This window comes from Marmota monax, unplaced genomic scaffold (assembly GCF_021218885.2).
Source record: "Marmota monax isolate L192 unplaced genomic scaffold, Marmota_monax_Labrador192_F-V1.1 WCK01_AAM20220418_F8-fsc00082, whole genome shotgun sequence".
In the NCBI taxonomy this organism is placed as follows: Eukaryota; Metazoa; Chordata; class Mammalia; order Rodentia; family Sciuridae; genus Marmota; species Marmota monax.
The window spans coordinates 7658014-7797060 of record NW_026695207.1 but is presented as its reverse complement, the minus strand read 5'-3'; the positions used below and the strand labels follow the sequence as shown (position 1 = coordinate 7797060).

The following is a 139047-nucleotide window of genomic DNA, read 5'->3' as shown; positions in this document are numbered from 1 at the left end:
GCCTGGGACTGGGCTGCCCAGGGAGACAGCTGGAAGCAAGACTGAGCGGGCACCGCCCAGCACCAGGCAAGGTCCCAGCACCACCTGGCGGGCTGAGCCGGCTCCCCCCAGAGAGCCAAGGAGGAGGGGGCCAGGACGCTGAGCAGCCCCGGCAAGCTGGAAAACCAGGACCTGTCTCAGTCGTGGGCTCTGAGACCATCCAAGTGGCCACCTGGCTGGACCCCAGGAGCCCAGGCCCCAAACGCATCCCAGGACTCTGCTCTGAAGAAGCAGGCTGAGGCCGGGCTGAGAGTCCACAGGACAACCAGGCCAGGCTTGCTGTGAGACATACATGTGCATGTGCACATGTGCACCTACACGTGTGTGCACACCCATGTAGACCCAGGAGAACATAATCCTCACCTTCCCCCTTTGGCCAAAAGTTTGAGTTCTTTATGTTTTGGAATAAAGTTGAGAGGAAATTGATCTTGTGCACCTTAGTGTCAAAGAAAAAGTTACCCCTTCTCTGGGGCGTGAGTCTGCCCCCGGGTTGTCCTGACCTGGTGTGAGCATACCAGTCCCCTCCAGGGGCGGATGAGGGAGCCGTCCAGCATTCAGTCCCTGCGAAGGGCCTGGGGTCAGGGCCTCCTTGGTGGGTGTGTGCAGAGCCTGGGCCCCACTCACCCCATGCTGGCCCAGCTGAAGTGACTACATGGGTGTGGGGGCACATGCAGCAGAAGCCCCCGCTTGCAGGGGACAATGAGAGCCGAGCTGTGACTTGTGAGTGTGTTGGCTGCCAGCACTGGGGGGCTTGCTCTTGGGGGGCCTGGGGAGCCCAGGCTGCCATGAGGGCTGGAGCTGGGGGTGTCCTCCCCACGACGGGAAGGGAGAGGGCCTGGGAGGACAACCTGGTGGAGGCTGCCCAGGGAGGCTGTGGGAGGAGGGGGTGGAGGACTGCAGCCTCCGGTGGGACCTAGGCAGGGGCCACGTCCAAAGTCGACTGGGCAGGTCAGAAGCCACAGACCAGGTCAGGACAGGAGGAGGTCCCGCCCTTCCCATGTGGTCCGTTCTCCTCCCTCTCAGCTCAAGTCGTCTGACTTGTTCTCATGCTCACCTAGCACACAGAAGGCACTCCGTAAGTGCTGGTGGGATGAAAGAGGACAGGGAGGGAGGTTTGGGGTCACCGCAGGCACAGCTGGGCTGGAGCGGTCTCTGACTCAGCCCACCTGCCACCCTGGGGCCCTGGCCTGGCCCAGGCTAGGAGGGTGACGTGGGATTGAGACGGACCTGCGGCACATTCCTCTCCGCACAGGACATGGGAAGCCTGACCCTGGCCTGCCGTGGGCTGCAGGGCCACCCGTGCCCTCCAGTGAGGACAGAGGGGCGAGCTGGCTGGACTGTCAAAGGACGGCCTGCAGGCTCAACCTCCAGGACCATGCGGTACCGAGCATCCCGCCCACCACAGGCCAAGCCCGGAACTCGGCTCCGCTCCCAGCGACCCCAAGGTTGAATCCCGAGAGGTTAAACACAGTGCGTTTCCCTGGGGCTAGCGCTCGCCCAGCACATGTGAGGCCCTGGGTTCGAGCCTCAGCACCACATAAAAATAATATAAAAATATATTTTTATAAAGTAATATAAAACTAAAATAAAGGCACTGTGTCTAACTACAACTAAAAAATAAATACTTTAAAAAAAAAAAAACCCACACAGTGCGTTTCCAGGAAAAGGACATTGTTCTCTGGGAGACTCCAGGGGGAGGTTTGGTCCACAGTGGGCCGACCCGGCTGTGGCTGGAAGGAAGTTGGGAAGACGTCCCCAGGGCCTGGAAGTCACCAGGGAAGTGGACAGAGCCCTGATTCCCCAAGAGCACTAGGCAGGGCGAGGCGCGCAGTCCTGGGGCCAGCGTCACCTGCATGTGCCTGAGCAGCGTCTCAGGAAGTAAGACCTCTCCTGATACCCGTCAGCCCCGTCCTCCATTTCTGGAGGCGTGCAGGGGAGGCACCAGGCTGAGGTTGACTCCAAGTCCTAGAAGTTGAGCTGATGCTCTTAAAAGGACGTGGGTAAGACAGAGTTGAAGCCCAGCGGCTGGAGACAGGTGTCCCACTGGCCGCTCAGCTGCACAGCGTCTCTTCAGACACTCAGAGCTGTCCAGCGCAGAGCTAGGACAATGCAGGTGTCCCCTGTGAAGGGGACAAAGTCCTTCCCTCCTTCTGAAGTGGCTCAACGCCTCCCTGGACACCAGGCCCCGAGGGCTCCTGACCCTGGGCTTTGTCTCTGCGGGCTGTGGCCTCTCCTGCGGCACTGAATTGTCTGTTCACAGCTGAAGGCTTTCAGAAGGGCGTGCCGTCGCCGAGATTCCAGCAGGGCCAGGGTCCAGAGTCACTGTTGATTGGCAGCAGAACTCGGCTCCCATTTATCACCCACTCCACGCCACGGTTTGCAGCTGGGTTTCAAGACCTCGCCGAGGCTCAAAGTGGTATTACCCGGGAATGTTTGCCGCACAACTTGGAACAGGAAACTCGTCTTCAAGAAGTCCAGGATGGTTTCCAGATGAGGGTGTGAAGTGCAGAGAGCCACTCCGACCCCAGATCTTTTGTCCTTGTCCAGCTAGGGCCAGTGGGGGCCTTGCAGGCACAACCTTTCTCCTGGGGTCGAGGGGACCTGAGCGATAAAGCCTGCTCCAGGGTGGCATCCACTGGCATGGAAGTCCCCAGCCCTGGAGCTCTGTCCTGCTCCTCCCTGGTCAGAGGCAGCTGCGCCCACAGCCTGGGTCCACCCTCAGCACTAGAGTCTCCTCCTTTCTTTCTCCTGCTACAGGAGGGTCCAGCCTGAGTGGGCCAAGGTCCCTGCACAGAGAGCTCACAGGGAGACACAAGCTGGGAACTGCCACACGGGGCGGGGGTGGGGGGGACACAGGGGCTCTACTCCATGTGGGGGCCCAGGGCTGCCTCCAGAACAAGGACTCAGATGCAGGAATGGACTTGGATGAGGCCCCAAAGCAGAAGGGAACGGCAGGAAGTGAGATGAGGAGGGGGAAAGACATCTCCCCACGTTCAGTGTCGGGATCGGGATCGTCTCAGTGGGTGGAAGGAGGGCGATTTTGCAGCCCCTCTGGCACTGTGAGGCTTCCTGCTGGGTGGAGCAGCTCGAATGGCACCAGTGAGATAGAAGCAGAGACCTGGGGGAACAAAGGCCAGGCTGGAGACTCTGGGGGAGGAGTCACCTGTGCCCTCTCCAAGCCAGGGCCCAGCTGAGACTCTAGGCTGAGGCAATGACCTCCTGCTGGCCCTGGGCCTACCCAGAAGCATCCTGCAGGCTCCGGGGCTGTGGGGAGGGCTGCTCGTGGTCACGTCTTCTTCTGGATTGCAGCTTGGCTTAGCCTGATGGCTGCCTCCCTGGCCAGGTGAGGCTGGCTGCCTCCCTCCGCCTGGCCTCCGCTGAGGCTTGCTTCCCGACTGGGCCTGGGCGTGTTTTTTCAGAGTCGGAGCAGCCATTGGGATCTCTGGCTCCTCCTCTCTCCTCTTGTCTCTGGTAGCTTTTCCTGGATTTGTTCCTTCTCATTCTGAGGTTTGCCTTGGGGGTCTGGCTGGCAGATCTCCTAACGCTTTGCGAGGCTGTTTTCTCTCTCCGGGTCCTCGGGTTGAACCCAGGGCGCTCTGCCACGGAGCCATGCCCCCGCACCTTTTAATTGTATTTCGAGACAGTGCCTTGCTATGTTGCAGAGGCTGGCCCTGGACTTGCAGCCTCCTGCGTCAGCCTCCGAGTTGCTGGGACAGCCGGCACTGCCCTGGCCTTGGGCAGAGGGCGTTCTCCTCAAGCTCTGAAACAGACCTTTCCTTCAGCTGCTGTATTTTCAGACCCACTCTTTCTGCATTCTCTTTCTTGGTGTTTTTCTTGCTCTTGCTGCTGATCCCTGGGTCTTCAGGGAGATGCATCATGTACCTCAGTTGTCACCAGCCCTTCTCCTTTGTGACATTTGAACTTCCTGGCTTGGCCCCCTGACTGCAGAGCTCGCCTTGCACTACAGGGGGTCTAATCGCCTGTTTTCTGCCCAGCAGCCAAGATACAGAATTCCCTGCTCCACCTACGGCCAGACCCCAGGCGACAGCGAGGCCCAGTGGCAGAAGGAAAAGGAACACATAGTGCACTCGCAAGAGCGGTCAGCTGACTGGCCACTGTGCACAAAGGCAGAAAACGGATGCACGATGTCACGGAAGAACTCAGAGGTGTTTTCTTAAGGAGCCGGTGGAGACACTAGAACTAAAGGCTCCGTTAGCTGAATTCAACGGGGTCAGCAGAGGGTTCACGACGGCACGAAGGTCGGGGACGAGAGGACCCATCAGGAGAAGAAATCAAGTGTAACAGCAAAACCAAAGGGTTAAGTAGGAAAGGGAGCAAGAAAAGATGAGGCTCGGTGCCGGCAGAATAAAGGAGAGCCAAGGAGGGAGAAGAGCAGGGACACGTGTGAACCAGCCCGGGTCAAGAAGTGCCCCTCAGCCCTGAGAGCCAGCCGGCCATGCACCCGCGGAGCTCCCAGCAGGAGACTGGAGAGAGGCAGAGAGGCCAAGGAGGTGAGCACCCGCGGATCCTGCAGGGCTGCAGGGCAACCGCCGGCCACCACCCCATCCAGACAGGACGCCAACACTGAGCAGGCAGGGGAAGTTGAGGAGTCTGGACCATTCTGATAAAAACGGGTGGCCCCCGGTGACTCCACCAGGGCTGGGGGTGACGAGCACCCGTCTTAACAGGCTCCCAGGAAGAAGAACGGCCAGCATGGCCCGTCCATCACCAGTGCCCAGCGGCCACAGAGAATCAGGCACACAGCAACCCGCGCCGGCCAGGCTGCAGCGCGGATGAGCAGGGCTGGCAGAAATGGAGTGGCTGACAGTCAGGTTGTCAGATACAAAGAAGAGGACGACTCAACAGATGAAAGCAGCTCCCCTCTGGCTCCCATTCAGGGTGGCAGGCGCAGGGCGTGGAGGCCCAGCTGGTGAGCTCCTCCCCCAACTGTCCAGGAGAGTCGCTGCACGGAGAGACCCCGAGCGTCCACCGCGGGCGGGTCCGTGGACTCCTTCCACGCCCAGCCAGGCAGGAGAGGAGGACGAGTCTCTCCAGCAAGGCACAAGACAAGGCCCTAGACACAGGCTGATCAGAGTCCTTGGCTCTGTTTGCCACAGATGGTGGGAAAGTACAAAGGTCCTGAGAAAAGAAAAGAAAAGAAAAAAAAGACCTTGGGAAAAATCTTTTAGAAATGCCCAGGCTCTGACACCAAGAGCTCCTCGTCTTACTGGGAGAACTTGCTATGGCCACAGCGGCCCTGCACAAGGTGGACCCTGCCCCGCACCCCGAGCAGATGGGAAGTTGGCAGAGGACCTCCTGCGAGGCGTGGCCCTCAGAGCCCCAGGGAGGTGAGACGGGCTCACAACCCAGGAACCAGAGGTGACACTGCTGTGTGTGACCCGTGGACCTCAGCTGGGTGCGTTAGCGGGTCTCCTGGAGCTGAGCTCAAGGATTCACCACGAGTCCCTGCAAACCACCAAGAGAAAGTGGGGGCGTGCCACTGGGCAGAGGATCTGAGTGGACGGCGCTGTCCCTGAGCGCCGCCCTCGGGTCTGATCACACCTGGGCAGGGGGCAGCTGTGCCTGTCTCACTGGGACTCCGGAGGCTGCTGTGTGGGTCTCCCAGGCCCTGTGGGATGACATTCCCCTGCTCTTCAGGCCACCTGGGACAGCTCGAGCCTTCCCAGGCTGGCTGGGTGGACTCCCTGGTCCACTCTGCAGGTGAGGGCCTTCTGCAGGGCCTCTGCCCACACCTCAAGGCCCAGCTCCAGGCGACCACAGCAGGGATCAGAGAGCAGGGAGCAGGGTGCAGGCAGCGGGGAGCAGGGAGCAGGGTGCAGGGGAGCGGGGAGCAGGGCAGTGGGGTGCAGGGTGCAGGGTGCAGGGGAGCGGGGAGCAGGGGAGCAGGGAGCAGGGAGCAGGGCAGCGGGGAGCAGGGAGCAGGGGAGCAGGGGAGTGGGGAGCAGGGCAGCGGGGTGCAGGGGAGTGGGGTGCAGGGGAGCAGAGGAGTGGGGTGCAGGGGAGTGGGGAGCAGGGGAGCAGGGAGCAGGGCAGCGGGGAGCAGGGTGCAGGGTGCAGGGGAGTGGGGAGCAGGGGAGTGGGGTGCAGGGGAGCAGGGAGCAGGGGAGCAGGGAGCAGGGAAGCAGGGTGCAGGGGAGCAGGGGAGTGGGGTGCAGGGAGCAGGGGAGTGGGGTGCAGGGAGCAGGGCAGTGGGGAGCAGGGCAGTGGGATGCAGGGGAGCAGAGCAGTGGGGAGCAGGGGAGTGGGGTGCAGAGGAGCAGGGAGCAGGGCAGCGGGGTGCAGGGTGCAGGGGAGCAGGGGAGGGGGAGCAGGAGAGCAGGGTGCAGGGGAGCAGGGTGCAGGGCAGTGGGGTGCAGGGAAGCAGGGTGCGGGTGAGCAGGGAAGCAGGGTGCAGGGGAGCAGGGTGCGGGGGTGCAGGGGAGCAGGGGAGCAGGGTGCAGGGGCGTGGGGTGCAGGGGAGCAGGGTGCAGGGGAGCAGGGTGCAGGGGAGCAGGGGAGCAGAGTGCAGGGGCGTGGGGTGCAGGGGAGCAGGGTGCAGGGGAGCAGGGTGCAGGGGCGTGGGGTGCAGGGGAGCAGGGTGCAGGGGAGCAGGGTGCAGGGGAGCAGGGTGCAGGGGCGTGGGGTGCAGGGGAGCAGGGTGCAGGGGAGCAGGGTGCAGGGGCGTGGGGTGCAGGGGAGCAGGGTGCGGGGGAGCAGGGTGCAGGGGCGTGGGGTGCAGGGGAGCAGGGAAGCAGGGTGCGGGGGAGCAGGGTGCAGGGGTGCAGGGGAGCAGGGGAGCAGGGAGCAGGGTGCAGGGGAGCAGGGTGCAGGGGAGCAGGGGAGCAGGGGAGCAGGGGTGCAGGGGCGTGGGGTGCAGGGGAGCAGGGGAGTGGGATAATAGGAGAGTGGGGGAGCAGGAGAGCAGGGAGCACGCAGTGGGGTGCAGGGGAGCGGGGCTCAGGGCGACAGAGGTACCCTGCTTGCCTCAGGTGGGACCCCGGGCTGGCTTGTGCCCTCAGCTGCTGGCAATACTCCACAGAGGGAAGGGCAGATGCGTGCAGGACTTCCATGCAGCACTGCACTGTGCCTTAAGCACCTGCAGAAGCTGAGGAGGTGCAGAGAAACCCTCCCTCCTGGCCCAGAAGATGCCACGCCAGAAAATGCGTCTGGATTCATGGCAGTTTCCACAAAATCCGGGAGATAGGTGAGAGGCTCCCTGCAAAGCAGGGGCCCAGGAGGCCCAAGGGGGGCGGGTAATGGGAAGGTGGCCCTGCAGTAAATGGCAGAGGCATGGGGTCTGTTGGGGACTGAGCCCTGGTGCAGACTTCACCTCAAAAATAATGAATTTTAAATGGAGCTGGCACGATCCACATGCCTGTGATCCCAGCAGCTTGGAAGGCTGAGGCAGGAGGATCACGAGTTCAAGGCCAGCCTCAGCACTTTAGTGAGCCCCTATGTACCAAGTTTAGTGAGATCCTTGGTACCAAAATTAAAAAAAAAAGATTTAAGTGGGCAGTGACCCTAAGCAGGATTGCCCCAACACCAGCCCCTCTAGAGGAGGCTTCAGGACCGTCTCCCAGACAGGACACAGAAGGGGAACCTCGGGGTGACACCTGGGAGAGCTGAGGTGTGGTGGAGAGGGCAGTGGAGTGAGGGAGCTTAGAACAGGGCCTGAGAGGCCCTGGGACCAGTCTTGATCTCCAGAGACCAGCACCCAACAACCTCTGTACAGCCAGGCATTTCCAGCTGACCGCCAAGCCCCAGAAAGGGCGCAGTGTCATCAATGGCCAGGCAGCGCAGGCCTCCGGAGCAGCAGGCTGACCTGGCACAGAGGGCACGGGGCAGGGCACGTGGTGGCACTCACCTGCCCACGACAGCAGCTGCCCCTGACCTCACACAGGGAAGGAGTCCATGTCCACGCCCTGGCAGACCCGAGGTGAATGTCTCCACTTCCTGCCCCTGTCACCAATGGCACAACAGAGCGGCTGGGGCGGCCCACAGCAAGACACGGACCACAGACCCCTTGGCACAAAGAGGAAGTCTCCAGTGGGGAGGGCCACAGGCAGCTCTGCAGCAGCAGAAAGCCCCCAGGTGGGTGGCCCTGGGGGGATCTGAGTGAAGGGCAGGAAGGCGCCTGGGAGGACCCGGAAGAAGGTCTGTGGAGGAGATCTGGGGAGGGGCCCAGGAGGGGCAGGGAGGAGTGGGGGGCCAGGGAGGAGTGGGGCGGGGCCTTAGAGGGGTAGGGAGGGGCCAGAGAGGGATGAGGTAGGGCCAAGGAGGAGTGGGGAGGGGCCTTGAAGGGGTAGGGAGAGCCAGGGAGGAGTGGGGCGGGGGCAGGGAGGAGTGGGGCGGGGCCAGGGCGGGGCCAGAGAGGTGTGAGGTGGGGCCTGGGGGAGTGGGGCGGGGCTGGGATGGGTAGGGAGGGGCCAGGGAGAGGCAGAGGCGGGGCCTGGGGAGTGGGGCGGGGCCTGGGAGCGCAGGGAGAGGGGGAGCTTGGGAAAGACCTGGGAGGGAGTGGGCGGGTCCTGGGGTCTCAGGAGGGGCTAGGAGACGTGGGCAGGGATCTGAGCCTTCCGAGGGCTGCCCTGTCTTGCTTTGGGTGGCTGAAAGGACTACTGAGTGCTCCTGGCCGAGTTGGAGCCAGGCTAGAGCCAGACCCCCTCCAGAGGTATTTGTGGTGGGATCGGTGCCTCATAAAGCAGCTCGTGAACACGCGCACCTGCACCTAATGCAACCTGCAAACTCTGCGGTCAGGAGCCAGCCTGGCCTCTGCCTGTGGTGAGAAACACAGGGTAGGTGAGCCTGCTGCCCCTGGAGGAGGCAGGCATGTCTGGGTGTGGCCCTACACACAGGAGGTCCTGGCTCAGTCTCATGCCCAAAGGTCCAAAGTGATTGGGAAATAAAAACAGAAAGTGAACTTTCTCAGGGAACACCTAACCTACTGCCAGTCTTCAGATAGGGCAGCAGGCCATGCCTGCGTCTCCAAGGCCCCTGGAGACTGTTGCAGACTGATGGTTCTGAGGTCCTGAAGCCCTGAAGGCCTGTGTGCACACTCTGGGTCTGGAGATGCCAGTGGGAGAGTATCTCACGGTAGTGAGGGTGGCCACCCATGGGCTGTGCTTGGCCACTGCTCCGTATCTGCATCTCTTTGGTCTCTGTCTCTGTGTCTCTGTGTCTCTGCCCAGCTCCCTCTAGCCCCACAGTCTTAGCAGGTGTCAGCATGTGCCTTTCTGGAGAGTTTGGGGGGACCAGTGGTAGGTGAGAGAGCAGGGTGAGTGTGGAAGTGTGACTAGTGGAAGGAGGGCCCAGAGTTCCTGAGGCCCCCTGGGAACCTGTGACCCTGCCACTTGTCCTGACAGCCGCAGGAGCCCTGACTGTGGAGGGCTTCCATGGACTATGGGAGCCCTTGCAGGAGAGAGGGCCTGCAGCCACTGGGCAGAGGCCATGTGGACAACCTGGTGCTGCTGTGCCCTTGGGACCAGGGATGCAGGCAGTGGGAGAGGCCCCTTGTTTGGGGGTCCTTCTCTGTGGGCCTGAGGATTAGCAGGGGCCTGGGAAAGGCCCAGTTGTTTGCAGAGTAGCCTGATCCCTGACAGACCTTCACCTGCCACATGGGCTACCAGCCAGACCCCGCTGCTGGCGCTGTCTCCCTGGGGCCTGGTGGATCTGCCTGGGGGCAGCGGTGACCAGGACCCGGCAGTGCTCCTGGGAGTGGCTGCATGGCAGGAAGTCCAAGCTGGCTGGGGGAAGTGGAAATGTCTCTGGAGGGCAACGCTGCTGACCCTCCTGCTGACCTCCCAGGAGTTGCTGGGCAGCGGGGAGGGTCCTCACCAGGGCAGGGGTGGATCCGTGCCTGGAATACCACACTGTCAGTAGCAGCATGGCTCGCGGCAGTGGAAAGGCAGAAACAACCCACGTGTCCATCAACAAGTGGAAGGCGTGCGGCACACAGAGAGGACAGGCCAGGCACGCTACATGGCTGGACGTCCAGCATGTGGCCTGCTCGCAGCTGAGGTCCACAACAGGGAAACCCACAAACAGGAAGTGGGCCTCGCTGCCAGGCCTGGGAGGCCAGGGGCAGGTGCAGGGGGACTTCTCTGGGCGACGACAATTCTAGACTAAGACCGTGAGGACGGTGGCATAACTGCACAGACCATAGACCAGGACTTGGAGGACCTTGGTCAGGGCATCTGCAGCAGCTGGGCCACGTCCATTGCCTTTTAGGAGAAGGTCCCTTTGCGGCAGCAACACCGGACGTGTGTCCTCCAGCCTGGGCCCAGCGCTCGGCTCGGGCTGCATAGAGGGTGCTGAAGAGCAGGGGCCTTCCAGGAGCCCACATGGGCAGGCCCAGGGCTGTGTCCTGGGCCCCAGCTGCATCCTGGAGTCTACGGTGAGGCGAGGACCGCGGGGACGAGAGCCAGGTGCAGTCATGGCCTTCTGCAAGCTGCCTCCGTCCTCTGTCCCTGGGGGCTGGAGGGCTGCCTGGGACACTGCTGTCTCCAATTTCCCTTCAAAGCCCACGGAAGAAAAGGCCCTGGGCTTGGGGCACTCGTCAGCCTCCCTGCACCCTCCCTGCACCCTCCCCGAGCCCTCCTCCTCGCCCTTGCTCTGGAAGCCGGGGGCACAGAGCAGGGAGAGGCCTGGGGAGAGTGGGAGGAGCAGACACCCCCTCAGCCGCCGCCCCGGCTGGGAGCCTGACCCGCGCACCTCTCTAGAGATGGAGGAAAGCTCTGCTCTCCTTTTTTTTGTTGAAAGAGGGAAAAACCTTCCCAGCACGTCCAGCACAGAAGACAGACGTCCTGTGCCAGACGAGGCACCCACTGCTGCACAGCCCAGAGCCCTCCCTGTGGAGTCAGAGCCACAGATGGCCAGGCCACTCCAGTAGGTCCCTGACCCAACACACCCTTCCCTGGGCTCCCCAGAGTCAGAATAACCACCAGGGGCCATGGACCAGAGGGAGGGGCTCAACCTCAAGCCCAGCCAGGGGACCCTGGTTCAGTGTCACCCAGCGTACCCCTGGTTCAGTGTCACAGATGCAGTATCATCGTGGCTCAGTTGGCAGTGGACCTTGGGGGCATCTTGCTGGATATTCCAGCTACTCTTAAAATTGATGACCAGCCACGTCAACACAGCCATGAAAACCAGCTCTGTCCACGCAGCATTAAGGAAGCAGAGCATCCTTCATGGTTCCGGCTCTTTCTCTTTTGCCCTCCTTGGGTGAGGCTGTGGGAAGCCCCCTACCCAACGGCCCAAGCCAGCCAGGTACTGAGCAGGCTGCCGGTGGGCCTGGGCCCCAGGCAGCTCGGCGTGAGCATAACACCCCTCGGCCATCAGCCCAAGGTCTCCCCACCTACTAAAGGCCTGTGTTTGTGGTAAAAAATAAAATTCAGAAGATGCAACTTCCGAGGGCAGTGTCCTCAGCCAGCAGTGTCTTCCCGCCGGCTCCCTGACAGTGCCTCTGACCCCACAAGCCCCATGGTATCCGCATCCCCTGCCAGGAGCGTGGCCATCACACTGGTCCCAGGGTGTTGGTGTCACTGCGGTTCTAACCCATTTCAAACAGGACGACAGTGGACACACACGCGCACAGGCTCCTGAGGCCACACACCTGTCCCCCAGTGCTGCAGCTAGTGGACAAGCACCATCTAAGGCTGAGCCCTCCACCACTGGGCAACCCCACCCAAGCCCGTCCAGAGTTGAGGTTTTCCACAGACAAAGGGACCCGAGGGGCTACTCACGCCTCACCCACCATGTGCCTTTCATGGCCAGAGTAGGGCCGCAGCTGGGGGAGGACGGGATTTTGAAAGTCCCGGGATCGCCTGGTCTCAGTGCTGGCTCCCAACTCCACCTCCTGATTCTAGCCTTTGGTCTTGGGTGCGACCCCAAGGCACCCCTAAGGCTATGCGTGGGGTCAGTGCTGTCAGCCTCATTCCTGAGGCCCATGCAACTTCCACACTGCATGGGCCCTGCGGGTGGACCCGGGAGGCCTCAGTAGCCACTGTCCAGGCACCCAGTCCTCAGCTCTGGGCACGAGGACCTGGTAGCCTCTGGAGGTAGGGCTAAGAGGCCAGTGACGGGCCCCGAGGCAGACCCCAACAGTCCTCTGGGCCAAGAGCCCTCAGGTCCTGGGTAGGGCCAGCCAGCTAGTGCCCAGCGGGACCCAAGAGCCCCAGTGCAGCAGTCCTGTGTCCCCTGTGGGAGGCCGAGACCCTCACGGGTGGGCAGAACACAGGTGGAGTGGCCAGCCCTGTGAACTCCAACTCAATGTCAGGTCCTACCCCTTGCAGGAATGTCCCCTGCTCAGAAAGAGGACAGTGACACCAAGTCCGCTCTGCCAGGCTGCGCCTCCAGGATTCGCTGTGCAGCCTTGGGCCTGTGCCCATGCCACGTCCCTGGCCAGCCCTGTGGCCACCATTCCACCTCACTCTGCCTATATTTGCCGATTCTTCTGGCAGGCTCTGACCGGTGCTCCCAGGAGCCTATCCTGACCATCAAGAGCCATAACGGAGTTGTCACCAGTCTGTGTGGCCCAGAAGTGGCACTGGCAGGCTCTCCCCTGCAGAGGGCTGTCCTGGGAATGTCCCTCCTCCTTCCCCAAGGGAACCCAGTGACCGTGGCTCCTGACAGCCTCCCACAGCATGGGCACCACTGTCCAGGGCTCTCCTGAGAGCTTGCAGGCCCCACGGGGGTGCATGGACACTCCTCACACCAAGGGCAGCTCTGTCCCCTCCCCTCCAGCTGGGCCTCTCTCCTGGCTCGGAAATAACTTCTGGCCAGATGAGAAAAGGCCAGACCTTCCCCAGGATAGTCTGAGGGAAAGGGCTGCAAAGGGACAGAGACCGAGGCTAAAATGGAGGAAAAAGTGACAGAGAGAAACAGGAATAGAGACAAATACCACAGAGAGGCAAAGAAGAGAGCCAGAGAGAGACGAGAGGACAGAACCCAGACCCAGAGACAGTGAGACCCCGAGAGAGACACAGCGCCGCAAGGCAGAGGGACTCACGGCCCCAGGTTGACCCGTGGGCCCCGCCCGGTTCACACTCTGGCACCTCCCTGGGAGCTCAGACAGGGCCTTATGTGGACATAGGAGTTGACCAAGGTAAAGGAGGTCCTCAAGATGGTTTTAACCTAACACACCCTGACCTTCAATAAAAAGAGGCAGTGGAGGGTGAGGCGGGGCTCAGTGTAGGGCACCTGCCCAGCGTGTGTGAGGCACTGGGTTTGATTCTCAGCACTGCATATAAATAAATGAACAAAACAAAGGTCCATCATCAACTAAAATATAAACAATAATTTAAAAAAAAGGAGATTTGAGCAGACATCCAACAGAACTCCACAGGGCCCATGACGCATCCTCAAGCCAAGGATGTCAGGCTGCGGCAGCCCCAGGAGTGACATACCCTCCCTCAGAGGCTCAGAATTAACCAGCCCATGGACCCCCTCCAGCTCCCAGAGGCTGGGCGGGGACTGTCCCCCAGCCACCTGTTTGTGGCTGTTTTGACAGCCACAGGGTCCCACACTGAGATTCCTGCTGTCCCCAGCTTCTGCAGGGAAGGTCGAGGTAGGGTCCACCCACCTCCTCTGCACACCGTGGCAGGACAGCAAGTCAGAAACAGCTGGCACAGCCAATATGGAAAGCACTATGGAGATTTCTTGGAAAATTGGGAATGGAACCACCATTTGGCTCAGCTATCCCTCTCCTCGGTCTATACCCAAAGGACTTAAAAACATCATAATATAGGGACATGGCCACATCAATGTTTATAGCAGCACAATTCACAATAGCTAAACTGTGGAGCCAACCTTGATGCCCTTCAGTAGATGAATGGATAAAAACAATGTGGCCTATAAACCCAAAGGAGTATTACTCAGCGATAAAAGAGAATAAAATCATGGCATTTGTAGGTAACTGGAGGGAGTTAGAGAAGATAATGCTAAGTGAAATTAGCCAATCCCAAAAAACCAAATGTCGAGTGATTTCTCTGATATAAGGAGGATGATTCATAGTGGGGTAGGGAGGGGGAGCGTGGGAGGGATAGATGAACTCTAGATAGGGCAGAGGGGTGGGAGGGGAAGGAAGGGGGAAGGGGGTTAGAAATGGTGGTGGAATGTGATGGACAATTTATTATCCAAAGTACATGTATGAAGACATGAATTGGTGTGAATACACTTTGTATACAACCAGAGATAAGAAAAATTGTGTTCTATATGTATGTAATAAGAATTGTAATGCATTCTGCTGTCACATATAAATAAAAGAATTAGAAAAAAATATTGTGAGGAAAAAAAGCAGGTGGATTAAAAATAAATTTGAAAAATTAAAAAATGAAAAATAAAAGAAACAGCTGTCTCCACCCTCATGCTGTGCCCACCTCCACGTGGTGGTGAAATAAAAAGAAAGTGTAGCTGACTCCTCCAAACCAAATGACAGAGAGGGAGAGAGGCCAGGGACATGTGGAAATGTGGGGGTCACTAGTACCTTTAAACAAAACAAATCAGTGGTGAAATGCATTAAGTGGAAAAAGGTAAATTCTATAGGTTTGTAAGATTCGACCCAGGAGAGAAAGGAGCCAAGCTATTCATGTGTCACAAACATAGATTTGAAAATATAAAATATAACTGGAGTTAAGCAACAAATCCACAACCACAGACTTCAGTTTGCCTGTCTCACACACCCACAATTGGTAAATTTAAAATATCCTTAAAAATTATTTAAGTAGATAATTGTCAATCTTAAAGTGTTAGAGAGAAAGCCAGGACCCAGCAAAATGGAAGTGCACAATCTTGTTGAACCTTCAGAGAATTGAACAGCACCAATAAAGAAAGAAAGACGGGAAGGAGGGAGGGAGGGAGGGAGGGAGGAAGGAGGGAGGGAGGGAGGAAGGAGGGAAGGAGGGAGGGAGGGAGGAGGGAGGAAGAAGGGAGAGAGGAAGGAGGGAGGGAGGGAGGAGGGAGGGAGGAAAGAGGGAGGAAGAAGGGAGGGAGGAAGGAGGGAGGAAAAAGGGAGGGAGGAGGGAGGGAGGGAGGAAGGAGGGAGGGAAGGAAGGAGGGAGGGAGGAAGAAGGGAGGGAGGGAGTAAGGAGGGAGGGAGGGAGGAAGAAGGGAGGGAGGGAGTAAGGAGGGAGGGAGGGAGGAAGAAGGGAGGGAGGAGGGAGGGAGGGAGGGAGGAGGGAGGGAGGGAGGGAAGGAGGGGGGAGAAGGAGGGAAGGAGAGAGGGAGGGAGGAGGGAGGAAGAAGGGAGGGAGGAAGGAGGGAGGAGGGAGGGAGGAGGGAGGGAGGGGGGAGAAGGAGGGAAGGAGAGAGGGAGGGAGGAGGGAGGAAGAAGGGAGGGAGGAAGGAGGGAAGGAGGGGGAAAGGAGGGAGGGAGGAGGAAGGGAGGGAAGGAGGGTTAGGGTTAGGGTTAGAGAAAGGAGGGAGGGAGGGACAGAAGGAGGGAGGGAGGAGGGAGGGAAGGAAGGAAGGAGGGAAGGAAGGAAGGAGGGAGAGAAGGAGGGAGGCAGGGAGGGAGGAGGGAGGGAAAGAAAAACAGATATAGACATAACATTATCAGACCACAATAAAAACTAGAAAGCAAAATCTAAAAGGTTATTTGAATACCCAATAGATAACGTGTTAACAGAAAAGTAAAATTAATTCGTACACAGATTAGAAATCAGTGACGGTGAAAGCACAGTATTCAGTGACTTGCGCACACTTGGGACCAGGCCCAGCCACGACTGGGTCTGACAGTGACAGCGAATGACCGAGAACAAGTGGTCCAGGCCCTGCACCTCACAGGCTGGGAAGAGTGACAAGATGCAGGTGTAGGGAGACCTGCAGGGCCCCAGGCATGGGCAAAGGGGGGTCCCCAGAGAGGAAGATAAAATGCTTAAGAAATAACAACTGATTTTTTTCAAAATTTGATGAGCACTATAAACCCCCAAATTTGTGATCCTCAATAAACTTCATGCATAATACACATAAAACCCAAACCAAGTGGCATCATAATCAAATGCTTAAAACCAAGAATAAAATATCAGTAGCAACCAGAGAAGAATTCTACCTTCAAGAATAAACCTCAGGGCTGGGGATGTGGCTCAAGCAGTAGCGCGCTCGCCTGGCAGGCGTGCAGCCCGGGTTCCATCCTCGGCACCACATACAAACAAAGATATTGTGTCCGCCAAAAAAACTGAAAAAAAAATTTTTAAAAATTCATTCTCTCTCTCTCTCTCTCTTTAAAAAAAAAAAAAAAAAGAATAAACCTCAGCCTGCAGCAGCTTCCTCACTGTGGATGGAAGAGAACAGGCAAACCTTCCCAGCATTAAAAATCCCTCAGCCTCAGGTCTCACCCAGTAAAATGGTCATTCAAAACAAAGCTCAGATTCCACAAGACAGTTGCAGCTGAGACTGCCCGCGCGCACAGCACAGTCCGCAGGAGGAAGGCCGCAGAGCCGGCCGGTGGACAGAGACATCCTCTGGAGCCCTTCATACAGGGAGGGCACCGTGGGACGGGGTGAGGCCAGGCAGCAGAGTACAAGGAGGGCTGCATGCAGATCTGCACAGCGCCCGGGGGCAACAGCCGTGAGCTGGGGTATGGCTGAGGCCCAAAAGCAGACTCTGGAAGAACAGTCACAGCTATTGAGCCAGCAAAGAGAAAACACAGGTCACAGACGACACTCTGCTGATCCCCAAGTCAGAAGAAGAGAGCCAAGCCTGTGGGCTGATGGGCAGATGGAAGACGGCACGGCGGAGGAGCCAGACCTCTGTGGACGACCACCCTGAACAGCCCAGCGAGGGCAGAAGTGGTCAGCTCAGGGAGAGGCCAGACCCCAGCACATGAAAACAACAGTCCTTCTAGCTTGGCTCTAACTTGAAAGAGGTGAGGGCCAGTTCCCCAAAGGGCACACCAACCCCAAGTGTAATGCAGGGCGCCCAGGTGCCAGCGTTGGGCTCCAGGACAGAAGCAGTCGAGATGATGTGGACCCCAGCAGGACCAGTGGGCCCGCCAGATACCTGCAGGTCCTGCTCCAGCCACGCGGAGCCCCTGCCTTGACCAGGGAGGGCTTCTCCAGCACAAGTCCATAGGCTGCAGCCACACACATTCCCTGTGCGCCCTGCGTGGCACTCACCCATGCCCGGCTTCCTGAAGCACCCAGGACTGCATCCCCAGCAGGACAGCCAGGTTCACACAGGGCAGGGCAGCTGGGCCAGCCTGCTCCTGGGTATCCCACCTCCCTGCTGAGTGTGGGGCCCTTAGGGGTGATATGGCCACTGTCACAGGAGCGGGAGAGCTCCTTCCTGCAGATAGAGGGCAGAGGGTCCTGAGTCTCCCCCCTGACTGAGGAGTCTCATAGGACCCCTGACCAACAGACCCCCGGCATTCAGTGCTCTCAGCTGGGTGGGTGGGCAAGGAACTGCCGGGCCCTGTGCACTGCCTCCGTGGAGACGGAGGTCTGCGGGGCTTGGGCAGAGGAGGGGCCTCGTCTCCCACTTAGTAACAAGCGGCTCAGGCTGAAGGAGAGGCTCTGGTGGCAGTGGGGGACTGCGAGGAGGACCTCAGCGCCCACAGGAGCCTCATGCTGCCTCCGCCCTGGTGTGTGCGATGAGGTGGAGCCTACAGAGTGAAGCACTGACGGTGCTCCCCAGGGTGGGCAGCAGGAGGGACGGATGCTTTTGCAGTGCCATCGGGGGTAGATAGGGGAGGGCCAGCCCAGGGATTTAGGAGACGGGCTGGGACTTCCAGGAGGAGAGCCTGGTGGGCTGGAGCCCCTCCCGTGGTCACGGGTGGGCACATGGGCAAGTAGGATGGCCGGGAGCACTCCCCAGCTGGCACTGGGTCCCAGGAGGGCCACCTGGGACAGGCAGCCCAGCGGGGGAGGTCCTGGTGAGCTGTGCAGAGCAGCCCTGCCCTGGACCCAGGAGCTGTGTCCCAGCCTTCTGGCAAGGTCACGTGGGAGGATGACTGACGGCCAAACGCATCCACACTGGGGAGTCGGGCAGCCAGACCACCAGAGCCCCTCAGAAGGACACATGCAGGGAAGATGGTCGCCCCAGCCCAGGAGGGTTAGGGAGCTCTTCCCACAACCCAGCCTCATGCCCAGGGCCTCCCGCCCAGGAGAGGCCAGCCCCTCCCGGCTCAGGCTCAAGGCCACTCTCCTGGTGCCTGGGCCAGTGGTCCACAGGGGCCCTCTGTAAGGCCGCAGAGTCCTCTGTGGCTTCAGAACAGAACCCCACACCTCTCTGCTGCCTCGTTGCCGGGCGCTGCATGTCCCTGAGTCCCAGCTCAAGTGACGCGTGTCGCCTGAGGGCTCTGGATAGGGAGGGAGGCCACTGCGGCCTTCCTTCCCAGGCCTCCCTTGGGGCCAGTGCCTGCCCCGCCTCACAGGTGTGGTCAGGTCGGCCCTCAGTGGGAGGCGGGCACTCTGCCTCCAGGTGCCAGGCCCATCCTGGCGTCTGCTGGCTACTGCCACCTCCCTCCATCCTTACAATCCACCCTTTGGCTGCAGAGGGCCTCAATTATGCCCATTACCAGGATAAAAGGAGAGGAACCGCCCGCATCTCAAGACTGGACGGCCTGTTCAGTTGTGCAAGGGCCCCGTGTGCCTGGTGACACAGGTGCAGAGCAGGCAGACCAGGCCTTGTCTGGCCCTGCAGGCAGCCAGTCTGGGGAAGCAGCCCAGCCTCTCCCTCCCGCCGGCCTCCAGGCCCTCCCCACGGAGCTGCCAAGCCTCAGGCAGCCTCAAGAGACGTCCCTAACTGTTGAGAGCCACAGCCGAAGGGGCCCCAGCAAACTTCCAGCTGATTGGCTCACCGTGGCCCCAGCAAACTTCCAGCTGCCAGCTGATTGGCTCCTCTGTGGTGATGCTCATTGGGCTGTTTCCCCTCCCTTTCAGACCACGGAGCTGCTCATTGGGGGACTCTTTTGGCTCCGCCCATGTGACCCAGCCAATGGGCCTCAAGAGAGGGGGAGTGGGGGTTGAGAGGCTCCCTGGAAGCTGGTGGTGGCAGTTGGGCTCTGAGGGAATTCCTGAAGAGCTGGTGTGGTGTGGCGTGTGTGTGTGGCTCGTGAATTGTGCCCAGCCAGACTGTGGCACCTAACACAAGAGCCCCCTGCCCTGACCCCAGGCTTTGCAATGTCTACTCAGGTCGTGCAGGGCCTGGACCTTAAGGGCGTTGGACAGCCCGTGACCAGGTGGTCTTCTAGCCAAAGGGTGGCGAAGGGGTGAGAGAAATCCACGCAGCTGAGGCTTCTCACCTTGGATGGCTTGTCTGGCCCAGTAGAGAAATGGCCTGAGCCCTTCCAGGGGACAAAGCTCCTCTGAGAACAAACACCACTAAATAAATAAGAAAATGCATTTTTTTACTACATAGAAACATAGTAGAAAGTTCTATAAATCAAACTAACGACAAATCTAAGAAGGTGAATGTCTGCAGCTAAATGAGAGAAAAAGCATAGCCTTCATATGTGAAAAGCACCCTCCAATCAATAAACAATGCCTCAGTAGAAAGTGAGATGCAATCGTGGACCTTGAGTTCAGATGCCAGCCTTGCCCACAGCCAAAGACAGAACCCTGGCAGTAACGAGGATGCCTTGCCAGCCTAGCAGGAGCATCCACAGGCAGTGGGGCTCTGTGGTCCAGGAGTGAAAGCAGTTCCCCTGGCCAGGGAGGCTTCAGGGAGCAGCTGGGGGAGGAAGCCAGCCTGGCTTACGGGAGATGGCGTGGTTCATACTCTCCGCAGTGAACAGCCCAGAGGAAGCTCCTGGTGTCCTGCCCTGGAGCCTCAGGGAGGGAGGCCAAGCTGCTTCAAAGACTGTCCCTGAGTGAGGAAGTTGTCTTGAAACGGTCCTCAGCAAAACAGGCGGCCAGGACGGGGGGGGGGGGGGGGGGGGTGTTGCCTGGGGAGGGTCCTGGTGTTGTCCTCTTGATACTATTCTCCTTTTTCCTGAATCTCCTATAACCATTGTGCAGAACTGTCAAAATAAGAAAAGATGATGAACGTTGTATATCACAAAACTACAACCAGGAGAGAGTACCCTGAGAAATGCCTGTGGGTGTGGGCAGCCCAAGGGAAGGGCGCGTCATTGCCTTGCGGGCTGGGGTGGCTCCCCTGGGGGACCGGGTCGGGGCTCAGCCATCCGGTCACACCTTCCACTCCACAGGGTCAGCACAAGACAGCTGGCACTTGGTCAGTGGAGTCATCCCACTCGTCCAGTGGCAAGAACCTCGGGGGACTCTGCGGCCTCTAGGACGTCACCCTCGCCATTTCCTGGAGATATTTCTGTGCCTTTATTTATTTATTTATTTGTTATTTGGCCAGATTCCGATGACTTTGGCGGGTCTCACTGTGTTGTGAGAACAAGGATCGGTGATGGGAGAGAGGAGCCCAGGACCCGTCCCCTCCACACCCTTGGTGTACCTGCGCCAGGCCCTCGTGGGTGGCTGGGGACACTGTCGAGCCCCTGGGCACAGGACAGTAGTTCCACTCCTCCTGGGCCCACGTTCCGGGCTCTGGGACTGTGGCAGGGGGAAGGACACCGCTTCTGGGCAGGGCCGAGCGGGCTCAGGCAGGGGCCTTGCCCACTCAGGAGCCTCTCAGAGGGGCTACAGGGCCGCGGACACCTCATAAGTGCTGTCCCCTCTCCAATCACCTGAGCCAGCCGCAGCCTCGCTGCCTGGCGCGGAGGGGTCATCTCACTTCCCCACGGCTGGGCCTGCCCAAGGGCGCTGCTCCCCAGGGGTGATGGGTGAACCTGCTGTGGGGCTGACCTGTCCTCAGCCTGAGATGCAGACCTGTGCCTTCACAGATCTCCAGAGACTCATGCATGGAACTCGAGGCCAGCGCCCAGTGTGGACGGTCCTCCTCAGCTTGTGGCCAGGCCTCCCCACACAGTGCTGTGGGCTTCCATGCACTATTCCAGCCGCCCAGACAGGCCCACGGCTGCTCAGCAGGGAACCCCAGAATCCCGCAGCAGGACCAGGAGGACTGCTCTGTGTCCACTGGCAAGAGGACACTGGACATACAGCAGGGTTGGGGCCAGCTGTCCAGCCAGCACTCGGTGCTTCACTGCTGGCAGACGGGCTCCCAGGATCGGGACCACTTCCCCTCTGGCCACTCGCCTCCTTCCTGCCCCTCGTGCCCTGACCACCTCCCTGTACCCAGTGCCTCCTCCCAGGCAGGGTCAGTCTCTAGCTGTCGGCCTGATGTCCAGAGCACGCAGGCTGAGCCACTGGCTGCTGGAGACAGGAAGGGCAGGAGGACGTCGGTGCCCTGGCAGCCTTCCCACCCAAGTGTATGAGCCTGCAGACAACCCACCACGTCCAGCATTCTCCGTTCAACCACTCTGGGCACTTCTGATGTCCCTAGAGACCTGGGTCGTCACACCCCAAAATTAGTGTTTTCATGAGTGACCAAGTACTTCCTGTTGTTCCCAAACTGTGAATATTTATCTCAGCCCAACCATTCCACCCTGAGACCCTCCTCAGGGAGCCTGGAGGCCTGTGAGGGGTGGGGCAAGCCTGGTGTCCCCAAAGGACGGGCTCTGGGCTGTGGTGGAGAAGAAACGCCAGAGACTCACACCCAGCAGGGCCCAGGTGTGGAGAGAGGCCACCCTCTGGCCTTCCCGCAGGGTGGATCCCCAGACAGACACATTGCCTCCCCCTGGCTACTCCCACACCTGGCCAGCCTCTCCCAGGGGTGTGGGAGGGAGAAGTGGCCCGCAGTCCTCCAACCCAGCCTGGAGGCCCCTCCCGGAGCCTGAAGCTGTGCTCCAAGGAGGCTCAAGCTGGCGGCCTCAGTCCCTGCAGGAGGCTGGGGGGTGGGAGGCCTGCCCTCCAGGTGTATGAGTCCAGCCAGGCCCGACAGGAGGTATGTGCTGGCCCTGCAGGCGATGGTGGGCCTCCAGTGGGTGCATGGGGTTCCCTTGGCTGAACTGGACTAATGCCTCCCACCACCGCGGCACACATTGTCCTGCAGGCCCTCAGCCCAGGCGAGGCTGCAGCAGCCCCCAGCATGCACCCTCTGTGGCTTGGTCCCAAGACCTCAGAGCTGCTCAAACAGCACCCGTGGGATGCACTCCATAGGCCTGAGGGGCTGATCAATGTGCTCCTGCCACTCCTGTCCCCAGGGCCTTTGGGTTTCTGGGCTCCCTGCAGGCTCCCTGCAGGACTAAGGGTGTTTTCCGGAGGCCTGGGTGAAAAAAGATGCAAGGGAAAGGGAGAGCCCCTCCCTGAAGTCCAGTGCCTGCCATGGCTGTGGGTGGAAGGCTCCTGAGCACTGCTGATCACGTGCTCATGGCAGAGTTCACAGCACCCCCTCCCTGGGGCCTGGGGGTACTCTTCTTGGGGCCCTGGAGGAGGAGTTGGGCTATGGATGCAGACCCCACCAGAGCCATGTCCTCCACCCCAAAGACAGACGGCTTCACAAGCCTGAGTCGGCTGCGTGCTCCTTCCTGGGCCACCAGCCCACAGGCAGCCAGAGCAGCTTGCCGACATAGCCGCGGGATTCCAGTGGTGACACAGCCAGTCTCACTGCCACCTTGGAAGCGGGGACTCCTCATGATGGTGCAGACAAGCAGCTCAGGGGTCCCTTGGAGCTGAGAAGGTGGCCTCTGTCTAGGCAGACACGGAGCACCCTGGCCAGGGCAGAAGGAAGGGCAGGGCCCCAGCAGGTGTATACCAGGTCCACCATGAAAAGCATCAGGAGGACCACAGGGAACTGGTGGTGGGGAACACCTTCCTGAGCAGGCTGGACACGTGTCCAGGCAGCAAAAACTGTCCACAGAGATAAGGGAGGAGGCCACAGGGGAAGCTCCCTCCTGTCTACAGCCTGCCTCCTTCCCCAAGGCCCACGCTTTTCCGGGCTTGCATTGTGTCCTGCAGCCAGGGGCCTGGGATTGGACACTGCTTCTCTCTGGGTTCCCTGGCCCCTGGGCCTGGACACAGGCCCAGCTGCTCCCTCCACTCTGGCCTCCTGCCTTCACTGCCCGCTGGAAGCTCTCAGTAGAGCAACCAGAACTGACCTGTGGGGAGCGTCTGGGACACGGCTGCGGAGCTGACCACTGGCAGGGTCATGGGAAGCATGCCACTGGGGACAGCAGGACCCTGTGGGGAGGCCTCTTGGCAGGCCAGGACCAATTGTGAGGAGCCCAGCTAGCTTGTGGACGCAGCACGCAAGACACTTGGGAACACCATTTTGGGGGAGTGCTTTCCCTCCTGGTGCCCAGACAAGTCTGTGTAGATCCCTGCCTGATGCTGAAGGCCGCACCTCCCTGCCAGGCACACAGCTTGGTCCCTCGAGGGGGGCACTATACGCGGTGCACGTGTGTCAGAGGATTCCTGGTCAGGATGGTGGTCGGGAAGGATATCTACTTCTAAGGGCCCGGTGGTCTGGTGACCACCATGAGTGCCGGGGTGGGTCCCCGTGCTTCAAACCCACTCTCAGTCACCCTTGAAAGGCAAGACTCCTGCGCTGTCCAGGCTGAGGGCTCTGTGCGGGCCACTGGAGGGACCTCCAGAGCGCTGGTGTGCTGGTTGGAAGGGAAGGTGGGTGGGAGCCGGCAGCCAGCACTTCCTGCACCACCACCATTGGGCCAGACCGCCGGGGTCCAGGGAGAGACCTGCAGAGAGCAGGGGGCTCCAGGAAGGGTGGTGGGCAATGGGCGGTCATCTTATGCACTTGTGAGCACAATGATCCCTTCCCCAAATGGCAAGCACCCACCCAGGTGAAGGCGAACACCCTCAGAGCCACGGTCATGCATGGAAGGGGACAGGCAAGACTGACCAGGCAGGTTTTCTCAGGCCCTGTGGTCCCTCCTGAGCAAGACCCCAGGCTCATAAGGAGGCCATGTGCAGTGATGCAGTCACACTGGCCACGGGCGAGCAGGCACCAGCATTTCTTGTACTGTCGGAACACAGCGAAGGAGAGAGGAGCAAGCCCTGCAGACTGCAGACGGCTGCCCCAGGAAGGCTGCGCTGTGCAGGACCCTCCAGATCCCAGAAACCTCCAGCAGCCGGATGCCAGGTGAGTGGAAGCTAGATCCAGACTGAGGGGGCGTTGAGGATGGTGCCTCCGAGGCCCAGCCTGGCGGCTCTGGCGGGCACAAATGAAGGCAGTCGGGTGCATGCATACACACACACCCACACATGCACACACATGCACACACAGCCACCTCCACTTCCTTCTCCCCCTTTGGCCTTGAGGTCAGTGACCAGGTAGGTGTCCAGTGGCTGCCCCAGTCTGATGGTCAGGATGGAGGTGGACGATGGTGTCAGAGATACTTCCACACACAGGGAAGGGGCGTATGGCCCTGGCTGGAGGATGGAGTTGGTCAGGCCCGGGTGGAGTCCAGGGCCAGCCCCAGGGAGGCCCTGTTGTCTCCAGGAGCAAACTGTGCTGGGAGGTGTCTTCAGCCTGGGGTCACTTTTGGACAATGTGGACATTGCTGTTCGCAGTCCACACTGTAAGCTGGCCAATGCCCGCCAGGCTGCGGACCTCCCTGCACCTCTGAAGGCGGGAGGACAACAGTGACAGCACCACCTGGTGATGATGCCACCCACAGAAGCAGGTGGCACTGCTGAGCAGCCATGTGAACCATCTGTGTGAGAACAGGTGTGTGTTGCGTTTCATGAGGCCAGTACCCTGGCCTCAGCCTCCCTGCAAGGCCAGCTTGACCACCTGTAGGCCCTGGTTACAGAACAGAGTCCAGGTGCTGCCAGGGGCCCACTGCCCTCCCGGGTCCCACAGCACACCAGGGAACTGGCACTGGCGGGCACCGTGGCTGCAGCCTGGACGCAGAGGTGGACGCACAGCAGCCCCTCATCCTATAGATGAGGGTGCCACCCTGACCACTGTGACAGATAGATGGACAGAGGCTGTGAGTGTGCTTTGACCAGCTGCTGCCAGGCATGGCCCCCACAACCCTCCCTGAGTGCTGAGTGTGGATCCACCCACCTCGTGGAGGTGAGGAGCAGTGTGTGCCTTGCACCCAGAGCAGACAAGGGACTTCTGCAGCCCGACAAGGAGATAGACACTACATCTGAATGCATGTCTCCAAGGAGACGCCAAGGGATGCTGCATTGCCCCGGCACGGGGGACCGGGGACACGTGGGGCAGAGCCAGTAGGTACACCTCCCACCCAGGAGGTGCTAGAGTCTCACGCTGTGGACGGGTGTGAAACAATGCAAGGTTGTGGAAAGCTGCGTAGCTCTGAGTGGAAACAACTCCGTGTGCAGCACGTCTGTGTGCACCTGAGGATCCAGGGCAGGTCCACACCATGCTGGGCAGGCATTCACAGCACCTTGGTCACTTTAGCCACGGTGCAGAAACAGCCCAGCATCCATCAGTGGGCAAGTAAGCAAGTCATGGACCGGCATTCCCCAAACAAAGCAGGAAGCACTGTCAGCACGCTGGCACGGGGCACCCTGAACACACGCTGTAGGAGAGAAGCCAGACACAGGCTGCCCCACAAGGGTGCACTGCAGGGTGGGCCCCCCACAGGGAAGCCCCGCAGAGACAGAAAGGGGTTGGGGGCTGCAGTGGGCTGGGTGGCCGTGGGAGTGCTGGCTGAAGGGCAGGGAGTTACCCTCTGGGGCGATCACGACTTCGAGGACTTCCCACGAGGACTTCCCACGAGGACCGAGCTGAAGCCATGGTGGGGCGAGTGGTGGGTATGTGAATTATCTCTCAACAAAGCTGCCGAGGAATCAGTGAACCATGGCCTGGAAATTGAAGCCAGATTTACAGATGGTAGTTAGTGCAGTTAGGTAAATCGGGGCTAATATCGAGTAAGATAAAGAAAATGGAGGACATATAGAGAATGGAGTCCAGGAAACCAGAGCAGCATTGGAGGAAATTGAAATGTTAATGTCCCCAAGCCTGGAGCCCATCCTAAGGTACTGTTAATGAAACAGGCCCAGCAAGCAGGGAGGTGCTAATCAAACCGCCCCAGGCCCTTCCTGCCCAGATGACTCCTCCAGCCCACCTGTCCCCCACCTTTTGGGCCCTCCCACCTGCATTCTATCACTGCAATATAACTGGGAACAACGGGCAGGAGTGTGGGAAAGCTGAAAGAAGACCTTAGCTATAAAAAAGGGAAGACCTGGCCCTTCCACAGATTCCGTCTTTCCGCCTTTCTGCCTTTCTGGTCCCCTTCTTCCTCCGGGGAGAAGTCTTCTCTGCTGTCCTTTAATAAACCTTCCACTGTCCACTCTCCACTGGCCTTGGTGTGCTTTTGGGTGTCATGCTTCAGCATTCAGGGAAGCAAGGACTCGTCACTGGTAAACAGTGGTAATAGGGACACATGGGGAGTGTCTGCTCTTAGGGTCTGCATTTCCCCAGCTCAGCACCACAAGGAGGCCAGGCCAGACCACCCCTCCTGCCCTCCAGGATACTTGCCCAGTGCATCCAGGCCCCGGGCATCTACACTTCATGAAGACCAGAGCCTCAGCCCGCAGAAGGAATAAGGCAATGGCCCCTTCCCCAGTACATCTGGCCGATGTCCCCCAGAGGACCACCATCCCAGCATCTGGGGGGCAGGTGTGTGCAGCACTGTGAGCACACAGCGTTACCCAGAGGCTCCAGGGCAGAAGTCCTGTGGGCATGTCTTTATGGGGTCCCTCACTTGTCTCCTGTGGGCGCTGGGCAGTGGATAAGACAGCACCCAGAGGGGCTCTCCACTCCCATTCTGCATAACATACAATATTGTTACTGTCACAGCACGTGAGCAGGACACCTGGAGCCATAGATGACTGGCTATCACCTTCTAACTGGGAAGTCAAAATTCATGCGGGTTGGTGGGATGGGAAGGAGGGGGGCCTGGAGGGCTAACCCTGGCCTTGGGTCTGGGTCTGTGTGGAGGGTGCACTGAGCCTGGGCAGGGGCAGGGTCAGCTGGGCTGTGGCTGGGTGCAGGCTTCTGCCCTGAGGTATGAAGTCATCGTGGTGCAGAGTGGCTGGGTCTTCCAGGATGTCCCATCCCTGGGATCTCAGAAGGGGTGGTGGGAACAGCTTGCAGGCTGGGCTGCCAAAAGCCTCGTCCTCACACCACCTGGCATTTAGCTCAGCTCCCAGCAGATGCCTGGCCAGTGCTGGTGTTTGCTGGGATTGGGGGCAAGTCTCCGTTCCAAACTCAGCTGTGCTTCTGAGAGATTCTGAGGTGTTCCAGGACTCTATAATGGGGAGATGGTAGCACCTGCCCCAAGATGACCTGAGAACCGGGCAAGACGGTTGAGGTGAAACATCCTGCTGGACGCTAGCTCCTTCCACCCAAGTTGTCTTGGGCAGAAGGTAAGGAGAGGCCATGGGAGCTCTTTTGAGAGCCGGGGGCAGCTTTGAAGGGAACAGAGGGGCAGTGGGAACAGGGTAGAAGAGAGGAAGCCTGGCAGGGCTTCAGCTACCAGCCTCCAGGGCTAGAAGCCAGCAGGGGTGGATGTTGGGGTCAGCAACAGGGGCTGGACACTGGGGGGCAGCAACAGTTTGTAGGGAAATGCTGTTTCTATTCTCAAAATCCCAGTGAGAGACAGCGTGTGCACAGGAGAGGAGCTCCAGGGATGGAGGAGGTTTGGGGCGATCGCGGGAGAAGTGTTGGAAGAAGCAAGCTGGGTCCAAGGTGAGAAAGGTGGTTTCTCTGAAGGTGGACAGGGAAGGAAGCAAGTGTGGGTGGCACCCAGCAATTGAGGGCAGCAGAAGAGGAGGCAGATAGCAGGTAGCCGGACCACCAGGAGCAGAACAGGAGAGACAAGGACCCAGTCTCCCAAGGCCCAAGGTCTAAGGGAGGGGTACAGGGCTTATCCAAGCTGAAGGTCAGAACTGGTCTTTCATCAAGTGGGCAGAAAGAGGCTAGAGCCTCACCTTGGGGAAGAAGGGAGAGGGGGGTCACTCCAGCCAGGCTGGGGTGGACTTTGGTCCTTCTCACCCTCTCCTCCAGGTACCTCTTCTTCCCCACAAATGTTCTGCCAGCCATGGGAGGCAAGTAGGGTCCCGGTAATCTAGAGTCCCCAGGATCCTCCCTTCCAACAGAGGGGTCAGGCTCCCAGACTGGAGATGGCCTGGTGAAGGGTGGAGGATGTCCCCCAGAGTCCCCTGGCAGCCAGAATGGCGGGGTCAACTGCAGCCCCTGAGTGCCCTCGCAGTCTACTGTGCGGGTCCTTGTCACCGCCAGGCTCTGGGTCCCACCTCCCCAGTTGGCAGCATTGGGCTGCGATGCGCTTGGGCTGCGGGCTACGGGAGTCCTGGGGCTGGGGGCGGGCGGGTGCGCTGCGGGCCGCGGCCGCGGGGGGCGCTGCGGGGCCCGTGGTTAAAGCTCGGGCGCGGGCGCGCGCGCTCAGAGGGAGCCGGGCCACTGCGGGCGCCGCTGTCGTCTGTTGCCGCGCCGCCCTGCCCGCGCTGAACCCGGCTTCCCGAGCCCAGCTCGGAGCCCGGTCCTGCGGCCCCAGCGGACGTCCGTCCCCGGCTCAGACCTGCACCTGAGCGCGCCCGGGCTGGTGGGGTCCGGGATCACGGCGGCGGCATGGGGAAATTTCAGTCCAAGCACGGTGAGGTGCGGCCGGGAGGGTGGGCGGGGCGCGGACGGGCGGCGCCACTCACTGTCCTTCCCTCTCCCTTGCGCCCCGGCCGCGCAGCAGCCGCCGCAGCCTGCAAGCGGAGAGAGAGCCCCGAAGGTGAGCGCGGGGACCATCTGGAGCCCAGGAGCCCCGAGCCCGGCGCGCGCCCTGCCTCGCGCCCTCGTCGCGGGAGGTGGCCGCCGGGTCTCGGTTCCGGACCCACCCTGTTCAGGGGGTGGGCTGCTGCCCCCGCCCTGCTCGGTCCTTGGGGCTTGGGGAGAGCGCCCTGGCGGCTGCGGCGCGAAAGCGCATCCCCCGGGGCTCACGGCATCTCCTTCCTCCTCGGTGGGTGCCGCGTTTCCCGCGCGTCCGTTCGTCACCCGCAGGGGACAGCTTCGTGGTGTCCGCAGACGCGAGCGGCCGCAAAGGCACGGAGGAGGCGGAGCGGCGCCCAGGCGGCGGCGTGGAGCGCCGCGTGCGGGACAAGCAGGTAGGCTGTGGCTGGCGGGCTGGGACAGCACCACTCCACCACCTCGCAGGGCCGCTCGAAGTGGTGCGGGAGCTATGCACTCTTGCCCAGGCCCAGGCTCAGAGGGAGCGGCCCAGATGGCTGACCAGAGTAATGTCCAGAGGGCCAAAAGAACCAGTTGCTCCCAACCTCCAGGCTGGGGTCCTGGGGACTGCAGCACTGGTATCTGTGCTGGGGGCTGAAGGCCTAGGCTGGGGGTGGGGTGGAGCCCCCACCCCTCCTGCTGGAGAGCTGGGAAGGGTCGTGGGAAAGGCTGAGGCCTAGATGTCCCAGACTGATGTTCTGAGGAGTTGGGTGGCCTGGGGCATCCACAGGTTATGGGGTCAGCTGGCATAGAAAAGAGGGTCCTACTTAGTGGGCACCTTTGCCTCCCATATTCCAGAGGGGTGATCACAGGCCAGGCAGAAGGGATCACCAAGAGAATGGACTGCTGGTGAGCTGTGGCCACCCAGACCACAGATGCTGCTCAGGGGATCAGAGGTCCTGCTTGGGACTCAGGTGCCCCTGAGGGCAGATTATGAAGTGCTATGTCCCGGAACAGAGAACTTCCCAGGCCCAGGCCCTGCAGGGTCTTGGGTAAATCAGACATGCCTGTATTTGCAGAGCTGGAGGGAGTGGGAATGACTATCATCAGCCTTAAGGGGAGATGGGCCCTGCCAGGTGGACCCCCTTGCCCACTGCTGGATGCCCGGTACACCAGGCAAAGTCAAAATACCCTTTTTGGAAGGGTATTTTTCTGCTGGTTGATCAAAGAGATGCTCTGGGTGTTATTTGTAAACACTTCTGCTCAGAAACTAACACACCCCTGAGCTTGGGTTCCTGGGAGGGTCTGTGCCATGCCTGTAAGGGCAGGAAGTACATTCTGAGGTATTTGCTGGGTACAGCATAGGAACGTGGCTGTTTTGCATCCCTCCATCCTGGGTTGGGGACCTGGGCAAGGACACTGGCAGTTGTGTTTTCCCAAGGGAATACTGGTGGCCAGATGGTGCCTCTCGACAGCCTGGTTCACAGATGTGTCATTGTTTAGAGATGTGAAACAGGGGCTGGTGTTGAGGGCTTAGGCTGGCCTCTGTGCCTCAGCTGTCCAGCCTAGGGACCTTCTCTCTGGCAGGCAGTGTGGGCTCAGCCCTTAGGGTCCTGATGAGAGAATGATGTGTTCAGGATAGGGCTGAGACAGGACCATAGAAATGGGCCTCCTGTGGAGTGGGGCCAGAGTGCATGTGCTCTGGAAGGTGACCGAGTCCGCGCAGCTGTGGAGTCAGCTGGGCAAGGAGTGGGGTGGTCTTCAGGACCAGGCTCCACACTTTGGGACATTTTTAAAGAGTGGTGTGGGGTCTGGCTGAGTCGTTGCTGTCTGAGTGTGCCCACATTCCTGAGCACAGGGTCCTGTCTGTGGTGGGAAGAACAGACCCTCAGAACTCGGTGCTGTCCTAAGCCAGGCTTACGAGGCTGCCCGCCAGCAGCACTGCTTACCCCATGTCTGCCATCGGGTCACAGGTGTGCAGTCAAGACCCCTGCCCAGGTGCAGCCCCAGCTGGGCGGCTCTTGGCCCAGGTCCAGGGGAGCCGCCCCTCTGTCCTGCCTCTGCTGCCAGCCAGAGCTCAGCTGGGAATGGCAGGTGTGGAATCTGTAGGTCCTTCCATCTCCCACCTCCCTGCCTTCCCATGGCATCTAGTGCTCCACCCATCACCACGTCCTCCTGAGTGTGTCCCCGAGGAAGGCCAGCCCTGGTTCCCACTGTACCCTGTGACGTCTGGCAGGGACCAGAGTGAGGACCATGCCTTCTGGTCCCTGCGGTTGCCCTTGTGAGCACTGTTTTGTCCTGGGAGTTGTGATGAATACTCTCATGGGCAGTAAGTGGGTATTCGCAACCCCACTTTCACCTACCCTCTCTCACCTCAGGGTGGGTGAAGCTGACCAAGTGGAGTTGCTTCCACCCAGACCATCCATAGGCTTGTGAGACGCTCGAGTGTGAGCACGTCCCCAGGCAGGTGGCCTACCCTCCGGTGGCTCCCCACACCATTCCAGGAAGCTCCTGCAGACTTATCCGGCGGGCTGGTGTGGCTTTCTTCTGAGTGTCTCTGAAGGTCCAGGCTGTGCGTCTGCTGGTGATGGCCACTGGGGCGTCTAGAGTGGTGGGTGACATTGGGAGCAACTGTGGTAGGTGCCTCAAGGTTCCCAGCAGTGACAGGCTGGTGGCTTCTTGAGCACATGATGGTGGCTTTGTTAAAGTGAGCTGGTGTGGAGCAGTGGCCTCCCCAGGTTCTGTGCAGCAGTGTCCCCTCACATGGGTCCTCGTTTCTCCTGCTCCCTGAGGCTGGCGGGAAGCAGCTCAGAGACAAGAATCTCTGTCCACAGCTGGATTCTTCTGTGAGTTAAACACAGATTCCTGGTAGGTGCTCAGCCTGAGAGAGGGGTGTTGTGTTGACTAGAGGGGCTGCTTACTGGGACTCTACCTGGGAGTGAGGAGGCTGCTGGGCCTGCTGTCCGGGGGGACTTGGGAGCTGACCACATCTGCAGGAGGGCAAGATGTGGCTGCTCAGCCCGTCCTGAGCAACCCCAGCTCTGGGGCCCACTCCCTGTTCTGTGCCTAGGCACAGGGCTGTGCGCGTGCTGATGTGTCATGTGCCTCCTGGTGGAGGTGGCCCTCTGGGACACTGGCCAGCATGAGCACCGTAGCACCTCCAAGGCTGAGCTCTACACGTGCCCAGCATCCACCTGCACTGGCTCTGGCTTCCGCAGACTGTCTGCCCTAGAACAGCCTGCCCTAGGTAGCTTCTGGGATCTGAGGCTCGGCCCCTGTGCTCTGCCATCTTCAGAACAGTTCCCTGGAGCTGGCCCGGGGCCTCAGATGCGCATCTCTGCAGCACCCACTGCCTGGTCTGGCTGTGCTGAGGCCCAGGCTGCGCTTCCCCTACGCCCGGCCGGCAGGAGCCCCCTCACCTGCGGGATTCACCAGCTTTCGTTGGTACCTTCTGCTCATCTGTATGTGAGAGCCTGGCCCTGGTGACCAGGGTGGGGCCCTGGGCCTCGGTGCACAGGAAGCAGCCCAAGGGCCATTCGTGCCCAGAGGTTCCAGTGGGCTCCTTCCTCCCTTTCCCACCTCTGCAGCTGTGACAGGAGGCCTGGTCTCTCCTGGATGGGGAGGGGTCCTGAGCCGACACGCACCCTAAGCAGCTCTGGGGGGTCAAGAGTTTTCAGTCCCTGCCACCCTGGAGGGACCAGTGTGGAGAGGGGCCAAGTGGAGTGGTCACCTGGCCCCTGGGTCTGACCTGCATGGGGTGAGGAGCTGAAACTCCCTGGGGTGAGAGGAAGGAAGGCATCCCCTGCACAGTGGTCAGCTGTGGCTATTGGCCCCATATGTGTCCCGGGGACTGCAAGGCAGGGTGAAAGTGGGGTTGGGGGACCAGGGCAGCCGAAGATAGGAGGCGCCTCGAGGCCTTGGGAGCAGCTGCAGCTTCCTCAGGTGTGTGACCCTGGCCATCCCACACCCCAGACCCTGGTGGACACAGGCTCCCACAGGGCCTCTGCTCTGTTAGCATCTCATGATTGTTCTGGGGCCTCAGTTGGTCATCTGTAAATGGTGTCCATGCATGCCAGTGTGGGGCAGTGGATACCTGGGGCTCGCTGGGCCCCTGGGATGGAGGGTCCTTCTCAGGTTCTGGGTGGACTCGTTAATGCCACTTGGTGCCAGGCAGCACCGAACCACCCATGGAGCAGTGGCCACGTCTCCTTGGAAAAGGAGGGGACAGCGCAGTTCCACCGTTGAGTGGCTGAGCCATCCCGCCTGATTGGCTGCCTCTGCAGGCTCAGCAGTGGCCTTCTGGAGGCTCACAGTCCGGTCCTCGCCCCGTGGAGAAGCCTGGACCTGGTCTCAGCTGTGGCCATGCTGCAGGTTGCGATTGCCCTCAAGCTGAGGAGCCTGGGAGGGTGCCCCTTAGCAGCCCTCCTTGGCAGTGCTGAACACGCTGGGTCTTCTGGGCCCTGGTGGCCACTGCAGCTGGACGGTGCCCGTGTGGCCCTTGGCGGCTGCACGGGGAGGATTCATTTTCCTTTGGTCCTGCAGAAGCCTCCAAGGCACTTGTAGCTGGCTTTGAGCTCTTAAGTCAGAGAAACTAAGAAGCATGTAAGTTTTTTTTAAAAAAAAGGACGCAATACCTCCATTTGTCTATCTTTATGTGGTGCGGAGGATCGACCCCAGGCCTCACGGCTAGGTGAGCGCTCCACCCACCGCCCAGCCCCAGCCCCAGCCCCAAGCGTGTGATATTTTAATACGGAAACTCAGAAGATGGTGTCAACCCAGCTGTTGGGGTCCTGCCGTCAGAAGGCAGAGCGCTATATGCAGGCCGCCTGTGCCTGGGCCCCAGCTGGTCAGCAGCCAGGCCCTCCTGGCGGTCGTCCCCACTGTGGTCGATGACTTCGTCCAGGGTGACACCTCAGCCAGGGCTGGACCCTCCTGCGCGGCCCGTGGTGCTGAGCCGACATCCTGACAGGACCAGCCTCACGTCTGCTAGGAGGAAAGAGACCCGCTGTGGTTCTGATTCTTGTCCTCTTGACCCGAAAGAGCTGAACTGGTGACGTGTCCCCCACAGGAACCGTCCCCTGCGGGGGCCTCAGAGAGGGTTGGGGTGGGGTGGGTGGGGTGGGTGGGGTGGGCCCGGCCCTCCGCCACACCTGGCCTCCTGCCCGCTCCTCCCTGTGGGGCCTCACAGGTTCCTTCCTGGCCAAGCCCCGGGATGCCCACGCTGCTGGGAGGCTCTGCTGGGCCCCCAGCCCTGCTCAGACCCTGCCCTCCACCTGCCCATTCAGTCCCCTGCCCAGCACCTAGCCGTCGCCCCTCATGGAGTGCCCGCTGGCCCTTGCTTCCCAGAACACCTCACCAGGTACCAGGACATCAGGTCTCAGAGGCCTCCCAGAGGGCTGGAGCCCCACTGGCCTTGGCCTTGTCCCTCCCTGCCCGGGCATCCCTGTGGCCCTCACAGTCCCCTGTAGGCAGGACCTGTGCCTTCCTGTGCCTGCAGGGACCCACTTGTGGAAGTCACGGCCAGGAGTGGCCCGTTTGCTTGGTGGACTCCAGGGCTGGCCTCACCATGCCCTCCGTGGTCTGTGTTCCTGATGCAGGAAGAGGTCTCAGTCTGAAAGGAGAGCCCTGCGTTTCCAGAGAGATTGGGGGACCAGTGTAGCCCCACAGGGGAGCCCCCGGGAGGTCGGGCAGAGCCCCCTGTCCCAGGGAGGAGAGGCTCTGCAGGAGGGCGTGGTCACCTCGGGTGGCTCTTGTGGGAAGGCGGGTCCCTTGGGTGGCTCTTGTATGATGTGGGTGATGCCCGTGTGGAGCTGCCTTCCTGACCTGGCAGCCAGGGTCCCATTGTGCCTCAGTGAGGCCCTGGCAGTGTCTGGTGCCCATCCTCTCTTCGACCCGTGTTTGAGTACCTGGAACTCTGCCAGCCTGGCGTAGGCTGCTGGGCAGCAGCAGGGATGTGACCCTCACTGCGCACCGTGGTTCCCAGAGCGTTCCCAGAGTGCCACTGGCAGAGCAGGTCCTGGCCCTCCTGGCCACTGCTCCCAGCAGCCCTTCCTTGCAGGGCAGGAGTCCTGCTGCCCGGTTCCGGCTCTGCACCGCCCTCAGCCCCGTTCACCCCAGTGTGCTCAGATGCCGTGGAGCAGGACACACACCTCCCCCTTCATGCTGAGTCAGGGTCTGAGCAGGGGGCTGACCTCAGTGTCCCCACAGGGTGCATTTGTCCCAGACCCGCACTGCTGATAGGCGGCTGTCAGGCATGGGAGGCTCCATCAGCCTGGGTGAAGCTCGTTTCCTGCCCGCTGTGGCCCGTGACTATTGTGTCACTACACGGGCAGAAAACAGCTGCAGACAGTTCCAGTGGACCTGCTGTGCTGACCTAGGGACAGTCTGTGAGGACAGGAGTAAAACCAAGCCCAGCCACGCAGCACAGATGGCAGCGTCAGCCCCGTCCAGGATCCCAGGACACAGAGTCGGCCAGGGGAGCCGCCAGGAGGAGTGGGTCAGGCACAGTGAGGGTCTGCCCGTGAGGCCGCTGTTCGTGTGCAGAGCCCTCAGGTCCAAGAGGACGTGGCATGGAAGAGGCAGGACAAGCAGAAGGACCTTGGTCATCTGCGGGGCCCAGTGGGCTACAGAGATGGTGTCAAGATGAGCAACGGGTCGGGCTTGACCGCAGGTGGGATGGCAGAGTCCTGGCAGAGGCTGGAAGTAACAGGGGCAGGGTCCACCACAGCAGGACTGTGCCAAATAGCCCTGCCTCCGTGCGCAGGAGGGCGTGTGGCCAGGCCTTGCGGTTCAGACGGCACCTGAGCCACAGACCCAGAGGCTCCAGGGAGCCTGAGCAGAGCAGAGAAGGCCACTCTGGGCACGTCCCGGTCAGCCTGCTGGTGACCCATGGTAGGAGAGCTCAGCCAGGGGAAAGCTCTGTCCACCCCATGGTGGGCAGCGGGGAGGGAAGCCAGCGGGAAGGAGCAAGGCCGGGGTGCCCACACACGCTGTGGGGCCACAGGCGATTCCCACAGGAGATGCTGTCCTTTTCCTGTTTTGAAGGGAGACTGAGATGCAGTGGGCTTAGGAGATCTCCCCAAGTCACCCTGGAACGAGTCCTGGAGCCAGGTCCCGGGGGGCCAAGCCCGCAGAGCCCATGTCCCGGCCCACAGGCTGCTCTGCCTGCCCCCGTGAACTCCTGAGCCTGGGCCGCAGGTCCCAAAGGGGCAAAGGTGACCCACAGATGGCCAGCTGGGAGGCAGTGCTGATGAACACTCCAGCTGGGGGCTGCCAGTGCAAAGGCCCTGAGGCAGGAGTGAGCCACACATGCTGGAGACAGGAGGGATAGCAGAAGTCGGGAGCAGTGAAGGGTGGCCCTGAATGCACCCACACCCCTCCTCCAGGAGCTGGGCCAGGGAGCCGTGGGGATGGAGGACCACGCCGTGGGCGTTCTGGGTGTTCCAAGCCCAGGAGTGGGGAGGGGCGTCCCTTTCCTTCCTCCCATGGACTCGTTTAAAATGACTGGTTTTCAAGAAAGGTACACTGGCTGTGGTCCTGGGGACGTGGGCCGGCTTCTCCTGCCTGTGAGACCAGCTGTATTCGATGGTGTGTCAGGAGTGGCCAGGCCTGGCCAGGATGACAGAGCCATATGTGGGCATCCTCAGGGCTAGCAGTGCCCAGCTGGCCTCCTGGGCTGTGCTGGGCAGTAGGGCCTGTCCCCACAGTGGACAGGTGAGGTGGCTGGGGCTGGCCACTACCCTCCCACAGCTGGGCCCCACTTGGCAGGAAGGCCCAAGGCCAGCGTGGCCAGGGGACCCTGCTCTGGCCTGCCCAACACACCCACATCATGTCAGGGTGGACGCTGGCCTCCTGGCTCGGGGAGGCCTGGCCTGAGCTCCTCTCGTAGAGCATGGCACAGCAGGCAGTGGGGCAGGAAGCAGGTGGGGGCCACCTTTGCTTGAGGGTTTACTGGGAGCAGCAGGTGGCCACGGTGGATGCCACATCTCCATCCGTGGCACGGAGGGGCTCGGGCCTGGAAGACAAGCTCCAGACCAAAGGGCAAAGTGGCCAGGCCAGAGAACCCGCTTTTCCACTGGGCCACTGCCCTCTGGCCGTTCCTAGGCCTCGTGGCAGGAATTGTGGGTGCCCAGCTAGCCGGCCGTGACCGGGTCTCCGCCCGTTCTTGCTGCTCTTCCTGTTTGAACACCTGAGGGGCAGCGTGCGGCCCCCCTCAGAGTTCCCTGCACTGTCCCAGCCGCGCAGCAGCCTGGGGCTCCGGCTGTCACTGGGCAGGTGGTGTGTGCCAGGCTCCCGGGACACGACTTGTCTTCACACGTGGGCCTCGGCCACACTCTTCCCCGGGTGGGTTTGGCCTCTGCTCCTCTGAGGCCCCCTGGGTGCTGCCAGACGTCAGGGTCCTGCCGGGGCCTCTTCGTCTCCCACAGCCACTGCCAAGAACAGCAGCACGTGGCGGCCGTTGGGCTGCGTGCAGGTGTCTCCACACCCTGCGGGGCTGCTCAGAAGGGGAGTGGACACTTGCAGCTCTTTCTGAGCAGTGCTGTCCCCAGGGCTGGTGCCGTGACCAAGCGCAGGCCCATTGGGTTCCAGGACGTGTCTGGTGAGGACTGGCGAGCCGAGCCTTCTGAATCCAGGAAACAAAGCAGGAGAGCGTGGCTTCCGTTCTGTTCTTCTCCGGCTGTGCAACAGGAAGCAGAGGCTCTCCCACCACAGGGGAAAATGCGCAGTCCAGTGAGCTTCCCTGGAAGGGCCCCGCGGGGACCGTGCAGGACTGGCGTGAGGCCAGTGCAGAGGTCGAGCGGGTCTGGCCTGCGTTTGTGGTGTCGCAGCTCTGTGCGGCTGGGCTCAGTGATTGGCCAGCAGAGCAGGGCCACCCACCGTGGTCCCCTTTCCCTGTAGAATCGTGTGTTGGGGCCCTGGCCAGATGGGCAAAGTCTGGCCCACTACTGGATAGCCTGACACCCAGCATCAAACTGAGGACAAACCCGGGGTGTCAGGAGTCACAACCCGATGGGCATTTCATGGCTGCTAGGCCTGGACAGGAATCCACGCACCTGTGTGTGCCTGCGGTGCGTGCAGGGTGCCATGAGCACGTGTGTGGGCTGCACGCAGGCCCTGCGTACATGTGAATTCAGCATGTGTGCTGAACACTGCATCCCAAGCCAGGATGCCATTTGTGACACCTGCCTGCCCCGGCCACACCTGGCAGATGACGTACAGCCCCGGGGATGCAGAGTCCCCTTCCCGTGCTTGGGGAGCCACTGTGCTCTTTGCTTCTACCTGCTGGCACTAGCTGACGTGCATGTCACCTAAGCCTCTGTAGACAGAGCCAAATGTGGGCATCCTCAGGGCTAGAGTGCCCAGCTGGCCTCCTGGGCTGTACTGGACAGTAGGGCCCTGCAAGCCGAGAGTCTCACTGCCTGGTCTTTACCCAGCTCTTGCTGACACTTGGTGCCCCCTGCATCCTTCCCACGTCTCACAGGTGGTCACCAGTCAGCCCTCGCTCACCCAGCAGCTCACTGTGCACAGGGACCAGCCTGAAGGACTTGCGGGCCCTGGGTCACCCCTACACCCCAGGCCCACGTGTTCTGGGGTGAGTGTGTGTTGCCCGCAGACCAGGGGCCAGTGTGGGGGACCCCCATCTTCTCTATGGAAGCCTGCACGTGATGGAACGTGGTGGGGTGAAGACGGAGGTGGGGACATTGTGCTCTCTGCCTGACACGGGAAGCTGAGCCCCAGCGGAGCTCTGGCTCATGAGGATGTAACCAGAAACTGTGGGGTCAGATGGCCCCTCTGACCCCTGCACCTGGTGCCGTCCAGGAAGGAGGCGGGAAGCCCCTGTGCCCCCGTCTGTGGCCCTGTCCCTGAGGGCTCAGTGTTCCTCTTCAGGCCCAGAGGCTGGGACCATGTGCATGCGCCCTGGAGGGGACCCACCCGCGGCCCCTGCTGCACATGGGTTGGAGTTCTGAAGCCCATGAAAGGACCTGTCACATCTGAAACTGTTCAGCGCTGGAGTGGAGGCGGCGACTTCAGAGCCAGCTGTGGCGTTTCCAGACAGACGCCAGAGGAGCCCCTGGAGTCGATCCTGCCTGAGGCGAGGGCCTCTCCCCAACGCTGGCTGCTCCCTGCTCCTCCGACCTGCGACTGCCTGCCTGCCCGTGAACACTGCCATCTGGCCACACGCTGGGGACATCTTGCATCTGAAGTCGCTGAGGAGAGCTGCCAGGTTCCTTTGCCTTTCGAGGGCCTGGGAGGCAGAGGCGCAGGCCTGTGCTACCCCTGCTCACAAGCCGCTTGCCTTGCCTCCTCCATGTTCCTTTCTTATTCCCTGCCGGCAGAGGCTGTGGACCTCCTTGGCCTCCCCCTGGGGCCTCCCCTGGTCCAGGCCCCCTTGACCCTGTTAACCCCACCGCTGAAAGAACCAGAATGCTGGCCCCGGCTCCTGCCCTTCCCCTTGGTCCACCCTGTCCTCAGGGTGCCTCAGGGTCCTGCAGTCCCTCTGTCTTTCCCCAAGTGTCCACTTCTGCCTGTGGGTGATGCCTCAACGCTGGGCCAGCTGTGAGCCCACTCAGCCGCACACCTGGCATGCTAGTCGCCCCCAGACAGGAGCCTGGGTCCCGCCGGATTCCCCACAAAGGGCAAGGGTCACTGCTGGCCTACAACAGCATTGTCCCTGATGCTTGCCCGGCTACAGATCTTCCCAACTGCCTTCAGATGGCCCTGGCCAACTGCAGGACACTCTGATGGGAGTCAGTGTGTTTGGTCTTGGGGCCCTCATTTTATGGACCTCAGGTGGGAAGGTTGTGTCTGGTGAGCATAAAAGCTCCAGGTACTGGTTTTCCTGATGTGATGTGAGATGTGCATGTGTCCAGGTGCTCTTGGTCTAGTTAGATGAAGTGGCATGTGTGAGTTATTTATCACTCTGCGTAACGCTGGTGCCCAGCAGATGGTGGCTGTTCACTGGTACAGAAACGAGCAGAGTCAGCTGCCTGGCACCTGTGCCCAAATAGAGGTTGTTCATGGAAAGCTCCTGTTTACAAGATGCAGAGGCTCAAGGGCAGGCGCAGTGGAGGACTGCTGTTCTACACACCATGGAGTCACTCAGGGCAGACACAGCCTGAGGACTGCTGTTCTGCACACCATGGAGTCACTAGGGCAGGCACAGCCTGAGGACTGCTGTTCTACACACCATGGAGTCACTAGGGCAGGCACAGCCTGAGGACTGCTGTCCTACACACCATGGAGTCACCAGGGCAGGCACAGCCTGAGGACTGCTGTTCTACACACCATGGAGTCACCAGGGCAGGCACAGCCTGAGGACTGCTGTTCTAAACACCATGGAGTCACCAGGGCAGGCACAGCCTGAGGACTGCTGTTCTACACACCATGGAGTCACCAGGGCAGGCACAGCCTGAGGACTGCTGTTCTACACACCATGGAGTCAACAGGGCAGGCACAACCTGAGGACTGCTGTTCTACACACCATGGAGTCACTAGGGCAGGCACAGCCTGAGGACTGCTGTCCTACACACCATGGAGTCACTAGGGCAGGCACAGCCTGAGGACTGCTGTCCTACACACCATGGAGTCACTAGGGCAGGCACAGCCTGAGGACTGCTGTCCTACACATCATGGAGTCACCAGGGCAGGCACAGCCTGAGGACTGCTGTTCTACACACCATGGAGTCACTAGGGCAGACACAGCCTGAGGACTGCTGTCCTACACACCATGGAGTCACTAGGGCAGGTGCAGCCTGAGGACTGCTGTTCTACACACCATGGAGTCACTAGGGCAGGCACAGCCTGAGGACTGCTGTTCTACACACCATGGAGTCACTAGGGCAGGCGCAGCCTGAGGACTGCTGTTCTACACACCATGGAGTCACCAGGGCAGGTGCAGCCTGAGGACTGCTGTTCTACACACCATGGAGTCTCTAGGGCAGGTGCAGCCTGAGGACTGCTGTTCTACACACCATGGAGTCACCAGGGCAGGCACAGCCTGAGGACTGCTGTTCTACACCATGGAGTCACTCAGGGCAGGCACAGCCTGAGGACTGCTGTCCTACACACCATGGAGTCACCAGGGCAGGCACAACCTGAGGACTGCTGTTCTACACCATGGAGTCACTCAGGGCAGGCGCAGCCTGAGGACTGCTGTTCTGCACACCATGGAGTCACTAGGGAAGGCACAGCCTGAGGACTGCTGTTTTACACACCATGGAGTCACTAGGGCAGGCACAGCCTGAGGACTGCTGTTCTGCACACCATGGAGTCACTCAGGGCAGGCACAGCCTGAGGACTGCTGTTCTACACACCATGGAGTCACTCAGGGCAGGCACAGCCTGAGGACTGCTGTTCTACACACCATGGAGTCACTCAGGGCAGGCGCAGCCTGAGGACTTCTGTTCTACACACCATGGAGTCACTCAGGGCAGGCGCAGCCTGAGGACTGCTGTACTACACACCATGGAGTCACCAGGGCAGGCACAGCCTGAGGACTGCTGTTCTACACACCATGGAGTCACTAGGGCAGGCACAGCCTGAGGACTGCTGTTCCACACACCATGGAGTCACTAGGGCAGGCACAGCCTGAGGACTGCTGTACTACACACCATGGAGTCACTAGGGCAGGCACAGTCTGAGGACTGCTGTTTTGCACACCTTTTCTTGACATCTGCTCTGCCCAGCCTTGTCTGAGGACACGAGTATCAACAATTTCACTGTTCAGAAAGTCTCTCAAAAGGGACCTACATCTTCCTAATGTCTCTGGACAGGTTTTTTAGCAATTAAAGCTCTTGACCCTTATTTAAGCTATGTGATGTAAATTAGAGGGCAATTTCATGTCAGCAGGACATATTTAACTTAAATCACTAGTCACAGAGAGCAGAGTCACTCTGCCACGGGGCACATCTTCCCCTTTGATCCCCTCTGCTGCTCAGATCGTCTGCATTTAACTCCAAGATGTTGGGTATCCTGAGTGGTTGTGTGCCACATACTCTCCAGTGACACTGCTAGGGTGGGATGCTAGCTGCTGTGCCCTGCATTGCTTCTTGTAGCCTTGGTTGGTTACTGTAGCCTTGGCTGGTCTTGGTAGCCTTGGTTGGTTACTGTAGCCTTGGTTGGTTACTTAGCCTTGGTTGGTTACTGTAGACTTGGCTGGTTACTGTAGCCTTGGTTGGTTCCTGTAGCCTTGGTTGGTTATTGTAGCCTTGGTTGGTTCCTGTAGCCTTGGTTGGTTACTGTAGCCTTGGTTGGTTATTGTAGCCTTGGTTGGTTCCTGTAGCCTTGGTTGGTTACTGTAGCTTCTGTTGGTTATTGTAGCCTTGGCTGGTTACTGTAGCTTCTGTTGGTTATTGTAGCCTTGGCTGGTTACTGTAGCCTTGATTGGTTACTGTAGCCTTGGCTGGTCATGGTAGCCTTGGTTGGTTACTGTAGCCTTGGCTGGTTACTGTAGCCTTGGTTGGTTACTGTAGCCTTGGCTGGTTACTGTAGCCTTGGCTGGTCATGGTAGCCTTGGTTGGTTACTGTAGTCTTCATTGGTTACTGTAGCCTTGGCTGGTCGTGGTAGCCTTGCCTGGTCTTGGTAGCCTTGCCTGGTCTTGGTAGCCTTGGTTGGTTACTATAGCCCTGGTTGGTTACTGTAGCCTTGGCTGGTCGTGGTAGCCTTGGCTGGTCGTGGTAGCCTTGCCTGGTCTTGGTAGCCTTGCCTGGTCTTGGTAGCCCTGGTTGGTTACTGTAGCCTTGGTTGGTTACTGTAGTCTTCGTTGGTTACTGTAGCCTTGGCTGGTCGTGGTAGCCTTGCCTGGTCTTGGTAGCCTTGCCTGGTCTTGGTAGCCCTGGTTGGTTACTGTAGCCTTGCTTGTTTATGGTAAGTCGGTTGGTCATTGTAGCCTCTGTTGGTTGTAGAGGGGATGTCTCCAGAAGGCCAACCCAGGCCTGCGCAGACTCTTCTTGGTAAGTGTGTCAGTGTATGCACACGTGCCTGGAGCTAGGGGCAGGGCCTCGGGTTGGCTCCGCACGTACTTTCCCACTGAGCTCCACCCAGCCCTTCTGTCTTTTAGGTTCACGTTGCCTGTCCACCTTATTCTCTGGCCCTAATGCTGAAAGCAGGTGTTCAAGTTGTTAGGGAGATAGGAAGTGGAATGTGCCCTTGAACATCAGCTCTTTTAACTGCCCACAGGACACCCGGAGTGGTAATGGGCATCTTCAGGGTCGCAGAGGCCTGGGATCCAGCCCCAGCCTGTCCACTCACCCTTTGGTCTCCTCCAGGAACCATCCTTGGCTCCTGACCCTTCCCTGGGAGCTGCTGCCGTCTGGCCGGTGGTGGACAGCTGTCAGTGAGGAAGAGAAGGGCTGGTTCATGGTGGTCTCCTCCTAGGCCATGGTCTCCGTGCTCACTCTCCTCGGTCCACAGCACGCTGGGACATCGAGAGACCAGCAAGATCCCAGCCCTCTAGCTGCTCGGGGAGGGGGCTGAGCCCCAGAGGAGGTGGGAGGGGACAGTGGCGCGTCAGCCTCATCACCCTGCAGGCCCCACCCTGTCTCAGAGCCCAGTCCTGCAGGGCCTTCTGAGGGCGGGAGCAAGTGCCCCAGGAGAGGCCCCCTGGGCGCCTGGGCACCCGCCCTCCCACACGCCAGCCTTGAAGAGAGCGGCCCCCAGTGCGCCAGTCATCTTGCCAGTCCTGAGAAGCAGCTTGAAGAGACGCCAAGTTCATTTTGTCTCTGAGTTTTAAGGTCTCAGCCCGCGATTGATGGGCCCCATTGCTCTGGCCTGTGGCAGCAAACTGCTCACCTCACGGCCAGGGTCCCTCTGCCCTCCCAGGGCATGTTCCCAGTGGCCTCAGACCCCCACGGGGCCCGCCCCTTAGGTCCGCCGCCTCCTGAGGCTCCCAGCTGGGCCCTGCCCTCCAGCCTTCGCCACGCCTGGTGTCAGCCAGCCTCGTACCCGTGCTTCGTGGGCAGTGGACTCGCAGCACCCAAACTTATAACCTGGGGTGGGGCCCCAGTGCTGGGCACTGGTCCCTCCAGGAGGACGAGCAGCCTGCAGAGGCCCAGGCCGAGCTCCAGGCAGCACCAGGAGCCTGTGACTGCATCTCCACAGGCGGATTCCTTTTGCAGCAAACATCTACAAGTTAATAGGTTTCATCTTCATGTCCACCTGGGGCAGAGCTCATCCCTGTCCTGCGGGTCAGAACTCCTCTGGGCTCAAGTGGACGGCGCACGGTTAGTGAGTAGTGAACGGGCTTCACGGGCCGGAGCAGGTCTGTGCCTGTGGGCTGCTCGGTGAGCAAGGGAGGTGGTGCCTTCTAAGGCGAGCTCTTGAGTGGTGCCCCAACGCAGACAGGAGCTCTTCCTGCTGGCTCTGAAGTGCCGGGAGGCAGGAGATGACAGGCTCCCGTGGGCTTGGCGGGACGTGCAGGTTGCCCCTCTCCCCATGGAGGCCCTCCTTCCCCGGGCCCTGCAGCCTCACGAAGCCGTGTCTGTCCAGGGGCCCGAGGCCTGGTGCTGCTCCTGGTGCTCAGGCGCCTCTTCCAAGCCCCAGTGGGACGGGGATCTGTGCCCTGGCGTAGAACCATCCGGCTTTTCACGGCTGTCCTCTTCTGTTTCTTGCTGAGCCTCAGCAGGACAGGCCAGGGCAGGGTGCCCCCCGACCCTCCCACTAGGTGCAGCTTTAACTGCACCCCGTGCTCTAGGGCTGAGGGAGGCCCACCTCCGCTGTGTCCCAGGGGTGGGCATGAGCCATGGAGGTGGTGCTAGGTGGCCTGGCAGGAGGTTGGCAGGTCGGGCAGGTGTCCCCAGGTCCTGGGAGATGAGGAATGGGAAGGGTGTGGGCCCAGGGAACGCTCAGGGCCTGGCTCCAGCTTGCATCTGGCCATCACACGTGGTCCAGCCTGTGTCCCCGAGATGAAGCTCTGCCAGGACACACCTGTGGCCTCAGAGGCTTTGGATGAAATGAAACCAGGGTCGCCGCGTCACTCTCCTGTCTCCAGCTACAAACAAAACCGTGCTCTGGCCCTGCGTCACCTCCAGGGACAGATTCCATTTGGCGGGTGGGTGGGGGTCTTTGCTCAGCCCTGGGTCTGCTCAGGGGCCCCCAAGGCTTTGCATCCACCTAGAGTAAGAAACAGAAATGTCCAGCGGCTCCTGGGCCTTCTGGATGCTTCCAGGGCTGGGGGCCTGCAAGCGCGGGGTGGGGACTCTGCCTGACAACCCCCACGGCCTTTGCCCCAGCTCTCTGAGCACGATTTGTTTCCTTTCTGCTCTGTTCTGCAGAGTTTCTTGGCTAAGACGGACTTGGATGTGTCTGAAGTCTCCCCATTTTCCCATAACTGGCCTTGAGGTCGGCGGTTGGTGGAGGGGTGTCTCCTGCCATGGGCTGTGCCCTGGTCTCAGCCTCACCCTACAGAAGGCTCTCAGGCTCTGGGGGGCTGAGGCAGGGGGTCTGGTGGTGCCTTTGTACCTCTGGCCTCTTGTATTCAGCGGTCAGCATGGTGGGCTGGGCTCCAGGGCCATCCAGACTCTTGCTTTGAACAGTAGCCGGGTCCTGGTCCTGGAAACACCCAGGTGGAACTTGGGTCAGAGCTGACGCGCAGGGACCTCTGCCAGTCATGCTGGGGTGTGGAGGGGCTGGTGTTCCTGACTCAGAGACCAGGAGAGCCCAGGAAGCCTGAGGCCCGGGTCCTTCTGGTCCTGCCGCACAGACCTTGTGCTCATGTCCTTCTGTCTGCCCAGCTGAGCCTCATGGTCACTTGCTATTCTGCTTCCTGCAGGAGCTTCCCAGTGGGGACCCCAAGGATGGGCCTTTCCGGGAGGACCAGGTGCCCCTAGAAGGTGAGTACAGTCCTGACGTCCCCTCCCAGAGCTCACAGCACCCCATTGAAGGCCAGTGTCCTGAGGTGGCCTGACACCTACCAGCATAAGTGTGGCAGCAGCCTCGTGGCCACACTGCCCCCCCAGGATCCTCACTGGACAGGCAGCTTGCATTTGGCCATCACACGTGGTCCAGCCTGTGGCCCCGAGTGCTGTTGCTCCATGTCTGGAGCTCTGTACCCTGTCTGTGGGCACGGGCTCCACGGGGACAGCTCTGGGGGGCTGGAGCAGGGGGCTCCCCAGACCATGACTGGGACTGTGAGCCCCAGGTGGGCATGGGGGCCACTGTGGAGTGGGCCTGGGTGCCCAGCACATACCAGAAGAGTCCTTGCCAGGGTGCATCTCTGGTGGGGGACAGTCCTCCTACAGAGGACAGTCTCCACAGGCCACCTGCCTATCAGGTGCAGGGTGCAGGGCCACCTTTCTACGGCTGCTAAGACCAGGGGCTCCAGGACCCCCCACCCCCTGTTGGAAACTCAGGTTCTGGGCACCTTCCCAGCTCACAGCTGGGAGAGTGCTGCCCGAGGGGCCTGGGGCCCTAACCTGGCGACACGGCTTGTGAGAGCCAGAGAATAACGAGCCGTAGGACCGAGGCACCTCACCGTCCACAAGCAGAGGCTGGGAGAGGGGTCTGCTCAACAGACAGCCTGCAGGCAGCCTCACCTATGGGTCCTGGGGTTGAGGGCTGTCGGGAAACTGGACCGTGCATGGGGGGAGGGAGGTCTGACCACACGGGGCCATGCTGGAGGCCCCACGAGCAGGGACCCTTCCCACAACCCTCTGTGCAATGTCGGCAGCCCCCTAGCCCCCAGAGGACAGCCTGCTCCCCGGGAGCCACTGTGGGAGGTCGGCGAGGCAGGACACCTGGCTGCAGCTGACTCTGGAGAGGCCTCCCTGCTGGTCTCTTGGTGCCCCTGATTCCAAAGGCGGACTTTCAGCACAGGCCCACTTTGGAGGGGTCCGTGGCTGGGGGGGGTAGCAGAGGGCAGCAACAGCTCTCCCTGGCCAGGCCCCATCCTCCATTGTCCCCTCTGTCACCAAATCACCTACCTGGGCAGGGCACCTCCCTCACCCCTTCTTGTTCCCCGCAGTGGCGCTACCCCCCGAGAAGGCCGAGGGCCACAGGGGCCCAGGACAGCTCTTCAGCATGGACGAAGGGGAGAGAGCCGCAAACCGTGAGGGCTCGCGAGGCCTGGGCAGGAAGCGCCTGAACATTGACGTAGGCCTTTGCCCCACTCCACACAGAGCGTCCCGGGGCCCGGGGTGGGCAGTGGAGGCCCCAGGTGGGTGGCCCTGGGCCTTCCAGCTGGCCTTCCTGTCATCCAGCATAGGCCCCCAGGAGCAAAGCTCGTGAGTGTGCCGGCTCTGGGTCCTCAGCACAGCTGTCTCGGTGAGCTCGGCCCGGCCTGGCCAATGAGGCAGAAGTGGAGAGGTCTCCGCATGGTGCCCAGACCCCAGGGGAAGTACAGCGAGGGCTGGGGACGGGTCCTGCCTCCTTGTGGGGCCTGGGGAGGAGCCGGCCACCTGGTTTACAGTCTATTTCTGGGGCTGGCACTTGGCAGTGGGCAGGGCCTCCTCATCCTGGGAGACGCTGGGCACTCGAGCAGGCACAGGCCATAGTGGGAGATTGAGCATGGTGCCAGTTCCGCTTGGAGGGCTGGAGCAGGCAAGGACGAGTCTCCTGGCCGCACACCAGAAATGGAAGACCCCTTGGAAGTGTCCCTTGGAGTCACAGGCCCCCTGGTGTGACAGGGCCTATAGAAGACCCAGGGTTGTGGGGGATGACAACAGTATTTCCTGTGCCCTATCCCTGCGTGCTACCAGCAGGCCCTTCAGTGTGATGTCTCGGTGGAGGAGGATGACCGCCAGGAGTGGACATTCACGCTGTATGACTTTGACAACAGTGGGAAGGTCACCAGGGAGGTACCGTGCCCGTGCATGTCAGCTGTCCACCAGAGGGTGCTCGGGTGTGGCCTGTGGCATCTGGAATCAGGCTGGTCCAGTAGGCAGATGGACAGACAGAGACACCCAGCCCCCGATATGGGGAGGCAGCTCCAGCTGAAGTAGGAGAGGGTGGGCCTGTTGCTGTGGGGAGGTGGGAGGCAGACAGGAGGGGCCCACTGGCGGTCCTGGCCGGCTAGAGTGGGCGTCCTGTAACCCAGGGCTGCCTGCTGACATTTCCCCGCCCAGCCTGGTGTGGTCTGTGTCTGCAGCTGGGATGCCCTTGGCCAAGCCTGGGCCAGCAACCCTGCAGGGCAGCCAGGTCCCAGGAGTGACCCCTACCTGGCTGAGCTGTGAGTCTGGGACCCAGAGGCCTCTTGAAGTGAAGCAGGGGACAGGGGACATGAACATGCTGAGATAAGCATGCCTGAGTGAAAGTGGAACTGTCCGTCTGTCTGCTGAGCCCTTTGGCAGAGAGCTGTGACTCCAGGGGTAACGGGGTGACCGTCCAGCCATGGAAGGCACCCTCTGGGCTAATCTAAGACGTTCTCTGGCCTGGGATTTGGAGTGCATGGCGCATGGGTGCCAGGGCAGCAGGGGTGGGGGTGTTTAGCAGCAAGGGTGCGCAGTGTCTCCTCTCAGGTCAGCTGTGCCCTCCCAGGACATGTCCAGCTTGATGCATACCATTTATGACGTCGTCGACGCCTCCATCAACCACTCCTCAGGCAGGAGCAAGACCCTCCGAGTGAAGCTGACCGTCAGCCCTGAGCCCTCTAGCAAGAGGAAGGAGTGTCCTCCCACCAACGAGGGTGGGGCCCTGGGCCAAGAAGCTGCCCTTGCTTAGATAGCCCCGTCCCCACGGCACTGCCCAGGCCTGGTTTCAGGGGCTGGTCACCCGGCCCTATGCCTGGGCCCTGCCCACATTCTCCCTTGGCTCTCGCCCCCTCGCCCCCCCCCAGCGCAGTGCACGACCCCTGACCCCATGCACTTCTCAGTACCCGGCTCCTCAGCCGTGCTCTGTCCCCAGCTTCCACAGTGGCCCCCTGCCCCCTGCCCCTGCGGGGTTCCAGACTGCTAGGCCAGTGAATGCGAGGCTGCCCTGCTGGGGGGATGTGCCCAGTGAGTGGCACCCTAGTGGAGGGGCGAGTGGGGCCGGGGACTCACGGTGGACAGAATGGATGGGTGCAGGGCCAGCAATGAGTAGTGCCTGAGCCAAGCTGGAGAGCGCCCACCCCTCTTGCAGACCAGGAGCCCAATCGCAGCCAGATGGAGAGCGAGCTTGCAGAGGATGCCCGGGTTGCAGAAAAGCGGCTGTCTGCCCACGTCGGGTGAGTGGCCACTTCTGCAGCTGCCCTGGGAAGGCCCTGGGTGGAGGCCGGGCTGAGCACCCAGCCTGAGTGACAGGCAAGGCTCTGGTGGCAGGTGCTAGGTGGGCCGGCACCCCTAGCCTGGGTCACTGCACATCTTGGGTTCCACTGGCCAGTTTGGGAGGTGTCAGTGGCCATAAACAGGTGACCAGAAAACACCCCAGTGTCACTTCCCGAGGCTCTCTGAGGATATGGCAGGTGACATCCTGGATCCATAGGACTATGGACCTTGTTCCTCCACCACCACCACCACCATCATGGACTATGGACCTTGTTCCTCAGGATGGTGCCCAACTTTCCTCAGGCTGCCCCAGGCCATGGGTACTGGTCAGAGCACCCCGGGGCCTTGCTGCCTCTACTGATGCCCCCTCATCAAAGGAGTGAGGGTCTGGCCAGGGGCGCCTGGTCAGGCCCCTCCTTTCTGCCCCTGCAGGAGGCCCAGCGTCGAGCCCCAGCCCTGCTCTGTGCGGGGGCCCTACTGCGTGGATGAGAACACCGAGCGCAGAAACCACTACCTGGACCTGGCTGGGATCGAGAACTACACCTCTAAATTTGGCCCAGGTAGGTAACAGAAGACCCTACACCACCTGGCCCCAGGTATGCCTCCACGAAGGTGCTAGCCAAGTGGAGGGCTCTGGAACCCCCACATGGTTGGGGCCAAGGGTGCCCCACCCACTCAGAGGACCTGGCCCACTCCTCTGCACCAGCCAGTGCCTGGAGCAAGGCCGTGCCTGTCCAGGTGTGCATGATGTACCCAGCCCTGGAGAGGCCAGACCTCGGGGGATCCATGGCAGAATTACCAGCTCCCTCAGAAGCATTGGGCAGCCCACAGAGTGGACAGAAGCAGGCCTGCCCACCACTGGTTCCTTCTGACTAGTAGCACCCTTTGTGGCATTCAGTAGGTTGCCATGGTGCTTGGGCCCTGTCCTAGGGGTGACCTGGGTCCCCTGACACCCTGACTCTGGGAACTGACTCCCAGTAGAAGTCCAGGGCTGGGCTTCAGGGCCTGTGCCTGTCTGACCTCTGACCTGGCCACCAGGCTGGCCTTGGATGGGAGCCCCTGGTGAGGCCTCCCCCTGTGGACCTTGAGCACATGTCACTTCCAGGAAGAGGAGACAGGACTGACCCCCGGTTCTGGGCCCCGCATGGGCCCATCCTCTGTCCCCTGTCTGTAGGGCTGCCGGAGCAGGCAAGGCAGGAGCAGCAGGGCAGGGCCGCCTATCTCCAGAGCAGGTCCCGCTCCCAGGAGCCGGACACCCATGCTGCCCATCACCGCAGGTCCCAGATGCTGGCCGAGCATGCCATGCCAGTTCCCGAGCCCACTGTGAGGGCCCTGGACATGCAGCCCCGGCTGAAGGGGCAGGAGAAGCAGTTCCTCCGGTCCCCCAAGGGCCCAGGGAAGCCACTGGGGCTGGGAGGCAGCAGCAAGCCGGGGAAGGCCCTTGGCTACTACCTGCCGGCTGCCTCGTTCCCCCAGGCCCCTCGGGACGGCCACCACCTCCCACAGCCCCCTCCACAGCCCCCACCACAGCCCTACGGCCACAAGCGATACCGGCAGAAGGGCAGGGAGGGCCCCTCGCCACTCAAGGCCCCACACGGCCAGCCTGTGGTGGAGCACGAGGCCTTGCGGGACCTTCCAGCCGTGCCGGGGGCCGAGGGCTACATGGTGCCCGTGGTCCAGCGGCATGAGCACCACCACCATCACCAGCACGAGCACCACCACCACCACCACCTCCACCACCTCCTCCTCCTCCCATCCTAGCACCCGCCCTGACCATGCAGGCACCTCCTCCTCCACCACCACCACGTCCTCCACCTCCACGTCCTCCTCCACCACCTCCTCCTCCTCCACTACCACCTCCTCCACCACCTCCTCCTCCTCCACCACCTCCTCCTCCTCCACCACCACTTTACAACCTCCTCCACCACCACCTCCAGCACCTCCTCCTCCTCCTCCACCTCCTCCACCACCTCCTCCTCCACCACCACTTTACCACCACCTCCTCCATTACCTCCTCCTCCACCTCCTCCTCCTCCCATCCTAGCGCCCGCCCCGACCATGCAGGCACCTCCTCCTCCACCACCACCACGTCCTCCTCCACCACCTCCTCCTCCTCCACTACCACCTCCTCCACCACCACCTCCTCCACCACCTCCTCCTCCACCACCTCCTCCTCCTCCTCCACCACTTTACAACCTCCTTCACTACCACCTCCTCCACCACCACCTCCAGCACCTCCTCCTCCTCCTCCACCTCCTCCACCACCACCTCCTCCTCCACCACCACTTTACCACCACCTCCTCCATTACCTCCTCCTCCACCACCACCACGTCCTCCACCTCCACGTCCTCCTCCACCACCTGCTCCTCCTCCACCACCACCTCCTCCACTACCACCTCCTCCACCACCTCCTCCTCCTCGACCACCACCTCCTCCTCCTCCACCACCACTTTACAACCTCCTCCACCACCACCTCCAGCACCTCCTCCTCCTCCACCACTTTACCACCACCTCCTCCATTACCTCCTCCTCCTCCCATCCTAGCGCCTGCCCCGACCATGCAGGCACCTCCTCCTCCACCACCACCACGTCCTCCTCCTCCACCACCTCCTCCTCCACCACCTCCTCCTCCTCCACCACCTCCTCCACCACCTCCTCCTCCTCCTCCACCTCCTCCTCCATCACCTCCTCCTCCTCCTCCTCCTCCCGTCCTAGCACCCGCCTCGCCCACCCCAGGCACCTCCTCTTCTACCACCTCCTCCTCCTCCCGTCCTAGCACCCACCCCAGCACCTCCTCCTCCACCACCACCACGTCCTCCACCACCACCTCCTCCTTCTCCACCACCACCTTTACCACCACTTTCATCACCACCACCTCCATCACCACCTCCTCCACCACCTCCTCCTTCTCCACCACCACCTTCACCACCACCACCTCCATCACCACCTCCTCCACTACCTCCTCCTCCACCACCACCACCACCACCACCTCTTCCTCCACCACTATCTCCACTACCTCCTCCATAATCACCACCTCCTCTTCCTGTCCTAGCGCCTGCCCTGCCCACCCCGGGCACCACCACCACCACCACCACCACCTCCTCCTCCACCACCACCACTACCTCCTCCTCCACCACCACCTCCTTCACCACCTCCTCCACCCATCCTCCTCCACTACCACCAACACTGCCACCACCTCCTCTTCCACCACCTCTTCTACCACCACCTCCTCCTCCTCCCATCCTAGTGCCAGCCCTGCCTACCCCAGGCACCACCACCACCACCACCTCCTCTACCACCACCTCCTCACCTTCTCCAACCACCTCCACCACCACCTCTTTCACTACCTCCTCCTCCAACACCTCTACCACCTTCTTTTCCACCACCTCCTCCTCCACCACCACCTCCTTCTCCACCTCTTTCTCCTCTTCCACCTCCACTACCACCATCTCTTCCACCACCACCACCTCCATCACCTTCACCACCTTCACCACTTCCACCACCTTCACCATCTCCACCACCTCCTCCTCCACCACCTCCACCACCTCCTCCTCCTGCCACCTTAGCACCCACCCTGGGCACTACCTCCTCCACCACCACCAGCACCTCCGCCACCGCCTCTTCCTCCACCACCACCAAAACCTCCTTCACCACCACCTCCACCATCACCAACTCCTCCACCACCACTACCTCCTCCTCCACCACCTCCTTCTCCTCCCTTCCTAGCGCCTGCCCTCACCCACTCTGGGCACCACCACCACCTCCTTCTCCCTTCCTAGCGCCTGCCCTCACCCACTCTGGGCACGACCACCACCTCCTTCTCCTCCCTTCCTAGCGCCTGTCCTCACCCACTCTGGGCACCACCACCACCACCACCACCTCCTTCTCCTCCCTTCCTAGCGCCTGTCCTCACCCACTCTGGGCACCACCACCACCACCTCCTCCTCCCCCCATTCTAGTGCCTGCCCCATCCACACTGGGTGGCACCACCAGCCCGAGCATCCACCACCACCACCTTCTCCTCCAGTCCTAGGGCCCGCCCTGTCCCCTATCCACCCTGGTCCTGTGGATGCAGCTCAAGTGCCCTGTGTGAAGTCCGGTGCAGAGCCTGGTGTCCTGACCCTGCACTGGTTCCAGAGGTCAGGTGGGCACAGCCGGGGTAACACCAGGACAGACATAGGCAGGCAGGGCTCTGCTCAGTTTCCCATGGATGCAGGTGGTCAGATGCCACTGTGGTTCCTGCGATGAGCAGTTGTCTGTGATCATGAAAACTGTGCACAGAAAATGCACTTCACTTGCTGCTGTTCATGCATCCAAAGCGGGCCCAGGGCACAAGGGGTCTGCTGCGTGGCTCTCAGCACACCCTCCGGCAGGGTGTCACCTCTAAGTTAGGCTGTCCCTGTGCAAGCAGGTGGAGGGAGATGAGCCCCTTGGAACATGTGTTCTCTGTGAAGTCAGGTGCAGGGCCTTCCTGAGCACACCAAGTGTCCTCCCCAAACACAAGTCATGGGGAGAGGGGCGGCTGCCGGCTTCAGCAAGAAGTGCCAGTGCTGGGGCCGGAGAAGAGGTGGTGGCAAAGTGCTCTGTGACAGCGCAGCACGTGGGTCCCCAGCGTCTGGGTGGGCACCAGCAGAGAGGTGCAGGGTCAGGAGGTGAGTCTCACACTTGTCTTGCCCAACCAAGCGTCTTCCCCGGGTGAGCAGGTGTAGGACGGGAGCTTGGCCTGCAGAGGCCGTGAGATCCCTCCCGCAGCCTGAGTCTGCGGGATTATGGGCTTTCTCTCCTTGGGTTGCTTTTGAGGATAAAGCCAATCGGTGGCCTGCTGGTCTGTGAGAATTTCTTCCAGGTGTAAGAAAATCATGCGTTTTGTGATGCCTCATGCTACCGCATACCAAAAGTTTTCCAGAGAGCTGCAGTCAGCGCACCTATTCCAAGTGGCCCCGGGCGCAGCCCACAGGGCGTGGGCTGTGTGGACAGTATGTCTGCCTGGGTTTATGCAGTGGAGAGGGAACTTGCAAGACACACAGGAGTGCACATCACATCACTGCGTAGGCTTTCCCACCACACTGCTCTGAGACAGGACATGGGGAACACTGGGCCCGGTGTTCAGGTGCATAGACCTTGGCTGGCGTAGGAAGCTGGGCTTCCAGCCAGCAGGGCCTGTTGCAGGGGCCCACATCCTCCTCGGATGTTGTGGTTTTAAGAAACCCCTTGAGACTTTTGGGGCTGGGGTTCCTCCCGTGAGCCAAGCCTCTCCTGGCACTTTGTGTGGGGAACCCCACGCTGAGGTGGGTCACACCCCGAGGTTCCTTGCTAAGGCCGCCTTCCCAGGACATGCTGCCTTTTCACAACTGAACAGGTCCACCACACAGACTCGGCTGTGGACAGTGCTTCTGTGAAGTCCAGACTGACATCCCCTCTCAGGTGTGTCCCCAGGAGGGCAGCTGTGGCCCATAGGGTGACTTGACAGTGTCACCACGGTGACCTCCAGAAAGCCCATGCCAGAGTCCCCATTCCTCTGCACCCAACACCTTGCCAGATGCCCACCTGCTGCAGCGAGCAGCACTCTGGTCAGGCCTTCCCTGGTGCAGACTGCGGGTTGAGCCACGGGCTCCTGGTGCTGCTGCCCAGCAGCTGGGCCCTGGCCTGCCTCCTCCTGGCCAGGCAGGCCAGGACCCAAGCCCCGGGGCTGAGCTGGTGGACCCGTCCTGTGACAGCCCCTCCGAGAGGAGGGAGGGTGAGCCCATTCCTCCCGCTGCTGGACTCTGCTCAATGAGAAATTCTCCCAAACCTCAGGTTTCATAGGACTTTATTCTACAAACAGAATCAGACAAAGACAAGGAATCTATAAAAGGAAACCATGAAGTCGATTTTGGATGGCTGCAGTGACAAGGCAGGTTCACAAAGGAAAAGCCGGCCGGGGCGGAGCTGCAGCCCAGGTCCCCCGGCCCTTCCTGGGACGAGGCAGGGGCCTTCCACACGGCTCTGCTCTGGCGGCCCTCGGCGGGCAGGCCCACTGCCTGTGTGGGACATGAGCCGAACAGTGGTCACTGGCGAGCTGACCCTCCCTGTGCCCTACAGTGCCTCTGCCCTGACCTGGACTCTGTGGACGGGCTTATTCGCTAGGGAGCCCTGGCGCCAGAGACAGCCCAGGGCCTGAGTGTGGGACCTCTGAGGAAGCAAGCTCTGTGGACAGTGGGGTCACCCCCAAAAGGCCCCAGGGTGTTTAAATAAATAAATAACCCACGCAGCGGGCAGCGAGGCCAGCAAGGCCAAGTGAGCCCACAGCCTGCCAACACAGCTGACCTAGAACCGGAAAGCTCCAAGGTAAAGTGCGAACCAGCAGCAGGTGGTGAGGGTGCCCAGCTGTTGCTGCCTCACCGCACGGGGCCCACGCCCAGCAGGGGGCTCGTCCAGCTGAGGCTGCCTTCTCCTTCACAGGGCAAGGGGTGGGACGGCACTCCACTCTGCACATGGGCCATGTGCAGAATTCCCGGCTCTTAGGTCCCGCACACCCCCACTCAGGGCAGCAAGCCCCCGCCGCCCAGGCGCACACTGGCAGGGCCCTGTGGGTGCTTACGAAGAGCAGCTGGGACCCCCACACAGCCGCAGCTCGGCAGGGGAGCCCAGGAGGGACGCAGCTGGCACTCACACCCCACCGGGACGCAGGCTCTGTTCAGCACCCTGCCCAGTGTGCACTGGCCCAGCTGTTCATGGGAGACTGGGAGGCACGGAGCCCCACGGCCACACTGACATTCTGCCCTTGGCCCAGGGGACAAGCATGCTTTGCCATAAGTGTTCTGTGTGGGGTGTCAATGACATGCGAAGTCACAGTCTGGCTGAGGCTGGGCAGTGGACACTGGTCAATCCCAGGTTGCTGGGTACATGGAGCTCTGCCCTGGACGGATACAGGGGGCTCTCCAGTCACTCGCGGCCCCTCTCAGTACTTCCTAGAATGTCTTCTGTGTGGAGGGAGCCCAGGTGGTGGCTCTAGAAACTTCTGTAGGAAGCCAGGTACAGCAGGTCAGGTGGCCTGAGTGACATCTGTCAGTCTGAGTTGGGCTGGCACCGTCCTCACCCCATCTGGCATGCCCACCGTCATCAGGCCTTAGGAGTAGATGGTGATGACCTCCCGGCCACCACCCCTGACCAGAAGCACCCTGTTCAGCCCCTCGGTCAAGACCTCAAGAAACTCCATGTCTGGGTGCAGAGTTAAGGCCAGGCAGGTCTCCCTGGGCCACGTGCAGGGGAGACCCTCTATTACAACGCAGAGTACACCTGGGAAGGGGCCAAGACCAGCCAAAGAAGACCCTGTTCTGGGGGGCGGGATGGGGGACCCCAGGGAGTGGGGAGGACATGGAGGGGCTGCTGGTCAGGAAAGAGAAGAAAGTGGCCGCTAACCCCACAAACCTCAAAGCAAACCTCAGCCAGGTGACCGGATCAGAGCCAGCACCTAGAACCCAGGGTCTGTCTCTGACCCAGAAGCCCAGGAGATGCCCACCCCACACAGCCTGGGCACAGGGCTGGCTGCAGTCTTGAGGGAGGAGTCCAGCAGGACCCCAGGCATCAGGCGTGCATTACCAACAGCTGAACCACTGAGCTATGGTCAGCGGATATGAGCTTCCAGCCCAGGGAGCTGGGCTCTCACTGCCTGCCCTCCTGAGCAGGAGCAAGCTGAAGCTCAGGATGGCCCGGGGTACAGCAGGCAAGATGCCCTACCTGGGCAGGTGAGGGCTGCCCCCCACCCCCACCGGGCCGGGTGCTCAGGCTTGGCTTCTGTTCTGTTCTCGCCCTCACTCCATCGTGGGCCAGCCACAGAAAGCACCATATGGACTCGCTACTGTTCAGGCCTAGTGTTCACACCACCTCCTGTAGCCTAGCACTGACCCCCAGTGTAAGCCAAGAGCACCTCATGGGGCAGCACTGCCCTGGCCCCCACTGGCTCAGCCGCAGCGTCCTCTCTCCAAACCCTGGAGGGACCCACCCCACCTACCCACGCCTACTCTCAGGTCTATGCCAACCGCAGGGGCCAGCCCACTCCCCTTCTGTCCCAGGCTTCCCCCAGCTCCAGGGGCAGTGCAGGGTACGTGCAGGGGGACCATGTGGTCTGGCCTGGTGACCCCAGGTGGGCCCCTGCCTACTTGCCTTGGGGGCCTCTGTTTGGACAAGAGGCAGCACAAAGCCCAGCCACAGCCCCTAACTCAGAAACCACTGGACAGCCCCCACGGTGCCCACGTCCCTGCAGGCAACATCACAGGAAAGGATACAGTTCTCATCCCCCTGCCGGTTTTTTGGGGGCCCCGGCATGTTCAGCAGGACCAGCTGGGCGTCCTGGGACTTGTTGAGGACGACCCCATTGAGCTTCACGGCCGTGTGCATCCTCCTGACGTTGGACTGGTCCCTGCGGGAGGGGCGGCAGCAGTGGGCAGGAGGCCTTCAGCCTGGCTGACCCACCCCTGGCTCCTGGTGCTAGGCAGGGCCGGGCCAGGAGGATTGTGGCCCAAGGGGTCCCGGGGGGCAGGCCCCTAGGAGAAGCGCTTGGTGGCAGGCAGGGGGGCTCTGGAGCAGCAGGAAGCACCTGCCGGCATTCTAGACTGAACGCCACTGCCACCAGGCCTCTAGTCTACGCAGCGGCTGGTGACTGCAGAGGCACAGGACATCCACAAAGCAGAGCCTGCAGGAGGGAGCAGGTGCGAGGGAGCGGCTGTCCTACAGGCTTGGGAATGGGCACAGGCCTGCGCCTCTCGGGGCTCTGACACAACCCTGCTGAAACCCCTGGCTGAGCGGGTCCAAACGGAGCAGAGGCTCTGGTTCCGGGCAGGGCCAGGGCTCAGGAGGGAAGCGCCCACAGTGCCCCAGCTGACAAGCAGCCACTGCAGGGCGGCTACTCGTAGGCCCCTGCCATGTGGACGGGCTCAGCAGAGAACCTGCAGCCACACCTGGGCCCCTCCAGCCCCGGCCTCAGCCCCTGGGCAATGCTGCACCTTGGCGGATGGTGGACAGGGCTTCCGGCCTTGGTGGTGCAGGCCTGGGTCTGCCCGCAGTGCATTCCCACCGAGTGCTGGTGCTGTGTTCCTCAGCGTCCCTGGTGGCCAGGCCCAGGGGTGACCACGTAACTCTGGGGCACTGTAGACTGGCACAGGCACAGGTAGGCACCCAGAGAACACAGGCCTCACGTCTTTGTTTGCCCACCCTCAACCAGGAGGCCACAGTCCCTTCTCTAGGTAGCCTGGGTCAGCTAGCTGCAGAACTGGCACTCCCAGAAGCCACGTGGAGAAGCCCTTCCACAGAGGACTCCCGCCGCGGTGTTTGTGTCTGGGCTAGAAGACCCAGCCGACATGCTGACCCTGTCATGGGGTAGGACCTGTGCAAGCCTCCGCTAGTCTGCCCACCCAGTGTCCTCCACAGCCTTGTGCAGAGGTCACTTGTGCCCCAGACATAGACAGCCAGGCAGAGGCCACCAGGAGGTCAGGGAAAGGCCCCGTGATGTCCTGTGCTAGCACCCTCTGATCAGCTCGACCAAATACAAGCCTCAAGCCAAATACATCTGCTTACACCCACCACCCACCTGGAGGAAAGAAGGCAGCAGGCCCCTCCCCCTGGAACCTGGCCCGGTCACAGCCGGTCTCCCCATGGCACCCTGGGGGCAGTCACTGTGTGGGCAGGGGGACTCCAGAAGGGCAGGGCGTGCGTCACAGGACTTCCTCAGCCTCAGAGGCCAGGCTGGGTTCCCAGGAGGTGGCCTGTGGAAGTCAGAGGACAGGAGAGGCCTCTGCTCCCAGTGACTGCAGACCCCCAACAGGACATCTGCACCTGGTGGCTCTCCAGACTGTATCTCCAGCTGGGAGCCACAGGGGCAGGACAGGGTGGCCAGGGGCAGAGGAGATGAGGCCAGGTCCACGCCAGCAGGCACACGTATGCACACTCGCGTACACCAGCACGCTCTTACACCAGCATGACACAGAGGTGTGCACATGGGTACACACGAGCGTGCACACAAAGTGTGCTCCAGAGATGCAGTGAGATGTCAGTACACCTCACATCTAGACTGACCCAAAGGGGGGCCCGACCTTGACTTTCCAGAGCATCCTCACCCTTCCCACAGAGGCAAGCCCAAGACTGGAAGGAGTCTCGTGTGTGCATGTGTGTCTGTGTGTGCTGGCACGTGTGTGTGTGCAGGTGCACACACGCATGCACCCAGGTGTGTGCACGTGGGCACAAGGAGGGCCGGGGTCAAACGTGTTCCGGCACCTACTGTTTCTCATTGAGCCATCTGAGGCACCTTCAGGTTCACAGACAGCAGAACCCGGGGCTCCCCACACATCTGCTGGCCTCACTCCCAGTGGCCCCACCTCCCGGCCTCTCCAGTCGCATGGCTGAGGTGCCCTCTCCAGTGCCCAGCTTTGACACTGCCCTGGGCACCACCTGCCTTAAATCCAACAGCCTAGGAGGTCACTGTAGAGGGGATGAGGACCGGCAGACGGGTGGAGGGACAGAGCCGCAGCCCCAGCAGGTCCTGCCAGGATGGCCCCCCCTGGGACTGGCAGCCTGGACCCCAGCTGTGGGCTCACCCCTCAGACCCCTGGCGCTCCTGGTGCTCCTCACAAGCCTGACCACAGCGGGACTCAACCCACACCCCCTCCCTGGAGATGAAGGGGGACGCTCCTGAGGGTGGTCTGGCTGGGGTGTGGGTAGGGTCACTCGCTGTGGCAAGCACATGCCCACCCTGTGCTCCCTCAGGACCAGCCTCGGCTGCCACAGGGATCACTCAGGGAATGACATTCAGCAGGCCCAGGGCCATTCTGAGGAGTGGGCTACACAGGACACACAGGGGCCGAGCACAGACATGCAAGCAACTGGACCGAGGTGGCCCACGTAAAGCGGTGGCAAAGCCGTGAACTTACAGGTTTCCCCATTCTCTAGAGGAAGAAAAACACGGAGAGCACGTTACTCCACGGAACCCCTGCTGGCCACGCCCAGGCTGCACCCCCAGCCAGCAGAACTTGTCCTGGGCCCCTCTGGGGCCTCCCACGGGGCATGTAAAACCCCTCTGCCCTCCTTGAGAACCCGGGCCCCGAGGGTCAGCTCCACCACTGTAGGCTCAGCCGGCCATGGCTGGACACGGGACCAAGCCACATCTGCACCCCCGGGTCCCACTGCAGCCCTAAGGGCCTCGGCCGGGCCCAGGGCTCTTGGCACAGCGCGGGGAGAGGTGGCCCAGAGGCCTGCTGGGGCTCTCAGCTGGTGGAAAGTCGGGCACAACTGAGGTGCTGCAGCCGCGTGCGGCCATCACCAGAGCAGGGCAGCCCCAGGGCTGAGACCTGCCTCACCGCCCAACCCACCGGTGCTGAAAGGCAGCAAGAGGAGTCTCTGTGGACCCGCGGGCCCTGGGGGGGCAGGCGGGGCGCGCGGGGCAGGGGCTGCAGGGCCTGGCTCTGCCCAAGGCCTCACGACACTCACGGCTTCAGGCTGAAGAGGTCTTTGAACCCAGGGGTGCTGGCCTCCTTGCTCCTGTGCTTCTCCGCAATCAGCTTCTCCTTCGTCCAGGTCATCTGCACCTTGTCGGGCACCGACAGGGCCTGGGGCCTGGTGGCCGCCGCGGCATGGGACGCAGTGTTCCTGTCGTGGATCAGCTGGGCCTGGAGGACGTGCAGGGGTCAGCACAGCCAGAGGCTCACCAGAGCTACCCCATGGACAGCAGCTGATGAGCCAGGCTGGCCATGGAAAAGGACTTCAGAGCAGCGGCCCGGAACCCCCGGTCACCCCAGCCCTGGGACAGCAGTCCCCCGGCTCTCAGCGCCGCTCACTCCTCCCGTCTCTGAACGCCCCCCCCGGCCTTGCCTCCCTGTCCTGGCCCCCAAAACCACATGGAGCCGTGGCCCACCACAGAGGGCCAGCCAGGTGCCGGGGCAGGGCCGTCGCGTGACCGGTGACGGCAGGGAGCTGACGCTGACCCCACAGAGCATCACCCCCTCTTACCAAACCTGTGATGCAGGGCTAGGGTGTGAGGCCTGGCAGGTGTGTCCGCAGAGCCCAGGGAGGAGACTGCCTCTCAGGCCGAAGTCAGCTGCCGGCCATTCCGAGTGTGGAGTGGCCAGGAGATGCCAATGCGCAGGTCACACCACCCTGAGGGCCCCGGAGGCCACAGCAGCCCCTCACCAACACCCAAGCCCCAGGCTGTGTGCCACACGCACGGTCATCCATGCAGCCCTGGCCACGTGTGGCTCACCTGCCCAGCACTCCTGCCAGACTCCACGGGCTTCTGGGGGGGCAGGTGCACCTCCCTGACCACTGCCCTCACCCCCACAGACGCCTTCCTGTGTGCATTCCTGGACGCAAGCCCACGCGTTCTGGGAGCGTCTGGCTCAGGCCCCACACACCTCTCTCTCCCGCTCGTTCTTGGACAGCTGCATCTGCTTCAGCATCTGGGACCTCTGCTCCATCACCAAGGTCTTCTCATAGGTGAACGCAGAGATGTCGTTCTCAACCTAGAGATGCACAGCACACAGGTGAGCAGAGCGCCCCAACAGCAGGCACACGGGGTCCCTGACGCTCTGCGGCCTGAGCTGGTGAGCAGCTGAGCCGGAGCCCTGCAGGGCCCCTGGGGACCTGCAGCTGGGCCCCAAGCAGCTTGGGTAGTGTGTGGACCTGAGTGTCAGGTGTGATCGGCAGTCACAGCAGGCAGGCTCTGCTGCCCTGGGCCCCTCCTGGGCCCTCTGCCATCAACATGTGGACAGCAAGAGAGCCTATCTCTACACCCTGACCCAGCACCCAGGGCACAAGGTCCTGGACAGGTCATCCAGCTGGTACCTCGGGGCTCACCAGCAACTCGTGCTGCTTTCTATGACACGCAAGCTCACACCACAAGACCCACAGGGGACGGCACTTAGTGCCACTGCCCAGGGACCCTAGGTTCTGCTCCATGTCCAGAGCAGCCCTGCCCACTGCGCTCACTCTAAACTGCCCATCATCCTGAACCATGGCCATCAAAGGGCCCCACTCCATCAGCTGACGATGTCATCTTGGGCCACTGGTGGGACACAGGACAGTGGCCCTCTGTGGCCCTCTGAGGCAGCCAGCATTGCAGGCTGAGGGATGGGTGGTCACGCCCACAGATGCTGCAGGGTCAGGGGATGTGGCTTGCTCTGCCTGCCTCCCTGCCCAGCCCCTGTGGTCCTGAGGCCTCATCTCCTCAAGCAGCTCTTGTGACATGTGTGCCACTCTTCAGAGCAGCTGGACCCCGAGGGCAAGCCCATACCAGGGCTGCATGAGCTAAGGCCATCATGCAGGCGGCTAGCTCCCAGCAGCTGGATCTTGTCCTGACGCAGATGTGCAGTGCTGGACAGTGAGCCCCGTCGCGAGAACAGGAAGGGGCACTCAACCTGCTCCCGGCCTCAGAAGCTCCTTCAGAGCAGGAGAACCACCAGGGACAACACTGCCCCATGGAGACCGAGAGAAAAACACCAAGGGTCGTCATTGATGCCCGAGGAGATGCTGACCTCACTAGAGATCAGAGGTGCAAATCCAGACAAGATGCTGGAGGCTGTCGGCCAGCACTGGACCTCCGTACCCCCGGCAGGGGCCTGCCCACATCACTACAGCAGGAGCAGAGCCCCTCGGGGGCAGTAGCATGTGGTCCTGCCCAGCAGCTCTACTCCAGACTGGACTGCAGACTCGCCCGAGCTGGGCAGGCCCCATGCTCACTGGGCGTCACCCACCATCAACAACCGGGAATTGTTGGTGTGAACTGCAAAACCGCTACCCCACCCCACCCCCCCCCAAGGGCAACCAGAGGCTCTGGGGGTCAGGTGCCTCACTGCAGGCCACAGCAGCTCAGGGCACCTAGGGTCCAGGGTCCGTGGCTGGGACAGATGCTCCCGTTGCCCAGGCCGCCTCCACACCTCGCTCTCTGGAGGTGCCTGGGACTCAGTAGACACTGTCCACCAAATGACCCATTTGTCCTACACCTTGCCCTACACCAGGCTGACCTCACTGACTGATGACCTGTGTAGACAGAGATGGCTGGTTATTTCCAGTTGTGGGACCGTGAGGCCATCTCCCACCGGTGGCCACACCCAAGGCCTGAGCAGGCTGGAGGCCAGGGGCAGGGAGCACTACGGGTTGCCTGGTGAGGAGGCGTACCTAGGCCACAGACATCAGCCAGAGGCACTGGGGACATTGCACTGTCTCTGCGAGCCCAGCTCTGCAAGCCACACCCAGCCCCACGGCGCCTCAGGCCAGCAGCCACACACACCATCTCCACCACCTCCACCTCGGCGCTGATCCTCAGGTGGTACAGGAACACCTGCAGGTCCTTCTTCATCTGGATGCTGTTGTCGTCCACCTGGGCCACTGTGAAGATGCGCATCCGGCACTTCCGCCACACCTGGGGACGGAGCAGGGGTCCCTAGACCTGGGCAAGCCCTGCCTGCCCCAGCTGCCACGTGCATGGGGAGCCTGGCAGGCATGGCCAACCCCATGCTCCCTGGGTACAGCCCACCTTGAACAGGCACAGCTGCCCCCCCACACCTTGGACTAGGCCCACTTGTGTGGGCACACCCATCCCCCACGATGTCCACGTGTTTTTATGCCCCCCACCTCGTGCTGGCGCAGCAGGAAGGGCATCAGCATGAGCGTGCCCCCCACCCCGCCACCGGGCATTGCCCACCTTGTGCTGGCGCAGCAGGAACGGCAGCAGCATGAGCATGCCCCCATCATGCACTATCCACCACACGTCGATGCTCCCCTCGCTGAAGCGTTCCTGGTTTTGCGGGAACAAGTCAATGTTCTTGGCTACCAGCAAGGCCTGCTGGGCCGCTGTGGTGTCGCGGACAGTGTCTGTGGAGAGAAGTGGCGGCAGCGGGTCACTGAGGGCGGGCTGACCCACAACGGCATGGAGGCAGGGTCTCTATGAATCCCCCGCCCTGGGCAGGCATTGAAAGGCCCTCACATCACCAGGTCCTCCTGGCCCAGATGCAGACACTATGTGTCAGAGGCTGGGGACCCCCAACTTGGGGACAGGGCTCCAGGGAAGGGAGAGCCTCAAGACTGCCCAGTGGCCATTTACTTGTCTGGTGACAGTGTGGCTCAGGCCTTCCATGGCCCCAAGGAACACGCTCGGGCCTGGAGACTGAGACCCGAGTGGGGAGGGACCACACCCAGCAGGGCTGAGGGGTGCTGGCTGCCACACCCACCGACAAAGTTCTTCCAGGAGAAAGGGTTGTCCTCCTGCTTCCAGGACCCGGGCCAGGCCATGAGCACCGTGTTGTGCTTCATGCCCCCCAGGCCGGCCGACTGGATCAGGTGCGACGTGCCGTCCCGCAGGTTGGAGGACACCACCAGCTGGCAGAAGCCCTTGGTCTTCTCCAGGCCCATCAGGAACCGGATGTTCTGCAGGAGATGGAAGGGATGCCTAAGGGCGGCCAGACCAGCACGCACCAGGGGCCCCCACGGGACCCTGGCCTGCAGCCATCAGCTGTGCATGCACAGTGAGGAAGACGGGCACAGCAAGCAGGTGTGCACAACACCACCAGACACAGGTGCCGAGGAGGGTCACCTGCCCCCGGCGGTTCTTCAGAGCAGTGTCGCTCCACATCACCATCAGGGGATCTGGGCCACGGGCCACATGCCCAGCACACAGACACTACCTGAGTGGGTCAGTAGGACCTAATGACTTCTAGAGAAGAATGCGTGGGGGTCCAAGAACAAGAAGCTGGACAATACCACTTTGCTGTCTTTCTGCCAGGGCTGCGTCTGCCCAGCAGCCACCCCCAGCAGCCAGATGTCAAGGGGAGGCTGGACACGCACGATTCATGATATGTACCCCTAAGCCGTGGCTCCTGCCCTAGCCGCTGGACTCCTGGGACCCATGGGGCTGGGCTCTGGCAGGCTGGCTCCAAACTCGTGCTCCTGGTTCCCCCAACCTTGCCCTGTGAACAGTAGTGCCTGCCACGGGGACCCGCTGTCCACATTTCCAGCACGGAGACCCTCCGAGCCGCAGGATACCACCCAGGGGGTGCAGAGGCAGGACTGGATGGGATTGTGGCTGAGCTGACGCAGCAGCAGTTGGACCTTTTGGTGACGTCTCAATGTCATGAACATTTTGCACACATGAGATGTGAACTTGGGGGGTCATAAAGTGGACTGTAGAGGGTTAAATGGTGGCCCCAAAAGAGATGGCTATGTCCCAACCCCAGAACCTGAAGATGTGACCTTATTTGGAAGGTGTCCTTGCAAATGTGGCTGGAACTCTCATGGTGAGAATGCTGATCACCTGCCTGGACCCGAATCCAGCAGCAAGTGTCCGTGTAGGAGTCAGCAGAGACTGGACGCAGAGAAGGGCTGGCAGCAGGGAAAGACGGAGGCCAGACTGGAGGGACCAGCCTGGAGCCAGACACGGCAGGAAGCAGTCTCAGGACGCAGCCTGGCCACCCTGCACCTCAGACACTGTCTGCAGACCCTCGACAAGCTACTGCAGGCCACGTGAGGCTCACGTGGGGGCCACGGCCACCTCTCTGCCTCCTCTGTGCAGTTCCAGCTGCCACCTGCACCAGCCCTGCAGTGACATTACTGGGCTTCTCAGCTCACCGGGGGCTCCCCAGCCACGTACCCAGCAAAACCCTCCTTCTCCCTCCCGCCACCTCCAGGCCTACTCTCTGGATGCCTCTGTCACACACCGACCCCCCAGGGCAGGGCAGAGATGTGGGGACCACAGACATGCTCCCCCTTAGAATTAGCTCAAATCAAAAACTGCCCAACACGCTGCCAAGGGGAGCCGGCCGCGGGCAGCCTGGGGTCTTCAGGGATGGAGCAGGACGCCACCACAGCCGTGTCTCAGCCAGGAGGCCACTGGAGGGCATCGGTGCCCCTGCCGCAGGCTCTGGACAGGTGTCCGCAGACGGGGTTCTGGGCTAGGTGAGCAGCGGGACCATACCACGCCCTCTCCTCGTGCCAGCAGAGCAGGGAAGAGGACTTTGACTCCAGGGTTCTAACGAGTCACACGGAATAGAAGCTTTTGTGACTTAAAGACTTTCTGAAATCGTTCTCGATTTTATGCCACTAACTTAAAGTCTGATGAGAGCACACAGCTCCTAGGGAAAGCATGTCAGCCCCTGGCGCTGGCCTGGGCACAGATGGGCCCTGGACGGCTGCTTCCTGCCTCTGCTGATCAATAAGGAGGCCGGCTCTCAGGGCCACAGGCCTGGGCCTCCACTTGAAGCAAGCACATCCCCCGCTGAGGCCCTTTAAACCCTGAGCTGTCCAGGACCAGGTGTGGCGCAGCAGCAGACGCTGGCATGAGGCCCTGGGTGCCGGCCCCAACACCCCAGAAGAAAGGCCATGGTCAGGTATGGGCCCCGGCCGTTCCTATAACAGGGACAACTGTTGGGCCAGATGCAGGGAGCCACCAGGCTAAGCCACCAGAGGAGCCCCCTGGGACCCGACAGGAGCCGGTCAAGCTCTGGGACAACAGCCCTGGGTTAACTCTGGGTTCACATCAAGGGCAGCCGGGGGCAGACCCCCAGAGTGCCATGAGCTGAGAGCCACTGGCCTCTCCTGCCTCCCCAAAGGCGCTGAGCCTTGGAGCGGCCCGAGGCTGGTGGAGCCTGAGCCCAGGGTTGTCCACAGCCACCCTCTTCCCAGTCTCCCCCCACAGGCCACCAACCTGGGCTGAACTGAGTGCTAGGCTGAGCACGTGGACAGCAGAGGGCACCCTGCAGGACACGCCAGCAAGGTCAGGCACTCCCGGCCCCAGGGAAAAGGTGGACACACCTACTGCCCAGAGGGAACAGCGGAAGGCCTGAGCTGGTCTGGCACCAAGGCTCCACAAGCAGACCCAGTTCCAAATGCAACACGTCACAGGCAGGGGCCAGCAGGTGACAGGACCCGGGCTGCAGAGGCAGCCGAGGCAGGTGGCCCCTATGCCTTGAGGTTTGTGGCTCCCCCAACACACAGGTGCAAAGGTAGGAAATGAAGAACCGTCGTGGGAACCCAGGTGTCACAGAGCCACCAGACCAGGGCCAGAAGGAGTCAGCACAGCACTGAGCCCGGGAGGCGCAGGTCCCACACCCCACCATTCACGGAGCTGGATGGGCAGAATCGGGCAGCGGAGGCCCTCGCTCAGTCAAGCTGGTGGTCAAACCCTGGAGGAAGGCTGGGCTGTGGCGAGGGGCTCCAGGTGCAGAGGTCAAGGCTGGGCAGCCCCTCAGGGGCTCTGCGCTGCATAGGCCTGGGTCCCTCCGGTTCTCACGCCTGCCCCTCAGACCTGCAACCTGCCCTTGTGACGCGAATGGCCCCGCGGCACACAGGACTGTTTCCCCCGTGGAGGCAGAGGGCACACTGGTGGCCCTCCGTGTGCCACACCCCGTCCTCTGCGCACACAGCCACCTGCCCACGCACCTCCTCAGCCTGCTGGGCCTCCAGGTGCTGGTCCAGGTAAGTGCCCTCCAGCACTGAGCCCACGATGGTGAGGCCCTTGCCGGCCTTCAGCTGTGAGGCGAAGGACAGCAGGCGGGGGTGCTTCACACAGCGCTGAGCATCCAGGTTCAACATCACCAACACCTGGGGCCTGAGGGGACAGCAGTGACCACGGCAACATGTAGCTGGACCCAGCCATCAACGGGAAGGGCAGGGGGCGGGAAGGGCAGGCTGTGTCTGAGGTGCCTGGAGCATGAGGCAGGGCCTCCACTACTGGCCACGCAGGCCAGAGCCCGCAGGGCAGGTGACAGCCCCTGGAGGTGAGGTGGTCCACAGGGTGAGCTCACAGCCAGCCGCCACACCCAGAGCAGGGACCAGCAAGGACACTCTGCCCTTCTCCAGCAACTCTGCAGGGGGCCGGTGGGGGGGGTGGGGGGGTACTGGGGACCCACCCTCGTGACCCAGCCTCTGTGGTGGCCCCAGCCTCTGCTGGCCCCAACAAGACCCCGCCCAAGGGCTATGGGCAGAAGCTTTAGGTCAACAGCTTCCAAGTGAGGGTGGCCTTCTTCCTCTCTACCCCCTCAACACGCTCCTCTCTGTCTCCTTTCCTCTCTGCCCCCCCACTCCTCTGCCCCCCCACTCCTCTGCCCTCCCTGCTCTCTGCCCTCCCTCCTCTCTACCCCCCCACTCCTCTGCCCTCCCTCCTCTCTGGCCCCTCCCCTCCTCTCTGCCCCCCCCACTCTTCTGCCCTCCCTCCTCTGCCCTCCCTCCTCTCTTCCCTCCGTCCTCTCTGCCCCCCGACTCCTCTGACCCCCTCCTCTCTGCCCTCCCTCCTCTCTGCCCTCCCTCCTCTCTGCCCCCCTCCTCTCTGCCCTCCCTCCTCTCTGCCCTCCCTCCTCTCTGCCCTCCCTCCTCTCTGCCCTCCGTCCTCTCTGCCCTCCCTCCTCTCTGCCCCCCGACTCCTCTGACCCCCTCCTCTCTGCCCTCCCTCCTCTCTGCCCTCCCTCCTCTCTTCCCTCCCTCCTCTCTGCCCTCCCTCCTCTCTTCCCTCCGTCCTCTCTGCCCTCCCTCCTCTCTGCCCCCCCGACTCCTCTGACCCCCTCCTCTCTGCCCTCCCTCCTCTCTGCCCTCCCTCCTCTCTTCCCTCCGTCCTCTCTGCCCTCCCTCCTCTCTGCCCTCCGTCCTCTCTGCCCTCCCTCCTCTGTGCCCTCCGTCCTCTCTGCCCTCCCTCCTCTCTGCCCTCCCTCCTCTCTGCCCTCCGTCCTCTCTGCCCTCCCTCCTCTCTGCCCTCCCTCCTCTCTGACCTCCCTCCTCTCTGCCCCCCGACTCCTCTGACCCCCTCCTCTCTGCCCTCCCTCCTCTCTGCCCTCCCTCCTCTCTGCCCTCCCTCCTCTCTGCCCTCCCTCCTCTCTGCCCTCCCTCCTCTCTGCCCTCCCTCCTCTCTTCCCTCCGTCCTCTCTGCCCTCCCTCCTCTCTTCCCTCCGTCCTCTCTGCCCTCCCTCCTCTCTGCCCTCCGTCCTCTCTGCCCTCCCTCCTCTCTGCCCTCCCTCCTCTCTTCCCTCCCTCCTCTCTGCCCTCCCTCCTCTCTTCCCTCCCTCCTCTCTGCCCTCCCTCCTCTCTGCCCTCCCTCCTCTCTTCCCTCCGTCCTCTCTGCCCTCCGTCCTCTCTGCCCTCCCTCCTCTCTGCCCTCCCTCCTCTCTGCCCCCCGACTCCTCTGACCCCCTCCTCTCTGCCCTCCTCCTCTCTTCCCTCCGTCCTCTCTGCCCTCCGTCCTCTCTGACCTCCCTCCTCTCTGCCCCCCGACTCCTCTGACCCCCTCCTCTCTGCCCTCCCTCCTCTCTGCCCTCCCTCCTCTCTGCCCTCCGTCCTCTCTGCCCTCCCTCCTCTCTGCCCTCCCTCCTCTCTGCCCTCCGTCCTCTCTTCCCTCCGTCCTCTCTGCCCTCCCTCCTCTCTGCCCTCCCTCCTCTCTGCCCTCCCTCCTCTCTGCCCTCCCTCCTCTCTGCCCTCCCTCCTCTCTGCCCTCCCTCCTCTCTTCCCTCCGTCCTCTCTGCCCTCCCTCCTCTCTGCCCTCCGTCCTCTCTGCCCTCCCTCCTCTCTGCCCTCCCTCCTCTCTTCCCTCCGTCCTCTCTGCCCCCCGACTCCTCTGCCCCCCTCCTCTCTGCCCTCCCTCCTCTCTGCCCTCCCTCCTCTCTGCCCTCCCTCCTCTCTGTCCCCGCTCCTCTCTGCCCCAGGGCTGGGGCCCACTCACCTCCAGTTCTTGGTGTGGGGTGGCCCGTGCTCCAGGCGCAGTAGGGCGTAGCGGGCAGCGTTCAGAGACAGGCCCCTGATGCCGTCTCCCCACTCCTTCTCAGCCCTGTGGGCAGAGCGGGTGCTGGGCCCAGCAGTGCCTCTGGCAGGGCACCCGTGGGGTCTCTGCGACCCTAGTTAACAGATAGGGACACGGGGACCCTGGGGGAACAGGGAGGTGGAAGCAGCAGAGACCAGCCCCTGAGTGGGACTGACCCACAGTGCCATCAGGGACAGAGGGCAGTTCAAGTGATGGAAATGGTGCTCTGAAGAGCAGACAGTGACCTTGGGCACAGCTGCCCAGGGACCCCAGCCCTTTCCAGCTGCCAGGAAAGAAAGGGAGGGCAACTCTGCCCTGGCACCCACCTCCATCAGGGCCAGGTGGGCCATCCAACAGGCTGGGTCTCCTGGGAAAGCCCAGAGGGCCAGGAGCCGGGATACAGAAGGGGCCGGACCTGACCACAACAGGTCAGAGTTCAAGAGGAAGAAGGCCACCACGTGGGCCACGGTGGCTACCTCACTTTCTCAAGCAGCCCACGCTGTGCCAGGCTGGTTTCGGGACTTTGGTCAGGGAAGCCACAGAGGCAGGTCACGGCTGTGCGGGGCGCCACTCACCCGCGGTACTCGATGTACTTGTAGATGCAGCCGGCGATGAGCATGGCGAAGAGGGCATAGTACCAGGAGCAGATGAACATCAGGGCCAGGCACAGGCTCATGCCGAGGAAGGACAGCGTCCTGGGGGGCACACAGCTCAGGTGCCGCTGCCCAGCTCCTGGTCCAGCACCCGTGCGGCTGCCCACAGAAACTGCCCTTCCCTTCATGACCCTTCCTACGTGCTGGGAAAACATGCTGGCCACCTGCCTGTCGGGCCCTCCCAGTCCAGGCTGACCACAGGTGGGCCCAAGAGGCCCACATGTGTCCTGGGGTGGACAAAGAGCATGGAGGCAGACAGGCCACAGGCTCTGGGCTTTGCAGGCTGGTTCTACAGGGCAACGGGGGCTCCGGCCCAGGCCACCGCCAGCCTTGAGGTATCCTTACCAGTGGTAGAACTTGAAGCGTGGACGCCAGTTGGGCGTTCGCAGCAGGGTCTGCACGGCGCAGGCCAGGTTCACAAACATGTAGCACATAAGGAAGAACCTGCAGCAGGTGGGCAGCACAAGGGGCCACCGACCCCTCAGCCAACGGTGGCCCCAACCGGCTGCCCTGTCCACACTCTGCTCACTACTGCACTCCTCGGGGTCCCCTGTCCACACCATGGTCCCCCCACCATGGGAGTGTCACTGCATCCTCAAGTCCAGCTCCAGTAGCTGACCGGCCTCGTGGACACATCCCACCCTGCCACCGACAGCCACGTGTTGCACAGCCCTGGTGTCCACCACAGCAGCCTTCAGTCAGCCACGCAGCCTTGGTTGACCAGACAGCTCGGCACCCACGTGACCCTGTGGCCTGCTGCCCTGCTGTCCTCTGCACCTTCCCGAATGCATGGTAGCCCTGTGCCCTCACGGGGCCACTCACATGGACAGGATGGGGGCCACACTGTCCAGGGAGGCAATGAGGATGCCCATTTCACAGATGAGGGTTGTGAGCAGCAGGGCCCAGGTGGGCTCCCCGTTGGCCTTCCCATGTCCGAACACCTGCGGGGAGGAGGCACATGGGCTGGGGGCAGGAAGGGTCTCCCTCGGGTGAGCCACCCAGCGCCCGCCAGCAGGGGCCGCCAAAGATGGAAGACCAGAAGCCCAACCTCCACAACCCATCACCAAGACAGAAGTCCCAACAAGGAGAAGCTCTGATAGCCAGCCCATGACACCTCGAGCTCAGACGTCAGCCTCCATAGCTCAGAGAAAATAATCTTTTCTCCTGTGTGTGCACACGTGCACTGGGGCCCGGGGACCACTAAGGATGGACCCAGGTCCCACTCATGCTGGATAAGCACTACCGCTGACTGTCCCCCTGACCTTTTATTTTGAGGTCTAACGGCAGGTGTGGTGCAGTCCAGTGGCCCAGTCACTCATCTGCATGCCACCAACTTCCTATGCTCTGCAGGAGGTCCCCAGACACCCAGGCCCTGGCTGACGTGCAGTGGGACAGCAGGGAGCGTCCCCCTCAGGCGAGGAGGACCAACATGGGCCTCACGGCTGCTCGCAGAATAAATCTCAGAGGCATCTGCAGGCCTAGAGGGCAGGGGCTGCTCTGCCCACCACACCACGCACTTAGCCCACCATCCAGAGGGATAGTGACCACTAGTTGGGGTGGAACACGTGTCTACTCTCTTTACCCTAAGGGTTAGGGTTAGGGTTAGGGAGCAGACCCTCGGGGACCCTCACACACAGGACCCTGACCTTCCCAGGGCTCCTTCCCTCAGCAAGACACCTGATGTCTACCTACCACAGCCTGGGCCAAGGGCTCACCTGCAGGAAGGGGACGATGCCATCACGGGCGATAGCCTGCAGCAGACGGGGCGCCCCCGTCAGGCTCTGCAGGCCAGCACCACAGGTGGAGAAGAAGGAGCCGATGACAATGACCCAGGGGGACGGCCAGGCCAGCATGCCGATGACCAGGTTCCCTTGCAGGGCTTCCCCAAACCTGTGAGCAAGCAGGGTGGGCAGCTGGTACAGCTTCCAAAGGACGAATCAGAGACCCTGACCCCAAGTGAGTGGGACCTGGTGGAAGGGCAGGGGGGCTCCTCAGGGGGAAAGTCAGGCCCAAGACCCCTCCCGACCAGAGACCCCACCAGGACCCTGAGGGGTTCTGGTGTCTAGGGCACCGCTCGCTGCCGGGCCACGCCTCACGGGCCGGGCAGCACCAGCCTCCTGTCGGCAACCCAGCAAGGCCCCGAGGCCTCCACTCACTGCTCCCCACCCAGCAGCCGCACCTCACCATCCTGGACCTGTGCCCCCACGCCCCAGCCCGCCAGGCACCGTGGCTGCACCCTGCGGCTCCCCAGGCTCTGGGCCCAAGCTGGGGCCTTGTTAGCGCTTCGGTCAGGCCGAGGGTGCCCAACCCCAGCACAAGGGCTCTCAGCTCAGACGCGGAGCTGAGACGCTCTAGGAAGGTTGATTTTAAAGCTGAAGCTGCCCTCAGGAAAGAGGGTGCTGACCACACACGCCTGCCCAAGCCTCTGTGGAAACCAACGTACTTATCTCGCAAGACCACGCCTTCAATGCAGGCCCCAAAAAGCACTATGCAGGAGAGATCTGCAGCCAGGTCAAGGTCGGTCAGTCCAGAGTGATAGCACAGCAGGCCGCGGGGGAGGGTGGCCCACTGGCCAGCAGGGCCCACCCCAGGCTCCAAGTGGGCCTCCTGGGCCAGCGTTCCCAGAGTCCCATCCCCACACCCTGACCCGCTGCTGTGCCCAGACCCCATGTCTTCAGGCCTCCCCTGTCTCCATCTCTGTCTGGGGCTCCAGGGGTCAGGGTGCACTTGGCCTGCAGCATGTGCTCTGGGGAACAGCAGGAGGCCTGGCAGGAGGTGGACCTCGGCTCGAAGGAAGACGCCTGGAGTCCTAGCCCACTCGGGTCGGTGTGCACACCAGTCACCATCAGCTGTGGCCACACACGTTCCGTCAGACATGACAGTGTGGGTTGCCAAGCCAAAGGTCAACATTGTGGCACATGGCCACCCTGAGGGAATCCAGCTGTCACGCTTGGTTGGGCGCATCGCACCACAGCACCCACAGCACCAGGGAGGGCAGAGGCACGGCCAGGACCCACCAGACCTGGAAAGCCCCCCGCAGGCTGCTGCTGTGTAAGTGGGGAGGCCAGCGTCCACTCAAGGATACAGATAAAAGACGTGGTTACAATGGCCAAGATGGTCCCTGTGGGGATGGACTTCTGGGCGTCCCTGAGGTCCCCGGAACGGTTGGATCCTGCCATGATACCTGCAGAGGCAGACAGGAGGAGTGGCGTAACAGGCAGCCCTGGCGAGGCACGCCCGAGGCCCTCAGCAAGGGCCGGCCAGGCCACAGCTGCCCCCAGAGGCACCCGCAGCCGCTGCACTACGGACAAGCCGGCCCAGAGGGCCCAGGCCTCCTCTCTCCACTCCGCAAGATGGCCGCTACAGGGGCCAGGCTGAGGACCCCAGATGCCCTCTGCGGGAGACGGAGGTCTCAAAAACCTCCTCCAAGCTGCAAAGCGGGGCCAGCGGGGCCCCAACATGCCCAGGATCCTGCCACCTCAGTTCACCCTCGGGGTCCCAGGTCACAGACTCCAGAAGTGGAGCCCAGTGCTGACTGACTTGCAGCCTGATGGCACCCAGGGTTGCAGGCACATGGCCCTGAGACAGCTCCGGCCTTGCTAGGCTGCCCTCAGTCAGCCCTCTCCCACCCGACCCCCAGGAGCAGCCACCCAGGGCCTGCCGCTGCCCCAGCCGCACCAGCAGCTGCACCGCAGCCTGTGTGGGGGGAAGCCCAGCTGCCGTGGGCCCACGCACCCAAGGCACGCCTGGCTGGCCTGCACCAAGAAGGCACTGCAGGGCCGTGCAGACCCGGGTGGGGCGCCCCCAACCCAGCAGCCACCTTGGGCCACTGAGCTCGTTCCTGGGGGCTCTGCACCGGCGGGGGAGCGGAGCACAGGGAGGGACGGGGAGGACAGGAGGCTCACCCGTCACGGAGGGGAAGTAGATGCCCACGAGCATGGTGAAGTAGGTCATGATGTCCGTGAGGACGTACGGCAGCCCGCTGGCCCGGCTCTCCTCGGACACAGGCACGGACGGCACGCCCTCCTTCTCCACAAATGCCCCCTTATCCGAGTACGCGCTCCACAGGTTATCTGCAGGAAGAACAGATCAGGCAAGGATACGTCCTCCGAGATTCTGGAACCCTCTGTCAGGGCTCCTGGGGCCACACAGGCCACCACGGAGGCCTGGGAAGGCTCACACTCTCCCCAGGTCCACCTTTAAAGGAGGCTGCCCAGTGGGAACCACATCTGGGAACCCCCTCCCCAAACCTCTGAGCCAAGACTCCAGCACTGCAGGAAAGCTCACACATGCCCCAGATGGCACCTCGCCCTGCACCACTAAGTACAGGGAGGACCCAGGCCTGCACAGCGCTGACCAGGCGCTCCAGGGACCCCACTATCTGCAGACCTCCCAGGCAGACCCCAGCTGGGCCAGCACAGGTTCATGCCACCTGCATACACTGTAGGCCCTCCCCACAGGGGAGACTTCATGGCCAGACTTGCCCCTCTGTGCCCCACAAAGCCCCCGCCGAGGCCTGTACAGAGGGCCGCCTCCTAGGGGCTGAGGAGAGGCTCCAGCACGGACACATACAGTCCCAGCCAAACACGACAGGGCGGCCGCAGCCCAGTGCCAGGGGACAGCTCACGCTGTCCCCCACACACCAGGCCCGTCCCAGGGGCAGGGGTACAGACAACCACCAGCCTGGAGCCAACTTGCTGGCCTAACACACATGCGGCTTCTTTGGCTCGGGGAGGGTCGGGGGCCGCACGGGAGCCCACAGGCTGGTCGGCAGCAGCTGGGGAGGGCTGGCCATCCTGGCCATGTCCACAGGATAGCACCCTGCACCCTTCCCTGGCCGGACCCGCCCTCCTTACCCAGGAGGACACCGCTGGCCACACCAGGGATGCCCTGGATCTCAGTGACATTGTTCTGCACAAAGTACTCGTCGCAGGAGGCGCTGGGGCTGGAGCTGTTGCAGAAGAGGCTCCAGAGCGCGGTGGTCACCGTGCCGTTGCTGGCGATGTGCGTCTTGGCACAGGCCTCGAAGCTGCGCTTTGCAAGGGTGCGGTTCCCGAGCAGGCAGACCCTGCACGGGGAGGCAGACCCCCATCTCACCACTTCCACAGCTGACTACAGGAGGCTCCCGAGGGCTCTGATGTGCCACAGCCACCATGGCAGCACCTGCTCCAGCTGCAGCAGCTCAGGACTCTTAGGGGCTCCCAGCCCAGTGCCAGGGTCCAGTCCAGTCCTGCCCCAGTCCCTACCAGCCCAGGCCCTGGGCCCCACTCGGCCAGCCCACAGGGCCAGTGCTCCACGGATGGGTGGGGGCCCGGCCTACAGGCCCACTTGCTCTCTGACGCTGGCCACCCCCCGCAACCTCCTCCTCCACGAGGGAGACAAGGAAAGGGCCCAACAGGAGGGCCTTCCATGAGGGTGCAGGAAGACTCTGGAGAAGCCCGCTGCCCAGTGGTCCACAGGGCTGCCGGCCACCAGTGGTGAGCCGGGCCTGCACCAGCCTCCGTCCCTATGGTGTGCCCAGACCCGCTACCTGCACAGGGACCGGCGGCACCCCAGCTTCCTCCAGGGAAGGAGGGACCGCCCGGGGCCACGCCCAGCCTGGAGAACAGCCGAGGCCTGGGCTGAGGGCAGAGGCTGCAGAACCCGAGGGCCTCCCCTGCCAGGGCCACGGCCAGCGGCCCCCACTCACGGGATGTCGGGCGGGTCGAAGGCCGTCTTGATGACACCGGCATAGATGGCCAGGATGGAGAGCACCACGCAGGCCAGGAAGACCAGGGCCAGCTTGTTGACGTACTTCACGCCCACGAAGACCACCATGGCCATGAGGGCCAGCGTGCAGCTGCCGTACACACGCATGTTGTTCAGCAGCGCCGCGGCCTCGCTGCCCGCCTCCGTGGCCTGGAAGACGGCCGCGCTGGGGGAGATGTAGGTCTGCAGGGAGCGAGGCAGCTCAGCAAGGCCCAGAGGGCCCCCCGTCCAGGACCCCACACAGGGGCTTCGCACAGACCCCTTGGAGCCTCAGAGAAAGCACGTCAGGCACTGAGACACGAGGACCCTGGGGGAGGCCCACTGCACAGATCACAGGCAGTGGACACGGCCCCAGGCCCCATGTCCTTGAGTCACTCCTGACAACTGGGCCAGCCTGCGACCTGTGGTGTTTCCAGGACCAGGATAAGACTGCCCTTCACCTTCCAGAGGCCAGCGTGGCGAGGGGGGGGGTCCCAGCCACAGCCCTAGGAGAGGCAGGGCAGCTCACTGTCCTGCACTGTGGCTGCTCTAACTGGCTGCAGCCTCCAGAGAGCCACCAGGTGGCCAGCCTGCCACCTGGCAGCCCCACCTGGGACTTGACTAGGACCAGCAGACACTGGCCAGGCAGAGGGCGACAGTCCAGAGCCTAGCTGCCTGGGTATGGCCCAGCACCAACTGGTGCATGAGGAACTTGTTAGAAATGTAACAGTGTCCACTTTATGCTCCGAATACAGCCCTTGCTGCTCGGGCCATCTCAGGGGAAACTCATTACCTTTCTTCCCATCCCAGGCAGAGTGACCTGTCCCTGAGCACACACCCACCATAGGGATGAAGTCATCCAGACTTGGGGGTGGCACCAGAAGATTCAGAAATGACTGTCTCCCAAATTAACAAGTGGATCACACTCCAACAGAGAACACGGGAATGTAGCCCTTGAGTCACCCTTTAACTGCCCCTGGTCCTGCTGAGGGGCAGAATCACAGCCTCTGGGACAGGAGCCCCCTGTGTCTCTCCTTTGCTAGCAGAGCAATAAACCTTCTTTTCCCTTTTTCTCAAAACCATGTCCTCTTTACTGGATTGGCATCGGGAACAAGGACCCAGCTTTGGGTACCAGCAGCAGTCCCAGGCCCTGGCCCAGACCTGAATCAGAATGTGTGGGAGCCCAGGCTCCGTGTTCCCCCTGTGAGAAGGCAGGAGGGCCTCCTCTGCAGGGCAGCCGCTCAGGCAGAGGCCAGCCCAGCCCCAGCTCTGGGATCCAGCAAGCAGGGGCAGGGCAAGCACTCCAACTCCAACCTGGGGAAAGCCTTGCACTGAGGATGCCGACCACCAGCCAGCGGCAGCCGCTGAGCAAACACACCGCCCAGAAGGCGCATCCAGAAGCAGGGACAACAGGGGTGGGGCCAGGATCCTGTCAGGGGCCGCGCAGGGGGGTTCCAGGCCTCTCTCCTGAGCGCACAGACCACAAGGCCACACTGCCACCCAGGGCTCAGACGCTTGGGAAGCACCAGGTGCTCCTCACAGAGAGGACGTGAGGGCGTCCCGAGGGACACCTGCCACAGCAGAGAGCTGGCACCCAGTGCTCCATCCACAGCCCAAGGCAAGGGGGCAGGGGTCCGGCTCTGGAGGCGTGCAGGGCAGGGCACAGTCAGAGGGGCAGCATGGTGCCAAGGGGGAGGCGTGGATGGTGCCCTTTCAGCAGCATGCAAACCGGTCCCTGGGCGGAATGCCTTGGCAAGGGACCACTGCAAACCGCAGACTCACCAAGAAGATCTCAATGGTGCCCAGGATGTACATGGCGCCTGCAAAGGTGGTGCCCAGGTAGAAGCAGAGACCCACGGCCCCTCCAAACTCAGGCCCCAGTGAGCGGGATATCATGTAGTACGAACCTCCAGCTACAAGCAGCAGAGAGAGCAGCCCATCAGGGAGCGCACCCCTGGGGAGCAGATGGCAAAGCGTGGCCCTGCGGAGGGACATGGCCCAGTCCCACCCTCCAAACTGCAGGGGACCCTGAGCCCTGGTGCCAGCCCTCCTGTGGAAAGAGGATGGCGTGGGTGGCAGTCAAGAGCCACTACACTCAGAGTCCAAGTGGCTCCCACCAAGAGGTCCATGGGACTTTAGTTAAAAAAAGAAATCAGGGAGCCAAGGTCCTTGGGGAGCTGCTTGGTGCGTTCTGCGTCACCCTAAAGAGTCCTCAGGGCCTGCCACCCCTCCCTGGTCTGTCCACCAACAAGTGGGTGGACTCAGACCCTCACACCTCAGCAGGACACCAGGAAGGTCCAGAGCACTCCTGGGGTGCACCCTCCCCACCCCAATCCAGCCCGCACCTCCCTCCCCAGGCAGCACCCTGGCCAGGCCACGGAGCTTTGTGCCTGAGCTGAGCCAGCAGAGGCTGGGAGAGGGCAGAAAGCCAGGGCCCCAGTGCAAAGCAAGCTCAGCTGCCCACAGAGGGACACGGGGGGCAGCGGGTGGTCACCACCCGGGCTGTGAACTGACGTGCTCGTTAATCATCACGCGTGTGTCCGCTAGCACGTCACCATTTATTCATCTGGAGGGGGCATCCCGCTGCCCCTCTAGCTGGGACAGACCTTCGCAGGACGCAGGCCCCAGGCTGCAGGCCTTCCAGACCCCATTCTGCCCACACTCCCTGCAGGGGTGACTACATGGTGACGCAGGGACAAGTGAACAGGTGGGACTCCACGGGCTCAAGTGACAAAGAGAAGCAAGAAGGAACAGGACCAGGCCAGCCCGCACACAGGCGTCCCCACGCCCGGGGCTGGGCCATCTCGCCTGCTTAGTACTACTGCATGCTCAAGAACCATGGTCCACGGCACGTTAAAACTCAGAACCAAAAAGGCCTTGGGCCCATGGTGAGCACCCGCCTCTGTCCAGAGAGCAGAGGCCGAGTCCAGCACCTTCCAAGCCCGCTCCAGCAAGCAGCCAAGACAGCAGCACTCACAGATGCAGCAACACACCTGCCCCGGCCCGGGCAGGGCACTGGAGGCCAGCCACTGCCCGCACACAGGGCAGCATGGCTTCCAAGAGAGCCCAGGCTGCCTCGTGGACACAAAACGCCATCCTCAGTCACAGAGGACAGCAGGCAGGTAGAGGTGTGTCTGCACTGGGGCCCCTGAGAACAGGGCCCAGGTTGTGCCATCCCTGAGCAGCACAATGCCCAGGCCACCCTCAGTCGAAGGGTTAAGGTCCAAGTCACCATCACCATGAAGCAGACAGGACTCGACCTCCATGTGCACGTGGCTCAGGTACCACACTGTGCAAGACTCCTCCAGACCAAGGGCAGGCGCCCCTTACCTGGGACCACACCATTGGTAGCGATGGCACTCATGGAGATGGCGGTCAGCATCGTCTGTAGAGAGACAGGCAGCCTTGGAGGACAACTCCAAGCTGCCCCAGGCACAGACCCTGGGCTGCCTGGGGCCCAGCCACTCACTCCGGGGCTCCTCATCTCAGAGAGACCACTGAGTGACCAGATCAAGAGGCGCAGGCCCTGCCACTGCCTTCTCCTGCCCGCCACAGAGCTTCACCTCGCACCCACAGGCGGACCTTGGATTGGGACACTGCCCAGCCCTAAAGGCAGGGTCCATCTAGGTGTCCACCTCCTCTAGGGACCCAGACAGGGGTCCACCTATGCCTACTCATGGACACAGGAACACCTCCTCTAGGTGTGTACCCAGGAGGGTACAGGTGGCCCCATCTAGTGCCCACTTCCCCGGGGGGAGCCATGGTGTCCAGTTAGCCAGGGAGGGCCTGCCTCCAGCTACCCGTCCCTGCTGAGGAGAGCCTGTCTCTGGGCACCAGGAGTGACCAGCTGGGACAGACAGCAAGGTCTGGGGCGGGGGGCGTTAAAGAAGACTCCTGCTCGGCTGTGCTGCGGAGTCCTTCCCAGAGAGGGCACCCCCAGGTCACCCCGTGACTAGAGCAGCTCTTCCTAACCAGAGCAGGGGAGAGGAGCTGGGCTGGAGGGCTGGGCACCCAGAGGACCAACCGGACGAGGCAGCCGTGGTGGCAGAGAAGCAAGCGCAGGGAGGCAGAAGCCCTGGCGCCCCACATCTGGCCTGAAGGGGTGACGAGCCTGGGTCCTGGTCCCTACAACGGGGACCTGGAAGTGCCTGAGGCCCTTCTGAACTGGACAGCAACCTTGCAAAACCACAGGTCCTGCTGATGGGGACAGACCCGTGGCATCCTGGCGACACTGGCACGTGACACGGGGGTGGGGGCTGTAAGCTCCCCACAGTGTGCCGGGCAAGGCTCCGTGGGACCATGGCCAGCTTCTCCCAGGACCTCCCGCCCCTGGACAGAGCCCCAGCTGGACGCAGAGGGACCCAGCACCATGAAGGCTCCCGTGGGCAAGGACACCACCCCCAGGCCTCCAGGAAGACCGGCCACTCACGCAGGTGCAGCACAGGGAGACGATGAGGAAGGACTCCAGCACGCCGGCCGCGCCCACGATCCACGTCAGGCGCAGGAAGAGGATGACGCCCAGGATGTTCTGCAGGCAGGGCAGGTAGACGCCGATGAAGGTGCCCATGCGCGGGGCCTGCAAGAGAGCACTGCTATCCGGGGAGCCCGCCCAGGCGGACTCGTGGTCATGGGGTGGCAGCCATGGGGTGGAAGGGAGCCCCAGGCCCTGTGACCCCAAGGCCCTGGGGGTCCTGGGCGCACGGGAAACTCTGGTCTGAGAGTAGGAGCCTAGTTCTGAGCCCCGGGATGACCCGGCAGTGAGGCCCCCGCTGGGCTGGGCAGCTGCACATAAGGAAGCCGGGCCAGGGCAGAGCTCGCCCACACCTCCCGCCACAGGCCTGGGTGACAGCATTTGTGGTGCAGGTGACAGAGGTGGTTTCGCTCTGAGCTCTGCAAGTCAAGTGGGCAGAGAAAGGCGTTGGGATTCTCAGCTGGGAAAAAGCAAGAACGGTGTACAATGCCCCAGGCACAAGGCCACGGCCGACCCCAGGAAGGCTGACCCAGGGTGTGGATGGCCCACGGCCCCTGGACACAGAGCAGCCCTCCAGGCAGAGGCACGCTGGGACAGCTCCAGGTCCTAGCACCCTGGAGCTCGCCCTGTGGCCAGCGCCGGGACCCGCGTCTTCTGGAAGCTCTCTAGTCCTGAAAGGCGCTTGCAGAGGTCCATCGACCAGTCACAGCTCAGGAGATGGACATGCTGAGAAGGTGCCCAGACCGATGGATGGTCCTGGCTGGAAGCCAGTGTCCGCCTCCAAACAAGCTGTGTGCTCGGCGGGGGGACCAGGGAAGCCCCAGCCCCTCCATCCCAGGACCTCACCGGTCCCCTGAGCAGGGTGACCACCTCAGGACACAGGGGCTCTGCAGAGAAGCACAGGTGGCCCTGTCCTGGCATCGACTGAAACTTAGCCCAGGGACCAGCACCACATCCTCAAGCGCACTGCAGCCAGAGCTGGGTGCCTGGGGCAGGATGGGACGTCCTAGGGCCTGACCTGGGCATCCTGTACACAGTCCACCAACTGGACACTTGCCCAAGAGCTCGATGGGAGGAGCCGGGCACTTTCCCTGGGGATCAGGCAGGCGCCCTTCCCGCTGAGCGGCTCCACAGAGCGGAGGCTGCGGGCTGCAGGCAGGAGTGTTCAGACCAGGCCCCACACACCGCACGGGTCAAGGTGTCCCCGACACAGGTTCCAGGAGACAGGATGGGGGACAGACAGGCCTGCGTCCTGAGGCCACTTGCATGTCCCGAGGCAGTGCCGGGGCAGGGACGAAACCCCAGAACACACTCAGGCACCAATCCCCACCATGACTCCTTCCCCCGTGCAAAGTCTGTACCCGGCAGTGGGGCAGGCCCCGGCAGGGGACCGCAGGAGGTGTGGTCCAGAGGCTCCTGAGGACACTGCCCCGTGCCTGCCCCCGGGGGTCACGTGGCCGGGTCCCCACAGCCCATAGTCCCACGTCTCAGAATCGCGGTGCTGGCTCTGCCATGTTTATGGTAAGAGGAAGGAAGGGGGACGTCCGGCACTTTGTAAAGGCCTGACTTCCCAGGGATGTGGAGGCCAAGGTCAGGCTGGACGCTCACGGGGGAGGCGTTCAGGATGTGGCTGGGGAGGGCCTCCGGCCGTTGCACACCCTGGGGCCTTGGCCGTCACCCCCACAGGGGGACCAGAGGGATGGAAGCACCCAGCTCCTGCCTCTGCAGCCCTCCTGGCACCGCAGACCCCACCCTCCATAGGAAACTGGGCCTTGGTGGGCTGAGAGCGAGTGGACAGTCTCCTCCCGGCCCGGCTGGGGGAGCCCGTGCCGACCCGGGACGCTGGCTTCTGAGGAGCCTGGGGCTCCTGACCGGTCAAGCCCTCCTGTCCTTAGGAGGTGGGCCTGCTCCAAAGGCTCTGTGTTGGATCTGTTTGCAAGAAGCCGAGGGAAGGGGGATGCGCGGACACCTGCGTGGATCTGGGCCTCTGCCCCAGGGGTCTGCGGCCCTCCCGGGGCCAACCCGCGTCACTGCTGAGGCACCCGTCCTGAGCCCAGGGACCTGTCCTCCTGTGGCTCCCACATTCAAAAGACCAGACCCCCCTGGAGCCGTCCCCCATGAGAACCCTCCCTGGGGCTCCACTCTTCCTGAGGAGGGATTCCTAGGGAGAAATCCTCAAGCAATGCATCCTGGGAAAAGGCCATTAGGCTGGGGCAGTGGCTGAGGGGGAACGGTGAGGGCGGAGGGCAGGGAACAGAGGGCAGAGGATGGGGGCGGAGGGCAGGGGGCAGAAGGGAGAGAAGAGAGGGCAGAAGGCAGCCCTGCAGGACCCTGGGCAGAGGGGAAGAAGGCCACTCCCCTCTGGGCTGCAGTCTGGACAGACTCAGGTGGGAGGGCACAACCTGACCACACCCAGGTGTAGCCCATGTTCTAGGTGTCCCGAGGGGAGCGAAGGTGACAGGCACCTGGAGAAAGAAAGGCTGATCTGCCGTGACACTGAGCGCATCCTGACTAGACACTGCCAGGGCTGCCTGCGGCCAGCGGTCAGCATGGGCGGGGACAAGGCGGCAGGTGCAGGCGGCAGGGCAGCGTGGCGGTACCTTGGCCTCCCTCCGCCGGCTGTCCTCGTCCTCCTCGTGCTCCACCACGCCCTGGCTCAGGTTGGTGTAGTTGGCCAGCTTGTTCAGCAGGGAGGACACCATGGGGTTGCTGTCCATCTCCTCCTGTGAGGTGGGAAGGGCCAGGCACAGGCACGTGAGTCAGGTCCTCCGACACCCCAGGCCAGCAGGCCCCTCTGCCCACCGCTGGTGCCGAGCCACAGGCTGCAAGGAGCCAGAGGCCCTGGTGGCCTGCCCAGCAGGCTTGAGTCGGGTCAGCACGGAGTAGGGCCAGGGGACCCCGCACCCACGGGGGGGCCAGGGCCCTTGAGATGGTCTGGGCTTGGGGTTCAAAGGGCTCCCAGAGGGCAAGCAGCCCAGACCAGGGGCCCCGGAGGGCACCTGGCATCTGTGTGCTGAGGGCTGCAAGAAGCCCGGGCAGGGCTGCCCAGCTACTGCCCACCAGCGTGAAGAGGGGGATGGCTGTGGCCTTGGACCCGCGCCCATGGCCAGCCTGGGACTGCTTTACTTTTGTGGGTGAAAGGCACTGCCCTGAGCACCTAAAGTTACCTCAAAAAGCGCCATGTTCTTCCCTTCCAAGTGACTCTCTCTCTCCAGCTCCACGCTGTTGAGGAAAGGGCTGCTCTCCCTGGGGTTCCCATCTCCTGCAGGAAAGGTCAGCGTCCCTCTCAGCACCACCCTCAGCCCCTCTCAGGGCCAAGGGCGACGTGGGCTATGGCGAACTCTCCTTCTGGCCGCACGTCCACATCCCGAGGTTCCCGGGATGCTCCCCCTCACCCCAGCGTGGTCACATGGCCGTGCGTCCCCAGCCTCAAGGGTCTCCCGTTTGACCTAGGGTCAGTAAAGTTCTCTCCTTCAACCATCAGAGCTACTTTCCTGGCCCTCGCTGCTGGCCCACTGCCCTCCCTGGGGTTGGGGGGCTCCTGGCGAGTTCCAGGACTCCTGGTAGGCCTTGACCCCAAGCTCAGAAGCTGGGGGAGGCTGGACCTGTCACCCCCAGCAGAAACTGGATGGGTCAGGACCTCTGGTCACCAGACTGCAGGTGCCGGGAGCCTGAGGTCACAGGCATCCTCAGACCAGAGCACCAGACCCTCTCTGCCTCTGACCTCCAACCCCACAGGCGGTGTCACCAGCCCGGCCCACCCCTGGGGGCTACTGAACAGCACACGCAGGACTCCTGGAAGGGGACGCATCCTGGATTACCACACTCCAGCCACAAGAAATCAGGGCAACCGTCCCCAGGCCATGCCGTGCCCTGCCCAGGACAAACCCTAGTGGCCCGGATGGTGAGAGGCAATCCTGGATGGTGAGAGGCGATCCCGGGCACCCGCTGCCTCCTTGGGTCCCTGGAGTGCGAGACTCGCCATCCCCGGGGACAAGCACAAGCTTGTGCTGCCAGGTGGTCCTCTAGCCCAAGAACTGCCTCGGGTCCCCACGCACAAGATGGGACCCAAACCACGTGATGACCTCAGCGACCGCCCCTGCCAGGCACACTGTGACCACTTAGGAAACTGGCCGGACTGGACCATGGGAGGGGCTGGGCAGCACTCCTCCAGGACCCCCAGGCCCCTGCGTTCACCTCGTGCCTGGCGGGAAGGTGCAGGGAGGCAGCGGGAGCTGCCGGGGTGGCCCTGAGCATGCAGGGGTGGGAGACCAGGAACAGGTTCAGCAACAGGAGGGGATGCCCCGGGGAGGCTATGCCAGGGCCCAGGACCCTGTGGGGTGCCCACAGAGGCACCCCATGGAAGGCGGGAGGCTCTGGCTCACCCTGGCAGGCGGGTCCCCAGCCGCCCCCCCCACCAAGCCCAGAGCTCATGCCTGGAGGGGCTCAGACCCAACTGGGACCCTCCAGGGAAGGCCCAGCAGCAGGCCCTGATCTCAGCCCAACCTCCAGGGACTCGGTCACGTCACAGTCCTGGAAGAAAGGGGCTACACGTGGGGGACCCAACTCCAGTGGCTGCAGTGACCCACTGGAAGGCCCTGGGCACTGCAGGAGGCCTCTGTTTAGGGACAGGGGCATGCGGTTGGGCACACAAGGTGTTGAGGGTGTCCCACTGCAAGATGATCACTAGAGCTCCTGGGCAGTGAGGTCTAGCGGTGCACAGAGGAAGCGCATCTCAAGGCTGACAGACCAGAGGTGGCGCCCCCTGGGAGCCCTAGGAACACAAAGACAAAGGGTCCAGGGGGCACCCAGAGGTGAACCACAACTGCAGGGCGGGTCAGCACCTTGCCCGGTGCGCACAGGCCACCCGTTCCTGCCAGGGTGTCTGCTTGTTGGGCCCCCACACAGCCCTCAGCTGGACCTGGTCGTGAGGTGCCTCTGTGCTTTTCTGACACACTGGGGACAGACATTTTAAAAACCAGCATCCCACCTGCAGGTGGCTGACCGTCAGTGATTCCTACGCTACAGCCGGAGGGCACACCCGTCAGTTTATCTTCTTGTTTTGACAGCAGCTTTGAGTTTCAGATCCCCTAGATCCTGGCAAATCATACTGGCCTCACAGTGATTCTGTTTGTTCAGAGCACAGCTTGTCACCAGGGACCCCACGGACCTGACCCCGCGGACCTGGCCCACCCTGATGTGTCCAGGCCCACCTTGGCCTTTGTGGCTCAGGAGAGGCCGGACCGAGGCCCCAAGCCCCAGATGTGAGTGATCAAGGCCCTGAGGGCCCAGGCCTCCAAAGAACACAGAGCACCCAGTCCTGAATTTGACACCCAGCCACTCCGAGGCCCAGAAATGTGGCACCTGGTCACATGTCCCAAACACAGGCGGAGCAAGGAAAACCTTGGCAGGGCCAGCATGCCACCGACCAGAGGCCCCACCGGGAATCACCGGGCATCCGCTGCCCTGGGCACCCCAGGCTCCCCTCATCCCTGCCCCAGGGCCCTCAGGATGGCAGAAGAGAACAGGAGGGTAGGTCCTCTGCCAAGAGCTGCCGGCTGGGGCGGGGGCCATAGCCACGCAGGGCCTGCCTGTGATCTAGCCAGGTGCCGCGTGAGGACCCTGCGGGACCTGTGGAGGCTCCTTCCCACTGAGCCCAGCCCCAGGTCACCCCAGGACCTGCACACTCTTCCTGGACTGGCCCAATGGGGACCTCAGGCACAGCTCCAGCCCCCGGACCTCCAGGGAGGTGGGCTACGCCCCACGCCACAGACGAGAACTGAGAACGGGGCTGGTCCTGTGCCAGAGTGAGTGGAAAGTGAGAGAGAACAGGTCTGCAGACCCACACGTGCACACACATGCCCACACACATGCACATATACACATGCACACGTGCACACACATGTGCACATACATGCACACACACGAATGCATGCATGCACTTCCACGCATGCCTGTGAGCATGTCCAGGGCTCTGCAGCGTGCTTCCCCCGGAGGTGCTTCTCCACAGGGACTGCCACAGAGTGGACACCAAGCCAGGCCTTGTCTACGCAGCCACAGACCAGGAACCAGATGCATCAGGTGGGCGTGCTTCAGTCGGACACACGGTAGCAGGGCCAGGCCCAAGGGGAGCCAGGCTGGTGGAGCCAGGGCCAGGGGGACTCAGGAGCGAGGAGAGCAGGGCAGGGTGGACACACTCTGGAGGGACACTGGCCTTCCTGCCAAGCCACCCGACCCCACATGTGATCCACCTCCACAGAAGCCCACAGCACCAGCAGAGATGCCCTCTGCACAGTCCCTGACCACAGCTCTCAGGCAGCTCCCAGCTGCAGCTGCCACGTGCATGACCCACATGTGGGGCCAGGACATCCACAGAGGACGGTGGCCATGTCAGGGAAACACACACACACACACACACGCACACACATATACGCGCTCTGAAACAAAGGCACTCTGGGAGAAAGATGCCGGACATGCAGAGCCGTGTGCCCCTCCACCTGACACCCCCGAAGGTCCCCAGGACCAGCTGCAGGGACGGGGCTGCCTTCCTCTGGGGAGCGAGCCTCCTCACTCGGCCTGGCTCTCCTCCACCAGGCCAGCTCTATTCTGCACGAGCAGCAGAACCAGGCCTTTCAAGCTGCACCACCCCGGCTGTCACCCAGGGAGAAGCGTCTTTGAAACGGCATTTATGTCTCATGTGCTCAAATGAAGTTAAAACCAACATGAAAAGGGGACCCCAAGAGGTCAGGACCCAAGCAGGGGTGAGGGGTGCTGCACCCCGAACACAGACAAACCCCGGCTGGCGGCCCAGATGTGATCTTACAGTCCTCAGTTCCTTGTGCACAGAGCAGTGGGTGAGCCACACCACGATGACCTCGTGTGTTGGCAAGGGCGGAGTAGGTCTGAGCTAGCTCTCAGAGCACTGTGGGTAACCGGGCCAGCTTCCACTGTCCAGGGAGCGCAGACCAAGGTGAGCTGGCCATGAAGCCACGGCACATGTCAGAGCGACAGAGGTTTTCCACCTCTACACGTGTGCACAGTGAATGTGACCACACACCTGTGTGTACAGCTGCCTAACCCACCGCTGGAGCCAGGCGTGCAGGAGCTACCTGGGCTCAGCTCCCGGAGCCCCCGTGCAGGTAGCCCTGGAGGAGGTGATTCCAGCACTGGTACAGGACATGCGCCCCAAGCCTGAGGACGTGTGTGGTGCGGGGCAGAGGCAGTCCAGAGGCCGGTGCAGCCCACGATGGTCTCCCACCTCCACCCTTCAGAGTTAAGAGGTGCACTGACAGGGAGCTCCCCCAGGTGCATACGAGGGGCACAGGGCAGGGGTCCTCCTCACCTGAGGGACCTGCAAGGTGGGGCTCCTCCTGCAGAACACCAGCCATTCCAGCAGTGAGTGGCAGAAGCAGAACCCACCAGCAACCACCACGGGTTGAGCCGGAACCCTCCATGGCCCCAAGGACAGATGAGAGGCTGGGCATGGACAGTCCACTGTACCTCCTGACGGGTAGGTGACAGGGTAGGGGACACAACTGACATCCCCATCCGATTCAGTTGGGCCCCAGAGGCTCCTGATCTGCCACCCAGGGAAGAGGAGGCACCCTTGGGGGTGTTCTGGCCAGGGACGACACCTGATTCTGACCGCAAGCAAGAATCAAGCAAATCCAAACCAAGGGACCTCAGCAAGCCCCAAGCCAGGCTCACAGCTGGAAAGACAGGCAGAGTCCCGCCGTGGGCGGCCTTACCAGGCAGCGGGGAGACCTCCGCTGTGGCCATGCCTGGGCCAGGCACCGACACTCTGGAGATTCTCTTTGGTCCTGCTTGTTTCTGGGGACTGCACCTGGGATTGGTGCGTGCTGGGCAAGCTCTCTGCCACCAAGCTACCTCCCCAGCCTGCTCTAGACACAGAGAAAACGTGCTGTCCTAGGAATACACCTTCCGTACAAGGAGCCTGCTCTCTGCTGCACTCTCCCCAGGTCAGGGAGAAGCGTGGGTGTGGCGGACAGGAGGAGAGAAGGGGCAGGAGGGACCGAGAGCCAACACAGGACAGCGTCAACGGGAACCCGGGCACTGGGAGATGGAACTCTGTGCTCCTGCAACTCTTCTCAGAACCAGGCCTAAAGGAGATGCCTGCTGTTGGCCGTGGGGTTCAGTGAGCAGTTCAGGGACCTGCAGGCAGCGACCCGCTGGACCACAGCACACCTGGCAGGACTCGTGGGGCGAGCGCTGAGCCCTCGGCCAGATGCTCTGTCTTAAGACAGCCCTGTCCCCGGGGCCCACTGCCCCCATGAAGGGATGGACCCAGGGCCTCAGGTTCTCACTCTGTTGGAGCCAAACCCAGCTCACACCCTTGGACCAAGTCACCAGCTGGCTGGGCTCAGGTTCCTGCCTCCCGGAAGGATGTGGAAGGGTAGGTGGTCTGTAGTCTGTCCTTGCTCTGTCCTCCACCCCAGCTCCGGGTCAGGGCCACCACTGGCCTCTCTGAAGGGCAAAACAGCCCACCTGTGGCTGGCCTGAACCACGAGCCACTCGGGCACACACTGCTGCAGGCGTGTAATCCAAGGACACCACCCTTCCTGGGGCCGGGGCTCCTGGGCAGGACCACACAGCACGCTGGGCACACAGCCTCCTGCAGGGCTCAGACACAGCCCCCGCCTGACACCTCACTTCAAGGTGCACAGCACGAGGCTGAAGCACAGGAGCGTGATCAAGCTGGGTGAGCGCCTGGTCATTTATCTACTTTAGAGGATGACCATGAAGGCTGAGAAATCTGGCAAAAAATGTAACAGAAAACACCTTACAAGTCCAGGCCAGGGCCAGCCCACAGGGCGCTGTGCGGCAGGCAGGAGGCTCTCTTGAAACAGCACAGTGCAGAAGACGGGAACAGAGCCTCAGAACAACGACACAAACATCGGAATTGGGTAAATCCCTCCAATTTGGGGCAACACTGAACACACTGCGTTTGCACCAACCCTGAGCACTCTCTTGCCCAAGTCCTGAGCCACGACCCACAGCATTCGGCCTGAAAAGAAGGCATTCGACCGGGCACGGGGCCACCTGTCCTCCAGCTACCAGAGGCCGTGAGAGGACGGCCAGTCCCAGCCAGCCCTGGCGACTCTGCAAGACCTGCCTCAAAAGCAGCTAAGAGGGCTGGGTGTGGGTTACCAGGAGAGCACTTGACTCGCAGGTGCAAGGCCCTGGGCTCGGGCCTCAGCACCCAAAAAGGGAAAAAGCAAAACCAATCCCCTTCCTTTTTTTAAAAAAAGTATCCACTCAGTCACCACGAGCTCAGGTCCTAGGCAGAAAGGAAACACCCACTCCAGAGGCATCTGGGAGACCCGGACAGCAGGTGGACCCAAAGCCGAGGAGGAACACAGCCGCCCCACTCTGCCAGAGTCAAGAGGAAAAAACCCAGATACGCCGACCTGGGGCACCTGGGGATTCACCTGCATTTCCACAGACAGACACAAGTCCCCTGGCCTGATCCGCATCGCTGGGCGCCACACTGCCAGGCAGCATGAAGGGCCGCTGGGCTAGGGGTGAATCTGCTCACCTGCAGTGGCCTCAGTGTCCCCTTCCCCATTGGTCAGCACGTCTACGACAAATGGAGGGACCAGGGGACCAGCCTGAACAGAGGAGAGCTGGTGCACAGCCGCCAGGAGGGGGGCTGGGAACCTGCCGTGTGCTCTGGGGTGGGCCCCAGGACAGGGCCCTCTGCCAGGGTGGCCTCTGCCCACTGAATGACGCAGAGGGATGGCATGCCAAGAGACAGTGGGTGACCGGATGGAGTGTCCTTGACCAAGCACTTCAACTGACACCACTGCCAGCCAGGGAAGCAGCACCTGGACACTGGCTGTCTCCAGGCAGGCTTGAGGACCAGCCCTCCTGGCCAGGTCACTCTGTGAGGACAGGCTGGTATCCATGGGGGTCGGGAGCTCAAGCATGGTGCTGCCGGGAAGTCGCAGGACTGAGCACAACAGCCCCAAACTCATCCCCACGTCCCACCCAGATGAAGAACCCCCCTGGCACAATCCTCACGCACAGGCAACCCCAAGTTCCCCGTCAGAGGCAATGAGCAGCCACCCACCCACCATTCTCAGGGACCCCACCTGAGAGGCACCAAGAGAAAGTCGCAGCCACGTGACCCCACCAGACGCAGGTGCAGGGTGCTGGGTTCCCAGGCTGTGCGCCAGGACGGGGTGCACCGGGGGTCACCCTGTCCCTCCTGCCTCGCACTGTGACTGTGCCAGCTGCTCCGTCACTGAGAAACGTGACAAGCAGGGTTTTAAAACAGGATGAACAAAGGAGAGCCGGAACACTGCAGGATGGGGAGGCCACCTGGACAGGGTGGGTCCTGCCAGAGTCCCCAGGGCCACCAGGCTGCAACCAAAGGTACCAACCAGGGGACTTCCCTTCGGGTGCCAGTGTGGGGCCATTTCACCGAGGTGCGTACATCTGTCAAGCTGCCCTGGCTTGTCGCTGCCCCAGGGCCGGCACCTGCAGTGCCAGCACCGGGCAGATCCTGAGGAGCAGCCGAGAGCCTCCGATGGCCCCTGCGGCCTGGCTGGAGGAGCACAGGAAGGCAGCCGGGGGTCAGTTTCGACACAGCCCCTCTCCCCGCTCACTTCTCACCATCTGCCTGTCGGCCTGCGTAGCCACTTCCCGCAATCAGTCCCTGTGTGTGCACACCAGGGGGAGAACCCGGGTGCTCACCACTGAGCCACATTCCCAGCCCTTTCTATGTTTTATTTTGAGTCAGGGTCTAAGTCTCTTAGGGCCTCAAACTTGAGATCCTTCTGCCTCAGCCTCCAGAGTCACTGGGATTCCTGGGCAGCTTGTCTCTTTAAAGCCCTTAAAACGCATACTGAGTGCTCTTAACAGCTCCTGCAGGAAGTGGCCCCAAATTCCCTTGGCCACCCCAAGGCCCAGCCTGAGCCCTTGGCAGCTGGAGTCGGCCCCCACCCCCTGCCGTATCATCCCTCCCCCGTCCACCCAACACCCAACAGTGGGAACCAGCTACGTCCTGACCGTATCACTCACAGCCCCGTGCCGCTTGCTCAAATAAAGTCAAGGGCTGGGTGGGCGACCACAGGGGCATGAGAGCAGGGCCACTCCATGTGGGGACACCCAGCCGGCCTCTCTGCAGGTGGGCAGGATCAGCAGTACAAGGTGCAGGGACAGCGTGTGCCCACCCGATGCCAGGGACAAGTGTGTGCTCCTCCTCCAAGTCACACAGGGACTGCTGCAGAGCATCAGACGACCCCTTCAACAGGCCTCTCCAGGTCACCAACAGAGCCCTCACCATGGTCACCGGAAGCCAGGGGAGTCTGATGCCTAGATGTCCTGGGAGACCCCGAAGCACCCCTGGGCACACTGCCTCTGGTCAGCAGGTCCAGCAGAGGCCATGGAGCAGACCTAATGCTGCTGTGGGAACGCGCAGGGGCTGGTCCTTCTGCCTTGAGGCTGCTGGGTGTCCGGGGGCTGGAGCCTCATCTCGTCCTCTGCCCTTCCACTGCATCAAGAGGACATCCATACTGGAAAGCGGACGGCCCTCCTGCACCCACCTGCCCCTCAGACATCCAGCCCAGGCTGACGCCCACACCCTCCAGGACTGGTGGCAGGCCCATCCCAACGTCGCCGTTTGAGGCATACCCATGACCTCCCTGTGGAAACCCACTTGCAGAGACTCACCCTCACCACCAGAAAGCTGCCCTACCAGGGCGGCCCTGTTCTGGCTCCCCGCGCATCCCACAGCGGCCTCTGGGGTGTGCGCAGCAGGCAGTGGCCCCTCCAGAGGGAGGCCTCAGGCCCTGAGGGGGCTCTCTTTAGACAGAGGTGGCAGGCCCTCTGGCCGGGGAGGGGCGGCCACTCTTCTAGACACATTGGGTGTGAGCGGACCTCCATGGTTGACAGGCGCACCCAGCGGGCAGACCCCAGACTCACAGTCCTGCCAAGCCCTAAGCAGCCCCGGGGGTCTGCTCTGGGACACCTGCTCAGACCCTCAATTCCCAGCCATGCAGGCCAGGGAAGGACCCCCAGTCAGCAGGGAGACCCCTTCTTGGGTGACCAGCTGCAGCCTGTCCAGGCCTCCTCTGGCTGGACACGGACGCTCCTCCCACCCTCGCTCCTCCGCTGGGTCCAGGCTTTAGCGCTGGTCTCTCAGGATGGCTGAAGGGAGGGGCAGAGAGCTCTCCAAGACATAGCCAGAAACACTCCCTGTGGTCAGTGGCGCGGGCTGGCTAAGGATGCCCAGCGGCCCCCCGCCCCTTCCTGCCACCAAGTGCGGGCAGGAAGTCTGCCTGGCTGGACAGCATTGGAGGCCTGGCGAGGTCACACAGCGGCCTGTCTAGACACAGAGGCTGCAGGCCTGGGGGAGCAGTGGCCAGCAGGACCACACCACAGGGCACCCACAGCAGATGAGTCCCACCTGGCAACCTCAGGAGCTGCACTCAGCCCCCTAATGCCAGACACAGAAGACCCACCCCACCCCACCCCACCCCACCCCCAGCACCTCCGGAAGCCACTTCCTGGTGACAGTGCTCTCAGAAGTGTAAGTGCTGGGACAGCGTCTGCAGGCTCCAGGAAACGGGCAATGACGACCTCTCCTTTGTCCCCCAGCCCTGGTACTTTCTGCACCCTAAAACCCAGCAACCTGGCCAATCCCGGCCATGCAGCACCCCGGGCGCAGCACAGAGAGTTCTGCCTTCAGCCAGAAGAGCTGAGCAGCTCCAGCCCAGAGTGTGGGGATTCTGACAGCAAGATTCTGGCTGAAACGGCCACACATTCTGAAGAACAAACAGGAAGTACTGAGAACAAGAACCACCCACAGCCCACCAGCCCAGAGGGCCAGTCTGCATCTCGGGCATTCCCGGCCAGCATTCCTTCCTCTAGTGAGGGCATCGGGAAGGGCCCGCCCAGCTCCCGACCTCGAGCCTGCAGAGAGTGAAGGGTTAGCCTCGGAACACCCCTTCTCCGCCGCCCCCCCTTGACCCTCCCGATCACCCAGACTCAGACAGGCGCCTGGAGGCCCTGGCCCCCGGGGCGCACACACCACGTCAGCAAATCGGACGGTCACCTCCGCACCTACATGCTCCCTGTGGCCGCAGACTTCCTGCAAACTGCACCCTTCACATCCAGTAGGTGCTGCCCTGAATGGTACCCAGGCAGCCATCCAGGACTGAGGGGCTCTCAAGCAGAGATAGTGGCTGGGGTGCCCTAACACCAAGGCCGCAATACCCCAATATGAGTCCAGCCCCGCAGGGTCTGCCCAAGCAGCAGGCTGGCCCCCACCCTCCACAGGGACAGTGCAGGCCAGCAGACATCGGGCAGCCAGGCACAGGGGCAAGGCTGAGGCCCAGGTGGGCAGGGAAGCCCAAGGATGCTCAGCTGGCTGCACAATGCCAAGTGCCCGCTCTGCACTCACAAGTAGAGCACCACAGAGCCCAGCAAGTGCAGGCAGAGGCCCACGCGTGCAGCCATGGGCATCATGGAACACACATGCCTGTAGGTATGTGTGCTCACACAGTGTCAGACACTACAGTTCCCACTCACCCACACTAACACACACGGCAGTCCCTGTGCACACACCCTACACACTCATCCACACACACCCACACAGGCCCGTGGCTCCCATGCCCTCGTGGCACACACACCTGCAGGGAGCCGCAGACTGTGCCACCAGGAGGCAGGCCCAGGACGGGCCAAGCCCTGTGAGTGCACAGCCACATGATTCTGGGACTTTCCATCTAGAGGACATGACCCTTTGAGGGGAATGCAGCCTCTGGTGACTTCAGCCCCTGACACCCCATCGTCACGCGGCTGGGGCTGGTCCTGGTCCAGCCTCTCTTCCCCAGAGACAGGGCTGCGTCAGAGCCATGGAGGCGCAAAAAGGAAAGGGCCCTGGGATAAAATGGGGGCAAGGTCACACCCGCGCCTCCCCGAGCCCCGCAGGCACCAGCAGAGCCCTCCTGGGGCCAGCTCCCGTTACAGGCCGTCTGGCTGCGGTCAGGACCCTCCACTTATGAAGGAAACCCAAGAGAGGCCTGGCGCGGCCCAGCTCTGCTCCCGACCATACTCGATCCTCCCCGTGACGGCGCTGCCCCCTCCCTGAGAGCCTGCCGACCCGCCGGCGCCAGGGACCTGCAGCCAGAGCCCAGGCACGGGAGGTCACAGCCACCTTCAAGGTGGGCCACTCCTGTTGAGGGAAACCAAGGCAGACATTCAGGGCCACTCTGATGTCCTCAAGGACGCAGCAGCCTGAGGTAGACATCCCCTGACAGAAGCTCAAGCGGGGACAAAGCCAGGGACAGTGGCCCCAACCCCTGCAGCGTCCCCAGCCTGAGGACAGCCCCAGGACACAGGCGCACTGACCAAGCAACAGGCCAGCGTGACTGTGACACCAACGACCCGGCCTCAGGCCAGTTATTCTGGCCACCTGTAAACAGGATGGAGCAGCTGACCCCTTCAGACCCTCCCCAGAGGGCCATGTGAGTGGACGTGGCCCTAATGGGGCTCTCCAAGGCGGAGGCAGTAAACGGCCCTCCTTGCTCGCACCATGCCACACTGACCCAGACCCACAGCCCTGCACCCATCAGTCCTCTGAAGAATCCACCCAGGAGAGAGCAAGCAGAACCCGGGTGTGCCAGGGACCCGCTGGAGAGCGCCCCACAGACACCCCACACCCCCGAGGGCCCCACACCAGCAGCACAGCCCTGTGGTTCCCTCCTGATGTGGGACTCTGACACGGGACCAGGCTCGGCACTCCTGGCAGGAGGGACAAAGACCCACAGCTGTGGACCCACCCAGGTGACAGCTGGCTGATCTGCAGTCAGACCCCCTCTGCGATCTCCCTCTGACTCTTTGTGGTCACTCCTAGAGCCTGAGCTCACCACGCCCAGGAACCCCAACCCCGCCCACTGCCTGGACACTGTCTGTCCTCTCCTCAAGCCGTCCACTCCAGGCCCACTCGGCTGTTGGCTACAGAGCTCCCTCACCCCAGAGGAGGGTCTCCTTCCTGAGGCCCCAGCCACCAAGGGCTCCTGCCCCAGAGCAGCTGTCACTGCAGGAGGACCACCCCACCCAGGTGCCCAGCTGCCCCAAGGAGAGCGGTTAATACTTAACCTGAACTTCCAACTTTGCTCTCAGGGCTTAGGCCGCAGGCAGCTTGGCCCTCACACTTCAGCAGGCCTGCCTGCCAGCGACACAGGACCCCAGATGGCACAGCAGCTGGACCGCTCCCTGCTGTTGGGAGGTCACCAGACCCACCACCCCCCAGCCGACACCCAGCTGTGCTGCAGACAGGAGAATCCTTCCATCCACAGCACCCAAGGACAGAAGCCCCAGGAAAGCCATCTGACCCAAGGTCACCAGCCCTCAATACAGGGCCCAGGCCTGCCTGTGAGTCCCCAGGGCAGGTCCGGCAGGCTGCCTGTGTCCAACGGGCAGAGGTCCTGATGAGAGCACCTTCATTCCTATCTACCTCCCTGAGCGCCGTGGACAGGGTTCACACGCCCAGGCCCACTGCCAAGGTCTGTGACATTCACTGGCCACTGCAAGGACTTCCCATGGCAGCTGCTGCCCAGAGCCCTGGACACAACCTCACCCTTTCTCTGGGCAACCCCTTCTCCAAACGCTGCTGCCGACCACAGGGGGGGACATCTGGGGTCAGCTACCTGAAGAAAACCAGGACCCTCCACTTATGAAACCCAGCAGTACCACCCACAGAGTGGTGGACAGCCACATGATCCCCAGTGGCCTCCCAGGGTCCCTTGAGGCTCAGGGGACGTGGGTGTTCACACATGTGTGTGCATGCTAAGTGTGCACACATGCAGCTGGCTGCCCAGCCACGGAGTCCTGAGTGCACACCTAAGGGGCTGGGGCAGCAGCTGCTCACAGCCACGGCAAGGCCTCCCACAGCTCAGGGCGCCTCCTCCAGGCGAGGCCTCCTCTCAGCTGGGGGCCCTGCTCTACAGGGGCACCCTGGGACCCCGTGGTGTCACATGTGCAGAGGCTCCTCCTGGCGGGCTCCGAGCCTGACACACCCCAGGCCAGGGACTTCACACTCATCTGGGGCTGGAGTCCGCACTTCTGGGAGGCCAGCTGCTCATCCTTGTCACTAAGGGATCCCTGCTCGGGCTCTACATGGCACCTCGCCACCCCCACCCACCTCTCTGCTAGCACCTGGCCCCACCATCCCAGCATTCTGCACTCGCCTCCTTCTCGGCAGCCACCCTGACCCCCACCCCCTCAGGACTCACTCATGACACCAGGGCTGCTTACTGGACAGACAACCTGGCCACAGGGAAAGGCAGGGGACAGCATCCAACACATGCATGCCCCTCTCTCTCCTTGGTGTGCACGCACGCACACACATGCATGCCCCTGCCACGCCTCGAGACGCAGTGCCACCGCCTCCTAAGGGCACGGCCTATTGCCTGGAGACAGACAGACAGACAGACAGCCAGGAACACAGGGAGCGCCTCCAGGGCTACCTGCTTCAGGTGCCTCCTTTGTTCCCTGGGTTTGGTTTGGCCGTGGGACCCAGCCTTGGCTGTTGGGCAAGTGTTTGCCACTGAGCTACACCCCAGTCCCTCCTTTGGCTGTGGCAGCAACTTGGTGACGGCACGTTGGACCGCCTGTCTGGCCCCATATTCACAGACTGTCTCCCCAGATGCCACCCTCAACCCCAGCTCCAAGGGTTCACAACAGGGTGGTTTGGGGTCCATGCCCGCCTGTCCCTGCTCAGAACACCTCTGATCTCACTGTGACGCAGTCCTCCTGAGATCAGAGCGGCCACTTCCTGACCCTGCTCAGCAGGACAGGACCTGGACCCCTGTGCTGGGTCCCCTGATCCCCACTTCCCCAGCTGGCCAGGCAGGCGCAGCGTCTCATCACGGCTGGCAGCACCCCTCCAGGGCAGCACAGGGCATCACCTGCTGCCAGCCTGCCCCCAACAGGACAAAGGTGGCCGAGGACTGTGTCAGGGCCAGGGCTCACTTACAAGGGAGGCAAGAGCCCCGAGGTGACCCACGTGAATTCAACTATGGAGCACAAACCATGAAAACGGGATCCAGGCAGAAAAGGGACCCAGAAAGAGGAACTGGAACTCCGGGAGAGGAAGACTGAGCTAGGAGGCCAGGCTGGGGGCAGAGCCGACCACGTAGCAAAGCCTTGCCAAGGGCCAGCATGGAGGCGCCTTCCTGAGGGAGGGCCTGGGGGACACCTTGCCGGGGCCTGGCACCTTCCCGGGCAGTCTCCCCACATCCCCCACCTCAGCGGTGGCACATGCCTGGGGACGGCCAGTCTATGCAGGCAGCAGGCCCTGGCCCTTCTCTGAGGTCAGAGAGGAAGTCCTCGCCCTCCTACACTCTGCAACACTCCCACCAGAAGCTAAGACTACTGTGCCTTCTCACTTTCAAGAGAGATCTCACACCAAAATAAAACTCAGGAACATTCTGTCCTGCAGAAGTGCTGATGGGCGTGGGGAGGCCAGAAGGACTTACTGCAGGGTGTGACCCGGGAGCAAGGGACCCCAGGCCATTCCAGAGCACAGGAGGGGTGGGCAGAAGCTAAGGATATGGGAAGTAAAGCAGGAGGTGGACGGCCCTTGTCTGCCCCTCCCCCTCCCAATCAATGTTCATCCGTTTTGAGGAGCAGGTTCCTCTGGGGGAGCCTGGGGGCTCCATTACCAACAGATACCATTCAGGCAAAGGGGACACCACTTTCTTGGCTCTTAGGTGCCAGTGGCAGGCCTCACCTGGGTCCAAGCAGCGGGGAGGCAAGAGTAACGCTTCCACCACGGCTAGCTCTGAGAAATCGCCCTGGCCATCATGTCCTAAGGAACAGCAGCTGCCGGAAGCCCCGCAGGGCTGTCCTGCTCCTCCAGCCCTGCACGTCACAGTGCAAGAGGCCCCGGCTTGCTTGAGTCGGCTCACACAGGACCCTGAGTCCCAATCCCCCACAGCATGGTGCCTCCAAGGTCCACCTTCCCCCCCACCACCCCAGGAGGCAGCCCAGAGGAGGGAAAGACCTGCGGTGAACACAGATGACGCCCAGCATCAGGGGGCTTGACCCTGTCCTGCAAGGACCCCATACCACAGGCCTCTGGAAGGTCCGGCTGGTCCCAGCTTCTGCAGGACTTGCCCACCAAAAAGAAAAGCGTGTGGTCCCTTCCCCTGCTGGCCATGGGGCACACCTGAGCACCAACTCTCAGCTGGCAGCCCCTATTAGAAATCCGGACACAACCAAGCAGATTCAAAGACCACAGCACAGCCACTCCCAGGGGCACAGGCAGCGGAATTCCAAAAACCTCTCCATGGAAACGCGAAGCGCCCCAAGCCCCAGATGCAAGTCCTACAGGAGCTCCGCCAAATTTCACAAGTCCAGCTCAGACCATAAAAAGGGCATTAACAAGCACACAGGAGGCCCACACTTCCCGCCAGCACCCACGGTGAGCGTCCTCAAGCCCTCAGCGGGAACTGAGAGCAGGCAGATGGCAGCTGTGCTGAGAAGGGACAAGAACATGAGCAATGGGAAATTACCTCCGACTGAAACACACTCAAGTTCTGGAGAGAAGTGAAGGTGGCCTTCCCTAGGCTCATGGATACCCAGGGAGGGTCACTGAGGCTCCTTCTGGGAACCCAGAGTGCAGCCCCAGAGACATGCCAGAGTGAGCTTAGCCTGGACAGAGCATATCCAGGAAAGAGCGGACTCACAGGCTCTGCCTTGACTCTCACCTAGTCTTACACCTCAGCCAGGCAACAGCCCTGACCAGCTCCAGCAAGAAGCATCAACCACCGTCTGTGCAGAAGAGCCTGGACAGCCAATCCCAGGGAGAGGGCACCAAGGGAGGTGGCAGGACTGACCATGTGTGCTGGGCCACTTCACAGCATGGACCCCTATCCCACGTCTGCTGGCTCCTGAGGTGTGTCCAGAGGAAGCACCCAGACAGGGGCAACAAAGCTTCTGAGGCCAACCAGCTGCAGGACCTGTCCCTTGACGGGCCTGCACTCTTCCTCTGCCACCTCTGGAGCAGGGAGCTGAGTCCCCAGCAAGATGTCCACACACTGTGCACTGGGTCCTCTCACTTCTAAACAGCCCCAGAAGGAAGGCCCTGGGGCCCCAATTTCCAGAGAGGAGCTGAGACCCACAGATGAAGTAGCTAGCCCAAGGTGACCCACCATCTGCAGCAGGGAAGCCAGACTTGGAGCTGGGATGGAGGGACCCGGATGGGGAGACTTCCAGGCCATCCCCACCCACAGAAAGTGAAAGTGCCAGAGAGCTGGGATTCCAGAACAAAGAGCGAAAGGGGGACACTGGCGCCAGGGGCCCGTCCTCAGTCCCCCAAGGACTACTGTCCTTCCTCAGGTGACCCCAGGGGAGGTCTGGCTTGTCCAAGGTCGGGCAGAGGCAGAGCTGGGATCCCAGCCCGGACTTATCTGCGGCCCTGGCCCGGCCAGGAGTGAGGGAAGGCAAGACAACGGGTAAGAAGCACTCTGGCATGCCGCCACCCAGGGGTCCGCACCTACTTCCCACCCACCAGGTGCCACCAGGGGCCTACACACACACACACACACACACACACACACACCCGCGTTTCCATGGCTACCTCCAACAGCTCTGCCCCTCCTCCCCCGTCCCAGCCAGAGTTGAGAGAGAAAAGTGGCTTCCGGTGCCCCTGGCCCGGGTGCCCACGGGCCAGCCACGCTGGGGAGCCTGGGTCCCGGCCCTGGCAGGCCCTGCGCCGGCCGCCGGGCTTGGGGCGAGGGGATCTGCAGGCCGGGGACACCGGGAAAGGAGCCGAGAGAGAGTGGCGGCCAGGGCGGCAGCCTGCGCCCCGCCTCGGGGGGCTGCGCGGCGCGGTCACCCCTCCTGCTGGGCCGCCCCGCCAGCCACCGCCCGCCCCAGGCCGCTGAGCGCGGCAGACCCGCGGGAGGCCCGGCCTCCGTCTTTGTCCGGCGGCAGGTGCGGTCGCGCTCACCCGGGCTGGGGCAGTCGGGCTCCGCGCCCTCGGGGACCCCCGGCGCCTCCGCCAGCCCGGCCGCCTCATCCACGCCGCCGTCGGCGCGCGCCTCCACGGGCACCACGGTGAAGTTGGTGGGCATGGCGCCGCTGCCCTGCGCGCTCCGGCCGGGCGCAGCCGCCGCTCTGCCGCCGGGACCCGGGCGCAGGGGCGGGGTCCGCCCGGCCCGCCCCGCCCCGGCCGCACGTGACCTCACCTGCCCGCCCCCGCGGCCGGCGGAAAAGTTTGCCGGCTGCCGGGCTGCTCCACAGCCGGCCCGCGACCCCGCTGCCCACCCCCACGGGCGGCTCACCCGCCCGCGCCGCAGGCCACGCCCGCCTCTAGGCCGGGACCCACGCTGGCGAGGCCGACCCCTCCCGCTTCGGACCTGGTCAGGCCCCTGGCCTGGCTCGGGGCCCTGCCAGCCTGCCCGAGCAAGGGATCCTGGGTTAGCCTTGGGACGGGGTCCTCTGGAGCTTGCCCCACCCCCGCGCCCTGTTAAGATACTCGCGAGAGGGATGTGACCGGGACCGCCCCCGTGCCCCAGACTCATTGCGTCTGCGGCGGGAATGCCCTGCGACGCCGCCCTAAGGGACCCTTGCTCCGTGTCCTGGGGATACAGCTTCCTTCATCTCTTCCCGCCTTGATCTAAAGAAGCTCCACGAAAAGGAACCCCGGGCTCCCGACCCCCAGGTCACAGCACTGGCCTTCCCCTGCCGGCACCTGGTCAGTTTTTCAGTGAATTACTGGTGGAGAAGTGGAAACAACCAGATGCCCAACAGTGGAGGACTGGTCTAACATGCCACGCTCGGGTGCAAGGAAGTGCCCCAGAGACGTTAGGCTGTGTAGCACAAGTGCAGCAGGGTGGCCAGAGGGTGCACTGGGGAGCACCTGTTTGGTGGGAAGCTGTTGGGTGCATCAGAGGCCGCTGCCAAGCTAGCAGCTGCCCGGGGCGTGGGAGTTACAGGGCTCTGCACTGTGTTCTCTCTGATGCCCAAACAATAGAAAACAAACTCAGAAAAGCCGTCTCCAGGGAAAGGCCAGGAGCACCCAGGGTGACAGCCCTTCTGCACCCAGCAGGTCCCCTGCCTAGCACCAGCCTCTGCAGAGGCACAGTGCAGTGGCCTGGGCCACATGCCCATTCCCACTCTCTGTCAGGAGCCCCTGGAGTCCAGTGGGAGTTAGGTGACGGTCGGCTGGACAGAAAATGGGAAGAACCGTAAGATGCCACTGAAGCTGACTTTGCGAGATGACCTGGTGCTGAGGGCCCTGCAGCAGAAGCGCCCCTGAGTCTGTGGTCAGATCTGCCCTGGGTGTGGGGCAAGCCTTGGTCACCAGACAAGGGCTCCCTAGTGCAGCACTGACCACCTTCTCCCAGCTACCCAAAGCTATTCTTTTATTTTTTTCAAAAACAAGAATTTCATGATTTATTATGTATTTTACAAAGAACTAGAAAGAAGAGAAAGATTTGAAGTTTCCCAGTATAGAGAGATGAGAAGTGATTCAGGAGGAGGAAAGGCTAATTGCCCTGATTTATCATCACATGGTATGTTAAGAACAATCCTTGCACCCCACGTGTGTTCAACCATGCAGGTCAGTTTACAATAAAAATGAAGAATAAATAAAAGCAAAAAGGGGTGGACAGACCCTCCCAGCAGGAGGGCTGTGGGGACAGGAGGAGCCTTTGGCTGCCCTGCAAGACCTGGACTCCAACTGAGGAGGCCTGCTGGGGGTGGGAGCCTCCTGCCTAAGGCCAGGTGGTCTCCTGGGGCCATGTGACAGCCACATCTGCTGCTGCTCAGGGGCACAGCAGACAGGTGCAGCAGAGGCCCACGCCCGCCCTCCAGCTCCCAGCAGGGACAAGGCATCCTGCTCTCTGAAGTTAGTTGACTGTGGACTCTAAAATTCTGGCCTGCGCTCTGCAGAGCTGACGTCACCAGGGAAACCAGCAGATGAAGAGTGGGCCTCACCAAGGTACTAAGCAGACAGTACTGTCCCCAAGTACCCCAGTTGGGTTGAGGACTATGAAGGTCACCACTGGGACAGGCGATAGAATGTGGGGTTCACTGTACTATCACTGTACATTATGGTGGGTGTAGAATTTTTCCAAGTAGAATAATCGCATAACTCCAGGTAAATGGCTCTTATTTCAGTGTAGCCAGTGACTGGGTCCTGAAAACACTGGTCTCCAGGTGCACCCCGCTCTGCAGGCAGGTCTCCTGGGCCTGCAGGACCCTCACTGGGGCGGATACCTAACCTGCTGCAATTGGGCCCCGTAGATCCACCTGGCCAGAGGCCTCCAGGTGGGTCCTTGAATAGGGATCAAATCCCCAAGCCAGAGGCAGGAAATAGCAGGAAGTAGATGGCTGCCTGCTGTCCCGGAAGACCTTGTCAGGGCTTTACTTTGCATTTGAGAAAAGCAAGTAATTCCAAACGAATGGCCAGGGACCTCCTCCCACTAAGCCAGCCCCACTGCTGCCCTCCTTAGCAGGCCCTGGTCAGGCTCTCCCCACCCTTCAGGCCTCTGGCCTTCTCTCCAGTCCTTGTTCATGTCAAGTGATTTAAATTTTTGCACTGATATTCGTATCACAGCAGGGACAAATTGAAGGCATCTCATTTCTTTTAGTGTCGGCCACACAAACACTGTTACCTCTGGTGCTGTTCTTGTCTTTCTCCGTCTTACAGTGCTAAGGATGGAACCCAGGACCTCAGGCAAGCTAAGCAAATGCTCTACCACTGGGCTACATCAGTGACTTTTCTCTCTCTCTTTTTTTTTTCCCCTAAGTTACTACTTTTGGAATAAGTCCTGGACAAAGGTCTGGTGTCAGCTGGGGAGGCCACGCCAGACAGAGTCCAAGGGGCTCACCTGGGTGCAGGGCTGCAGGAAAGGGAGGAATGCCTAAGGCCTGAGACAGGAACTGTGGGACATAGCAAAAGTGCCATCAGGCTAAGAGGGAAGTGCCCAGGAGCCCTTGGAATGCAGGAAACCCCCATGAACCTTTGAAATGTAAAGCAATCATCAGCAAGCAAAGCAGCCCACCTTGTGTCCTTAGCCTGTGCCCCTGGCAGCCCATGCCCCTGCCTGCCAGAGGTAGGTAGCATGAGGCCGGGGCAAAAGGGTTGAGAGTTCCAGACCAGCCTCAGCAACTCAGCAAGGCCGTGTTTCAAAGTGAAAAAAGGGCTGGGGGTGTGGTTCACAGTCCCCAGCCATCCAACTACAAAGGACAGTGAGGGCCAGGCACAAAGGCTGGAGAAACTGTGGCCTGCGGGCTCTGCCCAGGCTCACCTTGGCCAGGCCTTAGCCATGACCCTGTAGATATGAGCACACCACATGGAGGGTTGCTCCCTCCTCCTGGGTGCTGCTCTCCCCTGAATGTGCACGTTTTACTTTACCCCAAAAATGCCTCCTCAGAGATAGCCACATTCTCCCTCCAATGTGTCCCACCGGTGCAGGCTGAAACTCTTTGTCACATGTCATAAATTTCACTTGTCCTAAGTCAGGTTCCCCCCACCCCTCTGGGAAGGGACACTTTATACTTTGAATACAGCCCTTGCTGCTCTGCCACTGCGACTTATTATGGCTGGGGGTGGGGAGTGGGGGGGAGACCACTGGACATTGAACCAGGGCCTTCTGCGTTCTAGGTAAGCACTCTACCAACTGAGCCACATCCCCAGCTCTGCAGCTTCCTTTTAAAATGGACACATTTCTTTCTCCTCCTCTCTCCTGCTCCTCCCTAATCTCTCCCCTCCCTAATCTCAGAGGAAACTCATTATTACCTTTCTTCCCCATCCCAGGCAGAGTGACCTGTCCCTGAGCACACACCCACCATAGGGATGAAGTCATCCAGACTTGGGGGTGGCACCAGAAGATTCAGAAATGACTGTCTCCCAAATTAACAAGTGGATCACACTCCAACAGAGAACACGGGGATGTAGCCCTTGAGTCACCCTTTAACTGCCCCTGGCCCTGCTGAGGGGCAGAATCACAGCCTCTGGGACAGGAGCCCCCTGTGTCTCTCCTTTGCTAGCAGAGCAATAAACCTTCTTTTCCCTTTTTCTCAAAACCATGTCCTTGTTACTGGATTGGCACCAGAGACTAGGACGAAGGTTTTGGCAACAGTCACGCAGGCAGTCAAGGGCCTGGGGCAGGCACTGCCGGGAAGCCAAGGCGGCTGCTATGCTCCCACACCTCATCTCCACCCTTCCACCCCAGCAGGGACCTAGGCTGGGCCCCACCCTTCTCTGGAAGGCTGCCTTCAGGGTGCAGGCTGGCAATTCGCCCTGTGGCTCCAGGGTTCCCTGTGGAGAGTTCCTGGAATGGGTGAGATGGGGCCTGGGCAAAGCCCGTGAAGGGCAGGCTGGGGGCCACTGACCTCCGGTAGGCCACCTGCTCCCTGTTGCTGCCCCTCTCCTGGCCACAGCACACTCGGACCACTGCCCGGCACGTCTCCAGTATACCTCTTTGTAGCTAGGGTCAACTCTGGCCTTTCCGCCCAGTGGACATGTAAAGCCGTCCTCATCCTTGAGGCCCATCCAGACAAGGTCTTGGGAGAAAGGAGAACTAAGTTTCGTTGCTTTGCTAGCAAAAGAGAAACACAGGGGGCTCCTGTCCCAGAGGAGGCTGTGACTCTGCCCATCAAGGGAACAGGGGGCTGTTGTAGAGGTGATTCAGAGAAAATGGGATTAGTGAGGACAGATTAGGGAAAAGAAGAACATCAGGAGAAGGTGAGGGAAGAGAAGATCAGAGAAAATCAGGGAAAAGAAGATCAGGGAGGAGGGATCAGAAGATCAGGGAGAAGAAGGTTGGAAAAACATGTAAGTTTCAAAGCCGCAGGGGACACAGTGAAGCACGGAGTGAACCCCTTCAGCTCTCAGTTTCTCTGCTCAGTGGATGCTCCTGGGCAGAGGGAGGCCGGCCCACCCTGTGGGCTCCATGGGAGGCCCCCTGGAGCAGAGGCCCCCCGGGAGGGCCCAGGCTTGCTGCACTCCTGCCATGGGGGGCTGCCAAACACGGACTCCCTCAGGAGCCGGGCTGCGGGACCCTCTGTGGCCTCCACGCTCCTCCCAGCAATCAGCTGGCAGGGGAGGGCTATTAAAATGGCACCCTCTGTACCCGAAGGCTGTTGAGGGCGGAGAAGCAGACACAGGAGCACAGGGCGCCTCGGTGCACTGACCAGCAAGGCCTGAGCTGGATTCTGCAAAGCCACAAGGAAAAGCCAGAACTGGAGGAAGAGGCAAAGCCCCGAAGGGCCCTCCACAGGGGAGTCGTGTAGTCGGCTGCTCCCCAAGGTCCCACAGGCCCGTCAGGGATGGCCGCAGTTGGGGCAGCTCCCTGCAGCCAAGCAGCCGAGTGAGTGCTGCGAGGGTGCTGAGCCCGTGGACGCCCCTGGACCAGCAGGGCCCCCCCCAAGTGCAGCTGCCCTAGAACACTGTGAGGCAGGGAACCTGGACACTGAAGGCACCTCTCAGTCACGGCCCAGAAATCCCACCCCCAGCAGACACGGGGACACCAGGACACTTGGCAGCCCAAGCCGGATCCGCCCCCCTGGGACAGTGTCACCAGCAGGGCACTGGCGAGCAGAACAGAGGGAGCCTTCAGCAGGGCCCACACAGTGGTGCAAGCAGGGCCACAGCCACTCACAGCGGGGACTCCCTCACGGCCCCACTGAGGGGTGGCACGGTCCACCCACAGCACAGAGCAGGGGACCTAGCTAGCCCCAGGGCAGCAGCTCCACGGTGAGTGCCAGGGCAGGCCAGGGCGATGCTTGGACCTGGGCAGGGAGCTCTTGGGACACGCTTGCAGGAACGGGCTGCCCTTGCTGGGAGGAGAGGGCGGGTGCAGCCTGGGAAATGGTGGTGCTCAGCCTGTGCCCTCCAGGGCACTGCCTGCCTGGCACCCTCACCTGTGCCCTGCACCACCTCCCGCACATCCCCAGAGCCCTCGATTTCCTGGTGACGAGATCTGGGCTGTTCCTGACACATACCACTGTCAACCAGAAGGGGCGAGTAGCTGATATTGGTTAAGTCACAAAGCCAGCGAGGTGCCTGTCAGGGCCTGGAGTTCCCCACACAGCATTCAAAACCTTCCCCCAGCCCAGTAAGTATCTGCCCTGAGGCCGTCACCAAGTCTGCCAGGGCCTCACCTGCTCCCTGCATAGCTCGCAGCCTCGCTGGCCAGGGTGGAGGCCAGCATCCACACCCGAGTGTCCTGCTCCTCCATTCCAGCCCGGAGCCCTCTGGCTTACCAACACACCAGCACTCACCTGCAGCAGACACTGCTCCGAGCCCCTTGTGAGCACCACTCAACTAATCATGGAAGAGAAAATGGCAAGCACCTGTAGGCACGATAATATGCTTCACTGACCAGCCCCCAGCTCAGCCCTGCATGCAGCACCAGCTCCACACTGGGCACACGAGTGGGGCCCCAGGACCAGGGCTCCGTCTGGACTCAGGACCTGTGGGGGTGGCCCTGGCCTCCCCACTCCTGAGCCTTGTCCGCAGGCCTGTGCTCAAGCAGGCAGCCAGACCTCCTGGGATGGTGTCCCTACCTCCATCTGGACATCCTCCAGACTGCGCTTCTTGGATCATTAGATCTGCACTGAATCACCCATCCTCTCCAGAGGGGGCCTGACCCCTGGATGAGTGCCCCCTGACCCTGGGGAAGCCAGAACCGCCTGCTCGCAGGGCTGTGGGAGGGAGGAGCCAGGCAGGGGACGGTTCCAAACCTACTGAGGGGCAGACCGTTGGCCAGTGTCCACTGCACGGTGTAGATCGCCCAGCACCGTGCTGCAGCCCCTGGGGGATGGCCATGGACACTGTTTCCAGCGCGGCCTCAGGTGGTTGCTGAGGAATGTCCACTCACTTGGACTCTGTTTGCCTTTTTTCAGTTTCATTGTTTCTTTTTAAAAATCAGTGCCCAGGGGCTGGGCTGGGGCTCAGCAGTAGAGCGCTGGCCTTGCATGTGTGGCCACTGGGCTCCATCCTCAGCACCACATAAAAAAATAAATAAAATGAAGGTATTGTGTTCCCTACAACTAAACATTTTTTAAATCAGTGCTCGTCATCATACATAACAGTGGAACTTGTCACTAGGTATTTGCACATGACATGACCACAAGATTTAGTCAGTCCCATTCCCAGTACCTCCCTTTCCCTTCTGTCTTTCCTGATGTCCCAGAACACCTCCCCAAGAGAAGCCTGTGTCCTAACAAGGCCATGCATACAGGTGGAAGAGAAATCCATCCCAACAGCTGCATAAAACCCATCACAGAATCCAGTAAAACACAGAAAACCAGGTAACACGACACCCCCCAAGGTTCATGATTGCCAGCAACTGACTTCAAGGTACAGAAACTGACAAACTAGCAGATAAAGCATGATTACTAAAGTGATCTGTGAATTCCAAGACAGCACAGGATCTCAACGAGGAGTTCAGTGAAGAGGTAGAGATATGGAAAAGGAACCAAACAGAAACCTTGCAAATGAAGGACACAACAAATCAAGTTAGATGTTCAGCTGACAGCAGAAGACAGAATCTCAGAGTGGAGGACAAAGGGCCAGACTGGGACATTCAGACAGCGTTGAAGAAAACAAGTACTGTGCCCAGAAGGTAGGAGAACCCTGGTTCGAGGCCAAGAGACCAGACTTCAGAATCACAGGAATCAAAGAGGATCGTGAGATGCAGGCTGAGGCTTTCACTTTTAAAAAAATTTATCTGTTTACTTGCAGTAAATATAAATGACATGAAATTTGCAAGAAACATGGGGAAATGGTTAAGAAATCTTCACCATTCCAGAGTGGACAGTTGTTGGCATGGCCCTGACACCCAGGATCCCAGTCCCTACCATCCAGCTGCAGAGAGCTTCCTCTTCCCAAACAGGAACTCTGCCCATTGCCATCTCTCCCCCACCTTCTAGGCCAGAGCCCTCCGCCTGCCTTCATCCTTGTGAATGTGACAACTCCGGGGCCTCACAAGAGTGGACTTGGACAGCATCTGTCCCTTCCTGGCTGGCCTGCTCTCCAGCACATGTCCTCGAGGCCTGTCATGCTGCAGGACGGTCAGAGTGTCCTTCCCTGTCAATCGATACCCTTCTTCCATATGTACACTCCCCCGCTGAGGGACGCTGGGTTGTTTCCACACCAGGGCTGTGTGAACGATTTGATTTGATGAAAGATTTCCCCACCTGGGGTGATGGCGGGGTGATTCCCAAGGTGCGTTTAAAGCATGGGACTGCCTTTGTAGAGAATCCCCCACACAACTGGTCTGGGAGGGATGGGGATGCAGCAGGGGCTCTGCCTGCCGGGGGCGGGGGGGGGGCACAGGGGGGACTGCTCCCCCTCCCCGCCCAGGGGCTGACCTCTGGCACCCTCTGCGTTCTGTAATGTGGGCCAGCACTGTCAGACAAAGCCCTTCATGACCATTTAAATTAACCAGCTGCCCCTGTCCAGAGATAATCAGGCCCCATCCAGTGCCCCGGCATGATCTCTGTCCTATTATTACCCCAGCACAGATAAAGTGGCACACTCTGTGCCAAAGGGCACTCCACATGCTGTGGACAGGCAGGGTCAGGGGGCTTTCAGAATCCCTCGAGGGAGGGGGCTCTGGGACCCACCCAGAGAGGCACCCCCAGTGTGCAGGGCAGAGGTCCTGCAGGGACCCCAGCCCAGAGAAGGGGACACGGGAGCCACTTGGTAGCCCTCTAAGGCCAAGGTGCTGACCCAGGATCCCAGCAGAAGAACCCCAGATAGTGAGGAGCGTCACCTAGCCAGACCCTGCACCCTGAGGCGCAGCTGCTCAGCCAGGCCACAGGGCCAGCTCAGGATGCGGGCACCAGGGTTGGCGGCCTGCTGCTCTCAGCTTCACATCCCTTCCTGTGCCTGAAGCCAGTGGGCATGCTGTCGGCCACGGACACCAGCAACTCAGCTGTAGGTACTTCTGCCAGGTGCCGTCCAAGCTGGCTTCCCACCTCCTCAAGTTCCAAACTTAAAATTTTGCTTGGAAAAATCAGGTTTTTAAACATTGTCTCCTATCATTCTGTTCTGAGCAGAGGGACGGGAGCAGGTTGCCTCGCTGTGGCTGAGTTGGAGACTCTGGGGGGGTCAGTCACCTTATTCCAACCTTGAACATTTGGCTTGGATCCCAGGACAGCAGTTGGATGAACACAGCTAAATCCACGGCTATTGACGGAGAAGTACTGGGGGTGCAAACGCTGCAAGTCGTTGGTTTCTATTTCCTCAGGGCAATGAGTTAAAAATAGAGCTTAAAATGGCCTTGATGTACACTGAAGTCCACCCGCTCGGACCCACGACACCAGGCAGACCTGCCCACTACGCAAACTTGCCCCTCCTCGGAGACGCGCTCCACAGTCACAAAGGCCCTGAGTGCTGAGAGTTTCCAGAGAAGAATCTCCTTCCCAAGCAGGGCCTGGCTGGGGTGTGGCTCAGAGGCAGAGCACTTGCCCCAGGCAACAGAGCCTGGTTCCAGCCCCAGCACAACCACAAAAAGAAACAAACCCCGGCCCAGGGGCTGCCTGCCTGCCACACTCTGCCTGGAGGAGCAAAGGCACAACGGGCAGAAAGGCAGGAGCCGTGGGAGGCTGACCCAGGAGCCCTAAGCTACAGGGAGACGCAGCAGGAAGCCCTGGGTGCTGCTGGACACTGACCAGCCTCCCAGGGCTCCCTGGAGGGCGACTGTGGACAGGTTAACGTGCGGCACACTTCCACAGGCTGGAGGGCAGGCTGCACGCTCCACCGTGAAGAACCTGAGTGTTTGCCTTGCCAGATTGTGTTGACTCTGACTTGAACATTACACAAGGCACCCCATTAACGTGGCCGGGTCTGTGTTCCTAGGTATCAGTTAAATGGACGTAATTAAAAATAAACAGACAAAAACAGGTTGTGACTCTAGCTCTGGCCACAGCAGAGTTCCTGCCTGAGATTGTCCCAGAGAGGGCAGAGTCCAGACAAGAGTGGAAAGATACTGGCAAAGCACACAAAGGAGACAGCTGCCAACCTGCATTCCCACCCACCAACATGCTCATTCAAGACAAAGGCAAAGAGTCAGCGAGGTGGCGCCCATCCCAGTGGCTCAGGAGGCTGAGGAAGGAGGATCTCGAGTTCAAAGCCAGCCTCCACAAAAGCGAGGCACTAAGCAACTCAGTGAGAGCCTGTCTCTAAATAAAATACAAAATGGGTCTGAGGACGTGCTCACTGGTTGAGTGCCCCTGAGTTCAATCCCTGGTACCCTACTCCCAGTGGGGGTGGGGGAGGTAAAATCAAGACATTTCCAGACAAACAAGGCGGCGGTGTGTGTGGTTCGGGGGATAGTATATCCCAAGCACCGAATCTCTGCGCACAGCCTGCAGACAGGACTGAAACTACAGCCCAGGAGCACCGAGGAGCTCTGGGATGCTCACCTGCCTCACACGTTGTGGAAGTCCTACTTACAGCTGACCTGAGCAAGTCAGGCCTCTGTTCACACAAACGCTGGGGCCACAACTCTGAGAATATAGAATGTATGTCAATAAAGAATACACCCTTAACCCAAAGCAGGAGAGAGGGAGGATGGCCCCAGCAGGTTACAGCCCCAACACAGCCAACCCAAGCGCTAAGAGAAAGGCGCTTCTCTGGGAGCTCCGGAGCTCGCAGCACTTCTAACACAGGTCCAAAACTCAGCACCTGGTGGAGTCGGAGGAGCTGGGACGGCACGGAGCAGCAGGGACCCAGCTCACAGAAGCCTGTGGTGGCACCTGGCACCACAGCTCTCACCTCCAGCAGCCCAGAGCCAAGGGACCATTCCAGCCGGCTGCCAAGAAGTGGTAACGGAGAACACGGTCTCTGGGCATGAGGAATGGAGCAGAAAATCAGCAACACCTCCAAGAACCCAGGCTAAAGGAGCCGTCTAGAGCCACACCAGAGTGGACACGCAGCCTATGAAGACCGTCAGGTGTGGCTACGCTGTGCGTGACAGTACCGTAAAGCTGGAGAGACTGCATGGTGTCTGGCCAGGCACCCACGGGAGTCCAGCCCCCGGGAGCAGTACAGCCCCCTGAGAACCTTCAGGACTTCTCCTGGTGAAGGGGCAGAGGCGGTACCAGACCCTCCTGTTCCCTCTGCCCTCCCTGTGATGTGTGCAATTCAACTAGGAAGTCACTGGTGGGCCCAGGAGGAGGGGGACGTGACCCCAGGTGCCCAGCTGGCATCGACACCTCCACCAGCAGTGCGGTGGGCACCTCCAGCTTCCTGAGCACCACAGAAGGCTCAGGAGCCACCCATGGCTCAGGGAGGAGCTGCAGCCGGGCTCTGCTGGAAGGTGACCTCTGGACAGATTGGACAGGAAGGAAATCTAAGATACAGGCCGAGATTACATTCAGCAAGGCAGAGCCCTGGGGGCGAATGGAACCTCCCGAGCCTCCTCCTCTGCCCCACACGCTGGCCTGAGCAGCGGACACCTGCACTCTGAGACTCAGTCTTCCAATCAGGGTGCGCAGCCTCGCAGCCCCAGGGTCCCTGCCTGGGCAGCACGGGGTGCCTGGTCCTGGAGGCCACGGAGGCCCCATGCCCCTGAGGTGATGCAGGGGGTTCTGCAGAAGCCCCTCCCTCTGAGCCACACTTCTGGTTATTGCTGATGGTCATCAGGTCATGGCACAGCAGCTGCAGGAGCCGTGGACTGCCACTCCCTAGGAATCAGAGAAGAGTCTGTGGTGTCTCTGGGACAGCGATTCCGTGCGGCCCAGTGGCCCCTTGATGGCTTGGCCACTCTCAGGCTGTGGCATGATGTCCCTGTCCTCCTGATGCCCTCACTCGGTGTCCTCTGCTCTCCTGGCACTGGCCAGCTTCCTCAGACCACCTGTCACCCCACCCTGGACCTCCCTCCTGGGTGGCCTCCCCGCCCCGGAACAATGAGCCACGGCTGGAGGTCAGCAGTTCGTCCCCCCCCCCCGCTGCTTCCAGGAAACGGCCACACGGTACGAGACCCTGCGAACCCACTTCCAGGCTAGCGGACGCCACTGTCATGCTGGGTGGTCCCCGGGCACCCGGTGAGGGACTCCTCCACAGCAGGGCTCCAGCCAGGTGAGAAGGGTCGCATGGAGCCCGCTCCATAGCCAGCACACAGCGTGAGGAAGGCCTGCACTGACCCCTCAGACACAGACAAGGACAGCCTTCCACCTGGCCCTCAGGCTGTGGCCGGCAACATGGAAGCCACAGCCCCCTCTCAGGGTTCCGCAGGGCCCAGCCCCGGGGTCAGGTGAGGGCCACTCCTGGCTCACCAACCTGCCCTCCTTGTCCTCGTCCTTGGGCAGAAGGGCCAGGCTGCGGGCACTGCTTTCTCAAGGGCACTCCTGGCACTGACCCCCCCAGGCCACACCTCACTGTTACACTGGGGTTAAGGATGGACATAGATGGGGACCAGGGCATGTCTCCCAAGCTGGGCAGAGGCCAGCATGTGGCCCACCAGTGGGATGCCTGCGCCTCCGCTGCCCACTGAGCCACACTCCCTCTGGCTTGCACGTGTCCAGGTTCCTGGGACCCACACCCCCACACATGACCATCAGGAAGTCTGGGTGCTTCTGAAGTGAACCTCCAGTGAAACATTGACCTGAGCTGGGCCAAAAGCCCCAGCCCGGCTTCCGAGTTACGCCCGTCTCTAGGTGTGGGCAGAGTCCACTGGCGCCACGGTGAATGTGGTCAGGGCTGCCCAGGGACATGGCCAGGGCACCGGCCCAGGGCACCCGCCCACCCAGACCTGCCTCCTTAACCCAGCCCCCGATTTATAGGTCTGCAGCACCCCAAAGCGAGGCTCGAGGCTGGGGTCTCTTGGGGAGGGTCATCGGCACCACCCGATGGAAGAAGGGGGGAGGCTTTGGGCATGGGGAGGGCGGGGCCTCTGCGGGCTGGTCCTGGCCCTCTGCCGAGCCTGCCCGTGGGTGTCAGAGCCCCACTCTGGTCGCTGGGTCCTGAGCCCCCTCTCAGGCCTGGCTGGCTGTCCTGTACCAGGACATGGTGGTGGCACCCTGAACAGAGCAGGGTCCTGCCTCCTGCTCTCTGGGTAGGACCCCTGGAGCCTCAGAGGACGTGGGCACCACACCGACGGGCCAGGAGCCCCTCCAACCCTGCAGAGGAGACAGATGCTGCCCAACTCTCCTTTGCACCTGGCTGTGCTGACCTGTGGGCAGCTACTCCCCCCTTTATGCCAGCGTCTCCTGGGGCACAGGCCCAGTGGCCATGCAGCGAGGTGGGCGGGCCCAGAGCTCTCCTTCTCGTCCCAGGCCTTGCATCCTGACTGTGGCAGACACGTGGTGCAGTGGCACGGGGCCAAGGGTGCCTCTCTCCCACCCTCCCTTCCTTCTTGGCTTTTCTGGGGTGCTGGCCGTGGCTCCGAGGGCCTCGTGCTCCTTGGAGTGCTTTACCATCAGCCACACCCAGCCCAGGGGTGGTCTGCCCCCCCCACCGCCAGTGCTTCTGGGCGTGGGCTCTCGCTACTGGTCCCAAGCCTCTGAGGTCACAGGTGCTGGAACACACCAGAACACGCCACCTGCTGCTGCTCCCGAGCACCCCAGCCAGCACCCGGAGGCCTGAGAGCTGCCGCGCCTGCAGGGCTCCCAGACGCTCGGGGGCCTGGTGACCAGGGGTCCACCCGTCTGCTCTGGCGGGAGTCCGCTGAGGGAGCTGTACCGTCCTTGGAAGGCCCTCAGGAGACAGGGCTCTCAGCAGCGGCTGGCTGGGTCAGCAGGCAGAGCAGGAGCAGGTGCACAGGCCCTCCTACGGCCAGTGTGAGCGGCCTGTCCACAGAAGGCAGAGGCCTCGCCCAGTCCAGTTCATGGAGGGGACGCAGGCCTGTGGGACCCTTCGCCCCGCCTGCCCAGTGTAGGCAGCCAGGCCCCCAATGCGTGTGTGCAGGTCCTTCTCTGGGGAAGGCAGCCCCATGCCACCAGCTTATCCCAGGCAAGGGACTCTGTGGTCCCCCCGGGCCCTGGGGCCCTTCTGGCTGCTTGTCTGTACATCTGGGACACCTGTGTCCTGAGCACCCCTTGGTTCTGTGACCCTGCAGGTCTGGTAGACACAGGTGAAGGGGGGGCAGAGATGCTGCCCAGGCTGCTACACCACGGTTCACTCCCTCTCCCTTCCCAGGAGCCCCTCAGGAGATGTGGCTCTGTAAACAGGGAAATGGGGCCCAGCAACCTCACCAACATGCCCAGTGCTGCCCAGGAACGTGGCACTGCCCCTGTGGTACACCTTCTAGTCCAGGGGGACGAGAGAGCTCTGGTTGCCAAGCAATGAGATGGAGGCATGGAGCCGTCCAGGGCCCCAGGGAGGACTCAGGTGGCCGGTAGAGGGGGTGCAGCAGAGCCTGGCAGAGGTGGCTCTCGGGAGGGAGAGAGCCCAGGTGAGCAATTGAAAAGTACCTGCCTGGGAGAAGCAGAGCCCAGCACTGGCCACAGAGGCTCAGAGACCTCACAGTGGATCGTGGAGAAACTGGGGAGCCAAAGAGGGGGCTCCGGGCAGAGAGCAGGGGCCGTGGGCTGGGCAGGATGGGCTGCCTCTCTGCCCTCCCTCACGTGGCTCCCTCTGTGAGTCCCTGGGCCCCCTCCCTTCTCGTGAGGCCACCCTCTGTCACATAGGGCATACAGCATGACCTCACTGGTTCCCATTTCTCCCTAAAAGTCTGGCATTGGGCTCACTCATGCTGGAGTGAGGGCTCCCCTGTGAGTCGGGGCGAGTCCAGCTCACAGCAGTCTGTGGCATGTGGACACTTCTGTGGGTTTCTGAGCGTCCCCTTCCATTCCAGCCCTGTGCCTCCATGCAGTGCCCTTTGCTGGCTGCTGGGCCCCACGTGCATGGCAGACACCGTTGGCATCTGCACTCTGCTTGGTCTCCACCTAGCCCAGGCCTGCCCCAGGGCTTGGTGCCTGCAGAGTCTGCTCAGAAGCACAGGGAGCCCCTGGACGGAGTCCCTGGTCTCTGCATGCGGCCCTGTGCCTCCTGGCACCCACTCCCACTCCCCAGTCCCCCCAGGAAAGGTCTCCCCTGTGGCATGTCAGCCAGCCACAAGCTCCCATCGCCAGCACCTAAATTGTCACCTCAGTGCTCAGGGTGGAATCGGAGCAGGAAGGAGTCTGGAACACGGCCAGCACGTCTGAAAGCACGGGTGCCCCAGGAGAGGAAGACCGGCCTGGGTCACGTCCCCTGGAGGGGCCTGTCGCAGAGGGTGCCTTCCCTGAGGACGCCCCTCCAAGGGCATGCAGAAGAGCCGAATTTCTAGCTTCAGAATGGCAAGGTGACTACACCCTCCCCCGTCCACGGTTCCCACCCTTCAGCTACAGTTTCAGACGGGGTCTAGCCACAGAGCAGAGGGGCCTGCAGCTCAGACACACAGGACAAGGAGGAGACCACACAGCCGGCAAGGTGTCTGCCTGAAAGAGCGGACACCCAGGCCGGACGTGGTGGTCATGCCTGCAGTGCCATCAACAGGAGGCCCGGGCAGGAGGATGGCAAGTTCCAGGCCAACCTGGGCACTTAGCCAGACCCTGGGGCTGGGGTTGAGGCTCAGTGGCAGAGCGCTTGCCTGGCATGTGTGAGGCACTGGGTTTGATCCTCGGCACAATATAAATAAATAAAATAAAGGTCCATTGACAGCTAAAAAATATGTTAGAAATAAATAAATAAAATAAAAAATGAAAAGGACTGTGGACTACGGTGTGGCCCAGGGGTAGAGCACCGCTGGTCCAGTCTCCGGTGCCAGAAAGAGAGAGCAGACCCCGCAGAGCCTGGTGGCTTACGGCGTGGGCATGTTCTTCGTCTTCAGGCTCACAGACCCCAGGCCTGGGGCGCAGTGCTGAGAACCCAAGGTCAGGACGGAAGAGGCACGTGTGGCACGAAGCCAGCGTCACTTCCAAATGCCCTGAGCTGTTCCTGTCTCACAGTGTCACGATGACATGCCGGTCAGCTCTAGCTCTGAGTCCTGTGCAGTCTCTGCAGCTGTGGTCACCAACACTGACCACAGCATTCGGTGGCACGTGAGCACCGTAGTTGGGACACAGTCCCCACTGCTGCCTCCCTGGCAGCCACGAGGTCGCACTGGGACACTGGGTGGTATGCCTACCTGCAGGGCTCATGCCATGGAGCGGGCACCACCTGCCTCAAAGTGGGTGGGACCCCCACAGCAATGGCACTGAAGGGGGTCCTGGCCACACGGTGTACAGAGGAATCTGGAGAGAAACCAAAGCCTTGCCAGGGGTCATCTGGGAGCCCGCTGGGCAGGCCCTTGCCCTGGCCCATGGCCCCTTCTCGAGGTCTGTGTTTGGTTGGTGTTGCAGTGACTTACTTTTGGGTGTGTGTGCATGTGTGTGTGTGGGTGTGCACATGTGCGTGGATGAACATCTGTGTGTGGATATGTGCACACATGTTCACATGTGTATATGGGTGAGTTCACGTGGGTGGATATGTGCATCATGGGTGTGTGTATGTGGGGGTACACGCGTGTGTGTGTGCATGTTATATATGGGCCGTGTGCACGTGTGTATGTCAGTGTGAGATGTGCACATATTATGTGTGCATGTGGGGTGTGCACAGACACCTGCATGTCTTTCAGTGAGGTGCTCATGGGTCGACTGAGTGCTCCCTCTGTGCTGGGCCTGGGTGCCTGAAGGTGCTCAGTGTCCTGGATGGCTGAGCGTCCTGGGGGAGGCTGGCCCTCACATGCGGTCTCCCTATAGAACACGCCAGCCCTGAGCCGCAGGGAGCTCTGTGCAGCGGCTGGTGGCCAGGCCACGCCACACGCACACACCAACCTGGCCGCACACGACAAGGAGGCCCAGAAGGCTGGCCGGGCAGAGACAGTCAGAGCACCTGGCCAGCCCTCTTCACAGGGAGCCTGAGCAGAGCCCCCAGCCTTGCCTAGACTGGCAGGTGGCAGTGGCAGCAGGAGGGAGAACATGATGGCCAGCAGTGTGGGGTGGACACTGAAAGCCACTTGCTCTGGGATTCCAGTCAGGAGCACCTCCACCACGAAGCCTGCATGGCCAACAACAGCCCGTTCACTGAGACTCCTCTTCTGTGGTCTCCAGGGAGAGGCGGCCATGGGGGGTCACCCCTCCCCTGAGTCCTGGCTGGGGTGCCCCTGCTGGAGCCCCATGTGTCCAGCTATGGCAAGTGGGGCAAAGTGGATGTGGTCCCAGGAGAGCTGGATGGGGGACGGCAATCCATGTGCAATCCCCTCCCATCTCTGGCCCTCCCACAAAGGATGCTATTTGAGACAGGAAGGTCCCTGGGCAAAAATATCTCTTCCAAGATGCCTGCAATTGCACCTTGCAGAGAGCAATTTAGATTAAAATGGGCCCTTCCTGGAAGGTCCGCCTTGGTGTAAATTGATTCAATCAAGTTGGTATCCTCCGGAAAGGAGCTGGGGCCAGGCGCCTCCGCCCTCTGGGCGGCCAGGGAGGACCAGGTTTGTGTCCAGGCCCTGCCTCCTGAGTGCACTCTATTCTTCTTGTTGTTGTTTCTGTATGTGGTAGAATATTCATAACATGAAATTACCTTTTTATTTTTTACTTTGAGGTGCTGGGGATTGAGGCCAGGGACACTCTACTACTGACCCTAACCCTTTTTATTTTGAGGCAGAGTCTCACTAAGTTGCCCAAGCTGGACGGAACCTGCTATCCTCCTGCCTCAGCCTCTTGTGTAGCTGGGATCGCAGGCGTGGCCGCCACACCTGACTTCCTTTTCTTTTTTAAAGATTGAGTCTCCCTACGTCACACAGGCTGGCCTTGGACTTGCGATTCTCTTGCCTCGGGACCCTAGACTCATGCCTCATCGTGACCATTCCTAAGTGACAGTTCTGAGGAGGGCAGGTGTCTTTGTGGCCAGCTGCAAAGCTGTCCCACAGTGTAAGACAGGAAGTCTGCACCCAGAAGAGTCAACACCCCTGCCTCTGGCCACCTCCATGCCACCTCCTGTCTCTGTAACAACTCCAGGGACCTCCCTGGAGACCTGCAGCGTATGTCCTTTACTTTCAGTGAGCACATGTCCTCAAGCTCCATCCGTGACATAGCGGGTGTCAGAATTTCCCTTCCTTTTAAGGCTGAACAGTGCTCCACTGTGTGTAGTGTCCAAAGACGCGATCACACATGTTCGACTACAGCACTTGGCTTTAACTCGTGACTCAGAACCAGGGCAGCTGCCACTCTGCGAGAGCGAGAGCCGCTGGGCGGCACAGAGCAGTGGGTGTTGAAAGGTGGGACAAAGACTCAGAATAGAAAGCCCGAGAGGTCCTGGTCAGGTCCGCTCTTTACCATCTAAAGTACCCAGGGTCAGCTCACAGCGGGGACTGGAGCCTCCTGTTCTTTGGAAACTCTGTTCTGTTTGGGACCTGCCTGCTTCCTTCCATCCCTGCCTTGCGGTGGCCTGGGCTGCCTGAGGATGCCTCCCCTGGTCTGGCGTGCCGGCAGGGCCCTGCAGCACATAGCCTGTGTCATGGTCTCACCCCGGAGCCCCCGGAGCAGGGCTGCTCCCCTTGACAGTGTGGCAGTCTGCCGTGAGCACAGACGTGCACCTGTGTTGGGCTCCTGCGTTCCGTTCTGGGCTATCCCTGGGTGTGCGGCTGCGGGATGGTGCAGTGCTCCCCTGGGCACATGTCAGCCCACCAGGCCACTCAGCTGCGGCTGCACCATTCCACACCTCCATCGGCAAAGCCGGGCTCTGACCTCACCACATCCTCGACAGCATTTGTTGTCTTTCAGAACAGCCATCGCGTGGTCATGAGGATCTCTCTGTTGACTTCAGTCTTCGTCTCCTGACAGCGGGTGACACTGAACATCGTCCTGTGCTTACCGGCCTCTGTGTGTCTTTTTGGAGAAATGGCTGTTCAAGCCTTTGCCCAGATCTGACGTGTCTGGTGTTTGGGTTGCATTACCGAAGCCCTGGAGAGTTGGATCACAATCCTCACCCGATTGATTTTTGGGTATTTCACCCTATTTTGTGGGTCCCTTCCACTCTTCAGAAGCATGTTTGTGCTTGGGTGTGTGTCTTGGGAACTGAGCCCAGGGGCGCTTCTCCACAGAGCCACATCCCCAGCCCGTTTCACTTTTTGTTTTGAGAGGGTCTTGCTAAGTTGCTTGGGGCCTTTTTGATCCTCTGGTTCAGCCTCCTGAGTGGCTGGGATACCGGGTGGATGCCGTCTGCCCAGCTCTGTCTGGGCTTCTTACCTTGCTGTCATTTACTGGATACCCTCTCTGACACCTGCCTGCAGTGGCTGGACCACACACACCCGTCTGGAGCCCCCAGCCCGCGCCCCAGGGCTCAGATCCCACCAGGCACCTGCTCTGGGCCTGGTCTTCTTCAACCTCGTGGCAGGTTTGAGAGGGAAGCATGTCCACTGGACACAGGTCTTCTCAGGGGTTTGTTCTCTGTGTGAACCTAGAAGACACTGGGAGTCAGAGCCCCTGAGGCTGCTGGGCCATGACCCCCTGCAAGTTCCTAACTCGTCCTGGGTGGCCGTGCTCTTCGGCCTTTTGGACATTTAAAGACAATTCTGATGCATCAAGGAAGTAGGTGCCTCAGCACCCAGGCCCAGTACAGTGGAAACAGGACACAAGGCCAGCGGCAGGCAGCAAGGAGATCTGTGTGTCCAGCCTGGTTTCCGTAAGCCGAGGAGGGCCGCGATGGCAAGGGCCCTTTAAGAGGTGACAGATCAGGCTGCAGCTGGGGCTCAGTGGCAGAGCGCTCACCTAGCATGTGTGAGGCCCTGGGTTCGATCCTCAGCACCACATAAAAATAAGTAAATAAAGGTATGGTGTCCAAATACAACTAAAAAATAAATATTTAGAAAAAAAGAAGAGAGGTGACAGACAGGGGCCTGCCCTGCCTCTCGGAGAGTTGGAGGCAGCGTACAGGTTACCAGCAGGACCAAGCACCATGAAATATTTAAGCAGAAAGAAAACGGAGTCTGCCCAACGGCAGCAGGGTTCCAGACACCAAAGCCAGCACCCCCCGCCTCCCAGCGCCCAGCAGGAAAGCACCAGCCGCCAGCCCTGCTCCTGCAGGAGGGAGGCATGGTACAGCCCCGAGTGGACCATCCTGAGACACGCAGAGACGAGACCTAGACCTGTGAAGGACACTGACTGACCTCAGGCCACCTGGCCTGGGAGGTGGGCTCCCAGGGAACAGAACAGAGGCCGAGGGTTAGGGCCTTATTCTGTGTCAGGCAAGGGCAGGACCTTGGCTGGTGCCAGAGGACAGTCCTCAGGCCCACCCTGCTCAGCCTCCAGGTCCCTGAATCCCAGACCACAGAGCACATGCCCCTGTGCAGGCCTCTGACTTGAACTTGTCCTCCATGGGAGCCACTTCCAGGGCTCAGACAGGGTCAGCACAAAAAATCAGAACACTCCACAGAGACGCGCGCAGACCATACCAGACACAGGCAGAGACTCACAGGGGGACGAAACAGAGACAGGCAGGTGGCATGGAGACCCAGGCAGAGACACAGACGCACATGTGCCACACACCATGCACAGACACACAGAGACCAACACAGGTACAGAAAGACACACAGGGACACAAACACTCTAAGGAACATCTGGTGCAGGGTGTGTCCTCTGGGAGCTGGTCTCTGCTGAGTGGGACTGCGTCACCCACCCTCAGAGGGCTGTGTCTGGTGTCCAGGTGCTCTGCGCCAGGCAGACCCTCCAGGTGCAGCCTCCAGTCTGCAGGAGGCTGCCCCCACCTCAGAACATCACTGGAAGCCAAGGCCAGCCGCCAATCAGGCGGCGAAGCTGCAGGGAGGCCACAGCCCTAATGTCAGCGTAGGGAGCCTGCCTGTCCCCAGAGCACAGCCGGGGCAGTCTGAGACTGGAAGGTAGGGCCTGCTAGTGCTGCCTGCCACTGCCCCAGCCCCGTCCCTGTCCTTCTGCACATGGTTGTCCTTGCTCTGGGGACCCTCTCCGATCCTCTTCCCTTCTGACCTGTAGTGCTCCAGGTGACTGTCCATCGATGCCCCATAGCTGGACTGGGACCCTCTTGGAGCTGTCCCACTGAGGACTCAGCCGCCCCGTTAGACCTGAGGCTCTGGTCACCTCCCCTCACCCTGTCACCCTGGCCTCTGTCCTTGGATTCCCAAGAAGGTGCAGCCACTTCCAGGGAACAGGAGTCACTCTGGCTGCAGGTGTGTGGCAGGCCACTGTCAGCCTCTGGGGGGCGCCAGCCACACTCCTCATAACAGACAGGACACTTGTGGCACACTGCGGGGGGCCTGCTCAGCCAGTCCCAGGCCCATGCTCACACATCTCTGCAGAGCGGAGGGAGACCCAGCACCTCGCACCACAGTCAGCGATCACCAGCGGTGGTTCCCACGGTGGGGCTGGGGCCGTGGAGCAGCAAGAGGTGGGGCTGCGAGCCAGGAGGCCTGGTGACTCCAGAGGACCCGAGAGTCACCCCAGTCCTGCCCCACATCTGCAGTCAACAGGTCAGCTCCAGACACATGCCCCACCCAGCGCTCGAGACTTGGCTCAGCACCGGGCCCCAGGCGGACCAGAGAAATCTGTTTGCTTTCAAAACTTGGTTCATTGTCTTAATGACAGCGCCAAGTCATAGTCTTCTGTCCCCAGGTCATGGGCACAACCCAGAATAACTTGACTGAACGGTGGCTGGGCTGCACCCAAATCCACACGCAGCGGGAGCTCAGGTGTCCGTCCACAGACCTGGCTGCCCAGCCAGGCGCAGCCCAGCTGAGGCCATGGTGCAGTACAGGGCCCCACGTCCCCAGGGCTGATCCTCCAGCCCACGGGTAGGCAGCTGGCAGAGCCCCCTGCCCCCCTGCCCCCCCACCCCGCCCTCTGCACCCCCGCCCCCGCCTTCCAGCCAAGGTCAGAGAAGGTGGGGGGAGTCGTGAAGAGGCCTGGGGTTTCCTGGCCCTGAACAGCCCCTTTCCCACCTGCTGCATCCATGTGCGGGCAGTGTCCCTCCCCATGCCATCAGGGGGTCAGAGACATCAACAGCCCTCGCAGGGAGGGAGGACGAGTCACCACCTGCCACTGTCCAGGGGCCTCTGACCCACACAGGCCAGCAGGAGGGGCGCTGAGGGCAAGGGTCAGAGGATCCCAGACAGGGGGACCTGCAGGGGTGGGTGGACAGTAACCCAGGCACCAGTTCCAGCCAGGAGGCAAGGTTGTGTCCTGGGGAGGAGCGTGGGGGGCAGGCAATTCCAGGTCAAGGTCTCTGTGGAACACAGTGGGGGGTGGGACACACCACCTGTCCGCTCAGGTGGCCAGACCCTGCCCGGAGGGGTGGGGCCACCACCCAGGGAGCAGTGTGGAGGACCGCTGCTGCACCTGGGGGACCACCTGGGGCTGCTCCACTCTCCCTCACCCACACCCTCTCGGGAGGCCCTGCTGACCTCCACTGTCCAAGCCAGCTCTCCACAGGACCTGCTGGACCCAGAGCCAGCGGCCCCCATCAGTGCCTCTAATTCACACCAGTAGTGGCCTGGCGAAACATGGACGCACTCTTAGGTTCCACAGAGAAAATCTAAAGAAATGTGTCCGTGGGGGAGTAGGCAGGTGGCTACTGGGCGTCCCTTTGCCATGATCCCATGCAGCAGCCGTGGCAGGCCGGGAGGAGAGGCCCCCTCCTGGGTGAGGACCTCAGCTCCAGCCGGCGCCACGAGGCACACTCATGAGTCCAGGGAGTGGCTCTGGTGGAGGGTGACAGTGGCAGGCCCAAGAGCCAGCGTTCCCCAGCAGGATGGGCAACCCATCTGTCCTGTGCCTGGACCTTGTCACCCTGATCTAGAGCTCCGAGTAGGGGCAGACTGACACCATCCACTCACCAGCCCTCGGCACCCCTGGGGCAGTCCTGGCACACACCCGGACCCGACACACAGGTGCACACACACCTGGACACAGGCACACAGGTATACACACACACCACACAGAAACACAGGCACACACAAACACTGCACACACACATACACACACACACCTGGACATAGAGACACATACAGTACACACAGAGACACATATCACCACAGACACATACACACACAGGGACACACATATTACACAGACACACACACACACATCTAGACCCAGACACACACACCACACAGACACACAGGCACACAAGACACACAGAGACACATACACTACACACAGAGACACATATCACCACACACACACACACACACACACACACCCCAGAACCACGGAGTGCCAAGCTCACACGGGGAGGTGGCTGCTCAGAGTTCATGGTGACCAAGGCTCCCCAGCAGAGTAGCTGGCTGAGGAGCCTGAACTGTGCTGCACCAGAGCCGTCCTCACTGAGCCTCCACAGAGGGACACATGGGACCTCAGCATGCCTCCCCACGGAGGCCTTTGTGGACACCAGTGCCTCCCCGACTGACCAGAGCAGGGCAACTGGACCTGGGAGGACCTGCCACTTTTCACACGCACGTCAGCCTGGCCCTGGAGACACCTGTCCAGGAAGGGAGGGCAGACCTCAGGAAGGCGAAGTCCTCTGGGCCAGGCCCTGCAGCCTCTGCCCTCCACCACCCAAAGCAGGACTCGGAATGGGGAGTCTGCTGTGGAGGACCCTTTCCCACCCCACCTCCCATGGGGACCTGGGGTGCCACCATGTGGGCAGTCAGTGGTCAGGAGCCACTGTCCTGGGTCCCTATGTCAGGAACGGTCACAAGTCATGGCCATGGTCACTTACATTTTCAGTTCCTGAGACTACAGCCACACAAGATCAGAGGGCTGGTCTAGGCTGGGTGGGGGTCACTTCAAGAAAGGATAGCAAGCCAAGTGTCCTTCAGAGGACTGTGATGTCCCACTCACTACTCCTACCTAAGGCCTCCCTGACCTGTGGGTGGTCACACCAGAGGTCCCTTGGCCAGGACAGGAGCCCAGTTCCCTTCCTTGGTGTCCTAGAGGTGACTGGTCTGGAGGGTGGGAGATTCAGGAGTAGTGAGGTCAGAGGGCCTCCTCAGGAGCTGTCACCCACCGCTCTGGGTGACAATGTCGCCACTGGTGCTTCTACAGACTGGAGGGTAGAACCACTTTCGAGGCCCAGGTCAGGGCAGGCAGTGGTCAGGGATTGCCTGGGCTCGTCGGGGTACAAGGGACATTACTACAACACTGCAACACCCGGGCGACACGCAGCCGTCCCCAAGGCCAGAGCAGCAATGGCCACCTCCTGATGCGACCTTCGGGCAGCTGCAGGGAGCCCCCGGCACAGCTGCGCTGCAGACGCGGATGGCCTGCCGGGCGACCCTCGATGGGACGCCCCGCCCGCCGCGGCGGCACCTACCGTAGCGGCTGGGCTCGCGGCAGTAGCGCAGGATGGGCAGCGCGTCCAGGCTGGGAGGCTGCGCCGCCCCGGGGCCGGCGCCGGGGTCGGGGTCGGGGTCCGGACCGGAGCGCTGGCTGCCGTCGTCCTGGGCGGCGGGGCCTGCGTTCCCCGCCCCGCCCGCCGCGGGGGTCACCACGAAGCGCAGGGACATGCTGGCGTCCGAGGGCCGGCGCCGAGATGGCTGCGGGATGCGAGCTGGGCTGGGCGGCCCGGGTCCGCTGGGCGGGGCGGGGCGGGGCGGGGCGATCGCGGGGCGGGGCGGGGCGGCCAGCCGGCTGGAGGGCTGCGGGCGCCTGGGCAGGTCCTGCCCCGGGATTCAGACGCTCTGGTCTTCAGGCCAGTGGAGACCCTTCAGTGCACCCCCCGGGTCACACTTCGTGGTTTGGAGACGCCTGGGTCAGGGATCTGCCCAGGACCTGGCCGGACTGACAAGCCATCGCATGAGCTGTTGCGCTGAGGCGAGCGGAGCTGTGATCCTGGACAGGGTCAGCTGGCTGGGACTGGTGATGATGCCCACCAGGGCCAGCACCTGAGATTCTGGGAGTGAAGGAAGGGGAAGACTTGCTGACCACTGGGACTGGGCAACAGCATCCCTGTGCTGACCTCCCCAGCTCAGGCCTCTGGGGCACCTGGACTTAGCCCCTGAGCCCACGAGGCTCCTCCTGGGCCTGTACTTGAGTGGAAGGCCCCTGGAAAACAAGGGCAGAAGGCAAAGGTGAGACCTGACCACTGGAAACAGGGACACCAACTACTCTGCCTGTGTGCTCAGATCTGACTGATACTGACTGATACTGTTTGTTTATGCGGCACTATGGTAGTTAACCCTCGTGCACCCAAGGGCCTCTCTGTGCTGGCCCTGTGATGGTAAGGCAGAAACCCCAGCCGTTTGTGGCATGCTTTCTACAGGGGAGGCAGAAATTAAAACCCTAAGAAGCAAACAAAGAAGGTGCAACATCTGAAATTAGGTGTTAGGGAGACCCTCCAGGTGACACAAACAGTGGCATCAAAAAAGTCAGAAGCCAGCTGTGCGTAGCTTCCATCCACATGCGTGTCTCATGGTGCCAGATAACTGCTCTTGGTCCTGCCATTACGTTTGTATTCTAGCAGTAGAGAGAGGACAAGGGAAGAGCACACAGCTGCTTCTCACAGGGCACACAGCACCTTTGCTTATGGCACTAGGTACCTGGCCAGGCCTGGCGTGAAGAAACCTGGAAGAGGTGCCCAGATAGTGTTGGGGCACTCTGGAGGAGGCTTCAGGGGTTGGATCTCAGGCATGTCTAGCCAGGAGGAAAGGCCAGGGGTTTTGTTTGAGAACCGGACTCCTCATTCCGGAAAACCCTCTCAACACGGACCCACCTCCGTTCACCTATACCTATCCATACCTGCTCAGGCCAACTAATACCTGCCTGCACCTGCCTGCACCTGCCCACACCCACCTATACCTGTCCATACCTGCTCAGGCCCACTGACACCTGCCCACACCTGCCCACACCTGCCCATACCCACCTATACCTGTCCATACCTGCTCAGACCCACTGACACCTGCCCGCACCTGCCCACACCTGCCTGCACCTGCCCACACCTGCCTACACCTGTCCACACCCACCTATACCTGTCCATACCTGCTCAGACCCACTGACACCTGCCCGCACCTGCCCATACCTGCCCACACCCACCTATACCTGTCCATACCTCTCATACCCACCGACACCTGCCTGCACCTGCCCACACCCACCTATACCTGTCCATACCTACTCAGACCCACTGACACCAGCCCACACCTGCCCACACCTGCCTGCACCTACCCACACCTGCCTGCACCTGTTCACACCCATATATACCTGTCCATACCTGCTCAGGCCAACTAACACCTGCCTGCACCTGCCCACACCTGCCCACACCCACCTATACCTGTCCATACCTGCTCAGGCCCACTGACACCTGCCCACACCTGCCCACACCTGCCTGCACCTGCCCACACCTGCCCACACCTGCCTGCACCTGCCCACACCTGCCTACACCTGCCTACACCTGTTCACACCCACCTATACTTGTCCATACCTGCTCAGACCAACTAACACCTGCCTGCACCTGCCTGCACCTGCCCACACCCACCTATACCTGTCCATACCTGCTCAGACCCACTGACACCTGCCCACACCTGCCTTCACCTGCCCACACCTGCCTGCACCTGCTCACTCCCACCTATACCTGCCTATATCTGCTCATACCCACCGACACCTGCCTGCACCTACCCACACCTGCCTGCACCTGTTCACACCCATATATACCTGTCCATACCTGCTCAGGCCAACTAACACCTTCCTGCACCTGCCCACACCTGCCCACACCCACCTATACCTGTCCATACCTGCTCAGGCCCACTGACACCTGCCCACACCTGCCCACATCTGCCTACACCTGTCCATACCCACCTATACCTGTCCATACCTGTTCAGACCCACTGACACCTGCCTGCACCTGCCCACACCTGCCTATACCTGTCTACACCTGCCCACACCTACCTATACCTGTCCATACCTGCTCAGGCCCACTGACACCTGCCTGCACCTGCCCACACCTGCCTATACCTGTCTACACCTGCCCACACCTACCTATACCTGTCTATACCAGCTCAGACCCACTGACACCTGCCCACACTGACTACACCTGCCCACATCCACACAGGCCCACACTCACCTATTCCTGTCCATACCTGTTCAGACTCAATAACACCTGTCCATACCTGCCTACACCTGCCCACACCCACACAGGCCCACACCCATCTATACTTGTCTATACCTGCTCATACCCACTGACACCTTTCCAAACCTGTCCACACCAGTCCACACCTGCCCACACCTTCCCGCACTGCCTAAACCTGCCTACACCTTCCCACACCTGCTTGCACCTGCCCACACCTATACCTGCTCACACCCACCTACACCTATCTACACCTGCCCACACCTTCTCGCCCCTGCCCACACCTGCCTATACCTTCCCACAACCTGCCTCCACCCACCTACACCATCCTACACACACACAGGCCCACACCCACCCACACCTGTCCAACCCCCCCATACCCACCCACACCTGCTCACATCTGCCCACACCTGCCTACACCTATCCATACCTGCCCACACCTGTCTATACCTTCCCACACCTGCCCACACCTGTCCACACCCACCCACACCTGTCCACACCTGCCCACATCCACCCACACCTGTCTTCATCTGCCCACGTCTGCCCACACCCGCCCACACCCCCACCTGCCCACACCCACCCACACCTGTCCACACCTGCCCACATCCACCCACACCTGCCTACACCTGCTCACGTCTGCCCACACCTACACCTGCCCACACCCACCCACACCTGTCTACACCTGCCCATACCCACCCACACCTGCCTACACCTGCTCACGTCTGCCCACACCTGCCTACACCTATTCATACCTGCCCACACCTTCTCACACCTGCCCACACCTGTCTATTCCTTCCCATACCCACCCACACCTGTCCACACCTGCCTCCGTGTGCACACTGGTCCACATCTTCTTGGGCTCTTCTCGGGGCTGGTGGGGCTCTCTGGCGGGAGGGGCTCTGTGCGGGACCCTGGCCCTCTTGTCTTTTTCGTTGCTTTCTAGGTCATCCTACTTTTCCCCAGGAGGAACTTGAGGGTCATTTTGAGAGTTTCCTGCCAGATGTGCTCGGTTCTGGCTGGAAGGGCGGGTGCATTCACCGCTGCGTGAGAGTGGCCTGGCCGAGGGCCTTCACCGGGTTCTGCGCTGCCCACTGCGGTGGCCCACTTGCCGCTGTGCTGACACAGAGCTGGCTCTGAGTGCTTCCTCGTGACTGCCGCCTCCCAGAACTGGGGTCTTCCTGGCTTTCCTGGGCGTCACTGGCCGTGTGGGAGCTCCTTCCCATGTTTCCATTCCGACCCCTGCATTCTGCAAGGAATTTTTTTAGCCCATAAACAATGTGAGCTTTATCTTTCCCCTTGTTTTTCCTCTTCTGTTTTCTTTTCACCCCTTTCTTCTTATTCTGGAATTTTCTAGAAATTCCAAGGCAATATCCAGTCCTGCTGGCTGGGATGCTGCCGTCTTCTCTGGGCTGGTGTGAGAGGTCCCGGGGTCTGCTCACAAGAGGCACGGCTCAGGTGAGGGGCCGCGTGCTCCACTCCGCAGGATAGGGCCTGGATGCCACCCCTTTAGCCTGAGGAGGCAGCTCTGATGGACATGACCCAGGAGGGAGCTCACAGCACAGTTCTTCCTCTGCCTCGACCTCTCTCTTCCTGTTCTGGGTCCCTCAGGACACCAGCCTGCATTTCCAGCTTTCATTTCCAATGCCTAAGCCTGTCCTGTCCTGCCACACCATCTGCGGCCCTGGGCCTCTTTGGGGGGGCTCCTAGGAATTTGGAAGTTCATAGAAACTACTGGCCACACTGGCAGCTCAGAGGAACTGTCTCCTACCCCCCCCCCCCCAGGAGGTCCCTGCAAGGGCCTCCCTGGGCCTCGGACCTATGTGGGGCTGGGCCTGGGTGGGACCCAAGGCCTGGGAAGACCAGATGATCCTGGTCATTGCTCTAGTCTGTATGACAGATAAAAATTCAGTTCCTTAAAATATTAAACACAGGAAACGCGTCCAGGCCGACCCCTGATTTTGAGCAGTGTGCGGGGTGAGGACAGAGATCTGGGAAGTCCAGGCACAGGGAGGGAGGACGAGGCTCAGGATGCAGAGGCAGGCAGGGACAGGGAGCCACACGGAGGGGGGCCACCCCTGCCCTCTTCCCGCTGTCAGCCTGTTCAAGTGAGTCCCTCTTGCACCCTCTTGGCGCTCTTCTGCTGTCGTGATCTGACACTCAAACGAAGAAAACTTTGAAGATTATATATTTTCCTCCAAAAATAGCCTGGCCTCTCAAAGCCTTCCTTCTCTGCAGACTCTAATTACTCAGTCTCGCTGACTCAGGGCGGCTGACCTCCCCGTGCTCACGGGCACAGGGTGCCTCCCTGGGCAGCCAGCGCTCCCCAGCACAGGACCTCGTCACCTGAACAGCCCAGCAGCCCTTCCGTGCCTCACCTGGAGGGCCTTAGGCAGATGTGTAAAATGCCCGTCCAGCTCTGGAAGCTCCCCAGCAAAGGCCCTGCTGAGCTCTCCAAGCCAGAGACTCCAACAGCGGCTCCTTGGGTGGCACCCGAGTGCCTCCGTGTGCTGCCGCGTCACTTGAGTGGTGGGCCCAGGTGTCAGAATGGCTGAGGGAGCCTGAACACGCCCTCCGGGCCGGGCGTGGGCAGGAGGCCTCTCTGATGGGAGCGGTGGTCCTGGGTTCTCCCTGGGTCAAGGCCCTAGGGGGCTGTACCGTCACAAACTCTGCCCCCTCCTCAGTAGGCCCGCCCTGGAGGCCTGACCTGCAACCCTCCATGGGGACCGCAGGACATGTTCAGCCAGCACGCGGCAGCCATGGAGCTGGGGAGGAGACTGCAGGCCTTGGGAATCCTGGGTCCAACAGGGGGGACAGAGCACAAAGAGGGGGGAGGCTGGTGGCCCCAGAACCCAGAGCCTCACCTTGAAGGTGTTTGAACAGCCTTGAGGCAGGATGGCTTCTCTCCACCCCACTAAGGAACCAGGGCTGGCTTCACAGAGCTGGCCCTCAGGATCCCACGCCCCAAGGTCCAGTTACCAGGCCTGGGAGGCCCCCGGTCACTGGCCTGCAGTACCTCCAGAGTCACCAAACCGGGGCTCCCATGGCCTCACTCAGCCAGGCCTTCCAAGGGGACACCTGGTAGGGCTCGCTGCAGATCTCAGGGCTGTTTGGCCCAGGGTCCTCCACAGGTGCTGTCCCTAGTCAGGAGAGAGCCTTCGGGGTGAGCAGAGGGCTGCTGGGGAGAGCAGAAAGACAGGGCCAGTCAGGGAAACAGAGGGACAGACGGACAGAGACAGGGAGATAGAGGAGGGCTTGTGAGCAAGCTGCACCGTCAACGTGAGTGGGACCTGCTATGTCCTCCAGGTGTCGGGCTGCACGGACAGGGTCATGAGCCACCTCACTGTCCAGCACTAGTCCACCACACTCACCACTCGTGGCACACTGTGTAGCCTCAAGCAGCCTTTGCGGGTCTTTTTATTCCAATCCGTCTTACTCACCAGTGTCTGTAACGCTTGAGCCACGCATCACCCTTCACACAGCGTTTTTTTTTTGGGTTATAAAATGGCTAAGAAAGGGTTAACAGTGGCCACGGGTTTTTAAAGAGGCAGAATGAGAGCAAAGGTGGATGCTGAAGGTGGTCAGATAAGAGGAGGAACAGGCAGAACTCACGCTGGTCCAGGGTCAGAGCACAGGCAGTCTCCCAGTGCACCATGTCAAGCAGGGAGCAGGAGCTATTCTGTAGCCCAGGGACAGAGTCAGAATTCCTGGCAAGTGGACTGCAGACTGGTTCACTGGACGGTCTGACAAGACCACAGGTTGGTGTGTGCCACTTACCGCTTCTTGGGTGCCCTTCATCTTATACTCTTGGTGCGGAGGTTGTTCCACCCTGTCTGCTGGGTCTGAAGAGCTGCTGGGCCTGGAGTCTTGAGCAGCCCTGTGCATCTCATTTAATACAAAATCCAGACGTGGTCCTGTTCATTAACATAATTTACGTATCATTTTGTACCTTTAGGTTGCGCTGGGGAGACAGTAGATGTTCACTTGTACTAGTTCGAAATTTCTTCTAACCCAGTCCTCCATTAAACTAGAGCAGCTAAGGGCGAGCCACTGCTTAACAACATAAAGTGACCCACAGCAAGCGGCCTAGAGAACTGATGTCCTGTACAAACAATCACTACGACAGGCAAAGCCAGAGGACTGCTGTTCTACACAACATGAAGTCACAAGGGCAAGCACAGCCTGAGGACTGCTGTTCTACATAACATGGAGTCAACAGGGCAGGCGCAGCCTGAGGACTGCCGTTCTGCACACCATGGAGTCACTCAGGGCAGGCGCAGCCTGAGGACTGCGGATCGACACAGCATGGAGTCACTCAGGGCAGATACAGCCTGAGGAATGCTGTCCTACACACCATGGAGTCACCAGGGCAGGCACAGACTGAGGACAGCTGTTCTGCACAACATGGAGGCACACAGGGCAGGCAAAGCCTGAGGACTGCTGTTCTACACACCATGGAGTCACTCAGGGCAGGCGCAGCCTGAGGACTGCTCTTCTACACACCATGGAGTCACTAGGGCAGGCACAGTCTGAGGACTGCTGTTCTACACACCATGGAGTCACTCAGGACAGGCACAGCCTGAGGACTGCTGTTCTACACACCATGGAGTCACTCAGGGCAGGTGCACCCTGAGGACTGCTGTTCTACACACCATGGAGTCACTAGGGCAGGCACAGCCTGAGGACTGCTGTTCTACACACCATGGAGTCACCAGGGCAGGTGCAGCCTGAGGACTGGTGTTCTACACACCATGGAGTCACTAGGGCAGGCACAGTCTGAGGACTGCTGTTCTACACACCATGGAGTCACTCAGGGCAGGTGCACCCTGAGGACTGCTCTTCTACACACCATGGAGTCACTAGGACAGGCACAGCCTGAGGACTGCTGTTCTACACACCATGGAGTCACTCAGGGCAGGTGCACCCTGAGGACTGCTCTTCTACACACCATGGAGTCACTAGGGCAGGCACAGTCTGAGGACTGCTGTTCTACACACCATGGAGTCACTCAGGACAGGCACAGCCTGAGGAATGCTGTTCTACAAACCATGGAGTCACTCAGGGCAGGTACAACCTGAGGACTGCTGTTCCACACACCATGGAGTCACTCAGGGCAGGCGCAGCCTGAGGACTGCTGTTCTACACACCATGGAGTCACCAGGGCAGGCACAGCCTGAGGACTGCTGTTCTACAAACCATGGAGTCACTCAGGGCAGGCACAGCCTGAGGACTGCTGTTCTACACACCATGGAGTCACTCAGGGCAGGTACAACCTTAGGACTTCTGTCCTACACACCATGGAGTCACTATGGCAGGCACAGCCTGAGGACTGCTGTTCTGCACACCATGGAGTCACTAGGGCAGGCACAGCCTGAGGACTGCTGTCCTACACATCATGGAGTCACTAGGGCAGGCACAGCCTGAGGACTGCTGTTCTACACACCATGGAGTCACTATGGCAGGCACAGCCTGAGGACTGCTGTTCTGCACACCATGGAGTCACTAGGGCAGGCACAGCCTGAGGACTGCTGTCCTACACATCATGGAGTCACTAGGGCAGGCACAGCCTGAGGACTGCTGTTCTACACACCATGGAGTCACTAGGGCAGGCACAGCCTGAGGACTGCTGTTCTACAAACCATGGAGTCACTCAGGGCAGGCACAGTCTGAGGACTGCTGTTCTACACACCATGGAGTCACTCAGGGCAGGTACAACCTTAGGACTTCTGTCCTACACACCATGGAGTCACTATGGCAGGCACAGCCTGAGGACTGCTGTTCTGCACACCATGGAGTCACTAGGGCAGGCACAGCCTGAGGACTGCTGTCCTACACATCATGGAGTCACTAGGGCAGGCACAGCCTGAGGACTGCTGTTCTACACACCATGGAGTCACTAGGGCAGGCACAGCTTGAGGACTGCTGTTCTACACACCATGGAGTCACTAGGGCAGGCACAGCCTGAGGACTGCTGTTCTACACACCATGGAGTCACTAGGGCAGGCACAGCCTGAGGACTTCTGGCCTACACACCATGGAGTCCCCAGGGCAGGTGCAACTTGAGGACTGCTGTTCTGCAAACCATGGAATCACCAGGGCAGTCTCAGTCTTAGGCCTGCTGTCCTAAACACGATGGAGTCACTAAGAGCAGATACAGCCTGAAGACTTCTGTTCTACATACCATGGAGTCACTCAGGGCAGGCACAGCCTGAGGACTGATGTTCTACACACCATGGAGTCACTAGGGCAGGCACAGCCTGAGGACTGCCGTCCTACACACCGTGGAGTCTCTAGGGCATGCGCAGCCTGAAGACTGCTGTTCTACACACCATGGAGTCACCAGGGCAGGCACAGCCTGAGGACTGCTGTTCTACACACCATGGAGTCACTAGGGCAGGCACAGCCTGAGGACTGCTGTTCTACACACTGTGGAGTCACCAGGGCAGGCACAGCCTGAGGACTGCTGTTCTGCACACCATGGAATCACCGAGGGCAGGCGGAGACAGAGGACTGTTGTTCTACACACCATGAAGTCACTCAGGCCAGGCGCAGCCTGAGGACTGCTGTTCTGCACACCATGGAGTCACTAGGGCAGGCACAACCTGAGGACTGCTGTTCTGCACACCATGGAGTCACTGGGGCAGGCACAGCCTGAGGACAGCTGTTCTACACACCATGGAGTCACCAGGGCAGGCACAGCCTGAGGACTGCTGTTCTACACACCATGGAGTCACCAGGGCAGGCACAGCCTGAGGACTGCTGTTCTACACACCATGGAGTCACTAGGGCAGGCACAGCCTGAGGACTGCTGTTCTACACACCATGGAGTCACTCAGGGCAGGCACAGCCTGAGGACTGCTGTTCTACACACCATGGAGTCACTCAGGGCAGGTGCAGCCTGAGGACTACTGTTCTATACACCATGGAGTCACTCAGGGCAGGCACAGCCTGAGGACTGCTGTTCTGCACACCATGGAGTCACCAGGGCAGGCACAGCCTGATGACTGCTGTCCTAAACACCATGGAGTCACTCAGGGCAGGCACAGACTGAGGACTGCTGTTCTGCACACCATGGAGTCACTCAGGGCAGGCACAGCCTGAGGACTGCTGTCTACACCATGGAGTCACTATGGCAGGCACAGCCTGAGGACTGCTGTCCTACACACCATGGAGTCACTAGGGCAGGCACAGCCTGAGGACTGCTGTTCTACACACCATGGAGTCACTCAGGGCAGGTGCAGCCTGAGGACTGCTGTTCTACACACCATGGAGTCACCAGGGCAGGCACAGCCTGAGGACTGCTGTCCTACACACCATGGGGTCACCAGGGCAGGCACAGCCTGAGGACTGCTGTCCTACACACCATGGGGTCACCAGGGCAGGCACAGCCTGAGGACTGCTGTCCTACACACCATGGAGTCACCAGGGCAGGCACAGCCTGAGGACTGCTGTCCTACACACCATGGAGTCACTAGGGTAGGCACAGCCTGAGGACTGCTGTCCTACACACCATGGAGTCACCAGGGCAGGCTCAGCCTGAGGACTGCTGTTCCACACACCATGGAGTCACTAGGGCAGGCACAGCCTGAGGACTGCTGTCCTACACACCATGGAGTCACTAGGGTAGGCACAGCCTGAGGACTGCTGTTCTGCACACCATGGAGTCACTCAGGGCAGTCACAGCCTGAGGACTGCTGTCCTACACACCATGGAGTCACTCAGGGCAGGTGCAGCCTGAGGACTGCTGTTCTGCACACCATGGAGTCACCAGGGCAGGCGCAGCCTGAGGACTGCTGTTCTACACACCATCGCGTCAGTCAGGGCATGTGCATCCTGAGAGCTGGTGTTCTGCACACCTCGAGTCACTCATTGTAGGCGAAGCCTGAGGACTGCTGTCCTACACACCATGGAGTCACCAAGGCAGGCACACCCTGAGAGCTTTTGTTCTCTCTACGTGGAGTCACTCAGGGCAGTCACTCAGGTGTTACAGAATCATAGTCCGAAATGTGAGGTGGCTAGATGAGGCAGGTGTTTGAGTTTCACACACTTGTCAGATACCCGCCCTGATGTGTTACACCAGACCTCTCAGGCTCTGAGCCCGGTGTCTTGTGGAACTGAGTCTGAGTCCAGAAAACAGTGAACATAGGCCGGCAGTCTGCACCCCCGGGTCAGGGAGTTTGCCTGCCGTGGGAGGTGATGCTCCTCCTAGCCCAGCAGTGTGTGAAAGTCTGTATGCTGTGCTCTAGATGCAGTGGGTGACCACTTTCAAGGCTTTGTCCGGGGAGGACATGGTGGTGTCTGGAGCTCACACTGGAGCAGGGACCTGTGTGGTATCTGACAGATTCTCAGAGGAAGGGTCGCTCCCTGCTGCCCCCTGCAGGTGGTGCTATGCTGCTGCAGGAGCATGTTGCTGGGAGGCTGACCCAGGTAAGGAGCCAGGTGCTGAGTCCCCACCTCACACCCTTAGTCTGAGCACTGAGGCCCACACCCTGGTTGTTCACTGTACTCCTACAGCTGGCCAGGCAGAGGGGCCTGGAGATGCTGCTGAGGTGCCCACGCCTCACAGCTGGCTCTTTCCATCCAGGATCACCCGCAGGAGACACCACATGGGCCTGGAGGGGACACAGGTGGAGACGGCTGAGATGTACCATGGGTCACCATAGTTCCATGCCAGGGGCCAGCAATTGTCCAGGTGTAGGGCCAGACACTAGTCAGAAAGCTCCGAGGCAGGAAGGGAGGGAGATGCAGATGTGAGAAGTAACCGCGGGCTGTGGCAGCCTGGCTGGCTCCAGGGCCCCAGGGAGGCCGGGTCTAGAGGGGCCTCCAGCTTTGCTTCTGGGCTCCTCAGTGCAGGGCCTCAAGCCAACCTAATGTCTGGTACAGTCCTCAAGCCAACACCCTCTTGGCCAGTGCCCCGCAGTCATTTGAACAAAATCCAAGTTGTTAGAGGGTCTCCTGTATAAATATCCAGATTGTGTCATTTCACGGAACCCCAGCCTCCTCTCCCCCATGAACAATTCCTGGAGGTTGTCAAACAGCTGGAGTGGATCTTCCCCAGAAGCTGATCCCAGGGGACCAGATCCCCCTTGGGTTTTAGAAGGACACTAGCTGTCAACTCAGATGTCCAAGAAGAGCAACATGGCTTGTCTTCTTGTGAGCTGAGAAGGAAAGAGGGGCTAGAGCCACCCAGGGGCATCCGCAGGCCTCTAGGCAGAAGTTGGGATCCCAGCTGTTGTGGAGGCACATGCCTGTAAGTTTAGCGGAGTCTGATGCAGGAGGATTGCAAGTTGGAGGCCACCCTGGGCAATTTGGTGAGATGCTCAGCAACATAGTGAGGCCCTGTTTCAAAATAAAAGTAAAATAAACATAAAAACAAGTGGGGATCCAGCTCAGTGGTAGGATACCCCTGGGATCAACCCTCAGGATTCACCCCTACAAAAAGAAAGTCAAAATCCCTTTAAAATGAAATGTTCACTGTTCCTTAAGGTGTCTGTTCTGCTGGAGTTTTTTGTTTCAATTCTGCTTCATCCTCTGGCGAAAGGCTGCACACTGTGCTGAGCCTGGTCCCCACTGAGGTCACAGCCTCTAGGCCCAGCTGCACAGGAAGTGTCTGGAGAAGATGGTCTTGGACAGCCCACCCTCCTCGTGAAAGATGGGGACGCCCCCTATTCAGACCCTGGAGCCAAGAAAGCGGCCCTCCTGGCCCCTCTGGGCTGTGGAGCCAGGAGCTGCCCAGATCCCAAGGGAGGGAAAGTCAACAGTGACAGGTGAGCCCCTGCAAGCTAAGGACTGAGGTGGCAAGAAGGTCTCAATGTGGCTCAGGATGTACCAAGGAAGCCCACTCGGGACTTGTCAGAGCCAGGGGAACGGGCTGGCCTGGGCGCTGTCTGCACCCCACTGAGTTCTACTCCTCCCTCAACTGCTCTAAAACAGTCTCCAAGACGCAGAGAGACCTCATCTCTGTGAAGGACAGACGTGGGCAGCGCATTCTCAGCCAGGCTCTTGACAGGTGTGATACTGGTCATCAGGAGAAGCGGTGACTGCCATTCAGGAGGCGAGGACACAGTGACGTGCCACATGGTGGAAAGGCTGCCTACCTTGGGGCAGGGCAGGGTCCCCTCAGAGATCAAGTCCCTGCCACGCTGCCTCCTGTGTTCCCACTCACTGGAGAGGCAGGCGGGACAGCGGGCACCAGGACCCGCCTCCTGTCAGGGAGTGCCGGGGACCTCATTCTGCAGCCCTGCGAGGGCTGCAGCCTCCACAACCCTGATGGCATGGCACAGCCCCGGGTGCCATAGGACAGCTGGTCCCCTGGCTCCCACAGCAGTAACCAGCGACTTGCTCTTCAAGGGATGTTGGACGTCCCTCTTCCTTGGGTAGGATTGGAAGGATGCCCCTCTGGGGTGCAGGAGCTCAGCTCTGCGCTGCCTGGTGGTGTTGGAGGCAGAGCCACAGGTTCAGACAGTGCAGCCCATAGTCACTGCCCCCCACTCCTCAGGCGCTCTCCAGTAGTGTCCAGATACCCAGCACCACCGGGTGCTGCTGCAAGTGGCCCCCACACAGGCAGCAGGACATCTGGTCCCCCCAGGAGGACCTCCTTGGTTAGACACATGGTCTGGGGAAGACAACGGCTTCCTCTGTGGCTCTGGGCTGCCAGCCCACGTGTTCTCTGGTGGCCGCCTGTACTGCCCAAGTGCTCCTGAAATCTCCCCCCACTCCCTCTTCTCCTGTCTGAAAAGACAGTGGACGTCCGTGCACTTCTCCCAGCACATCATGAGGAGTCCCAGAGCAGCTGGGGCCAGGAATGTTGTGGTCCCAGCAATGTCCTTGGGAAAGGGGGCCTGACTGCAGGACACAGGAGCTCCTGCTGCCACCATTCGGCAGGTGAGACCCATGAAGGACTGGGCGTCTCTGACCTCCCCAGGCTGCCTCCCTTCCCCAGGCCCAGCCAGGAGGGAGATGCATGCAGACCCATGGGAGGAGGGACTGGGGACTCATTCTGGCTGTCCCTGCCCACAGCCATCGTCCTGTCCTTGGTGGTCATTTTCTGACCAAGTTGGCCAGTCGAGCCTTCTGTTACTGGCCACCAAGAGACCAACAAGAGTCACTATGAGATGGTGAGAGGGAAGAGGCTGGACTGTGCAGTGCCCAGCCCATGGCAGGTGCTGGACATGGGCTTGGCTGCTGGCTAGAGGCCAGGGAGCAACCTACAATGAAGAGTGGGCCCCACTGCCTCCAGAAGACACTGCTAGCTGAAGTCCTCACTGGGTGGACAAGGGGCTGCTAAGCCTTCGTGGGCAGCAGAGCCAGGCCCATGCACCAGGGGCTACAGGGGGCATACCTTGCAGGACAACAGGGCCGTTTCCTTTCAGGACCCCTGTCCTCTTTCAGGATCAACCCTCCAGGCCTGAGCCAGTGCCAGAGGGCAAGTCCTGCCTGCAGTTGGGTGCCCTCCAGTCCCACGCCCTCCCTGGGGGCTGCCAGGGGTCCCTCTCAAGGCCCTTTGGGGATGTCGGGTTTGCCATGCTGAACTTTTGCAAGAGGACGGTGACATGCTCAGAGTGGGCCCTGGGTGGAATTCAGAGCTCCAGCTGACCCAGCGAGGAGACAAGTCCCCAATTCTCCC

At 61.2% G+C, this 139047-nt stretch overlaps 2 protein-coding genes across 7 annotated transcripts; one reads left to right on the top strand and one right to left on the bottom strand.

Moving 5' to 3' along the window:
* The first annotated feature begins 28355 nt into the window (after nucleotides 1-28355).
* Nucleotides 28356-53613, top strand: Nkd2 (NKD inhibitor of WNT signaling pathway 2). 2 transcript variants are annotated; one of them, XM_046430406.2, is made up of 10 exons: nucleotides 28356-28549; nucleotides 28637-28675; nucleotides 28945-29048; nucleotides 45381-45441; nucleotides 46572-46699; nucleotides 47308-47403; nucleotides 48083-48230; nucleotides 48665-48749; nucleotides 49222-49349; nucleotides 49964-53613. In XM_046430406.2, exons 1-10 carry the CDS (start codon nucleotides 28525-28527, stop codon nucleotides 50548-50550), a joined length of 1401 nt encoding a protein of 466 aa, XP_046286362.1. In that variant the 5' UTR covers nucleotides 28356-28524; the 3' UTR covers nucleotides 50551-53613. The 2 variants fall into 2 exon arrangements, with proteins under 2 accessions (XP_046286362.1, XP_046286361.1); XM_046430405.2 differs by having other exon boundaries at nucleotides 47305-47403.
* A 968-nt stretch (nucleotides 53614-54581) lies between these two features.
* Slc12a7 (solute carrier family 12 member 7) lies at nucleotides 54582-124880 on the bottom strand. 5 transcript variants are annotated; one of them, XM_046430399.2, is made up of 26 exons: nucleotides 124680-124880; nucleotides 83548-83642; nucleotides 82981-83103; nucleotides 80339-80485; nucleotides 79240-79294; nucleotides 77692-77822; nucleotides 75872-76113; nucleotides 75039-75250; nucleotides 74088-74255; nucleotides 73268-73366; nucleotides 72626-72683; nucleotides 71898-72072; nucleotides 71005-71123; nucleotides 70528-70626; nucleotides 70105-70224; nucleotides 69452-69556; nucleotides 67186-67354; nucleotides 63984-64179; nucleotides 63458-63627; nucleotides 63044-63175; nucleotides 61170-61277; nucleotides 60250-60428; nucleotides 59694-59708; nucleotides 58358-58532; nucleotides 57057-57190; nucleotides 54582-55989 (listed from the first exon to the last, which is right to left on the bottom strand). In XM_046430399.2, the coding sequence occupies exons 1-25, from the start codon at nucleotides 124870-124872 to the stop codon at nucleotides 57062-57064; spliced, it is 3414 nt and encodes a 1137-aa protein (XP_046286355.1). In that variant the 5' UTR covers nucleotides 124873-124880; the 3' UTR covers nucleotides 54582-55989; nucleotides 57057-57061. The 5 variants fall into 5 exon arrangements, with proteins under 5 accessions (XP_046286355.1, XP_046286357.1, XP_046286356.2 ...); XM_046430401.2 differs by lacking the exon at nucleotides 124680-124880 and adding an exon at nucleotides 100362-100511; XM_046430400.2 differs by lacking the exon at nucleotides 124680-124880 and adding an exon at nucleotides 87723-88153.
* Nucleotides 124881-139047: the final 14167 nt, after the last annotated feature.

What these genes read in the sequence shown, in the direction of transcription:
- Slc12a7 (XM_046430399.2), bottom strand. Translation starts at nt 124,872, where the DNA reads ATGTCCCTGCGCTTCGTGGTGACCCCCGCGGCGGGCGGGGCGGGGAAC. An exon ending in TGTAACCACGTCTTTTATCT is followed by an intron (nt 72,684 to 73,267) that starts GTATCCTTGAGT and finishes ACCTGGCTGCAG; the next exon opens with ATCTCTCCTGCATAGTGCTT. An exon ending in TCCTGCTGCGCCAGCACAAG is followed by an intron (nt 63,176 to 63,457) that starts GTGGGCAATGCC and finishes CTCCGTCCCCAG; the next exon opens with GTGTGGCGGAAGTGCCGGAT.
- Nkd2 (XM_046430405.2), top strand. Translation starts at nt 28,525, where the DNA reads ATGGGGAAATTTCAGTCCAAGCACG. An exon ending in GTGTCCTCCCACCAACGAGG is followed by an intron (nt 48,231 to 48,664) that starts GTGGGGCCCTGG and finishes CCCCTCTTGCAG; the next exon opens with ACCAGGAGCCCAATCGCAGC. An exon ending in CGGCTGTCTGCCCACGTCGG is followed by an intron (nt 48,750 to 49,221) that starts GTGAGTGGCCAC and finishes CTGCCCCTGCAG; the next exon opens with GAGGCCCAGCGTCGAGCCCC.